The sequence below is a fragment of the Ammospiza nelsoni genome, chromosome 23 (assembly GCF_027579445.1).
Source record: "Ammospiza nelsoni isolate bAmmNel1 chromosome 23, bAmmNel1.pri, whole genome shotgun sequence".
NCBI classification, from domain to species: Eukaryota; Metazoa; Chordata; class Aves; order Passeriformes; family Passerellidae; genus Ammospiza; species Ammospiza nelsoni.
This window is the reverse complement of record NC_080655.1, coordinates 4,440,222-4,570,588: the sequence shown is the minus strand read 5'-3', so window position 1 is coordinate 4,570,588 and position 130,367 is coordinate 4,440,222. Positions and strand designations below refer to the sequence as shown.

Below are 130,367 nucleotides of genomic sequence, written 5' to 3'. Positions count from 1 at the left end.
CAACCTGGCCTTGGACATTCCAGGGATCCAGGGGCAGCCACAGCTGCTCTGGGCACCTGTGCCAGGGCCTGACACCCTCACAGGGAAGAATTCCTTCCTAATATCTGATCTAAACCCACCCTGTTTTTTTTTTACCTTAAAAGACTTAAAACATCCTGAGCCAGAGCAAATCTGTGTCTTTCCAAGTGTTTGCAACAGGGCACAACTGACACACAACCAGCAGGCACAAAAACACTCAAGGGATGTGGGTGGGAAGAAAAAAGATTTGGTGACCCTCCCACACCACCTCAATTCCTGCAGAAGTGCTCAATTCTCAAGGACCTGGGAAAGTCACAGAAGAAAGCCAGATGTAAGCCAGGATCAGAGGTACCAGAAATCCTGATTTCCAACAGCTTTTGAGCAAAAGCAATTTTGCAAGGCAGCCTTAATCACCAGAAGCATCCATGAGAAGTTACCTACCTGGCCTGAGAGGGGAGGGCTGGAAAAAAGACACTGAGCTACTGACTGTAAGAATCAAGGAAATGGGTTCGGACTTCCCCCATTTCTGAGCAGTCAAACAGCACAGCCAAAGACAAAAAGCAGGATTCTAACCACAAGGCTATGAAGGAGAAAGTTTCCAGATTCATCCAGCTTTTGTCACTTGGATATTTTTCCCTACATTCTAAGCTTTTTTCCTACATTCTGATACCATCTCATCTGGGCTGTGCTGTTGTATTATTCTTTGCACTCTCTGCAGAGTTCACAGTGAAGACTTGAGCCATGTGTAGGACATATGCAGGAGATGTCATGGAATGATCTCATGTTTACAGCTCCAGGAGGGATCACAGAGCTGAAAGTTGGTCTGGGTTGTCCCCTGGTGGTCCCCACCTTTCCTGGGGAGCAGAGCCCCACAGGGGCTGTGGGTGCTCATTGTCATGGTCACCCCCAAGCTGGGACCTGTCCACATTAACCAGGGGCTGCCTCCTTCCCTGCAGCATTTTCTGCTCAGCTCACAGCATCTCCCAAATTCCTCCCTGCAGACCTTCCCTGGCCATTTGCCCCCAGTGCTGCCCCTGTGATGATGTTTATTTCTACACTAATCCCGGATCTTCTATGCTGTGATTAAGTTGTGGCTACTCTTATAGAGGTTTTCCCCAATCTGTCATTTGTAATTAGAGTTCTGTCCTCCCCCATTCTGGCAGCATTTTACAGCTTGGTTGTCATTCATAAATTCCTGACAGAGCTCCCATTACATTACCCAGGTTATGTAAAAGAAAATATTGGCCAACACAACATCACTCAACTTCACCTGATAGGCACTAAGAAGCACAGGGAACTGGTGCAGATTACCAAAAACACCCAAGGAAGAGAACTGACTTCCAGAAAATCCTCACAGATCTTGACTCCCATCCATCTTGTTTTCTTCAGCCACACAGCTCAGAGAAACAATTCCATATCTAAAATCTGAAGTGTTGCTTTTTCAGTAACAGGTCAAAATTCTGAGTCCAGATCTGTTGCCAACTCTGCCCATGCGCTATTTTTAAAAATTACCTCTTGTCCAAATCAAGTCATATGGCATCACAATATTTCTTCCTGCGTGTTTCTCCACGTTCAGAGCACTGTTTTGCAATTTAATTGGAAAGCTGACAGTTCCAGACATCCTAAATCTCTACACACTCATCTCCTCCATGTTTGACCTCAACAACTGGAGGTTCTCTCCTGTGCTTTTACCAAGAGCTTTGAGCCCTGGGGAGAAGTTTTGCTCTCATTCCTTCCTTTGTGCCTAAATCATCCCCCAGCTCCATGTGCATCCCAGCAGTTTGGGTCAGACTCACCCTTATTGTCCATTGTTCTCTTATTCTTGCTCTCTTCTCTTTTCCTTTCCTCATTCTGAGTCCTCCCTGATGCAATTTCAGTTGTTTTGCTAAGAAAGCTCCTGTCAGGCCACACATGCATCAGCACAGGAAGCCCAGGAGAAATTGTGGTATTAAGTGGCTTAAGTGCAATTAACTGAAGGATTGTCATGGAAACAATCTAATTTAAGCTAAAGAACAAAGTCACTAACCTCAGAATTTCAATAAACTTTAATTTCTGTCCTCTATTCCACCCAAAAACATTTGGGAAGGAGGGAGTTCACCAAAAACTTCAAGTCATGGTATTTGCATTAACAAAAAACCATAAAATTAATTTTAAAACCTAACAACAAAAAAAATATATTTGCAAACCCCCCACTCAGCAGAAGGAAAGGAATTTCTTCTTATTCCAGGCATAGAAAGCTCCTCCTAGGGAGGTAAAATTTATTCAGTTTTAAAGGATATGCTCCTTTTAGACAGAGAAGTTCCCCTGTACACAGCACTGTTACCATTCAGGAGGTCACTACAGAATAACTCCTTTTATTACCCATGTGCTCTAAATTCTGATTACAGCTAAACTGCAAAAAATCCCCTTCAAGATACTTCAAAGAGGAGCTTTACAAAAGTGATAAAAATTGGAGGATTTGGGTGCTCAGTGTTTCTAGTGGTGTGTTCTAATGCCATAAATACCCAGGATATCCATGGAAAGCATGGAAAGATTAGATCAATATGTCAGTAGTAAAAACCAGATCTGTGTCTCCATCCACTCCATGCCACTCAGCTTTTGCATTCATCTCATTAACAGGTTCCAAGCATAACCCAGGAGTGCTCCAAAAATGCAAAGGCAGCATCTGCCAGGAGACATCCTCCCCCTCTCCTCATGGAAACAGGGATGGAGGTGCCTCCTTGCTCCTGGAGCCACATCAGAGGAGCACACCTGGCATTTGAATGGAATGCAGGGAGGTCTGAGGTGGCTCCTGGATCCTGTGAGGGCTTGTCCAGCTCTCCCAAGGATTTTTCCTCTGCACACAGCTTGTCCTTGCTGCAAGGACGTGCTGCACGTGTCAGCCTGTCAACAAACAAGTCCTACCTCACTGCTGCGAGCAGGAAAACCCCCACTGAGCCTGGATACTCATGAGGAAACATGTACTGAAAGGCAGAAGGGGTAGGATAGCAATTTAACTGTAGGTTTTTGAAGAGTTGCAGCGGGTGGGGTCTCACAAGGGCACAGGAAGGGGAAAGATGAGAGGCTGAGGAACAGCAAACACAGACAGAAAGGTCACAAAACTGGCCAGCAATTCCCTGGGGCTGGGGGAGAGTGATCCTCAAACAAATGGGTGTTCCACAGTACATACAGAGAATCCATGTCCTTCAGAAGAAACCTGACTTACCAGAAAAGTCTGTGAATTGCCCAGAAATTTAATTGCAGCTCGTAGCTTTGTTTCAGCGATGACAGAGCGAAGCTGCTGAGAGCTGGAGTTTGGTTGTACCTGTCAGGGCAAAAGGAGAATTGTTTGAAACTCAGCCACTCCAGTGCCTCCTGCTTCAGAGGCAGACAGTTCTGGAGCTGAGTTTGCTTTACAAACACATCATCATCAACAGGAAAATCTGCAGGAAATGAGTTCTCACTGGGGCTGTGCAGCAGCACCTGAACCCACCGGGCTCTGCACAGGCAGGGAAGGTGCCCAGGAGCTGCTCTGGGCTCCAGGACCTTGAAATGTGGGCTCACACCAAAGGTGGGGAGGCCTTGATCCCTGAGAGATCAGAGAATCATGGAATTTTCAGCTGGAAAAGCCTTTTAGGATTATCAAGTCCAGCACTGCTGTGTTCCCCAATAACCCCTGTCCCCAGGTGCCACGTCCACATGACTTTGGGACAGTTCCAGGGATGGTGATTCCACCACAGCCCTGGGCAGCTGTGCCATTGTCTGATCATTCTTTCAGTGAAAGAAATTTCCCCAATATCCAATTTAAACCTCCTGGCCCAGCCTGAGGCCATTCCCTCTCCTCCTGTCCCTTGGAGCAGAGCCTGACCCCCCAGCTGTCCCCTCCTGTCAGGGACTTGGCCAGAGCCAGAAATTCCCCCTGAGCCTCCTTTTCTCCAGCTAAACACACTCAGATTTCTGTGGGTGTTTTCCACATTGGGAACCAGATCAACATACGATTTTTTTTAACCAAACTTCTGTAGATGGATTACAAGCAGTGGGGTCTTCACTACCTTCCCAGCCCTCAGTATTTATTATGGATACTTGGATACTTTACAGAAAGGCTGTCAAGTGCTGTTGGTTCCATTCCTGCAAAATCAATAATTTTAGGGCATCACACTCCAAATGAGGACAGGACAGGAGCAAGACTTTTACAGTGGGAGCAAAGTGCAGCTCAGCTCTCCAGACATTTGCTCTGTTTGAGACTAGATTTTCTTTCAAACTCCCAAAGTATCCCACATTTCTGTGGCTGGTCCATGTACAAGGACTAAATACTATTGCAATCAACCAGCAATTTTTACATTATTTCCTCCTAATTGCTTATAGTACCTACAAGGAAAATTTAGAACTGGAAATTCACAGCTATTCCCCCCCATTAGGCTGTTGGGGAAAATCTCTGATCGTTCTACCAACCTAATATTGATAAATCCTGATAATTCCCATGTTCAATTCAGCCCACTGCTGCTCCTGGATAAGCATCCTACTCCTCTGACCTTTATCTGCTCAAGAAGAAGCAGCTCAAGTGCCCTCTAGTGTGGCTTCAGAACATCCAGTCCATGCTTTTGGTATTAAATCAGAGGGTTTGTCTTTGGTTTGAAGCATTTCTATGGATCCATAGAATTTCATGACTTAAGACAATGTGAAAAACAGGTTGACTGCAAAATTGATGGTGATTGTGATATTTTTAAATAAAATTCCTGAATTATAGTTATGGCTACTTTCACTTTATCCCCAAAATAGCAAAATTACTCAACATGTCTGATATTTTCATGATCATTATATCTGCTTGTGGAGTGTTGCTGTTATTGGATGGTTTTTCTTGGTATAAAAGGGTTTAGAGCATCACCATTCCACAAAAAAAAATAAAATATGGTACTTCTATTTATTTTTCCAGTTTATTATAAGCCCAAATATTTATCAAAGTTGATTTTATTTTTCTACCTCCTGCATTTTTAGTGGCTCCAACAAACATTTCCTGAACTGCTCAAGCTGATCCTTACTGCTCCATTTGAATTACTTTCTGAGCTGATTCAACCCAAAGAAATTTGGCCCTTTTAAAGCTATTCACAGGCTGAATAATGAACGTGCTGAGATCATCTCAGAGCACATGTTTCTGGAAGCTTTCCTGGCTGGGCTGCACAGGCTTTGAAATAAGCTTCCTGTTTTAGCTAATTCTGATTTAGCTGCAGTCGTGTGCGCGCCATGTGAGCGAACAGACTCAGGCACCAAATGGGTTTGTTTTTTCCAGACTGAAGGTGGAAATGGGAAGAGCACAGGCTGGGGATTGATGTTGTTTCAGACATCTTGCATAGTAGTGAAATTCTCAGAGCTGACTTGGAAGAAATGGCAGGGAAATAAATGGATGTAGCACCAATGGCCTGTCCACTTTATGGGCAGCTAAAGGAAACAGCTTGGGAATGTAAGGGTAGGAATAGGAGCAGCACATCCCCAGTTTGGCCTGCTGGAATTCACTGATGTTTGTTTTAAGAAGATCAGAAGAAGAAGATGTAGAGTGAGAATAATGGAAATAAGGGCAGGCTGAGCTGTGGGATGATTTCAAGGGAAGAGTCCTGTCCCCTGCCTGGTGCTTACACAGATTGGAGCACTGGAAATGGGTTTCTCCAGTTCTCCTCTGCACTTCACAGCCAGGCACGAAAACTCCAATACCTTTCCCCTAATTTTCCCTAAACACTTAATCCTACTCCACTCTTAACAGCCTTTTCTATTACTTCTGAGACCTGGGAAAATGTAGAAGTCTATTTAAAACACTGGCAGGTTTCCAAGCAGCAGCAGCAGCTGTGCTCAGATCGGCTCTCCCTGATGGAAATTTTCTCTTCTTGTACCCAAACAGCATCACACCACAATCCCTTCAATAAATTCCCTTCAAGTGTTCCAGCCAGAAGCAGAAAAGCAGCACTCGTGTGAATGGGATAGAAAATGAGATTCTATCATGATTGGAATAAGGATCCATGTGAAATAGGAGTTGTGTCCTGGTACTGCCATGGTTTTCCTTCACACACCTGCAAATATTTTTCCACACTGCAAATGTTTTAACAGTCCTGATGAGTGTTTCTTACAAGGGTTAATAGGAACTGAGGAAGGAGAGAAGGTTTATAAAACTCAGTGAAGTTTTCTGTATTTAACACGCAATAAATAATGATTTTAGACATGGCTTGATTTGACTTAGCATAAAAATAGACATTTTGGTCTTAGTGGCAATTTCTTGAGATTAACATCAGTCACTCTTAGCATCTGATTTCAGTCTTAAAGTCAAAAGTCCTTGACTTTTCTACCCAGATCCACGAACAGTTAAACACCTTTATGAGTTGCCAAATATGTCTGAATTAGTCTGAGTACATTTGCTCTGGAAGGACATTTTGTACCTCTCTAACATGCAGTTACAGATGCAAAGGCTTTGTATAAATAGCACAAGAATAGCTTTGGATACATAATTTTTTCAAGTTCCTCCCCTCCTCAGTTCCCCTGCTTTCTAGCAAATTTCCATGGAAAATGGAAAACTTAGCAGCATTTCTGTTTATTTGAGAAGAAACCATTCACACAACAAAGCTCATTTTGGATCTTTCCCTTCTGGTTTGTCCTTGCAAAGGAGTAACTTGTGGTAGAATTCAGAAAAGCTCTTTGGTCTCCTCAGTCATTGACTGGGATTCTGTCCTCAGCAGCTCATCCTGCAGGGATAATTTTACATTTAATCACTGATGAGGCCCAAAGTTCCCCCAAAACTGATGTGCATGTGAAGGAGCTGAATTAAAACCATTGAATTCAAGGTGCAGCCCAACAAAGAAATTGACTCCAGGAGTGAGGAGGAGGAGCAGGAGAAAGGCACTGCTGCTGCCAGTTTAAGAGTGGAGCCCTTGCCATCCTGTAGCCTGCAGGACAGATTAAATAGCAGAGAAATCTTCCCAGAAAATTAACAAAATCATTTTTTGTAAACACGTTGGACTGATGATTTCTTTGAACAGAAACCAACACTTCCTCAGATAATTGAATGCTGTGTCCAAATATTCTTCTGATACAACACAGGCAGAGTTTTTCTGTGCCAAGAGAAAATCATATTTCATAGTAAGGGTAGAGCAGGCAGCATGGAGGTGCCCCAGATATAACAATAACCAAATGTTAATAATGATGAAGCTTTTAGACTCCACAGTGTTATTTGTCTGTTTGTTTTAAAAACTGCCTTTCTTGATGGAAAGCCATCAATATTCAGAGAAATAGGAAAATAAATGGGCTTTCTAGGCTTCTTCATTTTCCTTGTTGTCTTCTGTTTAACCAACAGACAAATTTATCTCCTTAAAGGCCATAAACGTGTTCAGATTTCCCTTTGCCTTGGGTTTCAGGGAGTGAAACCGAGCACCTGCTACAGCTCATCCATCATCTGCTGTCCTTATACTGAAACTTGACAAAATGCCTAAACCTCCATCAATTCCCAGCTCAAAGCAGTTTTGTGGAAGCAGGCACTTCTCTTTAAGGATTGCTGCTGTCTGCTGGGTACCACCACAAGGAGATGCAAACCCTGCAAGTGCCACTCAGCCCCTGCTGTCTGTGAAACCTTCATCTCCTGCCAGCTGGAGGCAGCTCTGAAGTGCGGCCAGGCTCTGCTGGAGGGAGCACACCCAGCAATGCCTCCTTCCCTCCCTCCCCGGAGCTGCCCCGGCTCCCGGAGCTCGCTGCTGGAACTGCTGTTGCTCATGGTGCTGCGAATCAGGCCAGTCCCCGGTGGCAGTGAAAGCGGAGAGGACGTGGCACGTTTCACCACTCACTTCTCTGATTTCACATTCCAGCCGTGATGCATTTTTGAAGTACCACAGAAATGTGCAGTTTAAAACCTGTCTAGTAAACTTCCTTGATCCTGAGGCATAAGCTTTGAATTTGAGCAACTTTCTTTTTTTCCATTGCCCTTTGGAGCAGTTTCCTTTTCCTATTTGGCTCAAACAATTTTCAAGTCAAGACAGCAGCCACAGCTTGTTCCCTCCTGTGATGCAGATTGTGAGTCAGGGCCTTTGGGACCTCCTGCTGACTGCATGAAATTCCACGTGCCCCCAGGGGATTGCCCCAGGGGTATTCCTGGAATGGCTGGCAATGTTTGGAGCTCTGTACAGCACCCTGGGTTTCTGCTGTTGCCGCTTTCCAGGCTAAAGGCAGAGCTGCACGCCCTCCTCCAGCTCCTGGGATCATTAAGGTTGGAAAAGATGATGGAATGCAGCTCAGAGATTAGCAGAGCTTTTTAATAGGCTTTCTGTAATAAACAGACCCAGAGCTCTATGAAATAAGTCACTCTTAGACCCTTTTATATGTATTAGATTTTAATTCCCTGAAGAGAACAACAGATTATATGGGAGTAAACCACAGGGCTGAGCTAGGACCAGACTCAAGAACTCACAGTTCTGGGATCACTGCAGTGGCCCAATTTCTGCAGAAATTCTCCACTCCACACTGGTTGTGTTACACGTCCCTTGGACCTGTGGAAACCTCCTGGGTCCAGAGGCAATGAACACACAAAAGCTGTGGAAAAACGGCCTTTTCTCTGTCACTGGGCATTGAGAGCAGGCAGTGTCTCAGGTATTTGGTCTGTAAGAATGAGGATGAAAGTGTCAGTCTTTCTCCCTGGGAAGGCTGTAAATACAGGAGAAATATCCACGTGCAAGCAAGGACCTCCTTCTCCTGGGAACTGCTCCCACTGTAATCCACAGCAGAGACTCTTTGGCCTCAACAAAATGAAATAATCCCTGTCCAGCTGTCCCAGACCCCCTGTGACTCACCATGGAATCAGTTCCATACCTCATTTTCCATGCTGACCCAAACAGCCAGATTAACTCAAAAAAACCTCAGCCATCACACGTAACAGAATTCCTTCTAATTAAACTTGAGCAACACTCCTGATAACCTGTTTTTCCTTAGTGTTTTTCACAGTTTGACAGACCATGTTGTTATCTTCCAGGCCAGGTTTCCTGGGAAACAAAGCATCTTCTTACTTTTCTAATCATTCCAAGGAATGATGCCAAATTAAAACATTTCATGAGCATTCATTACATTTTGTCAGAGATGGTTCATGGATAAATCAACGTCAACTGCCCAGAATGTGCTACTGATTAATGGGGAGCAGAAACAACCAAGCTTGCTTTTTCAAAGTCTACTTCATGTCCAGAAGCAGCATTAACCAGGGACAAAAGCTCCTCTCTGGCAGTTCTGTGTTTTGGTCGAGGAAATGCTGAGAATGGGATATTGCTATGGCAAAATGTGTGAAAGGGCTCTCCCCATGCACACCAACTCCTGCTCTTGCCACGTGAGAGAATCCCAGAATGGTTTGGGCAGGACAGGACCTTAATGCCCCTCTTGTTCAATCCTGTGCCATAGGCAGGAACACCTTCCACTGTCCCAGGTGCTCCAAGCCCTGTCCAACCTGGCCTTGGGCACTTTCAGGGATGGAGCAGCCACAGCTTCTCTCTGGGCACTCTGTGCCAGGGCCTCAGCACCCTCACAGGGAACAATTCCTTCCCAATATCTCATCCATCCCTGCCCTCTGGCAGTGGGAAGCCATTCCCCTTGTCATGTCCCTCCATCTTTCTTGTCTCTCTCCATCTTCTTGTCCAGCCCTTCAGCTCCTGGAAGGCCACAAAATGGTCACCCCAAAGCTTCTCTTCCCCAGGCTGGACAATCCCAAATCTCAGCCTTTCCTCCCAGCAGAGCTGCTCCAGCCCTCTGATCATCCTGGAGCCTCCTCTGGACTGGCTCCAGCAGCTTCAGGTTCCTCCTGTGCTGGCCCCAGGGCTGGAGGCAGCTCTGCAGGTGGGGTCTCACCTGAGCAGGGCAGAGATGCTGAACTGTGATGTGGGAGCTCCTTTCCCTTGGCAAGGGAAGATTTAGGGGGAATGTTTTTTTGGAACAGCCACACCTAGAGGCTGTGCAGGCTGAATCTGTTGCAAGAGCCTGCAAACCAGGTCAGCCTGTGTTCCTGCCCACCAAAATCACACACAGTGATCATCTGGGTAAGTGTCAGGCACCTCTGCACCTTGCAGAGGGACTCAGCAGCAAGAGTTGCTGAATCCAAGTGGGATTGTGCAGCTCACATGTACCTGAGTAGAGAGAAACCAGGCCCAAGAGCAGCAGGAATCTACAGAGAGAGAATATAACTGGTAATTGGATGAACCCCTCTCATTTGTTTAGTGGAGAGCTGGGAGGGGACTCAAAACACCAAGCTGGGACTGGGAAAGGCTTGTTGGAATATAACAGAAAAGAAAACTTTGTGTTCGATCTTCCTTCCCACTTTGGCCTTTAAGGGGTGATGCTAGAAATAATCTCCAGACCATGCTTGCTGTAGAAATGACAGGACTCTGGAATTTTACACCTTTGCAATGCATTTTCTGAGAAGCAGCTTTCAGAGACAGGCCGGGATTTGAAGCACAGCATATTCTGAACACTCCTGAAAAAAGAAAACAAGGCCAGTGCATTTGCCAGGGCATCCAAGCAGTTCCCTGCAGCCCCTTGTGAGCTTTGCAGACTGACCCAGCACGCAAGTTCTTGATGCAAAGCAAGTAAATATATTGAAAAAAAAATTTAAAAGCATGGAAGGAAACAAAGGAGCAGATGATTTGCCCAGACACTTGGAGAAATACTCTCCCTTCTGACCTCCTTTGTATTCCAGGGAGCAATTCCTGAGCTGCATTCAGAGACAGAGACAGAGTTGCCAGGCCCAGAATTCCGGCAATTACTCAGTGGAAATGGAAAGAGCACCACAGATGCCAAAGGTGTGATGCAAGTTTCATTGTCCCTGGAAGAATGGGAGTCCAGTATGGGTTTGGGGCTGCTTGCTTGGAATTTAAAATCAGTTGTAGCTCCACGTAAGTGAAATATTTAAGTCAGGGAATAAGATTATTTTTATTAAGGAAGCTCCTCTCACTCCCTGGCTGATGTTGCTCTGAAGGGCTATTTTGGACCCTGAAAAAGGAATTTGAGTTTATCATGCACAGAGCTGAGAAACACGAAGCACATAGGACAAGGAGGAATGGCTTCCCACTGCCAGAGGGCAGGGTTAGATGGGATATTTGGAATAAATCCTTCCCAGTGAGGGTGGTGGGGCTGTGGCACAGGTGCCCAGAGAAGCTGTGGCTGTGCCTGCACCCCTGGAAGTGTCCAAGGCCAGGCTGGATGGAGCTTGGAGCAACCTGGGATAGTGGAAGGTGTCTCTGCCCATGGCAGAGAGTGACACTGAATGAGCTTTCAGGTCTTTCCAACCCAAACCATTCTATAATTTTATTCTTTAATTCTATGAAATCTGAACAATCCTCTGCAGAGCTAAGAAACACTCACGGGAGTTTTGCTGTTCATAAAGCATAAAACAGGAATTGTAAACCACTTAGGAAACAGTCAAACACTGGAAAGGAAAAAGAATATTGTGCTCTCCTGATATCTGAAAGGTTAATCGTTACCAGAGAACCATTTGGAAGACTGGAAAACAGAGGAAGGGTAGGGCAGATCTGGAAGGGAAATGGTAACATTCACCCCCTCCCTTTACACAAATACATTTTTAAATATTTTAATTCTCAAGTCAGGATGATATTTATGGGAATAATAACTCAAGTTTTCTTTTAGTAATTGAAATTAAACAGCACTTGCTCTAGCAAGAACAGTTTCTTATCCATCTGTCACTACAAGTACAAGTAATTCCATGTGTTCAGCAGTATCTGAACACCTAGTGCTACAGTTGGATAACACTTGGCTGAAAAGTTTCCTAGCATGGTCTGCAATCAGAAAATAACCAAAACCAAATAGTCTTTGCCTCAGGATCTGCATGATTTAAATCTAACTGCAAAGAAATTGCCAGACTTGAGGCCTGTTACAAATATCCACATGCTTGTTTTATCTAAGAACCTCAGGGGGAAAGGGCACTTTGATAACAGAAGGGTCTTTAATATAAAAAACAATAAAATCCATGGATTTTGAAGCTGGACATGTTCCAGATGGAAATGTTAGTCCTGTCCAGGAAACAGGACTAACTACAGCAGCTGATGGAATAACTTTGTGAATTGTCTAACAAGCAAATGCCTCCTTCGCAATCTGTTGATCCTACTGACAAAACTTCAAAAACTGAATTTTTCTCTTACGGTATTGATTTGTTCCAAATAGGCTGCGAAATGAGACCACTGACGGCCTTGGTGCTTCTCCGCAGAGATGCCCTGATGAGGGAGCCCCGCAATTAGCGCCGCTGCTCTAATGAGCGCTGAGCGCGGCCGTGAGGGACGCGCCGGGCCCGGCCGAACCGCCAGGGGGCGCTGCCGCCCGCGGCACGGCCCGGCCGTGAGGGCCCGAGCGGGACCCGCGGAACCGGCACGGAGCTGAGGAACGGCCTGGGACCCGCCGGGATCATCAACCCCTGCCCGGCACGGACAGCCCCAAATCCCACCCTGGGCATGCCTCGGAGCGTTATCCGAACGCTTCTGGAGCTCTGGCAGCCTCGGGGCCGTGCCCATTCCCTGGGGAGCCTGGGCAGTGCCCGGCATCTTCCGGGGAAGAACCTTGCCCTGATGTCCAGCCTGACCCTGCCCTGGCACAGCCACAGACCTTCCTTGGGTCCTGTCCCTGTCACAGAGGTCGGAGCTGTCCCTCGGGAGGAGCTGCAGCCCCCAAATGAGCTCTGACCTCAGGCTCGTTCGCGCTGAATAAACCAATTGCCCTCAGCCGCTCCTTGTGTGGCCCCTCAAGACCCTTCACCACGCTCATGTCCCTTCTTTGGACAGCTCCAACAACTTTACATCCTTCTCATGTTGTGACACCCAAAACTGACCCCAGCACTGGAGACAAGGCTGCCGCATTCCAGAGCAGAGCGGGGCAATCCTTCCCTCAGCCAGCCTGGATGCTGTGCCTGGTGCCCCCAAGACAGGGATGTCCCTCCTGGCTCAGGGCACACTGACTCAGATCCAGCCTGCCATTGCCAGGACCCCAGGTGCCCCCAGGACAGGGTGCCCCATCCCAGAGCAGAGCGGGGCAATCCTTCCCTCACCTGGCCTGGATGCTGTGCCTGGTGCCCCCAGGACAAGGATGTCCCTCCTTGGGCACACTCACTCAGATCCAACTGGCCATCACCAAAACCCCTGGTGCCCCCAGGACAAGGATGTGCCTCCTGGTCAGGGCACACTGACTCAGATCCAGCTTGCCATCACAACAACCCCCAGGTGCCTTTCCATGGCACTGCTTTCCACAGCCTCGCTCCCCACTCTGCCCGTACATCCAGGGTTACCCAATCCTGCAACTCTTCAGGTGCAGAATTCAGCACTTGCCCTTGTTAAACTGCACATGGTTGGTGACTGCCCAGCGCTCACATTTATCAAGTTCTCTCTGCCTCTGAGGGAGTCAACAGCTCTTTTTCTCAAGAACAGTTTTGTGTTGTCAGCAGAATTTCTCAGTATGCCTTTGAGTCCTAATCTGAGTCATTTATGACAACACTGGCCCTAAAACAGAGCCCAGCAGAGCCCCATCAGTGACTTTTTGCCAGCCCTGTGCCCCTGGGCACCCAAACCTGCCTGAACGTCCCCGGGCACCTAAACTGTGTGACCCCTGGGCACCCAAACCTGTGTGACCCCTGGGCAGTGCCAGAGGAAGCTGCGAGCTGCCTCCGGGAGATGCCAAGAACCACGTGCTGAAAAGCAGCACCTTGGGATTAATTCATTGCAAGAATTATGTGGGAAGGAGACCTACTACTTGTGAAGGCCGAATGATTCATTCCTACACTTTTAGAGAAAATCAGCATGAAAATTACTAGAGAAATAGAGAAGCCTAATAAAAGACTTCTAAAATAACTATTTATTTTTGTTGCCATCACAATCCAAGGCAAAACCACTCTCTTGTTTTTCCTCTGGTTCAAATGTATCAGAGGATAATGAAGACTTCTGCTACTGTTTGATGCATCTCATTGTCTTGAAGTTATTTTGATTATTCCAATGCATTCATGTTTTTGTAATTTTAGAAGGAATACATTGGACCTGGTAGGTCAACGTCATCCAGCAGAGCATCACGGAAGCAAGAAAAAGGGAAATTGTGGGGTTTTACTCTGAGTTATAAGGTAGATTCAATGTTTGTTTAAAAAAACCAAACAACTAAACTAATAAACAGTATTGCATTGCAATTCATTGCAAATGGAATAAGATATTCTTAATTAAACTCTGTCATTGCAATTCAAGTAAACTGTTTGGAATTATTTTTCCAAAATATGGCCAGGCTTTAACGCAACTGAAAACGAAGAGGAAAATGAGTGAAAAAGGAAACCGCCTCCAACGTCCTTTGGTATTATTGTGTAATTAGAGGAGTGTAATTTGAAATAACAACACCAAACATCTTTTCCCACACATTTTTGCACAGTTTCCATACACACCTCAGGGAAAATGTATTCAAAACCTGAAAATATTTGAATAGGTAGAAGTCTACAGTTATGACTAGAGCACAAACTAAAAAGAGAAAGAAAAAAAAAAAGAAAAAAAAGAAAAAAAAAAGAAAAAAAGGAAATAAGTGTTTTATTTGTTAAATAAGGAGAGGAAATGCTTAACGTAGAAACCCCTTTTCCAGAGACACAACCTTACCTCCTGCTCCCCTGACTCAAAGCCCCACAGGCAACTTTGGACTCAGAGTTCCTGGAGACCTCAAAGGAGCAGCTGGAAAAAAATAAGATGAGAAAGCTTTAAGATTTTGACAGCAGAGTCAGCATTTCGGGTCAAATTAGAGAACAAATAAATGATTGGAAAATGAACTTGAGGGGCTCTTAGCTATGGCTATGAACCAAGGCAAGTTTAACCACATCACATTCTTGCTCCTGCCTGTAATTTTGCGGACAGCATCTGCAGGATCCGAGCGTCTTCGGGAGACACACAGAGGGATTGCACCGAGCGCGGGGCCCAGGGGGTGCCCGGCCCCGCCCGTGCCCCGCCCGGGCAGCTGCGGCCGCGGGAAGCCCCGGGCACGGCGCCGGGCACAAAGTCCGCCCCGGGGCGGGCCCAGGTCGGCGGATCCGCCCGGCCCCGCACCTGCCCCCGGGGCCGCCCCGCCGGAGTCGGGCCGAGCCGCGGCTGAGCTGCTGCCGGAGCGCCCGCCATGGGCGTGGGCTATGGAGGGATGCGCTGCGTCAAGATCCTGCTCTTCATCTTCAACCTGACCTTCTGGGTGAGCGCGGGGCGGAACGGGGCCGGGCACCTGCTGCAGGTGCCGGGGGTGCCGGGGTGGAACGGGCGCGGCTCCCTCCGGGCAGCCCTGCGGGATCGGCTGCCCGAGCTGCGGCTGCGCTCCCGGCTTCTGCTCGCTCCCAGGGAGATGCGGTTCTGCCGGGGAAATGAAGCACCGGCTCGGGGTAAGATGGCATTGCTGAGCAGAGACAGCATCTGTCTGAACTGATCGTTTAAAGCAGCGATCATTGCCCCGGCAACCACGCGGCTGCAGGAGGAGGCTGGGAGAGGTTCCCCCAGCACAGTGCAGTGAGCAGAACATTTCACACCATCACGGTGCTTTTTACTAATACCATTTTAATAAGGGAGAAAACAGCTGCTACAAGATCATCCTAAAACAGAGTCCTCGCATCGCCCCAAGAGGTTTAGGGAATGCTGTGTCCATTCTCTCCTCATTGCACCTTTTCAATAGTCTCACAGTTCCACCAGCTGAATTCACGCTTTCTCTTCTCTCACTTTCCCTCGTGCACTGTTCTCCCTTCAGCTTTCCAGAAAACAATCAGCAATGTTATCTTCTTAAATGTCTTTTTCTTTCCTTCTGATTCACTGGGGTCTTTTTAAAAGAAGCCACAAAGTCATCCTGTTCAGCCTCTCTGGACCAAGCAGTTTTGGGCTTTTGTCTCCTTTATGCTTGAAGCACAGTTAAACCAAAGGCTGTTCCCTCGTGGTGACAGCGCTGCGTGCTCCGGGGACACAGTGCTGCTGTGCTCGAGCTGGAGGGGCAGTGTGATTGCTGCCCAGCTGCAGCTGCAGGGCAGCAGAAGGACAAAGCTTTGTGTTATTTGTTTCTCAAAAGTGACAAGTACTGTGTTTTGTTATCTGCCTTTTCGCTGAGATGGAAGGAACCATCGCAGCTGGCTGGGACATTCACCCCGAACTGCCAGGGGCACTCCACAGCCTGGAGAGGCCCTGGCAGGCCAAGGCTGGCAGCAGGGAGGTCCCCATGCTGTGACAGGGTGGCAGGGGACCCTCACCCTCTGCTAGGACACATCTGTGAGGAAAGCTGTGATCCTGAGCTCTGCAGCTGTACAACTGCCTGCTCTCTTGGCTTGTGGAGCTGTGCCAATGGATCGAGTGCCAGGGAATGCAGGACAGGTTAGGGGAGCACTGTGCCAGGCTGGCACCCACATGGGAAGCAGCAGGTGCTTGTGAGCCTTGTCCAGGATGTGCAGGTGCCACAGGCTGAGAATCTGGGCCTGGACAGCAGCAGGACACTGTGCCTGGTCCTGGGGGTGCTGGAGGTGCCTGCAGGACACACAGCTCTGCTCCTGAGGGATGTTGGAGCTCCTGCAGGACACACAGCTCTGCTCCTGAGGGTGCTGGAGCTCCTGCAGGACACACAGCTCTGCTCCTGAGGGTGCTGGAGCTCCTGCAGGACACACAGCTCTGCTCCTGAGGGTGCTGGAGGTGCCTCCAGGACACACAGCTCTGCTCCTGAGGGTGCTGGAGCTCCTGCAGGACACACAGCTCTGCTCCTGAGGGTGCTGGAGTTCTCTGCCAGGTCACACAGCTCTGCCTGGCAGGCTGATGATCTGTCTGGCACGTGGTGAGGCTGAAACCTCTGACTGTAGATCTTTTCCCTCAAACAACATGCTGTGACACTCCTTTGTGACCTGGTCTTGTTCACATTAAAGGGAATTTTTCCTTGCATTTGACAGCATCTATCACTTGTTTGTAATTTCTGTGATCCAAGATATCTACCCAGTAACAATCCTTGTACCTCCTAGTTTTGGTGGGGGTCCCCTGCCCCACTCCATTCCTCATGACAATTCAGGCCCAGTTTTGATAATTAAATGACTGACAAGGTTTGAGAGTCTCTAGTAAGTTCAGAAGCACCACTGCACTGAGGAGCTGAAAGAAAGAACTACATCGCACTGTAATAGTAATTTGTTGTTTCAGACCCTGGCAAGTGCTGCATGAATTTTCTGACAGTGCAGTTCTGAGCTGTGGGATTCCAAGAAAGCACAAGGTGCCAGGACACTGCTGTGATGCTCTGCAGCCTTTGTCACTGCAGCCCTGACTGCTGTGTTTGTGTTGCAGCTGGCAGGACTGGCTGTCATTGCCTTCGGGCTGTGGCTGCGCTTTGGTGGGCCCATGGCTGAGTTTGCTACAGACAAGAAGTCCCCAGAACTTTTCTTCATGGGTAAGTGACAGTGCTGGGAGGGCAGCAGCCTCCAGGGTTGGTTGCATGCTGGGGCAGGTGACACACCTTGGTCAGCAATTTCTGGGCTGACCTACACAAAACTGGATGTTCTGGTGCTGTGTGCCATGTGTGTGATGGCTTCTGGCCTTTCTCGGCTTGACAGCCACTTCCTTAGCCCTAACTAATCTCCTCTCCTGGATTTGATCCAGTCCCCTCATACCCTAAGTGAATTGTGCTAAGACTCTCAGAATAGAAGGTGAGACAGGTCAGACACTTGTGGGGCTCACCAATATATCCCTCCAGAGTTTTGTGTGCAGCTGCCAGCCAACAAAACAAGTGTCCTTTCAGAAGGTTCCCAGAACCAGGCCAGCAACAAAATTCTGCTCAGCAATTCTCCCTGTGGAGGCCTCAGTGGGACCAAAGTGCCAAAGCAAATCCTTCCCCAGCTGAACAGTGATATTACCTGGTGTTCAGTCATCTCAGGAGCTGTTTGTCCAACCTGGGCAGGCATCAGCTAGTTCCTGTGCCCACAGAACTGGGATTAGTCACATCTGTTTTTAGCATTTAAGATAACTTTTTCTCCCTGGGATCTCCAGGTGGGTTTTTGGGACCTGTGCTTCATATTTATAGATACCCTTAAATAGCAGCTGTCTGGGACTGCCAGCGACTGCAGCTCTCTGTAATTGGTAACTGTAACATATTTTTACACCAGAAAAGTTGGAGTTTTTCTGTTCAATACATCACCCCTAGAGATGGACCCAATAAAATCCCATTGGTGCAAACATTTTTGCCATCTACAAATGCCAAGTGTGAGTGAATACCCAGTCCTGCCCTGGCCATCAAGCCACTGTGGCAGGGTGGAGGGACTGGGAGGTGACAGAGGTGTCCTCCAGCAGTTACCTGTCACTCCAGGATTGTGCAGTCACCTTAAATACCCCAATGCTCTCAGTGGAGGCTGACCCAGACCCACCACAGCCCCAGGCCCAGGTTTCTTTAACACCTGCAGCCAGGCCAGAGGCACAGAACTGCAGCCATGGGAATGAATGGGGAGAATGTGATGTTCAGCAATGTTTCCCTGGGATTTTGTGAGGCTGAACAAAACCATTCAGATGAAAACATTGTTTGGGACCTGAGGGTTACTGTAAAACACCTCCACTGACACAGAGAGCCGGGAAGTTATGATTTGCTTTTTCTCTTACATCTGAGCTGCTATGACAGCAGCACATTAGATCACCAACTTCATTTCCAGCTCCACTTTATACCTGCTGAATTCCCTGTGCTGTAGATTGCAGTGCTTCCCTCCCTGATCCACTTATGTTTGTCCCAGGAGAGCAAACAAGACAAAAGGATGTTCTGGCCTTCAAAATCAAGTGCTGCTGGAAGGCAGAAATTGCTACATCCTGTACTGTGAATAAGCACCAAAACTCCAGTACAGCCTGGAACACACAGTCTAAACAAGATATTTTTTGTTGCATGTGTATTGAAATCTCCAAAAGATGTAGTCTGCTTCTGCACTGAATAGAAATTACAAAAGTTGTTCAAAGTTGTTAATTTTGGGAAGTCCTGAGGAATGTTCTTGTAAAAGTTTCATCAGACACCATGACATTCAGCTTTTGGGCTGCCACACGTATTTATAGAGCTGCCTGTTGAAATGTGTAACTGTGAGAGGAAGTGCTGAGGAACAGGGCACAGAGATTTCAGAATTCTTTCAAACTTACACTTTGGACTAAATTCTAAAGTGAAGTTTTGCCCTTTTCTGTAACAGGCACTGAACAGAGCATTCCTGTAAAAGAAAACCAAAGAGTTTTCTGCTGTCTCCTTCCCTCCTTACAAACCCTGCTAAATGCTGTGACCCCGGAGCATCTGATGGCTCAGCTCAGGCTGTGCTGGGGCTGTCAACACTCTGGGGCCGGGGCCATGGTGAAAGAACAGGGAAAAGTTCAGTTTCAGTGGGTTTGCAGCAGACAAAGCTGCATTTGAAGGTCATGCTGAAGAGCTTTCCCTCTCGAGGAGATTTCAGCTCGGAGTCCCCCCTGGCAGTTGTGTATTGGGCCTTTCTCAGAGTGTCTGGGACTGTTGTTTATTTGGCTCTGTGTGTTTGCTCTCTAACATGCTTCCTGGGTGGCAGCCAGGGCTTTGCATAGGAATTCTTAATATGGAACACTGTGCAGCACACCAGGAGCAGCTGCCCTGAGGGCTGAAAGAGAAAGCAGATCAGCAGTATGACTTAAAATATCAGCATATAGCTACACATCCAAAAAGAATTTCTTTATCTCAGTTCCACTGATGGCATTTGTGGCTCCTTGTGATAACCCAAGGCCCTGGGATCACATCAACTTTGTGCCAGTGCTTGGAACAACAGTGCAGGTGCATTGAAACACTCCACAATCACCATCTTCTGAAAAACAGTTCATTTTCTTTCTTCTAAAGGGCAGCACATTCTGCTCTTTCTGTACCTGGACTGAGCTGCCAGCCGACTCTAACCAGCTTCTCTTTTCTCCTTCCTTGTGATTGTTTTTTTCCTGGATCTGAAATGTTGGGTTAGTGTAAAATAATTGATAATTCTATCCTTGCATTTTCCATTAGGCCAGAGTGAGTCTCCTTAAATAGCCCTGTTCTTTACCAGCAGCCCAGCTGTCTTTTCTGCCCCTGGAATAGTTCAGGCCATGACTTGGCAACCAGGCCTGTTCATCTTTTCCAGCCACTGAGATGTTTTTGTTGGTTGGAGAACAGCTTACAGGCAGCAGTGCTGTGGGCAAGCACATATGTGTTCCTAGCTTTCTGTTGCTTGTGGTTTTGTGTTTGGGGATCCATATTCCCCACTGCAGTTTGCAGTGAAAAACCTACAACAGAAAAGGTTGGAATTGGAGCACTTTGACCCACGCAGCCTCCAACCATTTTACCAGACACATCTTACACCTGGAGGCTCCTAAAATTGGGCATCCTCTCCCTGCAGTTCCCAGTTCCCTCTACAATGGGATATATTTTTATGTTACTCCATCTCACAGTGCAGTTTTTGTGCCTCTGCTTCAAGTGATGAAGCAAAACTGTGGCTTCCCTGTTCAACTGCAGTTCAGCTCTGGTAGAGTTCACAGATCCCTCTCTTGAGAAAGAAAAAAAATGAAAAAAAAAAGGATAATTTCATCAAAGGACAATAGCTGGCAGATACCTTTTTATCTGAGTTGTCTGTGACATTGCACAGATCAAATGGAGAAAAGATCTGTGGAATTTCAGGAATTCCCTCAGATTGCTCATCCTTATGGAGACTCCTGTACCAAGACTGGGAAATTTTTTACTGGGCAGGAAGGTCTGTAAGAGTCAGAAGGAAGTTAGATGCTTGTGGGAACCCAGGGTGTCAGCATTGCTGTCTCACAATTAATTAATTCCTTGTAGTACTGCTGGTCTTAATTTTAAGAAAAACTGAAGCACAGTAGTACAGACCAAGTGCTGCTGAGTGCAAGTAGAGCACTTGTAAAGCAAAAATTGACATGGGGACCTTTTAAGGACCAGTTTCAGTTCTTCCATCTCTGCTTTTGGTGGACAAAGGGCAACCAGCAGGACAAACTCTGTATTCCTCAGAAAAGAAGTGCAGAGGGTCCCATCCCTGCCAGCACCAATAAAAGTGAAGTGTGTGTACTCAACAAACCCCCTCAGGAATGGTAACAAAACCTGATGAATGCAAACACATCAGTCTGGGTGGCTCTTTCTCAGCCCTGAAATGTTGCTTCTCCTGCACAGCCAGAGCTCACAACCCTCCTATGCTCTGTTCTGTTCTCTTTGTTTCAGTCTCATGATCCAATCTGTGGTCCAGGCATCCATCAGGGCCAAAACAGCTGTGGACAAAAGTTTTAGGGTGATAGTGGCTTTTTCTTGGGGTGAGAGCAGGAGTGATGCTGCTGGCTTTGAAAGGTACGTGGATGGAGCGTGCCTTAGGGTATGAAGTCATGTCTGGAGTTGAAGGATATTAGGAGCTTTTCTCCATTGCAGTGGATGCCCATACAAACAGGAGCTGGCTGGAGTTCCATCCATGTGGACTGCAGTTCTCTGCTCCTGTGCCTCACTTTGTTCAAGTTCTATTCATGTATTTTGGAGTCAAGCACTATACCCTTAGTCAACAGGATTTTCTCTGCTAAATCCAGCACATCTCAAACTCTACCAGCCTTTAAAATGAGAGCTGTTGGCAAAAGAGATGTGCAGCCACAAGAAGAGCATTAAATGATCCTGCCATCATGTATTGGAGAGGCTTTTAGTCTGTACTTAAGACTTTAGCAATGAAATTGTCTTTCTTCCTATCATCTATGTGCAGCTTTCTTTTTTTCTGTTGCTCAGGAAGAGTGGTTTAGAGAGAAAAGGCTGATAGTGGCCCTGAGTGGAAAACGGAAGCTGCTCACTGGAAATTCACTTTAAAAATATGACACCACCACTACCACCCCCTGAGAAAACCTTACTAAAAATGAAAGTTGTTCCAAGGTCTTCGGTCTCTGTTGTGGATTACAAAACCTTGCAGCAGTTCCTAAGAGTTAGCATTTCTCCTGACAGAATAAAGGCAAGAATAAAGGCAATTCTCACCAAACAAGCTACTTTAGCCTAATGTGACAATGTGTCCGTCTGCCTCGGGGTGATTGCTGCATATTTGCAAGATGCTGATGTTCAGGAGGCTTTTTTTTTTTTTAATCACTTAAGCATGATAATGCACTTTATGCTTTTTGCCCATTAAATTGTCCTCCTGGGTGGCTTCTCCCAGCCAGTCCCACCCCAGAGCAGCAGCCAAGGCCACAGTTACCCCATTTCCTTCTCCTCCCTCGAGGCAGCTGGAAGCCACCGTGGTTCCTGCTCACTGCTGTGACTGCTGAGCCCTGAGCCCCTCGGGGAGCTCCAGGAGTCCCTGTTCTGCTCAGGGTGCCCAGGCCCAGCCCAGAGCTCGCCCAGCAGCACTGGGAGCTCTCTGCAAAGAGCCACCTGCAGGTGTCTGGGGACAAACCTGTCACTGGTGCTGTGGGAAGGAAAAGGGCATCAAGGTGCTTCCCATCCCTGCATGCCCCCAGGACGTGGCTGGTTACATTAATGTGTAACCCCAGAGGGTGCTGAGGCCCTGGCACCGGTGCCCAGAGCAGCTGGGGCTGCCCTGCATCCCTGGCAGTGCCCAAGGCCAGGCTGGACAGGGCTGGGAGCAGCCTGGGACAGTGGGAGGTGTCCCATGGCAAGGATATTTTCTGAAAAATCCTTTCCTTAGGATTTTTCCTCCTGAGAAGCTGAGAGGCCTCAGGAACAAAATGCAAACAATGGTTATCTGCTGCTGTGGAATGCAACAGGTGCATCTGGGATTGGTCTCATGGGGTTGTTTCTAATTAATGGCCAATCACAGTCAGCTGGCTCAGACTCTCTGTCCGAGCCACAAGCCTTTGTTATCATTCTTTCTTTTTTTATTCTTAGCCAGCCTTCTGATGAAATCCTTTCTTCTATTCTTTTAGTATAGTTTTAATATAACATATATCATAAAATAATAAATCAAGCCTTCTAAAACATGGAGTCAGATCCTCATCTCTTCCCTCATCCTCGGACCCCTGTGAACACGGTCACAGGGGCTGGAACTCCATCATCTTTAGGGACCCTTCCAACCCAAACCATCCCATGATTGCTCTCTTTGGAGCAGCACCCCACCCTCCAAGGTTGCTCAGGCTCCTTTTTCACACTGAGTCTCTTTAAGAGAGCTCTACATGCTCTGAAGCAGTTCCTACATAACAAGCAAACCAGTATAACCCATTACAGCTCCTGTAAGGGAAATGTCCTGTGCTGTGTTTCGCTCTGACAGAGCTGTAAATACGTTTGGACCGTCCACTTTGAAGTCATTGAGAGGAAAGCGTTCTGTCTGCTGGAAAAAAACAAACAAACCAGCAACCAAAAAGCCCTCAGGCTCCTTTTTGGGGCTTGTCAGTTCAAAAACATCTTCAGGAAGGTTTGGATTGAGCTGGCTCGTGCACACACAGGATTATGCAGTGTCCTAATCTAGAGAGGATTGCAGAGAATCACGAGAGGATTTCAGAATGCCAAATGACTGAGTATTACACAGGCAGAAGAAATACAGTGTCAACAAAGTGATGCAAGTGGTAACAGATAATGTAAGCAGTACAAACACTGACAGACTCTAAATTAGCTACAACCACACAGGAACATGATCTTAGACTCACTATCAGTTGCTCTTGACAACAAAGTGCTTTGCTTACTGCAGCCAAACAGGCAAATAAACGTCAGGAAATTTGAAGAAAGAAATCTTAATGTCATTGTGTACATTTGTAGTGCTCTGTGTGGTTCTAGCCAAAAAGGATGAAGTGAAAGTAGAGAAAGTACCAAGACTTTTGGCCATGTGCTTCTGACCACAGTGTGCACTCTGAACAGCTCCCATGTGAGGAAGTTTTCCCACACTTTTCACATCATTAAATGGTAGAATCCATTGCCTGGGGTCTGTGAAGAGCAGCCAGGGCAGGACGGCTCCAGCTGGCACAGGTGACACCTGAGTTCAGAGGGGTGGACCCTGACAGAGCCTTTGGGAGCAGCTTTGGGAGCAGCTTTGGGAATGCACTGCCTCCAGTGAATCTGGCCATAATTATTTAGGGTTCATGTGAACAAGATATGTAACAGGGACTGGTGTTCTGTGGGAAAGAGAAGAACTGAACTGGGATGTTACATTACAATGAGGCTGCTTTTAAATTGAAATTCAGGATTTGTGCATCAGCAGTAGCCTCCAAACTGGGCTGGTGCCTCTAATGGTTCCAGGAAAATTAACCACAAAATCTCTGCTGAATTCACACCAGACACTTAATCAGATAAATCCATTATGCTCAAATTAAGGGTATGTTCCACTTCTCCAGAAATTCATGCCACTTTAGAGGCCTCAGCAGCTTTTCTCCAGTTCTGTAAATGTATTTTATAAATAAATATACAATGGAAATTTCTCGTAACAATCCTGTTTCAGGAGCTGAGTTTGGTGCCACACATAACCATCCCTGTCTGGACTTTTTTTTTTTCCAACTCCTACGTGTGTTTCTCATATTTTCCAGGACTGTGTCTGTGCTTGACGTTCCTTGGTGCTCTCCTAAGGGCAGGAGAGCCTCAGTCCTTCCTTGGAGGGTTACATCTGCCTCTGGGGCTGCAAGGAACTCACAACCCCAGGAAAATCCCTCCAAGCCCTCTCTGGGTCCCGGGCTCTGCTGTTGCTGCTGCTGGGTCCCTCACCCCCAGAACAGAGCTGCTTGTTCTCTCTGTGGAGTAGGAACAGCTGGGGGTTTGTTCAGTGTTATTTACTCAGCCCAAAAGAGAGGAAAAAAAAAAAAGGAGAATTATTTCAAATGGAAAGTGCCCATAGCAGCCAGGTAAACAAGAAACCCATGTGAAATAAAGCCAGACAGAGACAGGGTGTGTTTGTCTGCTCCTGCTCTTTGGCAGGGATTTGTGCCTCAAACCTTCAGTAAGACTTGGGGAAAAACAAACAAACAAACAAACAAAAGTAGCTCTGGGAGTGGGTTCTGTTCCAGAGTCTGAAATTACATCTCTCCCATCCCAGGCTGATCCTTCCCTCACTCTTGATACACATAAAAATGTATTGCAGCTATAAAACCCCATCCTTCTCTTCTATCTGGTCTAAAGAGATGGAATTCTGTATCACTGCTAATCACAGAGGGTTGGTACACTCAGAAACAACACCCAGAATCCCTTGATCCTTTTGAAGGTGATTTTTCAGACTTGCAGATCTGTCTCCATGTTCAGCCCAGGAATGGATGTGTCCTTATCTCCAGAGGAGACAGGGAGAGCTGAGTGCCACGAGCACTGAGGCTGATCCAGAGACCTGCTGACTTGTGGATTTGCCATTTTTCACCACTGGGAGCCACAGGATGCTCTGAGACTGCCAGATAACATTTTAATTCCCTTTGTAATTGCAAAGCAGAGTCTGCTAGAAAATGGGAATCCCTCCTGTTGGAATTTTCACAGGGAATACCCCCATCTGACAATTTCCTTTCAGGAAAGAATGATTTTCCCCATGGGATGAATCAAAAAAATCAAATATACAGAAAAGCTGCTGCTTTATGGCTTTCCAAATTTGTCTTTGCAAAATAAAACAATGGCAAAAAAAGGGGGTTTCCCTCTTACACTCAGTACATTACAGCCAGAAGGGAAATCAATTTGTTATCAGGTGTTCTCTCACTTGACTCACTGCTAAAAGGAGAAGTCTTCATTTCTCTTCACATCTATAAAAAAACTGGGGGGGTGGGGGGGTCAGCACGGCAAAAAAAACAAACCACACCCCAAAACCTCAATATTTCCTCATTTAAAAAAAAATTAAGAGAATAGGCTGTGTTCAAAAATCCCCAGTCCTGTGACACGTTGTTTTTCATTCTCTTGTGGTTATAAAGAAGCCCCTATTTCCTCCAGAACCCCCTCAGTAATCAGTGCCTGTGGCTGCCTAAATCAACCAATTTTCTGTCAGATTTGCACATGGATTTTCATCTTTGGAATGTGCCTCTTCCTCCATTTGCATTCAGGGGCTGACAGCGACCTGTTTGTGGGTCCTAAATGCAGGTGGAGTAAATATTCCGATATTCTGCCATCCCAGATGGCAGAGCTCTGTCTCTGGGGCCAGCCTGGGGCCATTCCTGCTCTCTGCATTCCCTGCTCTCCGTTAGGTGCCAGCCCTCTCTCCTCTCCATGAGCACACACAGAGCAAAGAGCAGAATTGCAGGAAATCAACAGGGGCAACAAGAGGTGAGAGGAAAGAATTCACAAAGGCCACAAATCTTTGCTTCCTTTCCACCTTGTGCATTTTTCCTTCTGCTTCACAAAAAGCTGCAGCTGGAGAGTCTCCTCATCATTTTCCACTCACCTAAACAAGCTCTCTGTCCTGACCTGACTCACACACTTCTTTTTGCCATGTTGAGCTTCACAGTGAATTTTCTGTGTTGGTTTGTAGCTCTCAAACCTGTTCTGTTCTGTGTCTATAAACTGACTTTTATTTGTTTCCCCGCTGTGCTGTAGATGCCAAGCTGGAGGCCATGCCAAGGCTTTGTGTTTTACAATGGAAGTGCTGATGAATAGAAGCTGATTAAGGCTTTCCATCCTGCTTTTTAGGAAGGGATGGGTTTTAGTGGGGCTGAGCTACTTCTGACTCTGGTTACTATTGCAAGGAAAGGTGTGATATTAACCACCAAAATCTGGATTTGCACTGCTGGCCCCGACAGCTCTCAGTGCTTGGTGGCTTTAGTTAAAGCTGGGATTCCAAGGGCTCTGTGCCAGACATTGCCACCCTTTGCTTGTTTTTCTCTCTCTGGAGAGTCTCACTTTAAATTTAGGTCTGTTCTTATCAAGAATTTGAGGTGAACGTGCCTACATTGCTGTGTACAGCCCCCCATTAGGAAAAGGAATACCAGATCCTTCTTACATACTTACACCATCCAGGATACTTCTGCATCTACAGCTTTGATATTGTTACAAACCAGTTTAAACACAAAGAAAATTAAGTCTGTGAACAAAACTGATCAAACCAAGAAATGTTCAAATCTACCCAAAAATATTGTTAAAACCAAATGAGGTTAGATGCTAGTGCCAAGAAATTGATATATTTTATTTAATAGTAAAAGAGGCAAAGAGAAAGAAAAAGAAATAGAAAAAGAAATAGAAAAAGAAAGAAATAGAAAAAGAAAAGGGGGGAGGCACAGAGGGGTTAAGTGGGGCCTCAGTCAGGATGTGGTGGTCTTCTCTGCAGCTTTTGTATTACAGTTTTGCTACAAGAGGCAAAAGTCCCTTATGAAGATGTTTAAGCCATAAATTATAACATTTCCATCTCTGGCAGACATCCTTCCTGGAAGTCACCTTCCACTGAGCATCCCTGGATGTGGCTGCTGGGAAACCTCTCAGTAACTTGGCCCCTTTAACTTTTTTCAAGCTACTCTTCATGTGTCTCATGGAATATTCAGAATTGGAAGGGATCCACAAGGATCAACCAAGGCCAAGTCCTGGCCTCAGGACAACCCCAAAATCACAAGTTACATTCCTGTATGAAAGATTACATATGTGTGTATATAGAGTAGAAAAGTAAAAATATCATGATTTTTGTGGAAATCTTAAGTGTCAACATTATTTTCCATCTAGAAATAGCTGGGTATCACCAAGTGGCAGTCCCAGGCTGAGAAAGGACAAAGTGGGATGAACTCTCCTGAGCAGAAGATGGAAGGAGGTGGATTTTAACTCCTGGCTGGCTCAGCTTGGGGCTCAGCTTTGTTTAGTGAGTGTTGTGAGTTCTTCCTGTAACACGCCTTAAAAGGGAAGTTCTCACTGAGGTAGTGGTTTAGCTCTGAGTCATTCGAGTGAAATGCTCAGGCTGTTTCTCTGACAAATGCAAATCCAAATTCCTGAGAGTGGTCTCACCCCTAGACTCACCGAGCTTTGTCTTTCCTAGCTGCAAATAACCAAAAGAAACGGGAAGACTCCTTTCCTGTGTCCTTACTCCAATTTATCTTTGCTAAGTGGCTGATAAGTGCAGGGAGGGAGCAGGGAGGGACGCACTGAATACGTGCAGGAAACATCTTTGTAATTACACTGTTTGTTACCATGGAGGAAATGGCAGCGTTGGTGTTTGCCTGGGGAGCACCAGGTTCTGCACCTGAGCGAGGATTTTTTGTCCTTTCCAATTCATCTTCCACCAGGGCTGGCTCACCTTTCTCCCCTGAGCCATAAATATCTTTGTACTCCAGTAAAAACCAGTGCTGTGCATCTGTGTGCAAGTACAGCCTGAAGAATGCTCAGTCCCAGGAAGTCACAGGTGGCTGAGTATTAAAAATCCAGAAAACACGGAATAAGAACTGCCAACACAGGCAGCAAGCAGCATCCCCCCAGCACTGTGTATATTACAATTGGTAGGGCAAAGCCATATTACTTGTTTTATTGCTGTTTATCAGAGTGTCTCTCTCAGCAGGAACTGGGGCAGGAGGAAGGAGGGAGGGGAGGACAAGGATCACACAACTGGGATAGACACAGGGACTGAAGGCTGATGTGGCACTGAATGGGCAGCAGGCAGGAGTTGGCATTCCCCAAGCAGGCTGCAGTGAGGCAGAGCAGCTGGATGGAAGCTCTGCACTCAAACACTGACTGGTTTTACATTTTCCTAGCAATTGCAAACTGTCATCTGTAGGATTTTCTAGTCCAGGTCACACAAGGCCTGCTAACAGCAAATGCCAGCAGCTGTGCTCACCTTGGGTTGGATTTTATAATAACGTTTCCACTGGTAACTGAGCAGACTAAAGGCTCTCCGTGGAAGCTTGGGCAGTCCCGGCTGGAGCAAGGCTCACTGTGCCCTCTAGTGCGCTCTGCCTGCAGCTCCCGTCCCTCACCAGAAGGACACGAGGAGGAGGAAGATGAAGCTCTTTCCCCAGCAGTGGCTTGGCACAGCATCCTGCACAGGACAAGGACTAGAATTACACCAACAGTACCAGAGCCAAGGCACAGCCCCGTGGTTGTGGCCTGGTGGGAGCTGAACCCCACAGGAACCCAAGTGTTACCTAAACACAGATCGAAAACTGTACATTCACAAGTGAGGAAAGAAAAACTCTGTACTCTGATTTCCTTTTGTCCTAGATAAAGCCCTTACAAAAAATAAAACCAAAACCAAAACACCTGTTGAATAAGAGTGTCAGCTTTCATTTGGGGTCCTAGATCTGTATGCTGCCATCTCCCATGTTCCTTTCAGTTCCTCCATTTCCAGCCCCAGGTTTCCCAGGAATAAGCCCTCTGGCAAAGCTGGGTTTTCTGCTTTACATTGTTTATTGCAGAGGTGTAAGGGGTTCTGGATGGTATGGGGTTTGTTCTTCCTGCACTGAGCTGTCCCTGGGACAGCAAACTAGGAAGGTGAAAGTCACAGATTCTTGTCAGAGAATATTCTCAGTTGGAAGGGATGGACCAACAAGGATGATCAGGTCCAACTCCTAAGTGAATGGCCCATCCAGGAATCAAACCTGCAGAGCTGGTGGTTTTAGCACCATGCTCTAACCAACTGAGCTAATCTCAAATTGTCTTATTTAATTCTCCAAGAATTCTGAAGAAAGTATTGCTCGCCCCCTGTGGCCAGAGAACCTTTTCTGTGCAACCAGTTTTGTGAAAGTCAGAGACTTTGTTATACCTGTAAGTGAGTGGGGCTGATGAAGTAGGTAGCAGACTTTGGGGAGAGAAACTTCCTGAAATTGTTGCTGGCTCTGTTTTCCACAGGACTCTATGTGCTGGTGGGAGCAGGGGCCATCATGGCAGCAGTTGGATTTTTCGGGTGCTGTGGAGCAGCACGGGAGTCCCAGTGCTTGATTGGAACTGTGAGTAAATCTTTCCAGGGCCTGGGCTCTGCAGTGAAACCATCCAAAGCATTAATGGGAAGATCTTTACAGTCCAACACCTGAAAGGTCTTATGTCCTTTTATTGGTTAATCCAGTGTCTCTGGACTCAGCAGCCACCACGCTGTGGCAGAGCTGGCATACATGCAGAGGTGTCCTTCCTTGTCCTTTGTGATGTATTTATTCCCTGGAATTACTCTCTGATTTTCCTGAAGCTCCCTCTGAGCCACATCTTTGCCATTTCCCCTTGGCTTGAATGTGACAAGGAATCTGCTTTAGCAGCCCTGTGCAGAGCCCCCTCAGAGCTCTGGTTCAGGGTGGGCTGTTGGGGCCTGGGGAGGATGAGGGGCTGGCTGGCAGCCCCCATGAACAAGCCACACTCATGTGAGATTCTCTCTCCTTCCTCTGCAGTTCTTTGCTTGCCTGTTGGTGATATTTGCAGGTGAGGTCACTGCTGGAGTATTTGCCTTCATAGGCAAGAAAGTGGTAAGTAGCAAACAGCCTCTGATGTAATGATGGGGTAGTTATGGATTCCAGTGCCCACTGAGCTGGCTCTTCCATAGGAAAACTTTCCAGACTTTTCCCTGCAAAACCCTCTGACATTCTTATCTGGAGCCAATGACAGCTTGTGTTATCACAAGTTTGGAACAGGATGAAGTTTTTGTCTCCTCTGTTCAGGAAAAGGTGGAGGTGTGGTTCAGCCTTGAGGGAACATCAAGGGGAGCTGTATGAAAAGAGGGCATTGCCTGGGAGAAGGGCAAACAAATTCAGGCACTGAACTTCCCCAACTCAGAATGTTTAACCAAAACACAAAACAGAGCCTATGAACACTCTGACCCTCTGAATGCCACCAGGCCACAAACCCTCCTGGCTTTTGAGTCACCATACCTGTTTACCAGGCACAGATTTTTGCCCTGGAGGTTGAGAACACAAGGTGACAGTCTTGGATGGGGGGTAAGACTGAGTTGCAACTCACTGAAAGTCTGATTTCTGCAGGCAATACAGGAAGCCCAGAAAATCTATGAAGATGCTTATGAGGACTACATGAAAAACCCAGTGGGGAAGGTCAACAGTACCATCTATCGCTACCACGTGGCTGTGAGTACTCCTCACCCCAACAGCTCCCTCCACTGCTCCACTGCCACACTGCCCCTTAGAATCCAGAATTCCTCCCTCTGAGGGATGCCAAAATAGAACTGAATGTACCTAAAATCCAGCCAGAGGCTCACAACACTGAGAGTTTCCTGAGGGCTCTGTCAGAATTCTGGGTTTTGGATCTGTACATCTGAAAGTGCGATTAGCCAGGCTTTGAAATTTCTGATGCTTCTGGTCTGTGTGTGCAGAAGAAATGACCCTTGTGGATATTGAAATCCACAGATAAATACTTGCAAATGCAGAGAGAGAAATGTTTGCATCCCTCTGCATCAGTCAGAGAAAACATGACCTGTGTCCCAGGACCTACAGTGTGGCTGAACCAAGTCAGTGAGAGACCACACATGTGTGACACAGTTCAGGCCACCCAAAAAGTGAATGTCTGAATCAGAGTTACAACCTGTGACTTCTGTAATCCTGTTTGTGTCCATCCTGGATCTACACTGCCTCCCATGGAGAGCAAGCCCAAGCTTTGCTGCTCCTTACAGCAATTCCCACGTTCTTTAGAACAAACATTTCACAACCTCAGACCCTTTTGTCCTTCTCCCATAGCTCTTATTTCTGACCCAAAGAGGAATTCCAAGCATTTTGTGGGAGATAGGCAAACAGGAAAAACAAACCCTCTGAAACTCTGATTTATTACTGTCTCCAAAACCAGCACGATGTTGTGTCAGAAATAAAATTCCAGCATTCTCTGCTGTACTTTTTATGCATTGCCCATAATTCTGTATGTGATATTTGAACTTTCTGCATTCTCCCTTTAACTCCTGTTTTCTTGTAAGCCAGGGATCTGCTTTTCCCAAATCCACTTGTTTGCTTTGTTATGAAATACTGTAATAAAAATCTCTTCTGGTCATTGTTGTTAATACAAATGTGGCTGTTTGCTGTGGCCTCACACAATTGAAACTAATTTTTGAGAATTTTGTCCCACGCAGTTGGAACTCTACCAGAAGCAGCAGTTTAAATATAGAGAATAAGGTTATTATTTTATCTGTACAGATTTTTTTTTTTTTTTAGTTATTTATTGTCTCACTTTCAGTATGAAAATATGTCCCTAAACCAGGACAAAATAACAACTGATTTTCATTATGTGGTCTGTGGTTTTCCCTCTTTGATCCTCCATCTCTGTTTCATGCAGCTCCAGTGCTGTGGTAAAGGTAATGTGGAACAGCAAACAGGATTGCCCTGTCCAGAGAACATCCAGCTGCCAAAGGCAAGTGTCCTCTGTCCTGCTTGTTCTAATCACTTCTTCATGTCAGTTCTTTACTAACATTGGAGGCATTCTGTAAGTAAAAGAAAGGAAGAAGTTCTTTTTACCTTGCAAATTCCAGCATGAAATTCCTTATGAAATGGAGCAGAGTGGAGGCAGAATTAAGCTGGAGGTCATAATGCCCTCAGTCATGACACATGTTTGTGGCATCCCATGGTAGCCAAGACAATATTGCACCATCTGAAAGGAAAAGGGAGAAGGAGGGAACAGAACAGGATCCCAAATTCCCCATGGAGGCTGGATTTCAGCAAGTGCCCACCTTAGTCATGCATGGAGCCTCCTGACTAAAAACTTCACTGGTGTCAAGAAAGATATTTCTGTCATTTCTGTCTTTTCTGGAATCTGCTTGTGAGTTCAATGTCAAAATGAAGCCCCAAACCTCCTGATTTAGCATGGCCTGTTACATAAAGGAGTTTAAATTTAGGGAGAAAACTGAGTGTAAGAAAATTACTTGCATGTGTCAGCCTCTCCAGGCAAGAGGTACAGATGCCTCACCAGGAAAGGGAAGATGCTGGAAAATTATCCAGCAAAGCCCAAGGTTTAGATGCAGGAATTAGGATGGTGACTGCACAAATATTTTTGTGTTTATTTGTTGCTCAGTGAGAACAGCTGATAGAATTGATTGAAATATAGATTTCCAGGCATTAAAAAATATTTTAATTTTGTTTCCAACAGAACTGCCTGACTGAAATTCAGAATGTAATTGATACTCAGCTGCGCCTAGTTGGAATTGTTGGAATTGCAATTGCTAGCATCACAGTGAGTAAATCCATTTCTCCAGTCTCTCCTTGAGCCCAGTACCCTTCCCTTACTCAAAGCTTTGTGGAAGGTGTTTTGCAGCAACTGGTGAGACTCCTCAATTCTTCTTGCTTCCAGTGTGTCTTCTCCCTGGGAATTGCCCCCATCAGTGCAAGCAGAGCTCTGTGACTGTGCTTTTCAAGTTCATTTTGTGTCCTTAGACAGGTTCCAAAGTGATGGTGATCTTTTGTTGTGAGAGCAGAGTGCACATGAACCAAACTAAAAAGCAAAAAGCTGTAGCAGCATTTACTGTATTCCAAAACAACTGCAGTCTGATGCTTTCAGTCCTTTAGGACACATTCCTTAGTTTCCATGAGGAATAGAGAGTAGCCACTAGAGCTGTGACCAATAGATGTCACCCTGTCCCAAGGACACAGCAGCACCGGCAGGCTGGGGCTCCCCAGGCTTCAGCACAAAGCTTTTCCAGCTCAGTTGTGCCATGACTTCCTTCAGAGTCACACCAGCAGCATGAGGAGCCACAGTATGAGTAAAGAAACACTGCCTTAGCTGCTGGGAAGAGCAGGACATTCACAGTGGACACTGAAAAGCAGCTGAAGGGTTTCTGCAGGTAACAGAAACCATGCTGTGCATATTGAACAATCCTGGGGTTTGCATGAAACAGGAAGGGACTCAAAAATACACTGGGGGTGGGACAGAGATCAGTAACATCAAGGACACACCAGAACTGGGATCATCTCCCCTTGGGTCCCCACCTCAGACACAGTGAAGGTCCTGAAGTGACCACGACCCCTTCAGCAGCAGAAATGCACCTGCACCTTTCTCTGTGCTTGTTTCTGCCACGTGCTGGGCTGTGAGGGCTCAGCTGTGCCCATCCTTAGGGGCATGAACCCAGTGCTTTAATGCCCATCTCACACCCTAAGCAGTGCAGGCTCAGGAGGCAGCAGCTGTGGAGAACTGACCTGTGGCAGAAAGCAGAGCTCTGGCAACACCCACTGTTCTCTGCTTTTATCATTCCCTCTGCTGACCAAGTTCCCTGACACAAATGGGGGTTTAGATTTAATGTATATAGTCTTATACTTAATGTATAGTCTTGCTCTTGAGCACGGGAACTATTCAGAGCTGAGCACCAGCTCTGGGGGCTCTGCAATCACCCTCTGCTCTCACTCTAATGTGTGTCCTATTCCATGTAGAAGCATTCTGAAATTCAGAACACTCCAGTGAAATACCAGGATACAACCAATATTATTATCACCAGTTATTATGTGACTTAAATTGATGTTAGTAACATTAATATTTGGAGCAGTTGTGCCTTGGCTGGACATTCAGAACAAAGAACAGTGAAACCAGTGTGATAAAATCAGTGAAACCTCCTCCATGTTTATTGTCTGATGTTTTGGGGTTTGTAGATGGAAGCAGTCACTTCTCTGCCATAGGGACTTTCAGATTGTCTGATATGAAAATTGTTTTATAACTGTTTTGTAAGTGGATCCCTAAATCACATCCCTTCTCTTCTAGATCTTTGGCATGATTTTCAGCATGGTTCTGTGCTGTACCATCCGTAACATGAGAGAAATGATCTAAAACTGTCACTGCACAACTCTGCCCCAGGAGTTCCAGACTAAGCTTACAAGAAGTGCTCTTCTACCCAATTTAATAATTGTAATGCATTTTAATCAGTGTTTTAACATACTGAGAGGAAAATATCCCGTTAGGTGATCAGGTGAATTGTATTAGTTACAGTAAAACTCAAGTGAACAAAAAAAGGGTTTAAAATGTCCTTTTTAATGAAAAAAGAGCAAAGGTGCATCTAAGACTAATTTGATTTTTAATGTTTGTATATGTGCAATTAAGAGTTTACACATGTAAGCACATGCATGTGTCTCCTTACAAACACCTCTGGATGTGAGCAGGTCCCTGGATGTGCAGCAGCTGCCCAGGTAAACATCTGCAGATGGAACAGATGTGTGTGCACATCCCCCAGGGACACAGTGCTCAGAGCCCCCTCACACTGAGCCCCTGTGTGCCAAGAATTAGCAGAGGCACAAATGCCATTGTAAAAAGACCTATGATCCATGCTGTGACTTTATTTTTCAAAGCCCAAACAGAGCAGAACTAATAAAATTGTACTTTATTTAAAAAAACAATTAATGCCTAAGGGTCTCCAGCAAACTTGAAGAGTAGACCCACTGACTTCACTGTCATGCAGAGACTGGGTGTTTATTTTTTGTAGGACTGGACCCTTCATGCAAATGCAGAAAGCTCTGGGGGAGAAAACACATCCAAGGAGATCCAGGCTAAAGGAAGAGGGGGAAGGAGGTGGGAAGCTGGCAAGACCAGGCAGTCATTTGGGACCAACTGCAGTGCAAAGTGTGCTTAAGCTTCCCAAGCTAGGCTGAGATACACCAAAAAACCCAACTGTGAGTTCAGGGGGCCACTAAAATCCACATTTGTCCCAAAAGCCTCACTGTGGCTACAGACTGGTGCAGGGGTGGAGCCTAGGTCCAGACAAGCAGCCCCTTGTCAGATCTCTGGAGAATCTGACTGGCCTGTGGAAGCCAAACAAAGAGTGAAAGCGGTCAGAAAAAGACACACAGCACTTTAATATCCTCAGTTTCTGCTTCTGTGACTATCACAGCTTCCATGGGGCTCTTACCTCAACCTCTCGCCCCTTCCTGGGGCAGAAGGCAGGAAAGGAAGATGGGACATTTTTACAGAGCCATGCAGTAAGTTCTCTTACTGGCACCTTTAGGTTGCATAGGTATAAATTAGATTGTCAGGAATAAAAATTACACTGTGTGATTGAAATACCTCAGGGCTTGCGTTTACATTGTTTTTTTCTAGATTTTAATTTTTCTATTTGTTATATTTATTCATAAGAGAATGTTCCTTTTGAACCAGCCTAGAAGGGAGAAAGGTTGTCCCCAGAAAAAGAAGTTACATCAAAGGCTCAGGATCTGTTAATTTTTGGCTTACTTAAGATAATTCACAGTTTCAGAGAAAAGCTTTTTGCTAATTAAACCCCCATAGCAGCAGATCTGGTGATCACCAGTTCAGATTCCCGATGCAGCTGTTCCATCCATGCTGGGGAGAAGTTCAGTGAAACTACACATCCCAATTGTCTGAGAGGCCTTGGAATTTACAATTCATGGGCTCCTTGTTCTGCTGAAACACAATGGAACAAAATGGGATTTCAGGAAATATGTTATATATTGTGTGGGATATACCACCCTTTATCTAGTATTTATTTTTTATCTCTTATTCCCCAAAGAAACTCAAACTCCCATCAGTTTTCTGTCACTTCAGGACTTGGGGTAGTGCTGCTGCTCCAAGCCTCTGGTTTAGCTGACACATCTTGCTGTCTCTTACATGGATTTCTCTTTTCCAACCATCCAACCACGAGCTGTGGCACTGCACTAAGAGCTGGGCTTTGGGCTGGCAGGGACACATGAAATCACACACCAGAAAAGAGTGAGGCTTGTGTCACTCTGTCACAGCTGATTAGCAGTGGATGTTAATTAAAAACAGGGCCTGGGAACCTCATTCTGCAAGAACCAGCACAGGAAACAGGGCCCTGATCTGCTGCTTGTTCCCAAGACAGCAGTGGCAGCAAATCCATGAGGGTCTCAAGCTGAACCTTAGAAATCAGTTTTACACAGCAGGCAGCGAAGCAATTTCCTGGCTCCAGGTGTACCTGAGACTGTCCCTGAGACTGTCCCTGCAGTGGTTGTGCTCTGAGGAGATGATGGGGTAGTGCCCAGCTGGGGTGTGTTGTCCCAAGGTAGTACTGGCAGAAAGAAGGAACTCTTGTGGAGTGTCATTGTTGCCACTCAGGACAAGCCAGCTTTCCAGGAAAATCAGTAAAAACAGCACCAGAGCCAGTGGTTCAGGTTCCAAGAACTGTTGTCCCACAGGGATAGAAACTGACTGCAAATAAAGCAATTTCCTTGTGTTACATTCCCCCTCATAATGACAGTGTTCCGTTCATTTTAAACACATCTACACATTCCTCAAACTCATAGCACCAGAATGTAATGACAGAACCAGAGTTTATCTTTTTATTTATTATTTCTTGAATAAGATTTCTTGGAAGATGCCCACTCCTGCTTGGAGATGCACTGAATGCCAAGGCAGCTTGCAGAACCTGCTGTTGCTTCCCCATCCCTCCACTCCCCCAGAAGTACAAAACCACCCCAGTGCCTTAGAAAAACAGGAAAAAGTGGTGGAAAAAACTTTCTATAAATTCAGACTCGAGCCACCAAACTTTCTGCTGAAGTGTTTTGGGTTTGTGATTTGTTTTTTTCTTCCTCTAAAGAAAGCATCAATTTTCTGAGCATTCCTGCATAAGCTCTAGGGTTGCATTTATTTAGGTTTAGGGGATACTTGCACTGCATACCAGGAACAGGACCATACCTGTTACTGGTTTAGTTCTCTAAGTTATTGGTATAAATTAAGCTGGAAATCAACATGTTATTCATATACTAGTGCCTTTAACAGAATCCAGGGATAAAGGTCTTTTGTAGTTTCCTGCTGTTGTGAGGTGCTTAATATAATTGCAGTTTTCTCTGCATCTTAGTAACTGAAGGTATTTTTTCAGTTACTGCAACATAAGGCAGCAAAAATACCCATTTATCCTGTCCCTTCCACCTGTGTCAGAGGAAAGTGACAAAATATCAGAACCCTCCAGGTGATAGAACTTTGAAAGCACATCACACACATTTTCTTGTTCTCCTGTCAGTTTGTTCTACAGCATAAAGATGTAAGTTGTTGATGCCCTTACTGTGTCTCTAAACATCTTTATTCACATTTCCCTTGTCTAATTTTTCTAAGTTACTGATTTCAGTGGGAGCTTCCTTTGTCACAGGGAAACCTCAGCCAGTTTTGGTACCTCTCAGAAATCACACAGCAGCTGATGAAGCTCAGCCCTGTGACTTCCCTACAATGAAGAGTAGTATTTCACTTGTCTTGATACTGATAGTTTTATAACAAAACACATTTCATGTGTCTTGAAAAAGAAATGGAGTTGTCTTAAGCCCTCAAATGCTGTATTGCACAGCCTTTGCAGGCTATGGATTAACAGCAGTGGATGCTGTTCATAGAAAATGTACATAAATAAAGCTTTTCAATCTTTTTCCTCTCTATTGGTGCTCCAGCCACGAGGTTCTCCAAAACACTAACCACCTCCAGGATAATGTGTATGGCACAGCATAAATTCTGATTTTGGACAGAACTGGCATTTCGGTTCATGTTGCCAAATCTGTGTCAGAATTACCTCTTGCTTTGAAAGAAAACAAACCTAACTCTGTGGCTGAAATTCGCTTTCACTTCCCTATGATGTGTTCCGAAGTGGCGTTTTATCGGCTGTGTGTCTTGAATTTGAAACAACTTCCTAATAAAAATAACCTGGAATAAACGAGTCCCGGAGAGAACTCGATCCGCGCGGCCAGAGCCCCCCAGGCCCTGAGGGCACCGCGGGGCTGCCTCCCCTCACCTACGGCATCCAGGACACCGGGTGGGCTCCAGGTGACGGGGCAGCCCTCGGCCAGCGAGGCAGGCAGGGCCCCGGGCTGGGGACCGGGATTAGGATCGGGACTGAGACTGGGATTAGGATCGGGAATGGGATTGGGGTTAGGATCGGGACTGGGATTAGGATCGGGACTGAGACTGGGATTAAGATCGGGATCGGGACCCGCCGGGATCCAAACCCGGCACCGCCGGAATTCCCCTCAGGGACCCGCGTGCCCGTGAGGCCCCGCCCACTGTGGGCAATACTCGCTCCCCATTGGCTGCTCGCACGGCAGTTGGGCGGTGCCACAATCCCAGAATGGTTTGGGCGGGAAGGGACCTTAAAGCTCTTCCCAGGGTGCTCCAAGCTCTGTCCAACCTGGCCTTGGACATTTCCAGGGATCCCGGGGCTGCCTCAGCTGCTCTGGGCACCCTGTGCCAGGGTCTCACAGGGAAGGATTTCTTCCTAATATCCAATCTAAACCTACTGTTTGTGTAAAGCCATTCCCCCTTGTAGTCTCCCTTCTGGTACTAGAAGGCCACAATAAGGTCACCCCGAAGTTTCTCTTCTCCAGGCTGGACAATTCCAATTTCCCAGCTCCATCCCTCTAATCATCCCGTTAGGTCCTCTGGACTGGCTCCTGCTGCTTCCTGTGCTGGGCGCTCAGGGCTCAGGCGGCTCCGCAGGCGGGGTCTCACCTGAGCAGGGCAGAGGGGCAGAATCCGCCCCTGCAATGCCGCCCATGCTGCTTTCCGTGAGGGAACAGCGGCGGCCCCGGCGGGCAGGGGCCGGTACGGGCGGGGCCTCCCCTCGGAGCCCTCGGCACAGCGCCCCCTGGGGGCCGGGGGTGTCGCTGCAGCCCCCGCGGGTGCGGAGCGCGGGCCGCTCCTTTTGCCGCAGAAACCGGGGATAGCGCGGGCTGCTTCTCCTGCTTCTCCTTCTTCTGCTTTTCCTTCTCCTGATTCTCCTTCTCCGTGCTCCACGTGTGAATGCGTCCGGGTTTGTGCCTCTCCGAGCACCTGAGGATCAGCCGCGGCTCCAGCCCCAGCCCGTTCTGTGCTCTCCCCACCCGGGCTGAGGGACGGACCCTGGGTGAGGATGTTTGGATTGCCTGCAAATCCATCGCTGAGTTGTGTGGAAACCGTCTTGGGATAAACGGAAGGTAACAAACACTGTATGAAAGGAATCATCGCCTGAACAGGGATTTATCGCTGGGCTTGGTGATCTTAAACTTGAACATGAAAACTGCTTAACACAGTCCTCGGAGGGCATGGAAGTGTATGGTTAAATAGATATGTTAGAACAACGCAAATGTCTCAGTGTGGGTTTTTCTAAAGTGTAAAAGAAGGCACATTAGTTATTTTCTCTCAATTATTTTCTATAGGCATTAACCATAAAAGTAGACCTGGGTTTTGTTTGTACTGAAGACAAATCTGTCAGGCCATAAAGGACATTACAATAACTTAGCAGTGCTGCTGATCCTGTAAATAGCCAAGCACCTTCTTTTGTTTTGCTAAGTACAAGTGCCGCTTAATAGTAAACAGAATTATATTTTCCTGTGCTAAATAACATTTTTAACAGTCCAGACACCTTGAGAAAGCTCTGGCTTATCTTAAAGCTGAACACTTTGTTTCTTCGGCATTTACCACATCCCATAAAGGCTGCTTTGTTCAGTAAATACCAATTTCCCAAGTTTTTTCTACCACTCCTGTGCTCTTCATCAACAAGAGAGCAGCAGTTCATGTTGCAGCTCTTCCTTGGAGAGCTTGGGAGACCACAGCTCATCTGTGTGATACACAGAAAGGGCTGGGAATACCTCAATCTCACCACCAGAAAGTGTTTGTAATTTAATTGTAACTAACCTCTCCTGCTCCGAAGAGTTTTAGAAATAGTCTTGTACAAAATCAGCTATAAAATTAGCTATAAGTGGGTTGTTTAAACCATAAGTGTAAGGGATTTGTTTTACAGAAGTAGGACTGTTTCTGCAGGTGCTCTGGATTTTCTGTAAATTTCAAACTTGTTTTTGGAGTATTTAAATTTTCAAACCTTGCCTGTGAAGGTATTTCTTTATCACCAAATAAAGCACATGATAATTGGAATTCATACCTTGTATAGAATCTGTGACAGATATTCAAGTTGCCATGAGTTGGTTGAGATTGGAAGGGCCCTCTGGAGCTCATCCTGTCCAAACCCCTGCTCCAGAGGGGCACCAGCAGTTTCCCTTGGGTTTTCTCACAGGTTTTGATGCAGATTAAATAAAATGAAGGTGTCTGGAACAGAGAATCAGATTCTAGGAACAGTCATGAAAACTGCAATCCTGAAAGCGGGATTTTTCTAAGAATGTTAAATTTCATATTTGTATCCTGTGAATTCTGGTTCCTTTATTTACTATTTCAAGCAATGTGTGGATGGAGTATCTGTAATTTCTTGGGAGCTACAGTCTCAGTGGAAAGGAAGCAGTTGTTATTTACATTAATTACAGGCATTACTTTTCTTTATTCCTGGCTCTGCACTCACCTGTGCAGGTGCAGCACACAGGGTGGGCTCAGCTCTCCTTCCACTCCCAGGGGAATTGTTCACCTGTGGGGAAAAATGGGATTTTTTGAGTTTTGCTTTCCATTTGATGGAGAGCAGAGCAAGCACCTTTGAAGCTGCAGTGATTCCTCAGTGCTCACAGAGACAGGTGTAGTTCAAACTCTTTTTTCTGCAGGGAATGTGGGTTATACCATTCATGTAAAGAAGCATTCCCAATAAACACACATCTGGACAACAGCAGGGAGGACACAGACCTACAGTGTTTAAATTAATAATGCATGGATAAAAAAATTCTGCTGCTAATTTGAAGGCTGTAAGTATGTGTCAAAATCTATTTTAAAAGTTCAATGTAAGAGTGTGTATGGCCTCTTTTTTAAACTCTGAAATATATCAAGTGAAATAGGTGAACTCTGAAATAAATATCAAATATATAAATAAATATCAAATTCTGAAATATGTCAATGTAACAAATCTCTGAGCATCTCTTCAGAAAATGTCTGGGATTTGTGAGCAAAGGCTGATACATCCACACAGTTCTGTCTCCTCCTTCTCCAAAGTGAATTCATGTGGGTTCTCAGTACAACCATACAGCCTTTATCATTCTTTTCTCCTTGTCTCAGTACACCCAATTAATTGAAACAACTCACAATACACCTTCAGAATAAATCTTTGTGCACAGCAGTTTGCAAACCGAATATGACCAGTTTTATTTCTTTGAGGTGTGAGCAGAGCAGTACATTTCACCCCATCCCAATGAAAGCTTTACAGGTCACAGAGCTTCTGTGGCTTGGTGCAGTAGTTTGTCCTGACCCTGTCACGGACACAGTCACTGTAGTCAGTGTTGCACTTGCCACACTTGCAGCTCAGAGCCACGGGGTAGGAGTAGTAGGGGATGGTGTGGTGAGGGCAGCCTGGGATCAGCGCTGTCCTGTACAGCATCTCCTTGTACGTGCACACGTTCTGGGACAGAGCACTCTTGAGCAGCAGCTTCTTGCCATTGCTGTCCTACAGAGAGAAGAGAAATGTGTTGTTTCACTGAGGTACGTGTGTGTCACAGACATCTTTTATGAAAAATCCTTTCTTTAAGATTTTTTCTCCTGAGAAGCTGGGAGGCCTCAGGAACAAAATGCAAACAATGATTATCTGCTGCTGTGGAATGCAACAGGTGCATCTGGGATTGGTCTCATGTGGTTGTTTCTAATTAATGGCCAATCACAGTCAGCTGGCTCAAACTTTCTGTCTGAGTCACAAACCTTTCTTATCATTCTTTCTATTGTATTCTTAGCTAGCCTTCTGATGAAATCCTTTCTTCTATTCTTTTAGTATCGTTTTAACATAATATATATCATAAAATAATGAATCAAGTCTTCTGAAACATGGAGTGAGATCCTTGTCTCTTCCCTCTTCCTCAGACCCCTGTGAACACAGTCACACACGTGTGTCAGAAATGTCCTGTGAGGTGCAGAGACCAAAACTCACCCCTGAGCCCAGCTCTGGCACTACTGAGTTCAGAGCTCTGATTGTGACTGGGGCTCCCTCCCCACGCAGGCACATTCCCCTTTTTTATGGTTTAATTAATCCACACGGCTCAGAGTGGTCCCTGTGCTTTGGGATCTCTTCTGGCTCCCTGCTGCCCAAGCTGGAACTCAGAATGCTGTGTTGAACAGTGAAGTTGTGAGGAGTGGTGTGGCTGCTGCAGAGCTGTCCCCACAGCCAGCTGGGATATCAGCAGCGGGAGCAGAAGTTCCCTAAGTTATTTACATTAATTAAGAGTGACACAATACAATCTGCCCCTCACAAAGGCTCTGCAGTGGCAGCAGCAGTCAGATCTCTGTTGTGCCACTGGTGTTATCAACTCCACAGTCCCAAAACTGGGCATTTTTCATCCCCACCTTTGCAAAAAGCCAACTTGAAAACATGGTGACAATGCAGTTTTGTGATAAACTGTGATAAACTCTTTTACAATTAAATCATTTGCACGCTATTTTGGGGGAGAACAGAGCCTTGGTTTGCAGTGGTGGCTGTTCCAGAAACATCCCATACCCGAGTCATGCAGAAGCCAGCACAGATGGTGGTGTTGATGGCCAGGCAATAGGCACATTCCCGCTTCTCCACGTGGATTGTGTACTCAGAAGGAGCACAGAGTGATGCTGCTTGTCCGAAAATCAGGCCAAAGAGGAGAGACATCACAAAGAAGGGACTCATGCTGGATGGGGAAGAACAAACAAACAGAGCAAAGCACAGGTAAAATGGGATGTGCCTTCCAGCCATGTCCTTGCATGTGACAGGAGCAGCCAGGACAGCCACAGAGCTGGAGTAATCTTAACATTTCTAGCTACAGCCTGACAATTTCTCTCCAATCTCAGTCCTTATTGAAATAATACTGACCATTAAACAGAGAACAAGGGCAAAGAGGCCAATAACAACATAGAACAAATTCACTTTCCCCCCACTAAAGCACATTACATGGAATTTCTCACTAGTGAGTGATAAAATCCTGACACAGAACAAATAAGAGGAGCTGAAAGATTTGAAAGTGTGACATGTAAGAGAACATAAGCTCTAGAATTAAGAAGAGATAATAAAATAATCTCACTGCTTTAAAACAATTTTCTAAAGAAAGCATCTTATAAAATGTTAGAGACAAAAAGACAAGGCTTTGCAAATCAGGCATAAAACTGGATTTTTCAATTTCCAGTGGCTTAGAGGCATGATGAGATGGGAACATAGCCAAGAACTAAATAATAGATTCAAGCAAATTACAATAAAGAACATCAGCAAAGAGTTCAACTCAATGAATCCTGCTTTATCTGTCTGTTGTGCTGACCTCATTTCTCAGACCTGCAGGGTGGATCCTGAGAACAAAGCCTTGATTAGCTCTTAAGACAATTTCAGGAACTACTCCAAAGCCTTTAAATGATAAACTTTAAATGACAGTGTCTACCAATCACCCTCCAGTCTCTTCCAGCTGCCAATTTCCCATAGCAAAGCCATCCAGTACACAGGCTGCTTTACCCTGTAGCTGCAACACCAATCTGGACAGACCAACCTCTTGTCAGCAGAATTCTTCCCTATTACAGGAACCTGATTCTGCCTTGAGCTGGGAGAGGCAGTGACGCAGCACAAGCTCTGTGTGTGCTTTATACTCTCCAGGCTAATTCCAGGCTGATCTTACTGTTTATATAATTGCATGTCAACTGCTGCTTTCTTATCACCAAGTCATCTATTGAAAATTCATACTGAACCACAAAGCAAATGTGATAGGAACAAACGTGTCCATAATATCCTAACCTGGAAACTGGAGCTGGAAATGTAATTATATTAACAGTCATTCTCTCCTCAGGCTTTTAAACTAACCAGTGCTTTTAAAAAGTTGTTATTATTGATTAATTTAATTGCTCCATAGAACAGCAACACCATGGCAGGAAGGCTGGAATGGATATGGAGCCCTCCAGAATGACAGCTGATGAGTTTTACACCTGTGTTTTGCTGAGGTTTAACAAAGTCTGGTTCACTCTGCTTGCTCCTTGCCAGGCACAGCTGGGACAGGCTGGCACAGGGTGCCCAGGGGACCTGGGGCTGTGCCAGCCCTGGAAGTGCCAGTCTGGGATAGTGAAGGTGTCCCTGCCCATGGTATGAGCTTTAAGGTTCCTTCCAACCCAATCCATTCTGGGGTTCTCTACGTCTGTGCAGTGCCCAGGAAGCAACAAATCTGAAATCAAAGTCACTGCTCTGCAGCCTGCTCAGGCACAGCCTGACTCACCTGCTCAAGCAAAGACAGAAATTGGCTGGCCTGGAACCTGCTCAGCAAATATTGAAGCAACAAGCAATTCACTGAATATTGATTAATAGGGAAAAAACTTATAAAACCACTCCTCACAGCAGAGTAAGAAACAAAATATTGCATCAATGAAACAATGTCCCCAGATGGGGGAGAATACTCACATTTGGGGGAGCAAGAGGGAGAAGAGGCTGACAAAGGCACAATTCTGTGTCAGCCCCTCCCTGAGCTCCCTGCCTGCAGCTCTGGGAACACGGGCCCTTCCAGACCATCACCTAACTCCCATCTGGAACCTGATCCGATGGATGTCTTATGCAGGTCAGCCACACTCCTGATTTACATAGCCATAAAAACATGGAAAACGTGAGTTTGAGGTGGTAAATGTGCTTACTGTGAGCTGTTGGAGGAGGGATCCAGTTGGTCCCAATTGGTGTTCAGCTAATTCCTGCACAATAGTGTCTCCTTTTCCTGATTTCAGACTGCTGCACACAGGTCTGTGTCCTGGGCTAATTTTTGGATAACATAATAGAGGTTTTGTTCAATTAAGACTAGCAAATGTGTTCTGTTTTCATGGAGTCTTTAGTTCTGGGTTAATTTCTACCATATAATTTTTCTGGAATTAAATATAATTTAATTCTGTTTAAACCTCTTTCTGGCTTAGGGACAGCAGCAGAGTATTAATTGTACTCTTTGTAACATCTGTCCACCTCACTTAGCAACAGGAGAGTAACACTCACTTTGCTACTACTCCAGTTTGCAGAGGGAGATTAGGGTATATAAAAAAAAAAAATTAGAATTTGCCTTAACAAAATTTAGGGACATCAGCAGCAAATTGTAACAAGGCTTGAAAGTCATAATAAAGATGAAAAAGAGAGTGAAACAATAAAAACTATAGCAACAAAATTAGAGTAAAACCAACAATATCTGTTAGAAGTGAGAAAATGCAGAAAACTTGCCCAGGAAGCTGAAGAGCAGGAAATAAACTTTGGGAGGCCAGAGGCCAATAATAGAATCAGGGAACATTATAAGATGAAGACAAGCTGTTGATGCAGAGTAAGTGCAAAGTACTTGTGCTTTTGAAAACATCGTGACTGACAAACCACACACAGATCTGCAACAAAAATTATTAAATAAATCTTATAAGGAATAAATACTTTAAGCTCGACATGGTTGGCTAGTTAATGCTCATTACAAGAAGTCTGGAATACTGAGGAAATTTCAAAACATTCAAAACATGGCAATATTTAATGGAAAAGTGTTGACCTAGGTAACTCTCCACCAGCCAGGTAAAATGACAGAAAATTGATACAGGATTTGAGCAAAAAAGAATGAATGGATGAAAACATAATTACTGATGTTACATAAAATAGGTCATGCCACACAAACCCAATTTCATTGTTTGCAGTGATTACAAATATGGTTGTTAAGGCAATTGCACAGCTGCAGGGTCTCTGGTTCCATGTGTGCAGAGCCCCCCTGTCAGGGAGGTTCAGAGCTGCCATCCCAGTGTGGGGACACTGACTGCTGGCAGTTATCAGCCACTGGAGGAGTGGGTTTGGTCTCAGTTGGTTTGGTCTCAGTTGGTTTGGTCTCTGTTGGTTTGGTCTCTGTTGGTTTGATCTCTGTTGGTTTGGTCTCAGTTGGTTTGGTCTCTGTTGGTTTGATCTCTGTTGGTTTGGTCTCTGTTGGTTTGGTCTCAGTTGGTTTGGTCTCTGTTGGTTTGATCTCTGTTGGTTTGGTCTCTGTTGGTTTGATCTCTGTTGGTTTGGTCTCGGTTTGGTCTCTGTTCGTTTGATCTCAGTTGGTTTGGTCTCAGTTGGTTTGATCTCTGTTGGTTTGGTCTCAGTTGGTTTGGTCTCAGTTGGTTTGGTCTCGGTTTGGTCTCTGTTGGTTTGATCTCTGTTGGTTTGGTCTCAGTTGGTTTGGTCTCACTGGTGCCTTTATTCACTGCCATGTTTTTACCCAGCCTCTGAACACTCTGCAGTGCCCTGGGGAAATACCTGACCAGGTATTAAGAATGAAAATTCATTTATCTGCAAGGGCAATAAATGACTCTGAGTGTAGCTTGGGACCAGTGTGAGTGCTGCTTATCAGCTCAGCCCCATGCTGATATGGGCACTCCTGGGTGCTGCCTTTCCCTTGCTGGCCCCATTATCCTGCCTATCAAATGGGTGATATTCACATATCTTCAGTCATTTACACAAACTGTCAAGCTGGTAAAAACCTCCTGGATTGTCCTTTTGGCTGTGACCATGGAAGATTCACTACTGACCTCTCTGATGGGAGTGAGATCCCACGAGCTATGGGAGCAGCAAGACAAAAAACTGGCAGGACAACAAAGTCCAGTGTCACAATTTGTGAGTGCCTGAGGCTTCTTCCATGCAGTTTCCTAAAATCCATCACCCCCAGTCTGGTGCTCATGGATCTGTTTCTTTGGTTGCCCTCCTGCTGACCTGCAGAGACTCAGTGATAGAAATTTTTAAAGTGCTTTTATAGCCCAGCTTTGCAGCCCTGTTCTGGAACAGCCAGTTACACTGTTAATTATTTATCTTTAACCTTTCTGTTAACCAAACCAATCCATTCCCTGACATCAGTGATTTTACTCTTTCATTAAGTGAATGATGGTGTGCTGATTTTCTACAGGAAGTGCTTCAAGTGATATCTGTAAATAGAATTTAGTAATTATAAAATCCTTGGGTTCATTCCCCAGGAGTCTCTGTAATGGGCTACAGAAATTCAGCGCATACCAGAAGCTCATATGTAACAGTAATTTAATAGGATTCTCTGTCACTGACCAGTGCCAAAAACAAAAGGAGGAACAAGGAGAAGTTATCAGATATTATTTCTACTCACTCTGCCCCTGGTAGTGGTACAACACAAAGAAAACAAAACTTTGTGATCTCATGAGCAGGTTACTTACAGAGCAGGGCCACTCTTATTTCCATGAAATATGCAGCTGTAGATAGTAAAGTAAAAACATGTCCACACTTGCAAACAACCAATAATTAGAAGCTCTGCTGCTGAAAAACAGACAAAACCAACCAGATTCTGAAAGATGAGTATTCTGGTAGAGGAATTATTTCCAACTCCATCCAGTTGCAGCCCTCCACTGATAAAAGGAAATAAGATCCTGATATGCTGCCATAGAAACAAGTGGTTTTGCCAGGTTTTGAATTTAAACAGCCTGTGGCTGCTGAATTTTCAAAGCTAATCTGCCTGTTGCCAGTCTCTGTAACAGCCCAAAACACAGCTCTCATCTCTCAAATTTATAGATTCACAGTCTGCTCTTCTCTTTCTTTCCTAGGATTAGCTGCAGCATTTCCTATCAACCCCAGAGTAAAACAGCAAATCTCTTTGTTGCATATCATATGCCAGCAATCTCCATTTATGGTCTGAAAATACTTCATAATCCTATTTGCTGTTTGGCTCAGACCACAGAGCCCTTTGGATTTGGTTTCATTTCTTTGGAAAGTGCTAGATATTTCTGTTGGTCTGAGATACACAATCACTGTGCTGAGGGCAAAGCTAAACAAAAAAACAAACAACAAATTAGCACCAAAGACAATCCAGAGCCTCTTGGAGTATTGTCAAGGATGAACAGTAGCAACCCAGCATCAAAATAATGCTAAAGGTAAAAGTCTGCCCCAGGTAGGACAGAATAGAAGAGGTAAATGCTCAGTATTTGTCTTTTCTGAACTGGATTTTCAATTCAACTTTATATTTAAGAAATATAGGATGTTTACTAAAAAATGCTACTAAAATGTAATATTACATATATTTATAGACTTTAAAAAGATCCTATGTACTTGCATTATATTCCATAAATATTTTTAGTATAAATTGCTTAAAATATTGAAAATCAGGTTCTGAAAAGTAAATTTCCTCAGTGGAACCTGACTGTAAGTGTGCAAAACTCAAGTAATGTTTTTTTCCTCTTGTAATCTTCAAAAGTTCTCCTCGAAGTGATTCAGCTGCAAACAGGAAACAGAGAATTATTATTCCCCTTTGCCTTCTTATTTAGCCTTGAAATATCCACTGAATAATACTGGAGGAACTGTTTGTGAACAAATTAAGAGGCCCTAATAATTTAGATAAGCAGAGCTGATGCATAGCTGGTTTCTTTATCTGCTTCAGAGCAAAGTTTTACTTCCTGTGAAATCATATCTGAACTATGAAGTGATTTTGATCAACATATTTTAAAAAAACCTAACAGTGAAACTCTACTTAACATTTACAGCTACTAAACCGTTTGATTGCTCATGAATATTAAAACTCGACAATATTCAAAAATGTTAAAGAAGTGCAAGGTAAAATTTATTTTAGTTTCACCTGAATCAGTGATTTTGCCACAGTACAGGGACTGAATGGCAAATTAAAATAATCATCTGGGCATTTGTTAAAACTCTGCACAAACTTAAGAGTTAGTTCCCTATGGGTAGATTTGTAAACAACTATAAAATTAGAGGAAAAAAACAATTACAGCTGATGTGAAAATATATTTTTAATTAATAAATCAACTGCCTGCAATTTTTAAAATTGCCAATATTGGTAATGGCTTTGGAACTCACATGCTTCATACTTCACAGTGGCTTTTCAAAGCACTGGTGTTTTGTAGTTTGCTTTATAGGCTGAGGCCAGAGTGGAATGTTTTGATGAGGAGAACTCATCAGCTGCTGCCTATCTGAGCACAGGTGCATGATAAAGGAGTCACGAAGCAAAATAATTTCTTTAAAGTCCAGTAGTTGATATTTATTTTTTTCTTTACTCCCATGGGTAGTTTTAAACACCACATCTGATTATGTTTTAGTATGAAAATGCCATTTTACAAGGTTTTCAAGTTACAAAAAAATAGGATAAATAGTGTAACTCATCTCCTGTCAGAATATCACGTTTGAATCTAAACATATTCTGTAAGGAACCTCAACATGAAAAAATAATTTGTTTAATTCTCAGTGTGGTGACAGAACATTTCCACTGCACATTTGGTCTGGTGTAAGCAGGACTTCAAAGCCAGTGCAAGCATCCAAGTGGGGCACTGCTCACTGCTGAATCACCCACATCAAACGTGGATTTATCATCGGTGATGTGCAGCTACAACACAGAGCAGATGATCGAGAAGATGATTTCCTTCAGTCTTGATACAGAATAACAGCAGAAGTCTTTGAAATGAAAGTCAAAGATGTTCCTTCCAGCACCAGTCTTGGCAGTCTGCAGAGAAATGACTTCAGCGAATTTCACACACAGACAGAACCATGGGTTGGGTTGGGTTGGGTTGGAAGGGACCTTGAAGCTTATCCAGGGCCACCTCTGCCATGGGCAGGGACACTTTGCATTATCCCAGGTTGCTCCAAGTCTGGTCCAAGCTGGCCTTGAACACTTCCAAGGACAGGCGGGGATGTGTGTGCTCAGGTCAGGACTCTGCCTGGGGCTCCCAGCAGTGTCCCCATGTCCCTGTCAGTGTCCCCTGCTTGCTGTAGCCAGGCCAGGGCCGGCCGGTGGCACCAGTGACCCAACACAGCCCCACAGCCCGAGGGCTCACTGGGCTTTAGGTGTGGGTCCCGCCTGGTGTTTAGGGACTGCCACACGAGTGGTTTGAATGGGCATTTCTCGGTGGGCCTGGAGAAAAGTGGTGACACCAACACTTGATACCGGCACTGACATCACCACTGGTACCAATACCAACACTGGTACCAATACTGACACAAGCAGCGACAACCAGCACTGGCACTGACACCAGCACTGAGCATGGCACCCAAACCGATACCGGCACCAGCACCGGGACTGGTACCGACATCAATGCTTGTACCGACAGTGACATCGCCACCACCACCTACACCGGCACTGACATTAACATCAGCACTGACATCGGCACTGAGCGTGGCACCCAAACCGATGCCAGCACCGGCACTGGTACCAACATTTCTACCAACAGCGACATCGCCACCGGCACCAGCAGCGAGCCCGGCACCGGCGCCTCACGGCGGCCGCTGAGGGAGGGCGAAAAGGGCGGGAAGCGCCGGCGCGCAGCCCGGGCGGGAAAGGGAGCGCGGGCCGGCAGCGTTGGCGCCCCCTAGTGGAGGTCCCAGAGGTCGCGCAGCGGCGCGGTCAGGCGCGGGTCCCGCGCGCGCAGCGCCCCCGCGTGGGCATGGCGGAGCGAGCGCAGCTCCGTGAGGCGCCCCAGCAGCCGCGCGAAGCGCTGCGGGTCCCGCGGGTGCTGCAGCTTCGAGTGCTTGTACAGGATCCCCAGCAGCGGCTCCTGCAGCTCCTCCACGTGGCGCTTGTCCCTCAGCAGCGGGCGGTCTGCGGGAGAGAGCGGTGAGCGGGATGCTCCGGGCGCCGCCGCCCCTGAGGGGACAAATGGGAGCTCCCCCGGGGCAAGTGACAGCTCGTTGTTGTCACCGTCCCAGCTTACCTGAAAAGAACACTGTTGTTGCTACGAGCAGAGCGTACTCGGTCTCGGTCACTTTGAGTTCCCCCATGGTTCTGTAGAAGTAGAATAGGGCGGTGATGAACTCCTCAGTTATGCCTTGAAAATGGGAAAAAACCCAACAATTTTTGGTTTTAAAAAAAACAAAACCAACAAACAAAAAATCACCCCCACCAAAAACAAACAAACAAGCACAAACAAAAAACCAAACAAAAACAAAACAAAAAAAAAACCAAACCAAAACCCCCCAACAAAGGTGCAGAATAACGAGGATGTTATTTCAGTGCAGGAATAGTTACAAATCTTTGCCTGAAGGGTGCAAGGTGACCCTGGATCCATCTGGATCACTGTGTCCGGTTCTGGGCTCCCCAGGACAAGGGACATGGAGCTCCTGGAGCAGGTCCAGCCAAGGCTGTGGAGCTCGTGAGGGGACTGGGACATCTCTCTTACAAGGAAATGGTGAATGGTTGGACTCTGTGATCTTAGAGGTCTTTTCCAAGCTAAGTGATTCCATGATTCTGTGAAAGGCTGAGGGAGCTGGGGCTGCTCAGCCTCGAGAGGAACCCCAGCTGAGAGAGGCCCTCAGCCCTGGGTGTCCCTGTCTGCAAGGAGAGCAGGGACCAGCAATGGAAATGATGCTCAGGAAGTTCCACCTGAACATGAGGAAAAACTACTTTCCTTTGAGGGAACAGATTGCCCAGAGAGAGTGTGGAGTTTCCCTAACTGGAGATATTCCAGACCCATGTGGAGATGAGCAGGTGCCATGTGTTCTGGGATGACCCTGCTGGACCAGGCAGGTGGCACCAGGTGACTGTGATCCCTTCCAACCTCACCCATTCCATGATTCTGTGATTCTGTGAATCTTTCAAGGCTTGGGGCTGTTCTATTGCATGAAATAGTTAACTAACTTTGTGAAAACAATGTTAATTGCTAAAATAATAACAAAAGTTTTATGGTAGTGTATATTTATTTGAATGTGTATATTACCCAAGGAGTATAAGCAAGTATGAAGACACCCCTTCCTGCCATGAGGATGTAATGCCAGTGTGTAATATCTGAGGAGGTAATGCCAGAGCAGCTCAAGGGAGAGGAGAAGGAAAGAGAGAAGAGAGGAAGAGAAGCAAAGAGATGGAACAGTGGCCATAGGGACAGTGTAGCTCAGTGTAAGAGAAGTGGGGCCAGTAAAGCAAAAAATTCACAATGTTTAGATTCTTGAGACCTCCATTACCTGTGGTAGTAGTAGAAGTTGGCCTCTCTTTATTATGACACATTTCCATGGGATAAATATTGTTTTTATCAAGGTTTTGAACATGACAACATGGCCCGTGATCAGAAAGTCTTACATGACCTGGAACAAGGCAGATGACAGTTCCCAGTCAAGCTTAAAGCAATCTTAAATATTTGTCTGTATCACTGCTGAAAATGTGTGAATTTCCCAGACCCATGAAGGTATAAAATCCTTTTTGGCATCTGGATCCAAGTTCTTTTCTTGCTTTTTTATTGGTCGAGGTCTCTTGTGTTAAATTTGACACAATGTATAACAGGTAATTAATACAGCTGATATCATCCACTCACCCCACAATGATGCAAGTCAAGTATTTCAGACCTACTTTCACTGGTTGATGGCTGGCACTCGCTCATTCTTTGGTTGTAAATTTGGGCTGATCTCAAGAACATTGCCTCCACTGTGGACCCTTTCAGCAGAGCAATCTGGTCCTCACTGGCTAAACTCTCAAACCCTGCAGAGAAAGGTGCATGTTCAGAATCAGAGAAGGCTGGGGCTGCCTTTAAGCCCTCAACATGAGGTGAAAAATATTATTTTTTAAAAATAAATATCTTTACTGGGAAGGAAGAGCCATGATTAAAGGATGCATGTGCCAAAGACTTATGATTTTTCTTGCTAGTTTGCAGGTTAGATAATTAGGAAAAAAAAAAACAAAACAAGAAGGGGGAGTTTTCAGTGTTAAAAGATTCACAGGAAGATACAAGTAAAAAATTTGGGATTGATCAAGGGGTTATCAAAACATTCTTCCTAATACCTGATAAATACAGGCCTAACACCTTATAAATTTGCTGCATTGTTTAGTGACTGTGGATACTCCACTAATTGTTACATTATTTTCTTTTTAGAAATTGTGTTCATCTTCTAACAAGCTCATTGTCTGGACTTGTAATTCAAGAGCAAAGGAACTTTGGTGATTTTTTTTTTCTTAAACCTGATCAAAGCAGGAGATGTAACACAAGCAAACAGACAGCTCACCCCTTCCTTCAGCTCTGCCCCACAGAGATGCTGAATTACATCAAAAATCTGCTTTAGATATGGTGATTGACCTTTGTCAGTGAGTTTTACTAAGAAAAGTTATCACCCTCCCTGTCAAATGTTACTTTGTCAACTTTACACTGAAATGGAGTGAATTTAATTGCATGTTCCCTTGTTCTTTATGAAAGGAAAATATGAATAAGAACACCTGGTTAGTCCCTTCAGTGCTGCCTTTTCCTTTGAAGGAACATCTGGTTTTTCCTGTGGTGATTATGATAAATTGTAGACTTAACTGGATTCCAGAGAATGTGGTGAGATAGTAATTCCCTCAAGGTGGTATTTTGAGGTCCATGTGCTTCCAGAAAATGTCTCTACTCCATGTCAGAAATGGAAAGAAATCTAATCATAGCAAAGTTTTGAACTGAAAGTTTCTAGGTCGTCCTCATGACACATTAGAAGTACAAATAATCAGTTTAAAGCCTGTATTTTTCTCTGGTTCATGCCACCAGTTTGATTTGGTTCCTCTAATGTTCCCCAAAGGAAGGAACTCACCAGGGAGTCTTTTTGTGAAATCCACCAACACCTGGACATGGACAACAGCTGTCTCAGACAGGTGGAGGAAACTTTCCTCAGGGCTTGCAGTTTCCTGTAGCTGCAAAAAGAGCATTTGCACATCGGATATAGCCAAAATACACACCAGCAGTGACTCAGCAATGCAGGCTGGGGGTGCTGGATACCTACAAACTTCTTGGCTTCCTCAAGGGGAATTGTGTATTTTTGGTGAGCTGCTACAATGTGGTCAAGAAGCTGATGTTCTCCTGGAGTCAGTTCCATCTTTTCTGATATCTGCTAAAAAAATAAACCAATCAAATCACAACGACTTGGAGTAAGAATAAGTGATAAAAAGAGATACTTTAAATAGAAAAATATCCCACTTTTCCAGATCTTGTTGTAGATGATACTTGCTTACTATTCAGTCCCTCATCTTCCAGCTTTATGTTGCAAAGGAAACTGCTCTTCTGCTTGAAATTCTTCCTGAGTCGCTTTGACTTGCACTGGACTTCAGTCAGCAAACCTGTGAGGTGTGAAGTGGCCATCAGCGCTTGCATTTTCAACTAATTAAAGTCTGAGGTCATCACTTTCATTAGAGATAACTCAGTCTTGCATCACAGAAGCTGTCACCTATAATGAACAAGGTTTCCTAGAGAATGTGGCCCTGTGATTTATCAGGTGAGCTGATGTTCAGTGGCCACCAAAGGCCTCAGGGTCTGCAGGCATCCTTGTCCTTGTGGCTCTGTGACACACAGGCATCGAATTTTTTACCAAAGCCCATCATGCCATTTTTATTTAAATTTTTTCCCTCAAACCCTAAAGCTCCTCTGATCTGCTCACTGCTGTCCTGTTAAGACTGAGGATATTTAGCTTATCTTTCTAGTACTTCCTTTTTTTTCTTGTACTGTCTTTGAACAACAGTTCTCTTAAGGTGAGGGGATACTTCCCAAGCATTGCTGGCTTCTGCACACCAAGATGTTAAAGGTGCCACCATTCCCAAAGTTAATTTTCACAGAATCACAAAGCTGGAAGAGACCTTCAAGCTCATTGAGTCCAACCTGTTCCCTAACATCTCAACTCACCCTGGCACCCAGTGCCACATCCAGGCTTTGTTAAACACCCCCAGGGATGGTGACTCCACCACCTCCCCGGGCAGAACATTCCAGAACTTTATCACTCTTTGTGTGAAAAACTTTTTCCTAATATCCAACCTGTCACAGATATATTTTATGAAAAATACTTTTGCTAGGATTTTTTCTCCTGAGAAGCTGAGAGGCCTCAGAAACAAAATGTAAACAATGATTATCTGCTGCTGTGGAATGCAACAGGTGCATCTGTTTGAGCAACCATATGATTGCTCTCATATGGTTGTTTTTAATTAATGACCAATCACAATCAGCTGGCTCAGACTCTCTGGTCAGTCACAAGATTTTATTATCATTCCATTCCTTTCCTTTCTAGCTTTCTGATGAAATCCTTTCTTCTGTTCTTTTAGTATGGTTTTAATATATCGTTTTCGTATAGTATAGTATAGTAAAATAGAATATAATATATAATGTATAGTATAACATAATATGGTATAATAAATATAGTATAACTAATACAATATAATATTTAATGTATAATATATAATGTATAATATAATATTTAATGTATAATATAATATATAATGTAATATAATGTAATATATATCATAAAATAATAAATCAGCCTTCTGAAACATGGAGTCAAGATTCTCATCTCTTCCCTCGTCTTGGGACCCCTGCAAACACCATCACACCAACCTATATTTCCCTTGGTGCAGCTTGAGGCTGTGTCCTCTGGTTCTGTCAGCTCCTGAAAAAAGAGCCCAACCCCACCTGAGCACAGCCACCTTTCAGGGAGTTGTAGAGAGTGACAAGGTCACCCGTGAGTCTCCTTTTCTCCATTCTAAACAACTCCAGCTTTTTCTACATTTTCCTACAGCCGAACAAAGCTTAGACCAGCATCACAGGGAAGAGATTGACTTTGGAGAAGGTTTTATCTGCAGTGATTAGCCAAGAATCCATCAGGAAGGAGCACTCACACTCTGCCAGCATTCCCACAGCTCTGCACTTCTTGAGGCGGCACTCCTGGCACTTCCTCCTCATGTACATGTCCATCTCGCAGTGCCCCCCGCTCTTGCAGCGGTACACCGCCTTCTTGGTGATGCTGCGCCGGAAGAAGCCTGAAACGAGCACCAGCTTGTGAAAAACATGTTTACTTTCTTGGGAAAATGTAAAAAGTTTCATAAAGGACAATAGGAGACAAGGATCATAGGCCAGGTGCATCTTGGCACTCACTTAAGACAACGCTGTTACTTTTGGGGATACCTCTTAAATACCTTTTCTCTTACATCAGCCTGTTGCGTATTTATAGACTCTTATGTATATCTATAAACTAGTTTCCATTTTTCAGGGACTATTTTACATGGCTTCTCTTTGGGTCTGCTTTTTTAGAGCATGTGTGTTTCTTGGCTGTGGTTTTGGCTCCTTCTCTTTATTATTTCCAGTTTGGGCCTTGGTCCACACTGTCCTCAGATGGTGAGTGCTGACAGTTGGCAGATCTGTACAGGTGTCTTTATCTTATGTTCACTGGATGTTATCTTATTCAAGTAGGCATTTTAACACAAGTATATAGCTATTATAATACATATAGTATGAGCTATGTAATATATATAGCATAAGCTATTATAATATAGCTTATATTAGCTATATAATATATATAGTATAAGGTATTATAGTTTATATTAGCTATATAATATATATAGTATAAGTTATTATAATATAGCTTATATTAGCTATTTCACTACTATGTCTAAGCTTAATTAACAACAGAAATAAAAATTTTGTAGCAAAGTTACTTTAACATCATACATATAAATTGTAATATTTGTGAAAAGCCAATTTTGTAATATGTATCTGTAATACGGGGATGGCTGGAGAAATTGCAGGATCTTTATCTCACAAGTGTCCTCCAGGTCTGAATGGTTGGGTTTTTTAAATGGAAATGTTACCTTGATTTTCAATCTGCTTTTTAAAAATATAGTTATGTCTTTCTGACTGATATTAATTGACATTTTCCACACATGGAATCATAGAATATGCTGATTTGGAAGGGACCCATGAAGATCACCAAGTCCATCCCCTGGCCCTGTACAGACACCCCAAATCCCAGCCTGTGCATCACTGAGAGCAGTGTTCAAATGCTCCTGGAGCTCTGGCAGCCTCAGGGCAGTGCTGGGCACCTTTGGGGGCAGCCTGGGCAGTCCTCAACACCCTCGGGGGAAGAAACTTCCCTGAGATCCAACTTAAACTCCCCTGACACAGCTCCAGCCCTTCCCTCAGGTCCTGTGCCTGCTCACAGAGAGCAGAGATCCGAGCAGCACTTCAGCTCCCATACCAACAAGTTAAAATGTGATTACTACTTGCTTTTATTCAATTATAGTAATAAGTGAAATTAATAACACTGAAACAAATCTCTAAGAAATGTTCACGAGAAAAGCAGCACGTGCTTACACTAACGCTATACTAACGATTCATCAATGCAAACAGGAGATGCTTAAAGTGCTTGTATTAAATAGAGACTGAAAATATTTCTTCAAAGAATGTTATAAAAACGTGAATTTGGAGTGATGTTGTTAGGTAGGGGGTTCATTAGATAAATGAAAAGCCCCTGTGGCAACACCAGCTCAAATCTGAGGCCCCGCGTCCCCGCTCACCTTTGCAGCCCTCGCAGGTGAGCGCGTTGTAGTGATAGCCCGAGGCCTTGTCCCCGCACACCACGCACAGCTCCTCCTGCCCCTTCAGCCTCACCGCCGGGTTCAACCGCGGCCTCTTGAGCGCCTGGAACGCCCCGTCCTCCCCGTGGGGAGCCGGGAAGGGGCCCTTGCTGAGCTCGCAGCTGCTGCCCACGCAGGGCCCGTCGCCGTAGGGCGGCTCCAGGCTGTAGGGCCCGTACGGGGCCGGGCCGGGCTGCGGCTGCAGCGCTGGCACCGGCACCGCCGAGTACTGGCAGTACGGGCCAGCCTGCAAATCCGCGTCCTGCAGCGGGTAGTTGATGTGCTCCGGTAAAACATCTGTGCCGGGGAAATGGAAAGTGCAGTGAGAACCTGGAGAATATCTCAACAGCAGCTGCTCCAAAGTTTGAAAATGTGTAGCTATGATATTTTCTGAAAAATCCTTTCCTTAGGATTTTTCCTCCTGAGAAGCTGGGAGGCCTCAGGAACAAAATGTAAACAATGGTTATCTGCTGCTGTGGGATGCAACAGGTACATCTGGGATTGGTCTCATGTGGTTGTTTCTGATTAATGGCCAATCACAGTCAGCTGGCTCAGACACAGAGCCCTAGCCACAAACCTTTGTTATCATTCTTTCTTATTCTATTCTCAGCCAGCCTTCTCATGAAATCCTTTCTTCTATTCTTTTAGTATAGTTTTCATAAAATATATATCATAAAATAATAAATCAAGCCTTCTGAAACATGGAGTCAGATCCTCGTCTCTTCCCTCATCCTTGGACCCCTGTGAACATCGTCACAAAAATGTTTTATAGATTTTAGTAGCATAAATATTAGAGGAACATGTTTTCAGAGGGGCAACCTGACACATTCTATTTAAATTTAAACCTGTAATGTTCTTAAGTGAAATCTGAAATGCAGCAAATATAGCTCAGTAACAGTTTGGGCAATATCATGTGGATTAGTGTTATTAGATAATTGAATATCACCAACTGTGATGGCACAGTTGCCTTCAGATCTTACACTTGTTTTTATTAGTTGTCCATACTACAGTCAAATATGTTCCACAAGTGAATTTCTTAATGAATAAAGTGTTTGTTACTGATACATATCTCAGGCATCATTTTGAAAATGTTGCACAAGGGTCTGAGAAAAATTGTGTAGAAATCAGAGAGTACTAAAAATTACTGTGACAGGGGTCTTAAAGTTGAACTTCAGAGGAGTAAAAGGCAGAGACTTGTTTTATTTAGTATTTTCTCACACGTCTTTACAGTTATGAAATTTTAGTTTAGTGAAATGAAGGTACAGAATTACAAAGAGAGTTTCTTCCTGCCTTTCTGTCTGTTGAGTTTCAATTTTATCCACCCTCCCTTAAATATACACAGCTATACCAAAGAAATCCTGTGCAACATGCATCGTGTTTCATGCTTCCTTTGGGATTATTAAAATCTCTATAAAAACAAATTGGGAAGATTTTTTTAAACAGATTTTTTTTTCCTTTTAGTGGACTTTGAGTCCTGCCTTTAGTCTTGCTGAATCCAATTAGTTATTGCAATTATAGTTCCATAAGATATAGATCAGGCATTTTCTATTAATAATGTATCTGGAATATGAAATAAAAGCTGTGTCTTCTCCATGCAGGTCAAAGGGAGACAGCACTGGGGATGTTTCACAATAATCCCATTATGCTCAAAAATCTGTATGAGCACACAGTAATAGATTTCCATACACTTTCAGAAGGAGCTTGGTAAGAGCTTTCAAGTGCATTAAAGATAAATTAAAATGAATTAAACAAAAAATAATTCCCCCAGGAGTTCATTTTGCAGCATTTCCAGAGTACAAAACTTGCTTTGCTCACCATAGTACTGGAGGGGCTCGGGCAGGCCGTACCCATCAGGGACGGTGACAAAGGTGTTGGCCATGCTCTGCTCCCAGCTGCACTGCTTCATCCACTCTGCTTTGGGACCAGCCTTCAAACAGCAACCTGGGGAAAGGGGAAAGGAAGAGAAACACCCCATGGGAAAGAACTGCTGGGTAGGTTAGACACAGAGCCAGAAAAGTCCAGAATATGGCAGAGTTTTCAGGCCATAAGAAAATCAGATGTCTGTGTGAAGTCACATAACGCCCTCAACGAGACTACAAAATGTTTGAGTGTCCTGATATTACAAACTCAGGGTAAAATTCTTTCCTAAGTTTCCAAGTTTTAGTTAGAAATGTTTTGCTCTGAGTTTTACACAAAACCATGTGGGGGAATTGGACTGGTAAATTCTCTAATTCAGAGAAGGTTAAAAGGAACTTAACAGATGGAATAAACTTGCTTTGGAGCATTTGCTCTGGTGTATATGTGGGGCTGTCCTGTTTGTGCGCAAAGATGGGCTTTTAATGAGTTTATTTAATTCATGTCTTATCAGAGGTGAAGTAAGGGAAATAGCATGGAAAGGCCAGCATGGAATATCTGCTCTTCATCATCTAAGTACTTATTTATGCAGTAAAACTCAACTTTGCCTTGCTTAAGCACTGCCTTAACTACATTTCCTGTGTTCCTTTAACAGTGCAAAGTTTTCAGTGAAGACCAAAATATTGATTTCCTATAGGATGTGCTCTAAAGAGCTTTCCACTGTCCCTTGGTCGTTGAAGGAGCCTGGGCTCCTGACTGGATTCACTGACATTCCCAAAAACAAAGTGCACTGAGAGCTCTCAGTGACATGGTGAGAAGAGCTGCTGTGCTTGGAGTCCAACACTTACCTCACTTTTCAGTAATTTGACTTATAAATTCAAATTTAGAGGAGTTCTGAAAATGTGTGCTCTAAAAACTCTCAAAAGAGTTTTAGGGGGAAAAAGAAAAGTCTGTATGGACAGTGGGTGAGTTTATGAGCTGGGTTTGAGTTTATACACCTACAGCAAACCTCTGGTGTTGCTTAGAATTGAGAGCTAACAGAGCAGCCAATAGAGGAGGAAACAGGAATATTTTCCTTGTCCCCTTGTCTCTCTGCATGAGTGAGATGTGGGCACAGTTAAACCTTTGCTGAGCCTCATGCCCACTGAGCAAGGGCTGTAAGAGACAATTTGCCCACGAACCACTCACAGGCTTTCCCTGAGCAGACAGGAAAGTTAAAAAAGACAAAAAACGCATGGAAGGATTTGGAAAATACAGCAAATCCAACTCCTTCAATGAGACTCTCTGCAGAATTTACAGCAAGTTTAAAGGGGGTCTTTAAACCCCTCCCTGAAGGAAGGAATTTATGCTATACCTGGACCTTGCTGGGGCTGAGACAATGAATGAAACACCCCAGGGAATCTGAAGTAAAACACACACATCCCTTCCCCCAGGCTGCACAGAGATTCAGGGCTGACCACTTTCACTTCGTGTTGTCAGCAGAAGGTGAAAGGATGCAGTGAGGCTGGAATGCTGGGGGTTTGTTATCTCTGCTAGTAAATATTTGTTTGAGAGCAAAATAAGTCACTGAATCATGAAGTCTTATCAGTTAGATCAATTTGGCCTGGGCAAAGTCTACATTTTTTCCCAAAAATGTGTGTTTGCTGAAGAAATGTGTTTCTGAATTCCAGTGGTTTCTTTAAATAAAAGTCATAATTGAATAGTAGATAAAAAAATTACACTCATCCAGTCTAATAAAAGCAGTATATTGGGAGGATGAAGTACCAAATGGAAGTAGATTTTCCTTAGGCAAAGTTTCCTCAGCTTAGGTATTTTATGAGAAAGGATTCAGCCCTTCTTACTGATTTTTATGGCTAATACCAGTAACCAGTTGCACCTACAAAATGTCCAGCTTAGACTGAGACTTTGTAAACTGAAATCTTAAATTAAGAGAATTAAGAGGATGTTAGAACAGTGAGAATAGTAAATCCAGTGGTTGTCTGAGGAATGCTGTACTGTCTTAGAATGAGACGTGCATAAACATAAAGAGTTTCATTTTCTGACATTTGAGAATTTAGCGCTGGCAAGCTTGTTCTGATCAAACAAAGCATTGGGATTTTAAAGCAAAAAAGGAGAAAAAAGGAGAAGAGAATAAGATATATAAGGAAGGAACTTCATTTACTAGACCAGACAAATTTTGATTATTTATGAGTGACTGTGAGAGTCATTTTTTGCTTCCCCCTGGTGAGTGAGGCAGCAGCAGGGAGGCCTCCTCCAAACTGCAGCAGTCCCTGGGATTCCATGATCCACGTGCTGCTCTCCCCAAGCTCTGTGGCCATCCCAAACCCCTCACACCTCATGGGACACTTCCCCAAACCACACTCATTAACCTTATCCAGACAAGGGAATTCTGCACGTGCCCAGCATGGTGAAGCTCCTGACAAAGGTCCCAGACATGCCCAGGTGTAATGACCAAAACAGTAACTGGGACAAAGCTGAAGTAACAATGGAGCAATGGGTTTGGATGCTTGGGGCAGGTGAAGCCATGCCATTCCCAAAACAAAATGGTTTGTGCTCCTTTTTTCTGTGTATTCCCAATATAACCACATGTTTGTGCATGAGCGCTTTAAAAGGAAGCAAAAATCTAAATACATTCCCAGAGAGGATGCATAAAAGTCTTTAGACTAAAAAGTGGGAAGAAAAGATGGATTTTTAAATAATTTATTTTGTAGCATCCCAAGCAGTAACACACTTAGAGTGGGAGCTGTGAGCCCTGAGTGACACAGACTGAGCTGGCAGAAAATGTCACCTGTGTAAAGCACACATTGCTCCTGCTTCTCCTTCTGCTCCTGGGCCAAATCCTTTCTCACTTTCACATGTGAAGTCCTGAGCAGGTGAGGGAAATGGTGTTTTTTGGAACAGGTGATCTACACTCAAGGTGGCTCAATAAGCACATTTGAAAAGTTGTGCTTTTACAGGCTCAGTTCTGTCAGTGCTCATCCTCTGAGCTACAAACATTCAGTATAAACCAAAATGTGCTGATTCAAGGGCTTGGCTACCCATCCCATGCAAAAATTTAGTTCTTAGTTCTAACTGAAAGACTTGACAATTTATCAAAAATGGGATCCACTAAAGAAAAAAAAAAAAAAAAAAAGCCACTGATTGATATAAGTCAAGTAGAACCATAAATAGAACGTACATGTCCAGACTAGAATCTGAACTGTACATCTATTTATTTCTATTTATGGTGAAAGATGTGGGGTTTATCATTTTTATTGCTATAAAACCCCATATCATAAAGCAACATATCATCAACTTATCAAATTTATTGGGACACAAAACATCCTTCATGGAGCAGGGCTGCAGGGAGCCCTTTCAGGGTCGGTACTGACAGTGCTTGAGCTGCTCTCGTAAATATTTTGACAGTTGAGTCATGGGGAAATTTCTTGTTTACAGGGAATTTTAGGAACTTGAGCTGAAGGTCTTCACCATCTATTTAGCACACCTTGGGGCACCTTAGTGGTCACGTAGTGGAACTCAGAGCACGTTTCAGGCTCAGCTTTAATCACTGCACTTTACTTGCAGCTGGAAGGCAAAGCTTCTATGTTTTTAATTTGTGAAATTTTAAACAGAAAACTGAAAAAAAAAAGTAACTGAGCATAATCAGTGCCAAGTAGGTGTGATGCCAGCTAATCTATTCAATTTCACTCAAGCAATTCAGTAATCACTGCTTAATTGCAGAATGATTTTCCAGGGGAAATTTTAGGATCACTTGATTGATCCTGTATGCAGCTTACACACTTATTAAAGATTTTTCTGTCTCTCCTGGTTTTAATGTGCTAAGAAGCTCCCCAAAGCTGCTCTTTGAAGAAATTCCACTTTTCTTCCTATTAAATGTGTTCCTTCCTGGTTATTATATTCTATATAATAACCATAATAGGAACTTACTATATTATTTATTTATATATATATACGTATTATATTCCATATAATAACAATAATAGGAACTTATTATATTATTTTATATATATACTTATTATATTCCATATAATAACAATAATAGGGACTTCTTCTATTCTTTTCTATGTATATTTATTATATTCCGTATCATAACTATAATAGGGACTTCTTCTATTCTTTTCTATATATATTTATTATATTCCATATCATAACTATAATAGGAACTTATTATATTCTTTTCTATATACACTTATTATATTCCATATAATAACAATAATAGGAACTTATTATATTATTTTATATATATACTTATTATATTCCATATAATAACAATAATAGGGACTTCTTCTATTCTTTTCTATATATATTTATTATATTCCATATCATAACTATAATAGGAACTTATTATATTCTTTTCTATATACACTTATTATAGTCCATATAATAACCATAATAGGAACTTGGCTTATTTCACCAATGGACTGCATTGCATTTATCTTGAAATTTTCCTTTGGAATTGTTATTCCATGAATAACTATTTCAAAAGCATAATTTTTATACATTCTAAAATAAGAGGTTAGAGGCTGTTTGAAACTCACATTTTTCTGGGTACTTTTGGGAATGGAAACAGATAAATGACTTTAAAAGTTGTTTTTCTTCACTCTGTGTGTCAAATGAAGTATTGTTGGAACAAACCCTTGGCAGCAGAATACCAGATTTAAAAGTGCATGCTTGCTGTTTTCTATTAGTCAGATGCTTAAAAAGAAGGGAAAAAGGAGGTAAAGAAGAAAGGAATATTTTCACATGGCAAACTGATGTATGGCTTGAGCAGCAATTTCTAACCCCAGAGCATGCAGAGAAGGGAGTGAAATACTCACGGTGGCTGCAGGGAGCTCCTCTCCAGGCACAGCTCCTCTCCCAGCTCTGCTGCAGCTGGAGCCCACAGGCCTTTGCCTTTCCCTATTTATCAGTTTGTGTGCTCAGCCCGGGCTCCAGACACTCGGCAGAGCCACGCCGCGGCTCCGAGACACCAACTTCCCACACAGCTCCGCTGGGGTCGGAGCAAGGGCAGCTGCAAAGCCACATAAATCACGGCACAACTGGGTCATCAGGGACAGAGGCCATGGGGACCCTCACGTCACTGCTTCCCAGAGTCCCGCCTGCCCAGCGCTCACGTTCTGCTTGCTAGAATTCAGAATTCTCCCATTTTGGTTGCTTTTGAGTTCCTGCTCAGCACTCATATCCTGCTTTCCTGCAAGAATTCAAAATTCTCCCATTTTGGTTGCTTTTGAGTTCCTGCTCAGCACTCATATTCTGCTTTCCTGCTAGAATTCAAAATTCTCCCATTTTGGTTGCTTCTGAGTTCCTGCCCCGCATTCAGATTCTGCTTTCTTGCTAGAATTCAAAATTCTCCCATTTTGGTTGCTTCTGAGTGCCTGCTCAGCACTCATATTCTGCTTTCCTGCTAGAATTCAAAATTCTCCCATTTTGGTTGCTTTTGAGTTCCTGCTCAGCACTCATATCCTGCTTTCCTGCAAGAATTCAAAATTCTCCCATTTTGGTTGCTTTTGAGTTCCTGCCCCGCGTTCAGATTCTGCTTTCTTGCTAGAATTTGAAATTCTCCCATTTTGGTTGCTTCTGAGTGCCTGCCCAGCACTCAGATTCTGCTTTCCTGCTAGAATTCAAAATTCTTCTATTTTGGTTGCTTCTGAGAGCCTGCCCAGCACTCAGATTCTCAGAATTCTAAATTCTCCCATTTTGGTTGCTTCTGAGTTCCTGCCCCACATTCAGATTCTGCTTTCTTGCTAGAATTCAAAATTCTCCCATTTTGGTTGCTTTGCGTTGACATCTCCGTGTGCTGATGGAAAACGTTCAATTCCCAAGCAGGGAAAATATTGCAGTAGTATTCTTTGGAGATTTTTACATGATATAATAATTTAATTTGGAAAGTCTGGATGGGGCCAGGACCTCCAAACACCAAACACTTACCTTGTTCTCTGTGTTCTGATCCAGAAACTCCTCTGGCTCACTCTCAGTTCATTGGCAACCTCAGTGAACTTCAGTTCACGTTGCCATTAACTCAGCAAAATTTCATTCTTAAACCCCAAATATTTCCTTTATTAGTAACTTCTAATAAATTAATATTGCAGTTTGGTGTTTCCATTGTTTCCCAGGTAGATGTGACCTTTTTGGATAGGGAATTTTCTGGTTGGGTATCATGTTATTCCAGTGCTCCCTGCAGGTTGCAGGAGGAGCTCACCTGCCTTCTGTGTAAGGTCAGTTCTCCATTCACCTCAGGAAAAACTGCTTCTGTTGGATACTGCATGGAATTAGATGGGAAAAGGAAAATATAATTTCCTGTGAGCAAAGTCACTCAAAATACTCTTTTGGGACAGCAGGTTTTCATGGATAAATGGTCACCACCCTTCAAAGGAGGGACACATTTCTGTTCCATGGGCTCCAGAGAAGAGCTGCTTATTTCCATGTGCCATTTATGACTGTCTGTGGAGTGGAATGGTTGAGTCTTTCAAGAACAAACAGCATTGACTAATAAATGTTATCTGAGCATATTATGGGGTTTTCTAAGTTTTCAGATGTCCTGCATTGATCACGTGTGGTGATGGGAAGCTGCAGCACAGTGATTATGCAGCAGAAATGAACATAATTATCTTCTCAGCTTAATTATGCTCAGCACTTGTCTTTCTGGTAAAAGCAGCCTCATACAGAAACTTGTCAAGTTGTCAAAAAAATTTCAATAGTAAAACTGAAATTTTACAATTGATATAACAAATATTTTTTTCACAGAAGTATCTCTTTCACAATATCCCATTGACTTTTTCATCCAGCCTTTCTCATGAAAGTTGGAAAACCAAGCAGAGATTTGTGAAATACTGGGGTTAGCTTTTAAATGCTACTGACTTTTATTTTTAGCATTTTTTTCTGATAGAAGGCACATTACTGATAAGCTGTTCAAATTAGCTATAGGATGTGGATATTTAGAGCCTGTTGACTTCAGGGGATTTAACCCTGAAGCCCAGGTTTTTAAAAGCATCAAATCTCTGTTCTATTCAGTTTATAAAGCCTGCTGGATTCAGGGTAAATTCAGTTTCTAAAATCAGTATATAAATAAGTTTATAAAATAATTATATAAAAGTTGTAATAGAAATTAATTGCTGTAATTAAGCACTAGCCCAAGGTTAATTAACTCCCACACTGTAGTAATGAAGCTCTTTTGCATAATCATGAAGTGATTCAGACCAGGTGACTGGCTAAATACATGCATTTATGTAAATACAGATATTTACATTATTTTAATAAATCACTGCTCCTATTCAAAGCTTAGCATGACAAAAATGGGAGACTTGAGGGCACACTTGAGTCACCTAAAATACTGCTTGCAAAGAAGAGGAAAATAAGCTCTTTTCCATGCTTGTAAATAATCAAAACCCAGAAAGGTTATTTAGGAGTAAGGGAGATTTAAATTACAAACTAGAGAAAGCAATTACTGTGGTAAAAATAGCCCTGGAGCAAGTTCCTTGTACAATCTTCTCCACTGGCTGTTTTGAAGATCAGTTTGGGCAACCAGATTGAACCCAAGAGTTGTTTTCTCTGAGTTGCTTTGGTTTGTAAAGAGGACTTTTTGGAAAGGGATTTGGAAAGCTCTTCCAGCTCTGTTTTCTGTTATTTTTCTATACCTACATCAATTCTGTAAAACACTGCTCAAGTCTCTGGTCAGTAACATGCCCAGAGCCACTTCAGTGGCGAAGGAAATAATACCAAACTCCAAGCTTGCTTTCCTAGCAGTGAGTAAACAAAGTGTCACTCATGGATAGGGCCTGAAAATAGGAGCTGAAGGAGTTCCTGCCGTGAGCCAACATCCAGAAGTGGCACTGAAGTGGGGAACAAGGGACACACATGTTTGCCATAGAAAATGAGCAGATCTGGAGCAGCAGCCTGACCTGGGCACTGCTGCAGCCCTTGTGCAGCCTCACTGCAAACTGGGAGCTCTGGGCAGCCAAACCCCCATGGGCTGGGCAGCTGATGGGTGAGGAAGATGGAGATGAAGGAAGAGCTTCCCTGGGTCCACACCTACTGAGAAAATCCATTTTCAAGGTCAGCACAATTCTTTGTTCATCTGGACTGGAGGTTCTGCATGTCTGGGACTCATTTGGTAACTGAATAGTTAAAGGAAATCACATCCACTCCAGCTGGGTCTTCTCTACATAAATGACCCGTTTGGCTTGATCTGCTATTGGATTGTTTACGTAACTTCAGTAATTAACCACTATCAGCCTCATTAATGAAACATAAACCACCTCTCCTGCTCATTTATAAAGCATTTGTCAAACAAAACTCAAACAAAGGGCAGAATCTCAGCAAAGTAACAGCCCTCCAAGAGCTACTGAGCCTGACTGCAAGGCACAGCAGTGACTTTGTTGTTGTTTTTCAGTAGAACTGAAGCAGAAGTGATGGCATTGTCTATTGCTCTTGGCTAACTTCTCCCCAAGCCATCTGAGATCTGTCACACGAGGGCAAGGATGCCTGGACAACTATTTTGGCCATTTCAGTACAAAATACTGATGTTCCAGCTCATTACTGTAAATCATTAAATGATGAAAGCAAGAGTCAAATACTAAATGATTAAAGCCCTCAAAAAACTAATTGCTAATTACAGTAATTGTTGTTCTATGTGAGTTAAAGGTTATATTAAAATAATGATTATTTCATTACAGGATTAGATCTTTCCTGTTGGTAAACTGTTCTGAGCAATATTACAGAAAGCTGAGTATTAACAATACAGATCATGTATCAAAATGATCCAACCTATTTTTATTTTTTTATTTTAATCTTTACCTATTTTCATGTCAGAGAAATAAAATGGTTCAGAGGCATAAAATATATTGGCAGACACATCCATGCCAGAGGTTTTGTGATCCAAAACCTTGGATTTCCTTTCCAATTTGTTGAGGAACTCATGAAAAAACCCACAAGTTTTCTGTTTCTCCTCTCTTGTATTATTTATAGATCTCCCAAAGGTTCAGGAATGCTGACACTCTTGGGATTGCTGTTCATGGGTGTGGATGAAGCTCTCAGTCCTGGGTGAGAAGCAGCACAAAGCTGATTTTGCAAAGTACTGATTGTGCCTGTTGGTGTTACCTTGCACAGTGAACAGCTCCCATTTAGCCCTGCAGAGAACTGGTTTTTGGTGTCAGATAATAGAAATATTCTTTGTTTTGCATCAAATGTGTCAGACAAATCCTCACAAACAAATTGGATGAGAAGATGGAAGTTCTTGTTAAATTCTGAAATGCTTTCATGGGATTAAATGATGAAATGGCAGACCAGAGAGGAAGAACAATTGTTGGTCTTTTTAAGAGTAGTTTTTTCTTACTCATGCAGTCATTGGACAGTTTCACCTGTCATTTTCTTACAGGCTTGTAAGGCCAATCCTGAAGAACTAAACATGATGTCAAATTTAGTCCAAGAGCCAGACTGCCTTAAACTCACCTGAAAATCTCAGGACAGCCCACAAAATGTTACAGTTTCTCCTGTTTATTCTTTTAAGATTAATCTGCAGTGCCTGAGTGCAGAGTAGATACAATAAACCCATCCATTCAACCTTCACAAAGTTCCTGGGTACCCTGACACCTTCCCCTTTTAGTACCCTCTGCCAAATCTGCTTCCCCTTGGCTGGAAGACCAAGATTTGTTAATAAAATGCTCCAGCAAGGTGGAAGAAAGCAAAGCTGTCAATTGAATTGATTACAATCCCAGGAGTTGGTAGTTCATAGAGAATACTCCACAGGCACTGCAGGACTTTGTAGGTACAGCAAAGGGAAGCCAAAACTTCATTTCCATAAAACAGATCTTGACACTGTGTTAAGCATTACAAAATAATTATTGTGGAATGCCTTGCTCAGCATTTTATCAGCAATGGTCTTGCTGCTGAGACTGAATTAACTGGATGTGTCCATTTATCAATGATAATGTTTTTCCTTTTTTCCAGCCTGGATTCCATCTTGAGGACATTTGTTTTAACAGTAGAAAGAATATTAGAGTCATAAGTGTGAGTGCTGTGGTGCAGTGGGTGACTCCTCAAGATTTATCAAAGCAAGATAATTAGGATGAACACTAAGACTGAGTTCCTTGGTGATAACTTTTGTCACAGGACAACTCTGCACGATGCCATGTTAATCCACCTTGAAGTATGGGATGGGAAATGCAAGAGGAGGATTCCTTTGGGCTCCTGGCCTGTGATTCTCTGTGCTACACTTTTGTTGAAGGCAGTACCAGTGAAATTGTGACAGTAGCTGAGAGCTGTCTTAACACTACCACTTCATTTGAAAAGCAAGCAGTCAGAAAGTGTTGGGGTGTGTGGTGTGAGAGGGGCTGGTTTGCTTTTTAAACAGCTGTAGCTGCTGAAATAGTTGGGGTTAGAAGGAAGGACTTGTAATGGAAATGAGAATTGTCACATTCATTTTTAAAAAGCTTGTGCCCACCTGCATCACCATGGGAGACTTGTGCTTTCAGATACTGAGCACAATGTTTCTGTCTGTGCTGATTGCACTTACAATTAATATAATTTTACTGAAGATCCAGGAAGTATCCTAGAAATTTGCCCTTTATTCTTTTCTCTATTTCCAAAATCTAGATGTCACTCCATCTGTCACAGACTTTGCCATTTGATACCGGTCTGTTTACAGAATCCCAGAATGGTTTGGGTGTGAAGGGACCTTAAATCCCATCTTGTTCCACCCCTGCCATGGCAGGGACACCTTCACTGTCCCAGGCTGCTCCCAGCCCTGTCCAGCCTGGCCTTGGGCACTGCCAGGGATCCAGGGGCAGCCACAGCTGCTCTGGGCACCCTGTGCCAGGGCCTGCCCACCCTCACAGGGAGGAATTCCTTCCATGTATATCACTTGAATTTCTGCTCTTTCAGCCTGAACCCATTTCCCCTTGTCCTGTCCCTGCAGTTCCTGATGAGGGGTCCCTCTCCAGCTTCCCTGTAGCCCCTTCAGACCCTGGAAAGGGCTGTGGGGTTTCCACACAACTTTCCCTTCTCCAGGCTGAACAGCCCCAGCCCTCTCAGCCTGTATCCAAAGGGGAGGTGCTCCTGTGCCCTGAGCAATTTTGTTCACTTTATGTCCCTCTAGATTCTTTTCTTTGTGATTTTCTTACTGTTAGCAAGAGCCTCCTCAGCTGTACTCAGAACTGCTATGTTTTTATCCCAGCACAGAAATACTATTTCTGATTTTCCAAAGATGGCCTGGAAGCAGTTTGGGCTCTACAGCAGCATTGTTGTTCTGAGTGTCCCATACTCTGCTATCCAGCCTTCACTTCTGCTACAGCAACCCCATGTTCTGTTTGACAAAATACAGCCATGTGGTTAAGAGTTATTAAAAGCATTAAAACATTAACCTCCTGTAACCCCATTTTTCACTTTGTACACACACATAAGTGTTTAATCGAATTGAAGTTAAACACTAAAAAGTTTGAGAGGCCAAATTTATACATTCTATTTAGTTTACACAGAATTGCTGTGATAAGCCAAAGGAATTACAAGGCACCCCTACTCAGAAATGCTCATCTGTTGATTTGTTTAAGCTCTGTTGCTACACACTCCAAGTTTTGGTGGGGAGCATTCCCAGCATTTAAACCAAGGAGTTTTGTCCTGCTGGGATCCTCTCTGTGTCCTGGCGCCACAGGAACTCTCTCTGCTGTCCCTTGGAGCTGGAGAAATGATTCTGTGTCCAGATCTGCTGGAGAGGGGCTGAGATGGGCTCAGGGCAGTGTGGCAGTGGTGCTGTAGAGTCTCATCTCCCTCCTCCTGGAATTTTATTCCTAGAAGCCAGAATGCCCCAGAGGAAATGAGCTGATCCTGAAATGACAGCAGTGCTGCTCTCACCTACCCCTACGGGCAGGGAAGGCCAGGATGGCACCTCTGACACCAGGGGAAGTGAGTTAAATCAGAATTATAAACACAAGAGCACAACAGGCACCTCAGACACTGGTGCAGCTCCTGCAGGGGTGAAATGATTCACACTGCCCATTCCATGGGTTCATTCAGCTGATTTCCTGTGGATGTGAACTGGAATTGCCAGTGCCCCATCTCTAAATGGCTCACTGAGTGCCTGAATCCAGTGGAACCTCAGGGACTGCAAGTTTGGTTTCACAGAAATCCCTGTGTTGGATAAAGTGAAAAGGGGAAAGATGGCTGTGGCACACAGAGCTCGTTCCATGGAGCTGTGTCAGTCCTGCTGTGGGAAATGGGTGCTCTGGGAGAGGCTCTGGAGGCAGGCACAGAGCTGGGAATGGAGCAGAGGGAGGCAGCAGCAGGTGCTGAGCTGCACACGAGGGGTCAAGTGAGAATGTGGGAGTGGGACAGGGGAAACCAGCCCTGGCCACAGCTTAGGGATGGTGTGTCCATTTTGGGACAGGACCCAACTGTCCCAACCTTTACCCAACTTGTTCCACAGCCAGGATGGTCCACACAGTAACATTTGTCAGTTTTCCAAGTGCTCATGACTTGCCTATTAGGAAAAAGGAATTCTGATAAACTGTGCTAACTTTCTAGTATTCTCTAAAAAGATGAAAAATAGGGAAGGACCAGAAGGTGAAATATGCTATAACCATGGTCTGGGCTTTAATTCCAAACTAGCGGAAGGATTACATTTCTCAAATTTGCAGAATAGCTCTCATACTTCACTAATTAATCTGATTCTGATGAAATATTCCAACTGCAGCTGCTTGCCCTGTCCTCTTTTGCATTGTGTGCATGTTTTGAGATTGTTGCTTTTATAAAATTATCTCATTCAGCACTTCTGCACCAGGCTTCATTATCTCTGGGATCATAAAGAACCTTCATCTGATAAAGCATCCTGGAGTTTTCTTATGTGTCTGTGTGAATAGGGAATTAAATTCAAAAGATTCAAATCAAAGGCTAAAATATTATTGTTGAAAACATTGTTAATGAAGTCGGTGCTATTGAACAAAACTTTGTGGCACAAAGCCTCAAGGACAGCCCGGATCACCAACAGTAGCTTCAGTTAGCAAATAAGAATCAAAGCAGCGAGTCAGCATTGCACAGCTTGTTATTTCGAGTGGCGGATGTTTACAGTGGAAGGGACAAACAGCGGGATCAGATAAGACGGGAGCCCCGCAGATCCAGCCGGGATTGATCGCGCTGGGAGGGAGCAGCCGCAGAGATAAGCGGGACCGGGGTCAGGGCCGCCGGCCCTCCGCAAACAGCCCGTGCCGAGCAGCGGCCGCTCGGAGCCGGCCTTGGCCCGGGCTCCCCCGGCCGCGCCGGGGCTCTCGGGCACGGGGATCGGACACGCGGGACGCGGCGTGGGCGGCTCGGGGGAGGGGGCGCATCCACCGGGGCAGGTGTGCCGGGGGAGCACGGTGCCCCTCGCCGCAAAACGCCCCCAAACACCCCAAATTCAGCCAAAGACCCCGGGCTGCGAGCATCCCCCGGGCTGCGAGCATCCCCCGGGCTGAGAGCATCCCCCGGGCTGAGAGCATCCCCCGGGATGCGAGCGTCCCCCGGGCTGAGAGCATCCCCCGGGCTGAGAGCATCCCCGGGATCGGCGGAGGCACTCCCGGGCTGGCCCCGCCCCCAGACCGCCCAACCGGCGCTTGGCCCCGCCCCTCCCTAGCTGACTCCGCCCCTCCGCGCTCTGGCCCCGCCCCCCCGCCGGGCCGTGGCGCTCTGGCGCCGCCAGGCGAGCCCGTGGCGGATCGGCGGGCTCGCGCCGGTTCGCGCCTGCGCACTGGCGGCGCCGTGGCCGCGGGCGGAAGCGGCGTCCCGGCCCCGCGGGTTCGCGTCCGCCCGCGCCCGGCGGCGGGGCCGGAGCGGGGCCAGAACGGCTGAGGGGCGAGAGCTGCGGCGGGGCCGCGAGGGACATGGGCCGGCCGCGGGGCTGAGCAGCGCCGCCCGCCATGAGCTGCACCATCGATAAGATCCTGACGGACGCGCGGACGCTGCTGGAGCGGCTGAAGGAGCACGACACGGCGGCCGAGTCGCTCATCGACCAGTCGGCCGTGCTGCACCGGCGCGTGGCCGCCATGCGGGAGGCGGGCGCGGGCTGCGCCGACCAGGTGAGTGCGGCCGGGGCGGCCGGAACGACCCCCGCGGCTCGGTAGGCCCGAGGCGGCCGGACCGACCCCCGTGTCTCCCCGGCAGGGTCCGGGACCCGCGGCGGAGCGGCCCGACCCGTCCCGGCTGCGGCCGCACGTGGTGCTGGCACAGGAGAACACGCAGATCCGCGACCTGCAGCAGGAGAACCGCGGTGAGCGGGGCCGGGGCGGATCCTGGCGGGTGATGCGCAGAGGGGCCCCGGGGGATGTGGGGCGGTAAGCGGGGCTGTCCTGGCGGGAGGGTCTTGTGGAGGACAGTGGAGTGTCTGGATGCCCCGGTGGGTCAGGGAGTCTCCTCGGCCGAGGGGATCCGGGCAGCGGCGGAGCAGCGCCGGTCCCGCAGCCGGTACCCAGCGAGCGCCTCGGGGCTCCTGCTGTGGCCCTGCCTGATGCGCTGTGCTCTGCAGAGCTGTGGGTCTCACTGGAGGAACACCAGGATGCGCTGGAGCTCATCATGAGCAAGTACAGGAAGCAGATGTTACAGCTGCTGGAAGGGAGAAAACGGGAAGATGCAGAACCAGTCCTGAAAGTCCATCAGGCTAATTCTGGGGTAAGGTGAGATGGGGACAGGAGAGTGCTCAAGACCCCTGTCCCCTGCTCGCTGTCACACAATCTTTGTTTCCATTCCTGCAATGCCTGGTCTCCAAAATACATTTTCTCCCAGTCTTGACTCTCTTTGCTGGTACTTTCCCCTTTGTTCCTTTCAGAGCACACAGGTTGTAACTGAGGACACTGAAAGGCACAACCCCTTCACAGCCCAGGTGGAAGCTTTTCCTTTCAACCAGGTGCTGCATTCCCTGGCTTAAGCTTAATGTGCCTGATCCTCCGTAGTAAAATCAAGGATGTCCAAGTTGTTATAATTCCTGTTCAGTAGCTGTAACAAAGGGGAAAAACCCTCCTGAACTCTGTGAGCTGTATATGTTTAGTTCTCAAGAGATTTCACTCCCTAGTGTTTTTAAATCCAGATACTGTGTGGAGTGGCCTGAAGTGTCCCTTTGTACACACTGGGCTCAGTGACTACAGAACTCTGAGATGTGGCTGCTGATTACTGCTGCCTGTTTCATATTTAGCTTTTGAGTAACAATAGAATAACATTAAATTTCCATTTAAAACTTAGGAATTGTGTTAGGCATTTTTTGAAATGCATTTTTGTCCGATTAGAGAACAGCAGGTTGGTTCAACCCAGTGACATCTCATATCTTGTATCTTTTTTATTGAAACTGGAGCCAGGCCAACTCTTGTCATGTGTTCCTGTGCACTGATATGTGGCAATTCCCTGGTTCTCTTTTCTGAGTTGCTTAACTCCTCTGAAGGTGTAGCTATGTTTGCTTTCCAGTGCCTCCCTGAGTGCATTAATTGCTGTTTATCAGGGTTTTACATTTGAACAAAACTTGACAATGCAAAGCTGAAAGGGCTCTGCAGGAACCCTTGAAGGGATATCCCTTGATTATCTCAATTTCTAGGCAAAGTCTTCAGTACTTCAGGTGAAGTCCTTGAGTTTGGAGAACAGTAACAAACTGCTAATGTCTTTAAAATAACTATTCTTAGTATAAGAATATATATCTTCCTGTTTAGAGAAATAATAATCATTCTTCCCAGAAATCTCTCATGTTCTCCAGCTGTCTTCTGGATGCTCTAATTTGTTTACATACTTTCTGAATAATGGAGTTCAAAAGTGAATTCTCTGCTCTGTGATAAATTTATCTTCCAGAGGGCACTTAAAGAAACTCCACCCAGTCACCTGTCATGTTAAGTGATATATTGCTCTTCAAGCAGGAGCTGTTGCTTCATACTGGAAATTGTCAGTGTTTGTTCCATGTGCATTTCTGAGCTTCAGCAAAATGCATTTTCCAGAGGATTATTGCTGCATCTAGGCAGATTCTGTAAAATCTGCCTCTGGAGGCTCTGGTCTTACTTGCTTTAGTTTTGTTGCTGGATGTCCTTCTGAGGTAAAGTTGTTTACTCCACACTTGAAATCACCTTTACATTTATTTTTGGTGTCTTAATAAATTCAGTCAGGTTTTTCTAATAGAGCAAAATAAAATCATGCTCACATTAACCTGAATCTGCTGTCTCAGACTTTGGCACACTTGAAATTATTTCCCTTTAGATCAGAGTGCCTTATCTTGCTGGCTGCTGTCTCTCTCTTCACTGTTTTCACTGATAAAGGACTGCTGATAAAGGAAAATGAGGTACAAGTTCTTATCTTTAAGTATACAAGGCAAAAAGACTTTCAAGTGCTTGGGAGAAAATGATTAAAATTCAAAACAGAAAGAGAATCCAAAATCAGGAAAATGGAAGTAAGTGATTTAGAAGGAATACATTATGACTGTTGCTTTTGTCTGAACTTACTGAATGTATTAATTTTATGTCTTTCAGGAAATTGAAAGTCAAATAGACAGAATATGTGAGATGGGAGAGGTGATGAGAAAAGCTGTTCAAGTGGATGATGAGCAGTTCTTTAAAGTTCAGGAGAAGCTAGCTCAGTTGGAGGTAAGAACAGAGCCAGTTGCTGAAGATAAATTGAGCTTTGAGGGTCTCCAGACTTTCTCTGTGTTTTCTATGTTTGTGTCAAGAACTTAAAACATTAAAAATTTTGGAATATGGTCAGGAAGTGCAGAACATAATTGTTTATTTTCAAGTTTTTAATGTTCATATTATTTTTATATATCTATATATAAATAAATAAGGGCAGAAGAAGATAAAGTATAAATTATATGGTTCCAGTACTAAAATGATGTAGTTCCACTGTACTAATGTTGGCATCACAAACTTTATGTATCTGTGAAGGAGTGGGACTTTTTAAAAATCAGCATCTTTTAACTACAAATTAGCACCTTTCTGTGATAATTGTGAATTAGTTCATTTCAGTTTCAGCAAAAATGTTGATTTTGCAGCTTGAAAACAAAGAGCTGCGTGAGCTGCTGTTGATCAGCAAGGAATCCTTCGAGGTGGGGAGAGAAGATCTGCCAGACTGAAGCCCAGGCCACTCCAACCTCATCTCCAAAGCCTTCAGGGACTGTTATGGAACTACCTGACAAGGATTTGTTGTTCCAGGTGTTTCCTTGTATATTTGTTTTATCTATAAAATGTGTGGGCTGTGTTGTCTGCATTTTTCTGAAGTGTTGATGGCAAAAGCTTGCACCCTGCTCTTAGTACCTGCAGCACTCGGATGCTTAACACTGAAGTATTTGATGTGTCCTCCCTTGTGATGGCTCATTTCTTCTCCCTTTGTTATTTTTTATGAGCTTTAGTTAATAATTCCAGCTGTGCAGATGGCTCTTAAATCCACCTTGTGTGTAGCTAGAGAACATAATGCAGGTTGTGATTGTTGTGCTTGATAGAAGGAACAGGAGATGATTGAGGAACCACAGTGTGAGAGGCAGGGATGTGGTTTGCTCTGGCTGGGCTCTGCAGGGTGAGGGACCCTCAGTGTCTGGCTGGCCTGGCTTTGTCACCTGGCCTGGCTTTGTCACCTGGCCACTGCTGAGAGCACAGCAGATGCCAGCAGAGCACTTGAAGGAGTCACTCCTATTCAGAGCAAACTTTACCTTGTTTAAGGGGTGAAGATTGGAGTCAACATCCCTTCCTGACACACACATTTTTTGAAGGATTAATCATTTTTGGTAGCTAGACCTGTCCCAGCCTTCCCAGTGCTCCCAGTTAGCAGCCACCCTTGCTCAGAGCCTGCCAGAGCACAGCACCTGCAGATCAAAGCTCTTTGGCCTCCTACAAATGTGGGTTCAGGCAGAGGGAGCTCAGGTCTGCCTCAAAACCAAACCAAACCCAAAGCAAACCACCCTCATGCACAGAATTTTAATGTCACATCACAGGTGAGTCTGGTGTTCCATGGTTACTGCAGGTCCTGTGTTGAGTGGAATTAGAGGTGCAGTGTTGTGGGAGTTTCTCAGTACTGTGGTATTTTTAATGACATTTTTATATAAAAGATTTCTGTCCTACCTGTGATTGAAGAATAATCTTCCAAGAATGGTAAACATCTCATGTCCATTATTAGCTGAAATTTTTGATGGCATTTTTTCCCAAGTGAGACTTTAGATAGATGCAGAAGGTGACTTGTTCCTGTGCTTACTGAGAGACAGTGAGCACTGGAGACATTGTGAACATTTGGAATACCCAGCAAGACTGGTAGATATAAGGGGTTTCTGTACAGGAGTGCTCTTGTATACAGTCCTTTTCTATTAGAAATTGTTCAGGAGGGAATAAAAAACCCAATAGGAAATACTTTCTCAAGTGTTTTGTGAGTCCTGGGGGAATTCCATGTATTCTGCATATTCCCAAGCCTTTTGCACCTGAATGAAATACTACAATGACCAAAATGTTGAATTTTCTGGTTTTTAAATTAACATCATCCAGAATGCCTGTGATGCATTTTTATCTTCCCTCTCTGTGTCGAGTAACGTCCCTCCAACTGGGTCCTAGAAAAAAATCAGAAACTAAATAGCAGTTGCTCTGATTGAGTTTATTGTTAATTAGTAGCAAGCAAAAATAGGTGAGGGAAGTTCAAATATGTTCACAGAACATCCCGAGTTGGAAGGGACCCACAGAGATGGAGTCCAACCCCTGCCCTGCACAGACACCCCAAAATTCCACCCTGTGCATCTCTGGGACGACGTTCAAACTCTCCTGGAGCTCTGGCAGCATTGGGGCTGTGCCCATTTTCTGGACAGCCTGGGCAGTGCCAGCACCCTGTGAGGGAAGAACCTTTCCCTGACATCCAACCTAAACACCCCTGCTATAGCTCCATGTCCCATTCGGGATCTGTAACTGGAATCTGTGACTGTAAATGGCCGGTTGTACACAGTTCCCGAGGGTTGCTGCGCATTTTCAGAACTTGCTCCATTTGTGTTGGAAACCGGACTGGAGCTTCAGGACTGGAAATGCTCTGCCTTGTCCTCAAAGCATCAGCCCCTGATCCTCTGGTTCTTCAGCGAGCACAAGGCTAATGTCCCTCTCCCGGGCTCTGCCTGCCCAACATGGAGGTGTCCCACCAGAGGGGGTTCCTGAGGGTCTGGGATGTGCCTGCTGCCCTGGCCCGGGCCGAGCTCTCCCTCCCTCACAAGGGGTTCTCTGTGTACTCCTCAGCCGGGGCTCTGTCCCCTCTCAGCCAGGGTATTCTCTGTTCCCTCAGCCGGGCTCTGCCTCACGGTCTCTCCCCTCAGCCGGGATTTTCTCTCTGTGTCTCTCTCTGTGCCTCTCCCCTCAGCGGGGACTCAGTGCCACCAACCGCGGTTCTCTTGCCCCTCATGGGGTTCCCCTCCCCTCCCTGAGGTTCTCCCGCTCCCCTCAGACGGGGCTCTGTGCCGTAGCCGGGGCTCTCTTTCTCCTCCCTGAGGTTCTCCCTCTCCGGGGTTTCGTGTCTCCCCTCAGCCGGGGCTCTCTTTCCCCTCACAGGGTTCCTCTCCCCTCCCGGGGTTTTCTGTCCCCCCTCAGCCGTTTCTCTCTCCCCGGGCCGCACGGGGGCGCTGCCGCCCTCACTGCCCCCTCCCCTCTGGCGCGTGCCCGCGAGCGCCACCCGCCGGGCTCCTGGCGCGCACGCGCGGCCCCGCCCCTTCCCCCCTTCCCCCCCCGTCCGCGGGCGGCTCTCGCGAGAGCGCCGTGATTTCTCTCCTACGTGCCGTGCCGTGCTGCTCATGGCGGCGCTGGAGCGGGGGCGCTGAGCTGTTGGGGTGAGTGCGGGCCGGGCGCCGCCGCCACCCCCGCCCGCCCCGGCGGGCTCCGGGCGCCGCGGGACCTGCGCCCGCGGATCTCCGCCCGTACCGGGGCAGCGCGTCCAGAGCCCCGCCGGGGTTGCGCGCGGGATGGGGGGGGGGGGGGTGGTGGTTGGGGGGTGCGGCCTACTAGGCCGGCGGTGCGGGGATGGAGCGGCGGGCGCGGGGCGCGGGGTGCGCGCTGCGCTCCGCGGGGCTCCGGGAGCGGCGGCGCCGAGGCCGCGCTGGGACCGGCCGTGCCGGGAGCCGCCGGGGCTCGCGGGCCGCGCCGGGAGGGGGCGGCGCCGCGGGGGCTCCGGGCCCCGGCGGGCGGCGGGGCCGTGCGGGCGGAGGGGCGGCGGCGGCTCCCGGCGTGCCGCGCGCGGCCCCGCCCGGCGCAGCGCGGCCGCGGCCCTTTGTGTGCGGGGAGCGGCCGCCATCGCCCCCCTTTGTGTGCGGGGCGAGCGCTCCCCCCGGCCCGGCCTGCCCGAACGGCCCTGGCGCTGTCACCGGCCGGAGCCGCCCGCCCCCGCGCACGGCGGCCCCGCTGGCGGCGGCCCCGGCGCCGCCCCTCGGCGCGGCCGCCCCTCGCTCCGCCGCCTCCATCTTGGTGCAGCGCAGCGAGCGCGGCCGCGGCGGGGACCGGGCCTGGGCGGCTCCGTCGGTCCGGGGCCGGTTCTCTGCTGTCCGCACCGATACCCAGCGCGGGGCTCGTGTCCGCACCGCAGAACCCTTAAAAAATCACGATATTTCTTTTAACGACTTTTTTGGGTTTTTTCTCCATACATTCTTCACAGATGTCCTTGGTAGTTTTTAATTCTTTTCCCCCCCATATATGTATTTTTTCATGACATAGAAAGGACTTCACTGCTGTGGTGGTGGCTCGTCTCAAAGCTGTCACGTACTGGGGTGCCCAGAGCTCAGTGCTGCTTTCCAACATCCATCTGAAAAGAGATGGAGGAGTCTGATCTCCACAGATCTGTGTACACACTGAGAAGATGAAGTGTTATCTTTATCACATTTTATCTCAGGCTGTTTCTGGAAGCACGTGCTCTGGTGCACAGAATGCATGTCCTTGCAGTTGCCTCTTTTTGTGAAGAAAATGGGAAGCAGAACAATGCTGTCATGGGGCAGGTTCCATGTGGGGCTCTCTAGGTGATTTCTGGCGTGTGACTCGCTGTCATTTAGCAGGATCTGCGCAGGAGAGGCCTCAGGAGCAGGGCCCAGCTCTTCCCTGTCTTTACATTAAATCTTTGAGCTGTAAATACACAAATGCAGAAGGCACTGAGACTTGGGGGCTGGGCAGCTGCTCAGGGTGTTTACCATTTGGAGGAGTATTTATAGTAGCTGAATTAAAAAGTAAGGAATTTGAGGCAGATGAGCACAGTGAGATTTCTTTTTGCTTGAGTTATGATTGCTTGATGAGCTTTTTTTTTGAAAGAACTTAAGCGTAGTAAACCCATCTTGTTATCAAATCAGATATGGGTTTTAATGCAAAGGCTTCTTCCTTTACTCCATGACTGATAAAATTAGCTTTAGTCTTATCAAATCACATGAGGTGTTTTGATTATTAAATGAAAAAGTGATATATTTTATGGCCAAAGAAAATGATAAATGCAATATGATAAGAGCTACATCTCTAGGAGAGCTCTAATAATATTGGTCTAATTAAGTGAGATAAAATAAAATATGTGAGAAGATTCCAAGTGCATCTGAGCAGTTCCTGGGATGCACAGTGCTCCTTTGAGAGCTGAAATGCTGCCCCAAAATAACATGTCCTGGAAGATTGTGGTAACAGTTGCCTCAGTGTAATGCTGAGGTGAGGGAAACGCAGTGATACTGTTATCTTAGCAATAGCTTTGTGTCCTCTAATTTATAATTTTTTATAATCTAATCTTTCCGTGCAAACCTTTCACACCAGAATTGAACAGCCCTCACCCAATTTATTTAATCTATTTTATGTGTGTGACAGGAAAACTCATTTCAGCTGGAAATTCTCAGTGAAGGAGGTGCTTCAGCTGGGGAAAATCACTGAAATACAAACTTCTGTAAAACTGGAGATGAGTTTGCACATTTGGGGTCCTTTCAATAGCTGCCTTCACTCAGCATTTTCACTGGGGTGAGGGTGAGACTTTGAAGTGTCTTTGCATTCAGGTTTCAGTCACTTAAAATGACTCTGGAATCACCAGAGGGAGTTCAAAGCTCAGTGTGAGTTGTGAAATTCACTTTCCTGCCACACTGGAGAAATGGGCTCTGTCCATATTTTTCTCTTTTGGTGTGGGACTTGTGGAATGATTTGGGGAAGAGTTGTGCTCTGGTTTTCATGGCTTTAGGTGACTGCAGGACTGCCAGTGTATCTCTGAGGTTGGAGCTATTTTGCTTCTCACTTGCTTTTGTCCACAAAAATATCCTCCCTTTTTTTCCCTTATCCTCTGAGTAAACAACAAACTCCAAACTTGATTTCTTCTCAAGGAAGGTTTCTATTTTTGCAAAGTTATGTTTTGTGTAGTTTGGTGAAACTGCTTTTCTCATGCAAAGACAAAGTGGCACTGGAAAACTTTAGGATGGAATTAATTGCTGATTAGTAACTGGTGCAGAAAGGCTTCTCCTGGTGTTAGCTACACAAATATCATCACATGGAATCAACATTTTACAAAAACTGTTTCAGAAGTCCAGAGAATGGCTCTGTGTTACTGTACATGCAGTGCCTGTACACATAATTGAGAAGTTTGTTAATTTTTATACAATTCTAAATGTGCTTCAGGTATCACTAGTCCTTAACTTTGGATCAGAAGTAATCAGGAAATTTTAATTCCAATGTATATATGCATCCTATTGCTCCTCTGAGGATCTGTGTGAGCACTTATATAAATGATGCTGTAATTTAACAAGCACTTTATATTAAAGTTATTGATAGGAGCACTAAGATTTGCTGATGGAGCAAATCCTAATGATCAGAATGAAGTTGACATTTAATGGTACACACTGGGACCTTCCCTGAGATGCCTAAGTGTGTTTGAAAAGTTCAAAGTGGGAAATGCCATCTCACTGGCTTGGAGTCAACCAATCTTTTGGAAAACAGAACTGGAAGTGAGAATGCCAAATAAATCTGTAAAACAACTTTTATTAATATGGATTAAACCTCCTGTAGGGGAAATGTCCCTATTATTAAGACCTAGAACTGATGTGCAAAGGGATTTGGAAGTAGATGATCTTTAAGGTCCCAAACCAATCCATTCTGTGATTTGATGAGAATTTCCTTCACAGTCATACTCAGTGTGTGTGTCTTTCTCCTTTCTCCAGTATGAAGTGGAACAGAACAGAATTTACCACCTGAAACTGCTGCTTCAAGTTCAGATCAGGAAAAAGAATCTAAGTATACCACATTGTAACAACTCAAGACCAAAGAAGAGGCAACTTACACTGAAGAAGATACAAGGCTTGATCTGAAACAAGAAGTTTGTGCCTACTCAACAGCTTCAAAAGAGCACGTCCCGACGCTGCTATAGTAGTCTTTGTTTTCTCCAGTGCTGTAGTGAAACTGCCCAGGGCAGCAGCACTTGTATTCTCTAGAGCTTGATAGATCACCTTCTTTTGCTATCTTTTTCTTTCTCTTTTTGTCTCTCTTCCTTTTGTTCTGTTTTATAAAAGAATAGCAGTCTTCATCCTTAGAAACTTGTGCTGAAACAGAAGAATCGGCAAATACTACTGAAAGTGCAATATTTGAATATCACTGCGAGGTTGGTGCCCATGGTGGGGAAAGAGTTGTGTCTGTGGTTTTGAGCTTGGTTCTTACCAGTTTTTAACAGAAGGGGGTGGCATTGGTGAGGGTTTTTTTAATAGTTCTTGATAATAAATTAATTGAATAGTGAGGCCCTGGCACAGGGTGCCCAGAGCAGCTGTGGCTGCCCCATCCTGGGAAGAAGTGCCCAAGGCCAGGCTGGACAGGGCTTTGGGTAGCCTGGAAGGGTGGAAGGTCCCTGCCCATGCCAGGGGGTGGAACAGGATGATATTTAAGGCCCCTTCCACCCAAACCATTCATTGGTTCCATGACTCTTTGCTGTTATGTTCATTTATTGTGGTGAATTCATAGTAGCTGCATGTGGTTCTATTTAACAGTACTTATAACCCTTGAGAGAAACTGGTGTTTCTCTCTTCTAGTAACAGTAGGTTTGTGGTTCCATCCCATTTCTCAAATAACTTCTCTGTAGTATCTTAATCTTACAGCACAGGTGGTTTTTTTTCTTTCTCTAAGTATTTCTTTTGATGGGGTTAATAGTTCATATTCCTGTTATAAGATGTAGGAATTTGACAGTTATTTGGAAAAGCTGCTAATACTTCATAGTGTTTTTGTACAAGAAGTTTCAGTGCCACCTGAGGAACCTTTGTTTGAACTGAAGTTGTCAGGCTTTAGAGGATTGAGGAGTTCTTTGTGCTGTGCTCCTTTAAACTCAGTTCAAATGATGTCATGCAGGGGTAGCCTGAGCAGGAGGTGAAGCACTGTGGCTTTCTAACCCTAGCAGAGGCTATTCTGAGCTAAGTTTTAATCCAGATTTTTGCCATTTTCTCTCTCTGATGTAACTTCAGCTCATGTTTGAGGCAGGGTGTCTGCTTGCTGCTTCCCCTGTATCAGAGGTGAGGTGGCCATTTGGTGACTCACAGGAGCCTTTGGCTCATTCCAGCTTCCAGAATGGGTTAATGCTCTGGCCTGTAATTCTCCTGGCAGAAGGTATAATAACATATCATTTTCTCTTCTTCCAGCCACCCTACTTGCAGGACCAGTTTATTTTTGAAAAGAATTTCAAACTCTAGGGTAGCCTGAAACACTTGAGCTGTTTTGTTCCCACAAGGACATTTTCTGCTGTGGAGTGTCCTGGGGTTGCCTTCCTCAAAAGATGAGGATTGGCATGATGCTGACAGGAACTAGTCAGTAAATCTTAACAGCTTTATCCAGTGTTTTTTGTTAAATACTCAGAGAAAATGTCCTTTAAACATAATCTAGTGCATAAAAAAGATATGATGCTGTGGCTTTTATCATTTGAGCAGCTTAGGCTGGACAGGAGGGGAGGGAAATCTTTGCTGAGGTAACAGTGACCCCAGAAAGGTGGAACCTCTGTCCTTGGAGGTCCCCAGGACTTAGCTGGACAAAGCCATGGCTGCCTTTGTTGGCAAGAGGCCTTTGAGGAGGGATGGGCTGGAGCTCTCTGTGTCTCCTAATTTTCTGATTAATTATTTTCTGGCATGGCACTATTTCATAACCTAAACATGTTCAGGGTATTGATTTATGCCACTTATTGCAGGTTGGACAGGTAAGAATAAGAGTTCAGCATTGATTGGAATGATGAGATTGTTACTGGTTTTTAAGGGAAAGAAAAGTGAGATGCAGAGCAAGGAAATAAGCAGTGTGTGTTACAGAAGTGATATCACAGCAGATTTAACATTTCAGTGAATTCTTAGAGAGCCTTGGGTGGTAACAGTGTGGTGTGGAAGTTCTGTGGGATGGGGACCATTACACACTGTCCTGGGATCCTTTTGCCCCCTCCGATCACTCCCCCACCTTCTCTTATTTGTGTTTTTCTTCATTTACATCTGCCCCATGTGGGTCTGAAGCAGAAGAGGGGAGAAGACCTCTTCCTCTTGGAGGTCAAAATACTGACAGTCTTTACTTTGTGTGCTTGTTTCCAGTTTATTTTTTTAATGTCAGTCTCCAAGCCCAAAGATTTCTGCCCAAGAACTTCAGAGCAGGTGTTTTTTGGTGCTCTTTAATCACCTTTAAACTGATTTCCAAACAGCAGAATAAGAATGCTGTGCCTTCTAATACATTGAATAACTCACTGGCTGTGTTAGAGTGAGAAACATGACCCTTTTACAAGTTGCTGAAGTGTCTTTTATCTCCACTAAACACATTGCTGAGTAATTTTTAAGCTCTCTGCTTGTTGCAGCAAGAAAGCAGAGAACTGATATGATCTCATTCTGTTTCCAAATTAAAACCTCTGGAAACTAACAAATAATCCTGTATATTTTAAGATGTTTGGAGGGAAGAGGGTTGCTTCAGTTGTCTGTTTTGAATTGCAGTGTTCAGTGAGGTACAATACATTTCATCTGATTTAATTGCTAGCCTGTAAGTCCAAGTGCTCTGCTTTAAAAAGGAGATTTGTACATCAAACCAATGAAATGGTACCTTTACCATTGGGAATGTTTCAAGGGTGAATCTGTGACTTGAAAAGAAAAAATGCCCCATAAAATAAAATGTTGTAATAGATGGCAGTTAATTTAGGAGTTACACCTTTAGTGCTATTTTCAAATTTTCTGTGTCTCTCTAGCACTTGAGCTTCTATGCCACAGGAATGTTAAATTCTGCTTATTAATTCCATAACTGCAAAACTGTTTAATTACTTAATAGCATTTTTTAGTATGAAAGGCTGAACACATGAACTAGGGAGAAACTATGCAGGGATTTGAACCTAATTGTGTTGATTCAGAACTGTTGCATTTTCCTAATCACCTGTTTAATTTGGAAGAGCATATACTTCAGATGTTTTCAGGCTCTGGTGTGAAACAGTGAATGTGGGAGTACTTTGAAGTACAATACTTGAAAAATGCCACAAGTCTGTTTTGTTCTAAGCAAGCTTTGTTTTGGTGTTACAGTTCTGGCTTGCGTTATAAATATGTTGCCTGTGTAGATTTTAAGGATTACTGTGTTAAAAAAGCTCAACTCTTTTGGTGGTTTTAAAACACATTTTGGGAACGTTCTTAAAACACGTTTTAGGAAGGTGTCAGTAACTACACAAGCTCTTACTGTGTTGTGGGGATGTTTTTGAAAGGCAGGTGTTTGCGAAGGAAGGCAGGAAAATGTAAACCTCCTCCTTCTGAATTGCTATAAATTTGAAATTAAGGGGCTCTCAGGCCAAAAATATGGGAGCAGGAAATAACAGTTCTTTAATAGGGAAGAAAATAAAAAGATAAAATAAACAATGCAGTACACTAAAACAACACTGCCAGAGTCAGAACCCAGCCTGACAGCCTGTGGGTCAGGGTGCTGGCAGCAGTCCCATTGGAATTGTGGCTCAGCCCTCCTGCAGTGTCAGGGCTGGTTCTGCTGGAGCAGGGATCCTGGAGAAAGGTGCAGTCTCTTCCTCTGAAGATCCAGGGGAAGAAGAGGCAGCTGCTGTTCCTCTGGGCAATCCAGTGCAGAAGCTGTGCTGGTGTTCCAGAATCTCCAGATTCTATCTGGGTAGGAATGCTTGGCTCCTCCCTCTGGGCTCACATCTCCCAATGGGATGCTGTAGTTGTTAGCAGTCATACAGTGACATTCAATAGCCTATTATCAGCAGATAATAATATTAAAATAATAATTATCTGCTGATATTATAATAATAATTATCCCTCCTGGAGGGAGGAGTGGTTGTGTGAGAGATAAGGAAAACTGCCCACTGAACAGAAGACAACTGCCATACAGATGGCAAATAAAATGGGACAGGATGGAAGGAGGGAATCTGATGCTCAGTATTGTTTGCTTTGTGTGGCCCAGATGAGCTTTGATCCAAACCTGCTCCACAACAATGGACACAACGGGTACCCCAATGGTACTTCGGCAGCGCTGCGCGAGACCGGGGTCATCGAGAAGCTGCTGACCTCGTACGGCTTCATCCAGTGCTCGGAGCGGCAGGCCCGGCTCTTCTTCCACTGCTCCCAGTACAACGGCAACCTGCAGGAGCTCAAAGTAGGAGGTACCTGAGCTTGGGCACAAAAAACCCCTCTGCTGCTTCTGGGCTCTCGTGGTTTTGGTTTAATTGCAGTTTTTGCTAATTTTGAGATTTCCTCGTTAATGCGCTGGTGAGTGTGGTGAATGTCAGTGTTCGTTAATTGTTAAGGTATTTATTTCTTGCTGAGAGATAGGTAAAGTAGGTTTAAAAATTTAAAAGGGTATAAAGAAAATTGTATTAAAAGAAAAAAAGTAGTAAGAATCAAAACAAACTCTTCATAGCACTTCTCCCCCCACAATCTTTTCTTTTTCTCTGATAAAGTAAAGAAACCACCTGTGAGTAATTCACTGCTCCTAGTGGGAGCCCTGTGCCGCTTGTGGAGAAGGAAAGGTGCAGTGTTAGGTCAAACTGGTCCAGCTGAGATGGAGGCAAGTACTCAGACTGTGGCAGAATTCACCTCTTGTGCTCCCTGTTTCTTTGGTTAGAGTTAGTTTGAGGATGGCCAGGTGGTTTTTGGTTTGTTAATTTCAGTTTTGGCTAATTTTGAGATTTCCTCATTAATGTGCTGGTGAATGTGGTGAGCTTGTGTTGGTTAATTAGTAAGGTATTTATTTCTTGCTGTTAGATAAGATTAGGAGAAAGGTAAAGTAGATTTTAAATTTTAAAAGGGTATAAAGAAAATATAATTAAAAGAAAAAAAGTAGTAAGATTTGAAACAAAATCTTCAGAGCACTTCTCCCCCCAGACAACCTTTCTTTTTCACTGATAATGTGAAGAAACCACCTGTGAATAATTCACTGCTCCTAGTGGGAGTCTTTTCCAGCACTGTGTGCAGCTTTGTGGTACAAACTTGTGGAGAAGGAAAAGATACAGTGTTAGGTCAAACTGGTCCAGCTGAGATGGAGGCAAGTACTCAGACTGTGGCAGAATTCACCTCTTGTACTCCCTGTTTCTTTGGTTAGAGTTAGTTTGAGGATAGCCAGGTGGTTTTTGGTTTGTTAATTTCAGTTTTGCTAATTTTGAGATTTCCTCATTAATGCGCTGGTGAATGTGGTGAGCTTGTGTTGGTTAATTAGTAAGTTATTTATTTCTTGTTGTTAGATAAGATTAGGAGAAAGGTAAAGTAGATTTAAAATTTTAAAAGAATATAAAGATTTTACTAAAAGTAACTAAAAGAAAAAAAAAGTCATAAGAATCAAATTCCTCAGAGCAGTTTTCCTCCCCCACAACCTGTTCTTTTTCACTGATAATGTAAAGAAAACACCTGTGAATAATTTGTGCTCCTAGTGGGAGCCCTTCCCAGCATTTTGTGCAGCTTTGTGGTACAAACGTGTGCAGGGTTAGGTCAAACTTGTCTAGCTGAGATGGAGGCAGGCACTCAGACTGTGGGAGAATTTACCTCTTGTGCTCCCTATTTGTTTGGTTAGTTTGAGGATGGTGTTTTTCAGCATGAGCAGGCTGCAACTTCTTGCTGATAATCACCATGAGAGTGAAGTTTCTAAGCTGTTTTGTGGCCTTTGTTATGTTGTCTGAACTTCAGTGTGTAGTCTGCTGTACAGGGAGCAAGGCAGGGGGAGGGAATTGCTGTGGAATTACACTGGAATTCTTCATTGGCAACAGGAGATAATAAGCAGAATAACCAGAAAATTTTTTGCAAATCATATGTAGCAAAAGGACCTGAGTTCTACTTGATTGTGTTTGGCTACAGCAGTGAATTAAACTCAGCCATTTAGTGATTTTTGTAAAAACCCCAATCCCAGCCAGAACTCTCAGCATTGCCATGTTTGCTTGTGTTGCAGACGATGTTGAGTTTGAAGTGTCTTCTGACCGCCGAACTGGAAAACCCATTGCTATTAAATTGGTGAAGATAAAGCCAGAAATATTACCTGAAGAACGAATAAATGGACAAGTTAGTGCCTGTTTTCTATACCTACATCATTTCCATTCTTTTCTCCAGTACAGAAAACTGGGTTAATTGAGACTGGGTATTAACTACTATAATTACACTGAAATATATTTCAGTGTGCTCTGTTAAAAATTCAGAGGTTCAGTTGAGCTCTTACTTGGCTCCAAACATTCTTAGAGCCAAGAGGGGTTCTGTGAGATTTAAAAGTTGCAATGTGGCATTCCCTGCTGAGTGTGTAGTAGAGATTCATTTTATGTACAACAATGCCACTCCTGAAATGACTAGCAATGGATTTTTTTTTTTTTTTTTTTTTTTGACTGGTAGGTTGTGTGTGCTGTTCCTCACAATTTAGAGAGTAAATCTCCAGCTGCCCCGGGTCAAAGTCCAACAGGGAGTGTTTGCTACGAACGTAATGGGGTAAAGCTTGCGTGTTTTACTTGAACTCTTCACTGGTCCATCACTGTGGTCTATGACAAAAAAAAAAAAAAAGCCAAAAAAAAGCAATTTAATGTAGATAATTGACACTGCACTGAACTGTGCAGTTTTTGGCCAAAAAAAAAGCATGCTTTGGTAATTACTACAAAAAATAATGTTTTTTAGACAGTTTGCCTGCTTGTATCTGTGGAGAACTTCCTAGAGCCAAATAATTGTTCTCTTTTAAACTTGGTGAAGTTCATGTATCCTTGTCGTGAACTTCTAACCTGTAGAAATTGGCCTTTAAAATGGTCATGTACAAAACCTTTCAACTTAAGCTGCTTGTTACATACTCACCAAAACAGCACGACAGAAAAAGAATGCTTTGCATGCCGTGTTTATTATTGTTGATTTTCTCACTAAATTAAGCAGATATTGTTATTACAGTTGTGTTCATCTTTCTTTGAAACAACTATCCTGCAAATAGAGTAACTTTAGTTAATGTTAATTTACAGGAAGTATTTTACCTGACTTACACCCCAGAGGATGTTGAAGGAAATGTACAGCTGGAAACAGGAGATAAAATAAACTTTATAATTGATACAAATAAACAGTAAGTTGGTATTGCTTTTCTGGCTTCATATTTTGTTTTAATAGTCAGACATAATTTATACCTATTCCAAGAACTATGATATGAAATACAATCTTAGTTATTGTTTCAGTTTTGAGTTTACAGATTATTCTTTTTTTATTTTTCTCTAGTACTGGTGCTGTAAGTGCTCGTAACATTATGCTATTAAAAAAGAAACAAGCCCGCTGTCAAGGAGTAGTCTGTGCCATGAAAGTAAGTGATTTTAAGTTTCATTTGACAATTAAATGCTATTTTGAAGAGTGCTGTTCAAAGTAATATTTAAGTTGTTTAGAGCTGTTAACAGCTTGGGCTGCAGGTGTAAATAGTGTGAAACGGTTTAAAAAGCTCATCTTTGATACTGATACTCCTCTTAACAAAGCAAGTTCCATTTATTTCTGTTTATATATTTCATGTGGCAGTCAGCTGTGTACACCTGGAAGTGCTGTGCTGGGATTCAGAGATTGTTTTGTGTTTACCAGAACCTGTCAAATGATTTATTGGTATGTTCAATAATGGAGAATTAAACACTTTTTTTTTTTTTTTCCTGTTGACAGGAAGCCTTTGGATTTATTGAGAGAGGTGATGTCGTGAAGGAGATATTCTTTCATTATAGTGAATTTAAAGGTGACCTAGAAACCTTACAGCCTGGTGATGATGTGGAGTTTACAATCAAAGACAGAAATGTAAGACGAAATCCAGTAAAACGGAAGCAAAGGTCCTGGGGGATAACTGCACAGCTCTCTGCTTTCCCAGCTCTAAAAAAGGGGGGAGGAGGTTCTTTGGGAAATGTCTGTTGTTTTCTCTCTTTTCTTTGGGTGTTTGACTGATTTTGTGCTCTTAGGGTAAAGAAGTTGCAACAGATGTTAGACTGCTGCCTCAAGGAACTGTCATTTTTGAAGATATCAGCATTGAACATTTTGAAGGAACTGTAACCAAAGTAATTCCAAAAGTACCCAGCAAAAACCAGGTGAATTTCAACACTTAAATAAATCTGTGTAATGCTGGTTTGATTGTATTGAATTCCAGTCAATAACTGGAAACATTTGTTCCCATTTCCCAGTACCTCTTTGCTGCATCATGTCAGAATTAAGATTTACTCTTTTTCTTAATTCCAAATTCAAAGAGGAAGAGTTAGGGTAGTAGTACATGATGGAGTATGTGTTTAATGTTTCAAATTTATTGTTCCAAATACTTGCTATAATTTTTTGTGGAGTTAGACATATCCTTAAAGCAAGACTAGGGAAAAGGGGAAAAATATTTGCTGGGATAAGCCAGATCTATGGATTCTTGTGAGCATTAACAGTTAATGAGGCTTTTGGGCTGTAATGTTTGACTTGGAGGAGTGTTCATGAGCACTAAAACTGAGGTTTTAGGTGAGTCTCTGGTAGTATGGGAAGCTTTGGGGTGTTTTGAAGACTTAATAAGAAAGTGCCTGCATTTTAGAAGTGTTATGGTTCTAAACTTCATCCTTGAAATAGAAAAAATTCCTTCAGCAGGACATGGCTGGGGATTAAAAAATTTCCAGCCAACCAAGAGCTCCAAAAGCCACCTTGCATTGGACAAGTTCCAGATGAGGAGTGGTGGAGATGGAGCAGAGCTGAGTCCAGCAGGTCAACTCAGGTTTCTGTTGGGTTTTCTGTCTCCAGAGCAAATAGAGAAATAGAGAAAATTCCTTCAAGTAGGACATGGCTGGGGCTTAAAAAATCTTTAATCCAACCTTCAGCTCCAAAAGCCACTTTGCACTGGGCAAGTTCCAGATGAGGAGTGGTGGAGATGGAGCAGAGCTGAGTCCAGCAGGTGAACTCAGGTTTCCGTTGGGTTTTCTGTCCCCAGAGCAAGTAGAGAAACAGAGAAAATTCCTTCAGCAGGACATGGCTGGGGCTTGAAAAACCTTCAGCTCCAAAAGCCACTTGGAATTGGGCAAGTTCCAGATGAGAAGTGGTGGAAATGGAGCAGAGCTGAGTCCAGCAGGACTTGGCAGGACCGTCTGTGCTGAGCCCTGCAGGTGAACTCAGCTTTCCCTTGGGTTTCCTGTCCCCAGAGCAAACAGAGAAAATTCCTTCAGCAGGACGTGGTGGGGGCTTAAAAAACTTTCAAGCCAACCAACAGCTCCAAAAGCCACCTTGCATTGGGCAAGTTCCAGAAGAGGAGTGGTGGAGATGGAGCAGAGCAGGACTTGGCAGGACCCCTGTGCTGAGCCCTGCAGGTGAACTCAGCTTTCCCTTGGCTTTCTGTCCCCAGAGTGATCCATTACCTGGCCGCATCAAAGTGGACTTTGTGATTCCTAAGGAGCTTCCCTTTGGGGACAAGGACACAAAATCCAAGGTGACCTTGCTGGAGAGCGACCACGTGCGGTTCAACATTTCCACGGACAGGCGCGACAAACTGGAGCGAGCCACCAACATTGAGGTTCTCCCCAACACTTTCCAGTTTACTAATGAAACCAGAGAAATGGCAAGTATCTAAATATTTCTAATTCTTGAAGGGAAGTGAAAGTAAAATGAGTTTGGAGCTGTCTTCTACCATAAATATAAAAGTCACTTGTGTCTTCCATTGCCTGCTCTGAAATCCAGGTCTGCGACCTGCAGTACAAGCAAAGCAGAAAATTCAGAATGAATGCTCTGCATCTTTGCCTTAAAAGAATAAAGTCTTAACTACTTTTTAACATTTAAATGAAATTATATTAGGAAATTAGAGCTTAGCTGGCCCTCTTGGATAGGATAGCTGGCTGGTTGTAGCAGACAGAAGTGATGTAGTCTTGAACTGACAGTTTAAAATTCACATACCTGAGTCTAAAGAGGGAAATAGTCATCTTCCTTTGGAAAACTGGAGACCCTGGGATTACCCTGGTTCAGATGGGGGAAAGTGTAAAGAATTGGAGGAGGGCCTCTGAGCTTTTGTTTTCAAGTTTTTTGGCCAATCTCTGTCTGAGGGTCAAGCAGAAGGATGGTAAAGAGCAGAATTCTCTCAGTACAAGAAACTCTTTCTGGATTACAGGGTCTAAGATGGATGTGCTAATGAGCATTACAGAATATCTTTCATTCCTGTAACTTGGAATGTTGGTTCTGTTCCAGCTAGACTGTAACTTTGCTTCCCTTTGCAATTTGGAGTTCGGTTAGTGTTGTCACATCAGTGTGTTGTGAATTATTGTCCCTTGACTTTAAAAAAACCCTGAGTTTTGACTTCATTCTTCGAGATTTTGGGTTTTTATCCTACAGACTTCTTGTATTTCTGCTCTGGCTACATACACTTGCCTGCCTGAGCTGAGCTGTCATGGGGGTCATAGTGTTGGCAGCTTCTAGGAAGGTTGGGTGGTTTGCTGGAGTTTGTGAAAGCTGCTTAAGAGAAGAATTTTCCTAAAGGTGAAAGGTACACTGTGATTCAGATCCTCTGAGTTTGTCCTAAGCCTTGCTAAACTCTGTATTAACTGGGTTTTAGGCAATGTGTTAATGAATTCTGCTTTCATTCTGGCAGTATCTGGAATTCAAACCCAGACTAGGGTTTGGGTTTTTGTCAGTATATTCTGTTTATCACTCAGCATTCCATTCCTAGTGGTTATCAGGAAGGTCACTAAACTCCTGTGTCACATGGGAGTGTGTTCCCAAAACACACCCACGGGAATGGGAGTCTTGTTTAACAGCTTCTTTATCATTCCTTCATTTGTGACTGGAAATCTGATGGTTTTTCTCTTAAACTTTCTTCTGAACACTGATTTTCTCTCCTGTTTTTATAGATGGTTGTACTTTTAGTGTGTGTTTGTGTGTTTAATATTCTCCTAGAGAATATTAAATGTTACAGTGTTTGCAGAGCTGCCCCATTGTGTGCCCTGGTACTGGCAGGTTCTTAAACCTCAGTCCTTGAGTTAATATTCTCCACCTCACTCTTTATCTGGAGTTGACTTCAGGAATGAGGTGGGAAGAACTTCCAGCTTGACTAGGGCTGTGAGCAGCAGGGTTTGCAAGGAAGGACATGGCTTAAACCAGGTGTTTTTCTAGGATTCAGGCCTTTCTGCCCACTCCTGACCCATGGAGCAGCTGGACAGGTGTCACATAGCAAGGATTAAACTGTAATTGTTGGTTTGGCTGTTGCAGGGTGTGATTGCAGCAATGAGGGATGGCTTTGGCTTCATTAAATGTGTGGACAGGGATGCTCGGATGTTCTTCCACTTCAGTGAGATCATGGATGGAAATCAGCTCCATATTTCTGATGAAGTAGAGTTCACCGTCGTTCCTGTAAGTGGGATTTCAACTCCTATAAAATCTCAACATTTAAGGAAATTCTGCACAGTGTGTCTGTAATCTGATGGATTTCTTTTCCAGGATATGCTGTCTGCCCAAAGGAACCATGCCATAAGGATCAAAAAGCTCCCCAAGGGCACGGTTTCCTTCCACACCCAGTCAGAGCATCGCTTTGTGGGCACTATAGACAAAGAAGCCACTCCAGCCAAAGCCACTAGCCCAAATAAAGGCAAAGAGAAGGTAATGCTGCTTTTCTGCTTTCCTGCCATTGCAGACTGAGGCTGCTTCCTTAAAATCTCTAGTTCAGCTGGGTTTGGAGCACTGTTCATTCTGTATAGAGTGAACTACAGCTGATGAGAGCAGTCAGTGAAAACTAACTGCTCTGAACAAGATAATAAAAATATTGTTAATAATCATTAATGATCATATTGTTGTTGAGGATCGTTTCCAGGAAATTGATGGGGAGTTTCTTTCTACCTCTCAGTACACAAGATTCTAGATAGAATTATTTAAGTTTCATGGGAAGCGTCCCTTACTGTTTTGTTCTGCTTTTTTAAACAATGCCAGAATACTTAAAAGTGCCAACAAATGCTTGCTGGAACTGGTGGCAATACTTCATTGCCTTTTAAAATACTGTCTGCCATCATTAAAATCTTCTTACCCAGAGTTTGGTTGTGGTTTTGAGCAGTTATTGTAAAACCACTGAAACTCCAGTGAGCAGTGTTTGAATTGTGTTTAGGAAACTGAATTGATTGCTGAATTCTGACCTCTTGTTTTCAGGAAGCTGAAGATGGAATAATTGTGTATGATGACTGTGGAGTAAAACTGACCATTCCTTACCAGGCCAAGGATGTGGAAGGATCTACTAATCCCCAGATAGGAGATAAGGTAAGAGAATTAAGTGTACTATTGGGAAATGCTCTTCTGGGCATTGTGGAGTGTGAGCTTCTCTTTGCCTTTACTTGGAACAAATGGAGGATAAGATATCTGTGTGGTATCACCTGGAATGTTGTGTTTAAATGAGTAAAAAATACCCTCCAACCTAGTGATACACAGGTGGAAATAGTGTCTTACTGTGTAAATGATGCTTTTTAAACAAAGATTTTTTATCACTAAGTGGACACTGCTTATCAAGAGGAAATTAATTAGCATAGAGACTAAGATGGATATTGAAGAGGGAGAATATTCCCTCATGAGCATATTAGCCTGAGGGACAATGGAAAGGGAAAAAGGTTGGAGATTAAGAAGAGCAACAAAACCCTCAGGAGCCATTCTAGTTACTGGTTATTGTCTGTAAAAACTGAAACAAGGAGTGAAGTGAGGCACATCCCACTGTGGGCCACTGGTGAGCAGTGTAGGGAGAGGAGCTGATCCCTGTGGACAGAAAACTTCTCATGGTTAAGGGGTGAAAGCTGACTAAATAAATAACTTTCCTGCAGAGACCAGGTGCTGCTGTAGAGCTGCACAGCTTCAAAATTAATTTTGGGTTTTTTTTGGTGGTCATGATTTTCTTTGCATTTTTCTGCCTGGTATTGAATGTGTTTGGTTTTCATTGCATTTTTCTGCCTGGTATTGAATGTGTTTGGTTTTCATTGCATTTTTCTGCCTGGTATTGAATGTGTTTGATTTTCTTTGCCTCTTTCTGTGTGGTATTGATGGCCCTGTCCCCCCCAGGTTGAGTTCTGTGTGTGTGAGGTGAAGAGGACCGGGCTGCAGACGGCTGTTTCTGTCAGGATGCTGGGACGCAACTACAGCTCCAAGAGGCTCCTGGGCTATGTGGCAGCCCTGAAAGATAACTTTGGGTTTATTGAAACAGCCAATCATGATAAGGAGATCTTCTTCCACTACAGGTGAATGACAGTTTTATTATTTGGTTATGTGTCTGTTTGGGGGAAGTGGGATGGTGTGGAATTTTGAACCCATTTGCACTTTACACACACATAATATATTTATATATGCTTAAATATCTACAGTTTTATTTATCATCTCTGCTGGACTGGTTCAAGCTTTCCTGTTAGTCAGCAGTCCTGGTGTTCTGTGCCTCTAATTCCCAGCCAAGAAATCCAGTTGTGTTATGTATTTAAATGCTTCATTTTCCTGAATGGAGGTTCTTTGTGAACTAATGAGGGATTTAAATAATTTCTGATAACTGATGTGGATGTTGGGTGAGCATCACTATTGTCATGTAAATAAAGGAAAACTGTTTCTCGTTCTGTTCCTGTAGTGAATATTGTGGTGATATCGATAGCCTGGAACTTGGAGACACTGTGGAATACAGCTTGTCAAAAGGCAAAGGAAACAAAGTTAGTGCAGAGAAAGTAAACAAAACACATGCAGGTAAGGCTGTACCTGGAGTTTTCTATCTGCAGGGCTCTTGGCACATGCAGGGGGGTTAAAGTTTGTTAATGATCCATTTACACTTGGAGCTGAGAGCAAGAAGATGCTCAGTGTGGGGTGGTCTTTGGTTCCCTGAAAGCTGCTGCCTGTGTTTGCAGAGAACACACAAGCACAGACCAACAGTTCTGTGCACTGTAGCAATTCTGTGGACCTTTAGTGTCCTCAGTCACCCTCACTTGTGGGTTATAAGGGGAGGCTGAATGGCAGAACAGGCCAGATCAGTACCTGTGCTCATCGTGCTGTTCCTCACAGGGGAAAAGATTGCAGGAGCAGGGCAAATGGGAGAGGGTATTGAGGACTTGGGAGTGGGGGGAAATTCAGTCTTGAAGATTATTGGATGACTAAAGTGAGTAGGGAATGTGGAAGAGAAAGGAAGGAAGTACTTTGATTTTACTTTTCAAGCTTCCTGATCTTAAGTTTCTTGAGAAAAATTTTTCTACTTCCATGTATGGTATATCATTGTGATTTTGATTCATTATCATGTAGTGCAAAGTGTTGACTCCTGGTCAATCTGAATCACTTATTTAAATCAGTTTTAAAATAAACTATGATTAAAACATCCCATTCCTCTATTCTCTGTCTTTTTTCAGTGAATGGTATCACTGAAGAAGCTGATCCAACTGTTTACTCTGGTAAAGTAATTCGTCCCTTGAGGAGTGTAGATCCCACACAGACAGAGTACCAGGGCATGATTGAAGTCATGGAGGATGGTAAGATTGGTTCCTTTTAATTAAGGGTTCTTTCTACAAGTGCAAGGTCTTTTTACAGTGCATTCACAAGTTGAATGCACTGTAAAAAGAGCTGTTGAGGATTTTATTCACACTACAAACTCTCTCCACACAGCTGAGCTGATTTGTAGTATTTGAAATCTGACATCAGTGGCAAAGGCCTCTCAATTCTGTCTCATACTTTTCCCCCCCAGGTGAAATGAAAGGAGAGGTCTATCCCTTTGGAATTGTTGGCATGGCAAACAAAGGTGACTGTCTGCAGAAGGGGGAGACAGTAAAGTTCCAGCTGTGTGTGCTGGGTCAGAACGCGCAGACCATGGCTGTGAACATCACCCCCTTCCGCAGGGCCACCGTGGAGTGCGTCAAGGACCAGGTGAGTGACCCTGGCACCAGGGCCTGGGCATGGAAATCACTGCTCCAGCTGGCACAGAGCAACTCAGAACCACTTCAGTGCTGGAACTGAGGCAGCTGTGCCCAAACATTGCTCAGGACTCCAGGGAACTGGTGGTGTAACCCACCCTGGTGTGACTTGAGTAAAGGTGGGCTCAGAGCCTGGTTGGGTGCTGAAACATCAGAACTGCTGGGCAGCAGATAATTCTGAAGATTTGGCTTTGAGATGTCTTAGAAATTGCTCTAACTGGTTTCTGCTGCACAGAGTGTGTGAAAAGTGTTCAGAAAAACAAACAAAAGATGCACGTACTTTGCTTCTGGAAGAAGCTTCTTCACAGCACTGAGCAGTCAGTGATTAGAGCACATCTGAAATGCAAAGGCTGATCTTTGCCCTCGTTGCATCTTGGAATGATTAAAAAGTTAAATGCTGCAAATGCTGTCTGTTTTTACAGATACCATGCAGCACTAATCTCCAGTCATTTATGGAGAGGCTGGATGAGTATTCCTGGCTTGTACATGAGTAGAATGGAAAACAGAAGTAAATGGCTTCTTATCCCAGTGACAGGCCTAAAACTGAGTGTTTGCTGCTGTGTAACTTCAGGGTGGAGTCTCAGAGCTTGGGGCACTGCTCCTCTCTGTTTAATACAGAGGACTGCCAGGTTAAATACTGCCAGCCCTTGGGGGCAGTTTTCAGAACTTGTTCTATAGACTTAATAGGATTTAAATGTGGCTTTACAGTGCCAGGAAGGATTTCCAGAAGTGTTGTTTCTAGACAGAATATTCTTATCACTGCAGAAATTGCATTTCCAGTTCTAGTAGGCACCACAGTTTTGAAGTTTTATTTAGAAGTAGTTAAACTACAGTGATGAGTAAGTTACTGCCTTTGTCTGGAGCAGAGCAAATTAGTAATGTTGTGATGTGTTGCTTTTCAGTTTGGTTTCATTAACTATGAAGTTGGTGACAGCAAAAAGCTCTTCTTCCATGTCAAAGAAGTCCAGGATGGTGTGGAGCTCCAGGCTGGGGATGAAGTGGAGTTCTCCGTAATCCTGAACCAGCGCACAGGAAAATGCAGTGCCTGTAACGTGTGGCGTGTCTGGTGAGGCTCTGGGATGGAAGGGAGTGACCCTGGACAGTGTCTGCATCCCAGCAGGGCCCTGCAGCCTGGGTCTGCCTGAGGGAGTGACCCTGGACAGTGTCTGCATCCCAGCAGAGCCCTCTGCAGCCTGGCTCTGCCTGAGCTGGATGTTCCTGCAGCAGGAGCTCTGGGTTCCAGCTGCCTCCAGGACACCTGAGAGCTCCCAGCTCTTCCAGTGCTGGCAGCAGCAGCACTCCCAGCTCTTCCTAATTACAGATGGCTTGTTCCCTTTTTAACCTATTCTTAAACTCCCCCTGTAGCAGGAATTTGGATACAGGCTTGCAAGTGGAAGTTAATGATAAGGAAAGTGATGGCTCTCCTGTGTGGATACTGGCCACTGGCCAGCACACTCCACAGTGCTGCCATCTCTTTCTTGAAGAGCAGCTTTAATTTTTAAATAGAAAATTCATGTTTTAGAGACTCTTCTTTTTGGCATGGCATTTTTTACAAGTGATGGGGTTTTTTTATATATACACTTGAAGAAGACTGCATAATTTGTATTTTGTTTAAGCTTGAGATAGCAGTTCAGTAATAACAGAAAGCTAATGCTTTTGTCTCAAAATTCTGTGTTCCCATTATCTTCAGAGATGTTAATGCTCTGCCATGATATGCTGGCAACTTGCAAGCCTTTATTATTGCAGTTGAATCACAGAATGGGTTGAGTTGGAAGGGAACCTAAAAAACAATCTCAATTCCACCCCTGCTGTGGATGCCTACCACTATCCCAGGTTGCTCTTAAGGCACATCCAGCCTGGCCTTGGAGATTTCCTGGGATGGGGCAGCCACAGCTTCTCTGGGCAATGGAAACTTAGGAAACATTGGTTAGATGTGCACGAGAATAAATACAAGACCTGTGCTCCCTAAAGAACACCCTCTGGAGATCACTGAGCTCCTCTAGTGCAGAGTGCAGTGTGGACTGTAGGGTTTGGGGCACGACCAGCCCATCAGCCAGGTCTGCTGTCACACAGCATCAGTCCTGCACAATAAATAACTGTGCCCAAGCCTGGGGTGCCCTGGCCAGCCCGGGGTGACCTGCCCTGTGTGTGCTCTCTTGCAGCGAAGGCGCCAAGGCCGTGGCTGCTCCGCGTCCCGATAGACTCGTGAACCGCCTAAAGAGCATCAACCTGGACGATGCCAACGCCCCGCGGCTCACGGTGCTGCGCCAGCCCCGGGGCCCCGACAACTCAAAGGTACCCACACAGCCAGGGCAGAGGCTGCAGGGCCTGCCTGCCCAGGGAAACACACAGTGCTGCCCCTGTCAGGGGTCTGAGCTGTGGCTGCTGCTGTTCTGTAGAGAGCGGTGCTGTGTGAGGGTGGATTGTGTCTGTGCTGAGTGCTGTGCCCTGTATCAGTGCTGTGAGCCATGTCCTGTGTCACTGCTGTGTGCTGTGTGTGCTCTGTGTCTGTCACAGACACATTTTATGGAAAATCCTTTTCTTAGGATTTTTTTCTCCTGAGAAGCTGAGAGGCCTCAGGAGCAAAATGTAAACAATGGTTATCTGCTGCTGTGGAATGCAACAGGTGCATCTGGGATTGGTCTCATGTGGTTGTTTCTGATTAATGGCCAATCACAGTCAGCTGGCTTGGACTCTGAGACACAAGCTTTTGTTATTCCTTCTTTCTTTTTCTAGTCTTAGGATTTCATCAGAAGGCTAGCTTTCTTCTATTCTTTTAGTATAGTTTTAATATAATATATATAATAAAATAATAAATCAAGCTTTCTGAAACATGGAGTCAGATCCTCGTCTCTTCCCTCATCCTAAGACCCTGCGAACACCATCACACTGTGCCCTTTGTCAGTGCTGTGCTCTGTGCTTTAGAGGAGTACACAGGAGAGAGGCAACCCACTGCTGCCTGTTTTGGAACCTTTTTGTCATGGTTTGTCTTGGCTCTTGTAGTTTGTTCTTTGTTTATAAACCTCAGAGTAGCAACTGAAGTCTATTTACCTATGAAGCCCATTTACCTAGACGTGGCTTTCACACAACGTACTGGCGCTTCTTGATAAGCAGGAGAGAAGTGTTTGGAATCTCTGTTGTGTTTGGACTACAAAGAACACCCCAGAGAACCTGTTTTGCTGCTGTCTCTGTTTCTGAAGACAAACATGACTAATTAGAAGGGAGCTGCTTGGGTGGAACAGACCAGGCTCTGCCTCAAAGCCCAGTGGCAGTGCCAGGTTCACAGTTGGAGTTGATGATTTTTAAAGCCCTTTTCCTATAGGAATGTGTTTCCTGTTGATGGAGTGACATAACTATCCTTTGTCTTCTTAAAAAGGAAAAAAGCCCAGAAGTTTCTTTCTTGAATTAGCAAAAAAGACACCTCATAGGACCTGGGGGACTTCACCTCAAACTTAAGGATAGCCAATTGGATAGAAACCAAAAAGTCTTTCCTAAGCAATTTGCTAGAAAAAGAGGAGAACAAAGAAACTTTTCGCTTTTGTGACGTGTTTTACCAGGAGCAAGAACTTCTTGCACCTGGCTCGGTTTTTCTTGGTAAAGAGTTTTGTTATTTTGCCTTTTAATAAAACTTTTTTGTTTCCAGCACTACCACAGAAGCCATCCTGCTGATTTTATGCCTTCTAAGGTAGCTGAGTTATCTTGGGTGTGATACAGATCTCCAAGAGCTTATCAGACCTGGCATGAGGAGACCTTTTATCATTTTCTGTGGTGGTGTTCACAGGGGTCCCAGGATGAAGGAAAAGATGAGAATCTTGACTCCATGTTTCAGAAGGCTGATTTATTATTTTATTATATAATATTAGAAGAAAATTATGTACTAAAACTATACTAAAAGAATAGAAGAAAGGATTAGGAGGCTTGAAAGGAATGATAATAAAATCTTGTGACTGCTCATAGCCTGTCATTGGTGGCTCATAGCTTATAGGTGGCTGTCATTGGTCATCAAGTAAAACCAATTTCACCTACTGGGTAAACAATTCTCCAAATCACATTCCAAAGCAGCAAAACCTGGAGAAGCTGAATCTCCTCAGGAGAAAAGATCCTAATGAAAGGATTTTTTATAAAATATATCTGTGACAATTTTCCAGCCTAAATGACTTCATGATTGTGATGCTAAAAGTGTGTTTTGTTTTGCTTGCAGGGATTTGGTGCAGAGAGAAAGATCCGCCAGGCTGGTGTTATAGACTGATCCCAAGCCCACGGCGGCGTTGGGCCGTGCGGTGGGGCTGCCGAAGGGTACTGAATATCTCCCTGTTCACCCCTTCCTCCAAATTCTCAGAAGCTATTCCACCAGTTTTAACACCTTCTCATGTTATGTTTAAAATTAAATTTACGAAACCATTTTAAATTTCTGCACAGTTGCATTCTGGAGAACTTTAAGGTGGCGCCTTATAGTATCACATTTTAGAAGCTTGTTTTGAATGGTGCATTTAACGCAACTGGTAACTGCAATCTCCATTGCCTCTGTGAGTAAACATAGACAGCTCTGCTCGGGCAGACCTTGTGGAATTCTGCACTACAGTTATTATGCTTTATCCTTGTTTTTGGCCAAGGTTTATTATGCCTTAGTGCTCAGTTGCATTATCTTCCTTCCCAAGTGGAAGGGAAGACTCACTTCAGCTCACTCTGCTCAAATTTTGAGGAACGTGTGAGGGTGGAATAAGTTCTGTTTCTATCAGATCTCCACAAACATTCAGATACCTTGAGTTGATGGCCAAATGTTACAGTGTTTTCCTAGTTCATTTAACTTGACTCCTTTAGCCAGTCCTTAGAGCTCAGTGCAAGTCTCTCCCAGGGTCGGTGGATTTTGTAGTGTTCTGGAACAGACAGTGCAGAATTTCATAAGGCTGAGGTGTGCCATCAGTGTGGTAATTTAAATATATTTAAAACAATGCACAAATCTGCTGCTGCTTAGAACACTGCAGCTTCTAAACCCAGTTTCTTTTACTGATTTAAATTTAAAAAGAAAGAAGTTGTGCCTGAAGTGGATACATTTTTTTTGTTCTTTTTGCAGCCGGCACCCAGTGTACTGTAAGAGAATAAATACTTAGGCTTTCCATAGCTGTATTGAGACTTTCATCAAGGTGACTAGTTGATGTCTGTGTGCTTTTTTTTTTTTTTGTTTTGTTTTTTTTTTTGTTTTGTTTTGTTTTGTTTTTTTGTTTTGGCTTATTTTATTTTGGTTTTGTTTTGGTTTTTTTTTTTTCCTTCCCTGCCCCCCTCCCTCCATTTCCCCAGTCACACTTTATCAAGCAAGAAAACTGAATGATTGGTCTAAGTATTACTTTAACCAAAAAGATCAGGAGTTACTTTTTGGAATAGAGGGCAGTACTGTGGTTTGGTTTGGGTTTGTTTTGGTTTTTTTGGTTTTTTTTTTTTTTGTTTTTTTTTTTTTTTTTTTTTTTTTTGTTAATTTTTTTGTTTGGTTTTTTTTTTTCTTCTTTTTTTTTTCATGTTACCTCTATTCTCAATTTAGGGTTTTCTTCTCTGGGAGATGCATTATCTTTGTAAAACAAAACATTGCTTTCTCCAATTTTTTTTTCTGTTAATGGCAAAGAATGGAAATAGAATAAAGTTTTACTGATTTTGAAAAAAGCCTTGTTGTGCTCAGCCTCTTCTTTCCTCAGCGGGGGCTGTGTTAGACCTGTGTTGTCCCCATCACAGGCTCCATCCTGGTGCCTCCAATTCTCACACCACCCTGATGGAATTCTGTGGTTTATTTCCAGTCTGAAAGGCCCCATCATCTACCCTACACTATTTATGCATTATAACAACAGCGACATTCATTGGTTACAAATTACATCACTTCTAATTAGTGCCCACCCCATTTACGAGCTGTGCCCTCCCTGTGCTCATCCGTGCCCAGCTCAGTTCTGTTCCCTGGTGGGGTCTGCGGGCAGCAGGGTCAGAGCTGTGATCCCCCAGCTGCAATTCCCTTCCCAGGCTCTGAGCCAGACCCTTCCTTTGGATTGGGGTCACTTTAAACAAAAAACAATCCAAGTGCAGGATGCTCCCTCTGCAGCCCCTGACCCAGAACCGCTCAGCTCCAGCTGTTCATCAACAGCTTCTTAAAAGCACAAATCTGGACTTTATTCCCTTTTCAAATTCCGAGAGTTTGCTGCCATTCCCGGTTTAAAAACCACAGGGGCTGGGTTCGCTGCTGTTCCCCCTCGACAGCCCCGGGATACGGGCCCGGTGCCGTTCCCCTTTCAAAGCCCCGGGATTCGGGCCCGGTGCCGTTCCCCGTTCGGGGCCGTGGGCCCGGTGCTGTTCCCTCTTGAAAGCTCCGCGCTGCGAGGCCGGTGCCATTTAAAGCCCCGTGCTTCGGGCTCGGTGCCGGTTCGGAGCCGCGGTGCCGGTGCCGTCGTGTCCCGTGTTTCTCCCGTGTCCCGCCATGTCCCTCCTGTGTCCCGCCATATCTCTCCTGTGTCCCTCCCATGTCCCGCCGTGGCCCGTGTTTCTCCCGTGTCCGTCCCGTGCCCTGCCTGCGTCCCGCCGTGTCCCTCCCGTATCTCTCCCGTGCCCCGCCGTGTCTCTCCGTATCCCTCCCGTGTCTCTCCGTATCCCGCCGTGTCCCTCCCGTGCCCCGCCGTGTCTCTCCGTGTCCCTCCCGTATCCCGCCGTGTCCCGCCCGTGTCGCGCCCGTGTCGCGTGTGCGGAAGCGGCGCGGGCGGTGACGCGCGGGCGGGGGGCGGAAGCGGCGCGGGGCGATCGCGGGGCGGCGGCGGCGGCGGGGCCGGGCCGGGCCCGGCGAGGCCGCGGGGCCATGACCGAGTACAAGCTGGTGGTGGTGGGCGCGGGCGGCGTGGGCAAGAGCGCGCTGACCATCCAGCTCATCCAGAACCACTTCGTGGACGAGTACGACCCCACCATCGAGGTGCGCGGGGCCGCGGGACGGGAGCGCCGGGCCGGGGGGATCGGGAGCGGATCCGCCGCCGGTGCCCGCAGCCCGGCCCCGCCCGGGGCTCTGGCAGCGGTTCCTCCCCTGTTCGTTCCCCTCGGGCTTCCTAAAGCAGCCACAGGCAGCCCAAGAGGCCGGGGCTGGGCAGGGCGGGGGTTCTGCTCGTGTTTGTGATTGTTCTTTATTTTCTGCTCCTCTGGAGGAATTTCTTTCAAGCAACAGGAGTTGAGTGTTTTGTAACAAAGGATGAGAGAGGGCTTAGCGTCTCATTTAAAATGGGGTAGTTTGGGCATGGTTTAAAATGTGATAGTGTGGGTAATATTTGAAATAGTGTAGTTTTAGGTGTGGTGGGTTTTTGTCAGAGATGGATGAGAATGACAAAGCCCAGACTGCTTTGGGTTGGAAGGGTCCTTAAAGCTCATCCAGTTTCAACCCTGACACCTTCCAGGCTGCTCAGAGCCCTGTCCAATCTCACCTTGGACACTTCCAGGGATCCAGGGGCAGCCACGTCTTCTGCAGAACAGCTGCCAAAGCTCCTCCTGCGTTTTGATGATTATTTTTCCATTTCCCCCGTGCCCCTGGGGCGGCAGGGGCAGTGCAGGGCTCACGGGGGCCGTGTGTTGTTGCAGGACTCGTACCGCAAGCAGGTGGTGATCGATGGGGAGACGTGCCTGCTGGACATCCTGGACACGGCGGGGCAGGAGGAGTACAGCGCCATGAGGGACCAGTACATGAGGACAGGAGAGGGCTTCCTCTGCGTCTTCGCCATCAACAACAGCAAATCCTTCGCTGACATCAACCTCTACAGGTACAGCTGGGCTGCCCCAGGGACAGGGAACAGGGTGGGGACACTGGCCTGACTGAAGCGCTGGAGTGCCTCAGGGAAAGCTCAGGAATGGACAATTATTGAATCTCCCACTTCTTTCAGGAAGTTTTGTCACTGTTCTGTGCCAGTGCATGGAATCACAGACAGGGGTGGGTTGGAAGAGACTTAAAAGCCCTTCCAGTGCCACCCCTGCCATGGCAGGGACACCTTCCTCCATCCCAGGTTGCTCCAAGCCCCATCCAGCCTGGTCTTGGGCACTGCCAGGGATCCAGGGGCAGCCACAGCTGCTCTGGGCACCTGTGCCAGGGCCTTGCCACCACCTTTAGTCGGTTAAGACTGGGATGATTTTTATCCAGTTTTATTATTTTTTTTAATCAATGCATATAAATTCTGCAAGGGGTGCCACAAGAACAGTGTCAGACTCTCTTCAATGATGCCCAGGGACAGGACAAGGAGTTGTGGCCATAAACTAAACCACAAGTTCCACCTCAACGTGAGGAAAAACTTCTTTCTGTGAGGGTGGCAGAGCCCTGGAGCAGCTGCCAGGGAGTTGTGGAGTCTCCATGTCTGGACACATTCCAAACCCTCCAGGATGTGGTCACCTGCTCCAGGTGATCTTGCCTTGGGCTGGGTGATCTCCCTGCCAAGCCCAGCTGTTCTGGGATTCTGTGAATCAGATGCCATTTGCAGCTACAGAATGTCATCCCTAAGGAAATGGGTGAGAAATCCAGAGTGGAGTTATCCATGGACAGAAAATGAAGTGTACAAAGTGCTTGGCCATGCTGCTGACCCCTGAGGCCCTGCTCACCTTTAATGTGTTTTTGTGGCACAAGGTTGTTGGAATACTGAACTAAACCAGTTTTTCTATTTAGAAAATACTTCCTAAATTTATTTTTTTTTTATAATTTGTCTTCCTAAAGAGAACAGATCAAGAGAGTGAAGGACTCAGATGACGTGCCCATGGTGCTGGTGGGGAACAAGTGTGATCTGCCCACGAGGACAGTGGACACAAAACAGGCCCAAGAATTGGCAAAAAGCTACGGAATCCCCTTCATAGAGACCTCTGCAAAAACGAGACAGGTGAGGGGCTCCCCCAGGGCCTGACTCCTTCCTGGGAAATGCAGCAAGGACATTTTCCCATGTGCTTTTGCCTTATTTACAGGAGAAGCCTTTTTTCAATCCCTTTACATTTTTTTGCTTTTATTTCCCCACTCACTATTTCAAGAGTTCTGGGCTGGGCCAGCACAGGAATCACTTCAGACTCACCCTGACTTCCTTTCAAGTGGGTCAGGTTGATAAATAACAGAGAATAAAAAAATTTCAACTCCCCTGAAGTTACTAAATAAAACTTAAAAACTAACTAGGAAAAAAAAAAAACTCAAAATAATAAACATAACTGATACCAGTAAATGTAGAGATAAAGATACCTCTTTATCTCTAAATTTTTGTGGTTTTGTGGAAAATTACATAACAAGAAAAAATAACACATGCCCAAAAAAATGTTAAAATTCACCTTTACTATCAAAGCATTCAAATGCAACCACCAAAAACCCCTCTTAAAAAACCTCCCAATAAGAAACAAATGCCTGTAAAACAACTCCTAAAAAATAATACTTACGTCTTAAATAAAAAAACATATTTTAACTATAATAAATTAATACCTCATTATAAAATCTCACAAAACACACAGAAGAAAAAGAAACCCAGCTACTTTCTACTGCTTCAAATGATGTTAAAATTTTGATTGCAGCCAGTTTCAGCATCTTGCAGTGTTGGCAGAAGGAACAGAAGTTTCAGCTGCTCTCCCTGGGGAGTGTCAGAGGCTGAGCTCCCTCACCCCAGACCTGCTGGGTGCTCTTGGCTCGTTAATGAAAGCCAATTAGCAGATTATGATTGCAGACAGAATTCCCCAGACTGGTCTAATGGGCTTCTCCAAAGCCTCCTTGGCCACGTGGGCCTGTCCAGGCAGCCTGGAGCAGGGGAGCAGAACAGGGAAGGTGCAATTATTGAGCAGCAGCCAGAAAATCCTGAAGAGCTGAATTCTAAGAATTCTAAAATTAGGCAAGGAGCAGCTGGTTTCCTGCATGGAGCCTCCCTGAGATACAGTTTTCCATTTTTATTTTAGTGGTTGTTATCCCAGGAGGAGTCAGGCTGGGACATCCATATGGGAGGAGCCACGGGATCAGTTGGGTGCTGCTCTTCTGCAGAATTGTGACTTTCAAACCCATTAAGGGGTTCTGGGATGGACAGATGAGTGATTTCAAAAGCTTGAGGGAGGAAAATCCCTGACCTTGTGTTTGCATGCAGGGTGTGGAAGATGCTTTTTACACGCTGGTGAGGGAGATCCGGCAGTACCGGATGAAGAAGCTGAACAGCAGCGAGGATGGGAACCAGGGCTGCATGGGACTCTCCTGCCTTGTCATGTGAGAAGGTGAGCTGGAACCTCACTGTGCACTCCTCTTCTGCCTTCCAGCAGCTCCTGAGTGTGATTAGAAATGCTGCCTGCTCTAGGAGGGGTTTTCCCCTTTTATAGAACATATTTGTGGGAATGTTCCTCACTCGGGGTCACCAAATGTGGTGGTGTTTGCAGGGGTGCCAGGAGGAGGGAAGAGATGAGAACCTTGACTCCATGGTTCAGAAGGCTGATTTATTATTTTATGATATATATTATATTAAAAGAAAATTATATATTAAAACTATACTAAAAGAATAGAAGAAAATATTTCATCAGAAGGCTTGAAAGCAATAGAAAGGAATGATAATAAAATCTTGTGGCTGACCAGAGTCTGAGCCAGCTGACTGTGATTGGCCATTAATTAGAAACAACCACATGAGGCCAATCAAAGATGCACCTGTTGCATTCCACAGCAGCAGATAACCATTGTTTACATTTTGTTCCTGAGGCCTCTCAGCTTCTCAGGAGAAAAAATCCTAGCAAAAGGATTTTTCATAAAATATGTCGTGGCACATATCGATTCCCAGAGAATTGGATTCTACAGTGGACCCTGCAGTTGGATCCTACAATGTTTTAATGCTCAAAAAAGAAAAAATTCCCCTCTAAGTTGGTGGCAGAGCTTAAGAAAAGGAATTTTCATTCATGTCACCCTTTTGGCTGATGGGTGGATGGAACAAGATGATCTTCAAGGTTGCTTCCAACCCAAAGCATTCCATGATTTCCACCAATTCCAATGGTGTGATTTGCTGTGTCATTCCTTTCTCTCTCCTTCTTTTGGGAAACCATTTGGGCTGTTTGGAGAAGGTGTAATTTCTGAGGAAACACCTTGAAAGAGGGGTGTGCCCAGCTGAGTGTTTGACTCCTGCACAGCTCCCCTCAAGCTCTGGAACATGCTGATTCCAGGACTAACCAAACAAAATGGTGAAATAACCAATTACCAATTTACTCCCACAGGATTTTTCCCATTTTTCCCATTTTTTCTCATTTATTTCCATTTTCCCCATTTTTTCCCATTTATTCCCATTTTTCCCCATTTTTTCCCATTTATTCCCATTTTTTCCCATTCCCGGATTTATTCCCATTTTTTTCCCATTTATTCCCATTTTTTTCCCATTTATTCCCATTTTTTTCCATTTTATTCCTGGATTTATTCCCATATATTCCCCGATTTTTTCCATTTTTTTCCAGTTTTTCCCCTCATTTTTCTCATTTATTCGCAGATTTTTTCCCATTTTTTCCAGTTTTTTCCCACATTTTCCCATTTATTCCCAGATTTTTTCCCATTTATTCCCAGATTTTTTCTCATTTATTTCCATGTTTTTCCCCATTAACCACATAAAATAATGAAATCTGAGTTCCCAACTGAGGGAAATCCCTTTCAACCATTCCCTGAAGATGTTGCTCATGGCTATGAAAACAGCCAGACCAGCTCAGCACTTGCACTGCTGCACTGCCCATCCAGCCCAGAGTTAATTAGTGCTAATTGGAGCTGCCTTTCTGTTCCAGATGCCAAGAAAACGTGGTTCAGGTGCAGCTGCTGGACGAGCCTCGATCTGTGCTGCCTCTCCTGCTGCTCCCTGCAGTGTTTGGGTGCCAGTGACAGACTCTGGGCACCAGAGTTCATTAATTAGCACAAGATGAAGAGAATTAATTAGCTCCATCTGAAGAGAACATCCATGGCATCTACCTCCCTGCTCAGCTCACGGAGCAGCAGCACCTCGGGATGTGCTGGGATTCTTCTCTCACTGTCACCTGGCTTTGTTCCAGAAGAAAACCAGCCCCAAAAGTGAACTGTAGAGACTAAATGCTGTGAAAAAAGATGACACTTTACCTCTAGAGTAAAAGCTAGAAGTGCTGTGTGTCCCCTGTCTGTTGGAATCCGTGCAGTGCTGTCACAGGAGTGGCACCGTTGGTGTCACACGGGGTGGTGCCACCCTGTCCCCTCCCAGCTGGGTGTCTGCTCTCTGTGCACCTGTACAGCAAAAAAAATGCAACATCTCCAGTGCCAGGAGTGCCACCTACCTGATCCTCCATTGCTGTAATAAAAAGGAAAACCTTTCCTAACTAAGTGCCTGTTTGCTAAGAAGATTTGGAGTTGTCCCTTGGGTTGAGGAAAACCCCCAAGGACTGGAATTTCTGGGGAGCTCATTGTGTCAAGCAGGCAAGTGTGCTGTGGGTGATCTGGGCCTGGCAGGATCCCCCAGCAGGAATTTGGAAGGTCCAGCAGGCACTTGAGAGACTTTTGGACAAGGGAGGGGACACACTGCATCTGTGTTTTACTTTCTTTGTGGGTGGAACAGTTTATATTCTGTATTGTTTTCCTGCAGCATTCAGATCTCTTCTAAGTTGGACCAAACCTGTCAACTGTTCATTTTTTAACATGAACTGCCAACATTTCTGGGCAGCTTCTCACTAATTAATCTGGTAACTGGAGGTTGCTTTGGACAGCTGCTATTCAGCTCTCTCTGTAACTTGCAAATTGTTTTATTCTGAATTATTTTCTTACCACAGACTGTAAAGAGTCTCTTCAAAATGTCTCTAGGCTGTAAAATTGGAGTTTCTTTGTCAGGGGTGCAGGAAGGGGCTGCTCCATCCCTGGCAGTGCCCAAGGCCAGGCTGGAGCAGCCTGGGGCAGTGAATGGGATGGATTTAAGGTGGATGGGAGGGGTGTTTGGGATGAGATTTGAGGTCCTTCCCAACCCAAATCATCCTGGGGTTCTGTGCTGGAGGGGAGAAAGCCGAGAGCTGCCACAGGCACCTGAGCCAGCTTCTGATTGCAGCATCCTTGCAAAATGAGGAAGGAAATGAGCTCAGGGATGGCTCCACAGGAGGTGGGGACAGATTGGTGAGTTCGGGGCTCACCCTGAGTGAGGGAATTGTAATTGTGAGCCCTTCCCTGCAGCTGAGGGAGCTTCTCAGCAGAACAGAACAGACCAGAGCACCCTGCCCTGCTCACCTGTGCCCAGCTGTGCTCACCCTGTCCCCGTGCTGCTGGGCTGGTTCTGCCCCGAATTCAGCTCTGAGGAGGAGGAGGAGGAGGAAGGAGCCCTCAGCCAACAGAGGGAGCATTTGGAGCGTTTGGTCAGTGCCCGGCCAGCAGAGCAGATGCAGGAGGCTCAGGTTCAGGTTGTTGGTGTCAGTCACACATCTTAATTTGGAGTGCTCAGTTTCAAATGGACATTGGAGAGCAGTAAACAGAGAGAGAAGAATTTTTTCCTTTTAATGTTGCTTCCTTCACTACTTACAGTCTTAATTCTCTTCTTGGAATGAAGAGGATCAATCTGCATCACATTTGCTTTATCTGTGATAATCCTTATAAATACTTTTTTCAATTTATTTTAACTTTGACTGATGTGACTGATAAGAATTAAATCCACAAAAAATTGAACATAAAATATTATTTTCCAGCAACACACACACAATGGTGGGCAGAATTGTGGGGACCATTGGCTCAAATTCAGTTTATTTGATGTTGCCCAGAGCAGCTGTGGCTGCCCCATCCCTAGAAGTGTCCAAGGCCAGGATGGAGCAGCCTGGGACAGAGGAAAGTGTCCCTGCCCATGGAATGAGCTTTAGGGCCCCTTCCAGCCCAAACCATTCCATGAGTGCAGAGGTTAAACGTGGCAGAGCTGCACAGCCAGGGCTGGGAAAGCCTTGTTAGGAAGATTTTCTGTGAAAACCTCTGTGGGGCTGCTCCTGAAAAGCTGTGGGGCACAAGGACAGCCAGTCAATAAAAACACCCCTGGGAAATGAGGAAAAGCTTTTGGGATACTCATAGAACCAGCAGGAAGGGCAATGTGGGGTTTGTGAGGACACTGAATGGTGACATTCTGTCAAACTCTTGCTCAAACATCATGGATGGGGTTGGATTTCTTGGGAAATGCAGGAATTTGCTCAGCTGCTCGTGGCCATGGGAAGCCTCTGGCATTTGATGTTTGAAGGGTGTGTGCTCAACCTGGAGAATTATTTGCATCATAGCAATGCCCCACACTGCTCAGCATGCTCTGGCATTAAAATGTACCAGCTGTAGCTGGGAATTCTCAGCAATGTGTGGGAACTGACTGGAAAATGCATCTGCTGCTCTTTGCTGTTCCCTTTCTCTTGGGCTCCATAAAAGGGAAAAAGCCCTGCTGGGGGTAGGTCTGTATTTGTGTCCCCCTTGGAACCTTTAGAATGGTTTTTAGGAATTTTTTTCAGTTTTTAGGGTGCTGCAGAGCTGACCTGCACAGGTGATACTCCCAAGTCCATCAGTCCATTTGTATTTTTTGCTGGATTAGTTCCAAATCCAGCAGAAAATACAAAATCAGGGTGTTGTACTATCAGGAGTGAACTGAATGGTTGTGATTTGTTTCCAGCTGCCTCACCAGAACCCTGGGTTTGGTGGCAGCCAAGAACTGGAAGGACAATCCCTGTGAATTTGGGGGAAGTGATTCAGAAGATAAGCACAGAAGGTTTTGCACAAGACTGGTCCCTGGGAAAGGTAGTTTAGTAGATTTGGTCCAAATATTGTTATTTACAACAGCACAACTCTGCACTAGTGCCAAGCTGATTTCACTGCCTTGGGCAGAACAGACATGAACAACTTTTGAGGTAAAATGTTAAAATATTAAAAAAGGATAAAGCTCTTGTTCAGAACTTCCAAGTGCCAATGACTGGAACAAATGTTTGTGTTGTGTGGCTGAGCTCAGTCAGTGGAGCCAGTGGGATCCTGGGGTTGTTTCTCTGTGTCCTCACTCCATGTTCTTGCTCAGACTGCTCAGACTCTGTCCCTGTCCCTTTAACCAGGATTTTAACCAGGATCTTGAAGCTGCCATCACTTTTATTGCAGCTCAGCCTTAGAATTGGATTTCAAGCAGCCTCAGGCCTGTGGGGGATCACATTCTGTCAAAAACCCCAAACCTCGAGTGTGTGCCTGTGGTAACCCTCAGGATGGTTGGGAATGTTGGGATCTGGACTTTTAACCCAAGGGCTAATTTGTTGTTACTTTGTTTAATTATTTGCTTTCAATAATGCATCTCTCTTTGGTTTGGATTGAAGTAAATTATTTTGCTTCTTAAAGAACTTTTTTAAAAGAATAAACTTTGAATTCTTTGGTTGTTTTCTTTGGGTTCTGGGTACAGGATCCAGGAGTTACAGGAGGTCTCATGATCTCAGTGCCCTCTGCTTTGTCTGTGGGGTGGGATTTGCTCCATTCTGTGCTGGGGCAGGTCCAGCTCTATCACAGATGTGCCCTAAGGATCAATGAGCAGTGAGAGGGACATTGATTCTGCCACAGGCTGGGTCCAGTCCAGTTTTAATCTTGCTGCTGAATCTCTGTTTGCAGTGGGATCTCTCATGCTGATTTACACTAACAAATGTAAATCAATTATTTGCTTGATACTGCAATGGCAAACCAGCTATTAAATTTCTGGTGTGCCCAAATCATGCTCTGTTAACCTTTTAAATTGCTTGATTCAGTCTTCTAAAATACTTCCCTGTTGCCTTTCCTCTACAAAAAGGCAAATTTTGTCAGAGCACACGGTCAGTAAATGTGCTCCAAGGGTTGTTTCTCCTCAGACGTCGTGTCAGGCATCTGAAACCTGGAGTCCAACGTGGGTTTTATGCCAGGAATTTAAAACCAGACCCCCAGGAGCAGGGACACAGAGTTCCTGCCACTGCAGGTCCAGCCTGTGCCCAGAGCATTCCCACCCTGGGCTGGGGTGGTGCTGAGAACCCCAGGGTGCTGAGAACCCCAGGATGCTGAAAACCCCAGAGTTTTTGGGCTTGTGGAAAGGTTGGAAAGGTTTCCCTCAATGGGTTTGTTCCTACAAAGGAGCTCCCTGTATAGGAGCTGGTTTTGGTTGTGCCCTGGGGGTCTGTGCAGGGGATGACTGAGAGCAAGGTGGTGTCACCTGGGGCAAGGTGGTGTCACCTGTGGCGTTCACATCCTCTGGAAAAATCCCTTTGTGCCCAGGATTCTTCTCCTGGGAAGCTGAGAAGCCTCAGAGAAAAAGGAAAACAATATTGTCTCATTTGCTTCTCCTGTGTTTTGCTCCTTTGGAATGTGGTTGGAGACTGTTTACCCACAGGTGATTGTTTCATTGGATTCTGGTGTGAATTATTTTAACTCTTTGGCCAATTGGGACCAAGCTCTGTCAAGACTCTGAGAGAGTCACAAGTTTTCATTATTATCTTTTTAGCCTTCTGTAAATATCCTTTCTGTATTCTTTAGTATAGTTTAGTATAGTATTCTTTAATATAAATAGTATCATAAAATAATAAATTAGCCTTCTGAGAACATGGAGTCAGATTCATCATTCCTCCTTGCCACAAGGCACCCCACAAATACAGCTGTCACCAAAGGGGACAAAGGTGATACAGAGACTCAGAAGGCATGAAAAGCACTTTTATTATTAGAAATCCACAGTTCTTACAGAAACAATGGTGGCTCTCAGACCTGATTGGCCTTCAGGAATCTTCTCTCACCTATTGGTTAAGAAGGGACAACTCCTCCTTGTAAACTTCTTTGACAAACAGAGATTGCCTGCCAGGTGCAGGGATTGAGACAAGAATTGTTTTAATTCTTTCTCCGAATTGTTTTAATTCTTTCTCTGAGCTTTCTCACAGCTCCCCAGGAAGATCCTGGGCCAGCTCTGTCTCTCTGTTCAGAGGATTTGTGATCCCCACAAGGCAGGGACAGGAGAATCTGCTGAGGGTTGATCAAAGCCCCAGCACAGCCAGGATGCCCTGGTGACATCCCCCTTATCCTCCTGCTCAGACTCCTCCTCTTCAGGAATTTGAACCATTTTCTAGCAAAGCTTCCCCCATGGCCTCTGTGGGTGCAAGCTGGAGGAAGATCCTGCTCAGGAGCCCAAATTTCTGCTCCAACCATTCTCCCTGGGTGGAACCAGGGCAGCTCAGAGGTTAAAGTGGGGGTGTTTAGAGGCACTCCAAAGCCTCTGGGTGTGAATCCAGCTGAAAAAGAGTGGGAAGAGAGGCTGTTTGTGTCAGTCCTTGAGCTTGCACAGGCCCTGGATCTAACTTTAGCACAGCATGCCCAGGCTTTACTCAGATTTCCACCATGAGCCCACCCAAGCTCAGCCTGTGATTAAAAAAGCTGAGGGATCAAAAGACCAAGATTCTCTTGACCTCTGGATCCTAAAGGTCATTTTTGGTTTCAGATGTGAATCCCAAGATCCCAAGGAGGGTTAAGGGCTGGTTTAGTCCTTGTGGGAGAGCAAACAAGAGGATTTCATGGGCCTTGAATGAAATAGTTAAACAATAATGGGGTGTGGAGACTCTCAAACTTGGGGATGGGTGAGAGCAAGAATAATTCAGAACCTGAAAATTTTATCAGCATGAGAGGGAGACAAAAGCTGTACCATCATCCCAGCTTTGCCCTGGTGCTGATTGCAGGGAGGGAAATTTATAATTTTGGGGAATAACAGGGAAAGGGGGGTAAAATTCCCTGAATTCTGGAGAATTTCTCAAGTGCCACCCAGCTTGTTCTGAAGCTGTGCCCATCAAATAATCTCTTCCACAGAGCTTCTGGATGCCGTGGAAATTATCTCAGCTGGAGAAGCTGCTCCAGGTCTCACCTCACTGGATTCCTGTGCTCCTAAGGACAAAATCCATGGCTGGTTATTTCCAGCTCTGTATTGTATTTTATTTTACTTTATTTTATTTTATTTTATTTTATTTTATTTTATTTTATTTTATTTTATTTTATTTTATTTTATTTTATTTGTGCAGGTGATCTCTCACCTGTCCCAGCTTTCTTCTTGGACAAGAGCTTTCCATAGCTGCTCCTGCAAAACGTGGCACAGGAATCCCTTGGTTGCACATAGAATTCCAAATAATGATTCTGTTCCAGGTGGTTTTTCTGTTCCCGTCAATGCTCTGACCAAATCCACCCTTTAAACCAGAGCCCAAATGCTTTGTCCTATTCCAGAGCAGCTTTTCAACTCCATCAAGAATAGAAGCACAAACAGGGAGAATCTTCTTCACCTCAAAACTCTTTTATCCTCCTGACCTGCTCAGTTTCACCACTTCCCACCAGGAATCTGAACCAGGAGCTCAGAGTTATCCTGGCTACAGGCAGGACACACCAAATCCTGGCCTTTCCCTTCACACAGGAGGTGATTTCCAGCTGCAGGTGGGATCTGAAGAAGGTTTGAGGGCACCCCAAAGGAGGGTACAGCCCTCAAAGCCAATTTGCTGGAAACAAACTGCTTCAGATGAAGGCAGGAGGTGCCACCCAAGCTGCTGAGCCAGACCCAAGCCAAGGCAGGAGCTCCCTGACCCACCTTGGGTTGATTGAGAGCTGCTCTCTGTCAGATAAACCTCAGTTGTGGCTCACCACATCCAGAACTGATTATCAGATCAATATTACACACAAAGCTTGGAAAAGGCAGCTCCTGATAAACCCAGGAACAAACTGTGGCTCCTTGCACCTTCCTTTTCTTTGTTGGGTTCAGCTGTGAAGAAGTGAGAATTTGGGCAGCCCTGTGGGTAAAATCCAGGTTTTCAAACAGATCCTTCCCTCAGGAAACACCTCTGAATAGCTCAGGTGGGAGCACATGGTTTGTACCTGCTCTGATTGGGAATTTTTGTTTAAATTAAATCTTTGTTTCAGCTTAGAAGACATCAGTTTTTAGTCTCTCTTAGTCTCTCTTTTAGTCTCTCTTAAAAGACTGAATTCCACATTAGAAAGGAGCAGCTGCCCTGGAAATCAGAAATCTGGCCAGACACCAGTTGGCACTTCACAAAATGAAAAATGCAAACCTGACTTAAAGAAAAAGATTAGTTAAATTTGATTAATTAAATCAAATTTAATTAAATTTGAGCCCTGCTTTCACCTGTTTCAGTGCAAGTGCTTGTGGCTGCACTTTAAATAGTCCCACAGTTGATCTCCACTCTCCTTTTAGAGTGGGAGAGTCTGGTTACAGGGAAGGGAAAGCAGTAAAATTAGTGTTGAGCTGCCAGGCAGTCACTTGGCCCCTGGTGCCCGGGGACTCTGGGGTGTCACTGAGGCTCTGCAAACGCTGCTGAGATGTCTCGGGTGAGAATTCCAGGTAGGTCTGAAAGCCACGTGTGAGCCAAGGGGCCACAGGGCAGGTTCCAGCCCCGCAGCCTCAGAGCTTTGGATGTGTGGCGTCCAGGGGACCTCTGGGCATTTTTCTTCCTGCTTGGAGATGGTTTTGGATGGCGCAGTGAAGAAACTGTGTTATTGTTTAAAGCTTCCTCTGCTTTGTACTGAAGGAAAATCCTGTCTCTCCTGGGTGTGATGTGTCCTGAAATGACATCATTAAATCCCTGTGGAAGGGCTCAGAGGGATTTCAGGAATCTCTGGTGCCCCTGGTGAAGCTCAGCTGTGGGGAGCCCCAAGGGGATGGGAGCAGCAGCAGGGCCAGCCAGGCTCTGCAGGCAGTGCAGGGGGACATGTGGCAGGTGACTGCAGAGCCCTGAGTGATAACAGCCCCAAACAGCCCTGATAAGAGCATGTTTGGAATTGCAGGACTGTGCTGTCAGAGACAGTGCCTAGCGCATGGAGCTGGTGTTAAAACCTTGCCCTGCACCATCAGGGGGAGGCTCTGAACCTTCCTGAGCGTAATTTCCATCCACTAAAGAGATGAAAGGTCAAACTAAACATTTCTGGGATGCTTTGCAGGCAGATGAATATGTGGAGTCAGGATTTTGGAGCGTGTTCCTCAGGCTGGGCTTTGGGAATCAGCAGCTGTGAGGGCAGAGCTGCAGCCTGAGCTGCTGGGTCAGAGAAAAAGGGCAGGGCTGAGGCTCAGAGTGCTGCTGCCACCCTGTCAGGGTGGGACTGCAGTGTCCCAGCTGCCTGGTCTGCTGGCAATAAGGGGAGCTGTGAGCACAGGGTGATGGAACTCGGCATCTCTGCAATGGCCACCCATGCTGGGCGCCACAGAGGAGGGAGTCAAGGGCAAAAAATAGCAAAGCCTGGTGCTCTGGGTATGGAATATCTGCTTGCCTGGTCAGCAGGAGGCTGTGCTGCCCTCCCTGTGTCCCTGCAGGGGCAGGAGAGCCCTTCCAGGCCAGCTCAGCCTCAGCACTGCTGCCTGCCAGGTGTGGGGTGAGAGGATCTGGGTTCTGCAGGATGCTCCACCTTGGGCACTGCAGGGAAATTTAATCAGCATGAAGGGATACCAAAGCTGTACCATCATCCCAGCTTTGCCCTGGTGCTGCACCTCTGCAGTTGAAGGGAGGAAAATTCATGTTTTTGGGGAATAACAGGGAAGGGGGGGGTAAAATTCCCTAAATTCTGGAGAATTTCTCAATTGGCACCCAGCTTGTTTTGAAGCTGTGCCCATCAAATAAAGGGAACATCTCTTCCAGAGAAGCAAAGTACAAGTTTAGCCAAATTCTTCCACTTCCAGAGAAGAGATGTTCCCAGAGCCAGGCTGGGCTGGCTGGGAGGGAGGGACCTGCACTGGGGTTTGGTTCCACCCTGAGGCATCACTGAGGCTCTTCCATGGGACAGGCAGTGCATAAGGTCCCTCTGTGCTCCTCAAAGGGACAAATTCTGCTCTGTCTCTTCCTTCCAGTACCTGAAGGGGCTGCAAGAAGGCTGGAGGGACTTCTCACAAATCACAGGACAAGGGAAAATGGTTTTAAGCCAAAGAGGGGTGGATTTAGATGGGATATTGGGAAGGAATTCCTCCCTGGGAGGGTGGGCAGGCCCTGGCACAGGTGCCCAGAGCAGCTGTGGAATCCCTGGCAGTGTCCAAGGCCAGGCTGGACAGGGCTTGGAGCAACAACAGTGGAAGGTGTCCCTGCCCATCAGATGAGCTTTAAGGTCTCTTCCAACCCAAACCACTCTATGATTCTATGATTCTTTTCTAAGTGGGAGGATTTGGTTAAACTTGTACTTTGCTAATCCCTTTTTAAAGACTGATGAGGTGACAAAGCTAAAAGGCTCAGATTTTGAAGAGCTGATTACAACAGCTTTTATTTTGTCTCTGTTTTATCTCAAACAGCAGAACAGAAACGTGAGTATTGCTGGGTTTCTCTCTGCTCTGCTGTGTTACTGCCTAGACATGATCTCTGGAACCATGCAGCAGTTACATGATCATGGAGATCATGGAGATCATGGAGATCATGGAGATCATGAAGATCATGCAGATCATGCAGATCATGATCATGGTGATCCTTCAGCAGCTGGGAAATGCTGTTTCCAGGCAGTGCCAGCTCTGCCCATCAGTGTTACACAGAATGGTCCCATCTTTTGGTCCTTTGATACAGCACCAAAAGATGCAATTTGTTCAATATCATTCTGCACCCTGAGTGCTGTTGAGACCCCTGTGTCTGCTCTGCTTTGGTGCTCATCTGTGTGACACTCGATGGTGAGGTCCATCCTTGGGCACTGATCTTCACCTTGCTTTGTGTCCAGCTGCCAAAACCCGCTGTCAGAGCCCCTGTGCTGCCATGCCAACATCTGCTTCTGGGAGCTGCTGCCAGCCGAACCCTTGGGTTCTTGTTTTATGGTGTTCTGTGGGCAGAGGAAGGCCTTTTACTCTTCCTTTCCTCCTCCATAAAGCTCCAGCCAGCCCTGTGGCAGTGGTGGCCCTGGCACCTCTGCAGCACGATGCACGTGGTGGGCTGGCAGTGCCCAGCTGGGAATGCCCTGGCATGGTGGAGCCGAGTGCTTGGGCTGCCAGCTCTGCCCCATCCATGCCTCTGTGTCCCCCTGAATGCTGCAGCAAGTGGATTTTGGGCTCCCTGGAGCTCTAAGGGCTCTGCCAACTTCCCTCAGTGCATGCTCCCATAACTGCCCTTCCCAAGGACCTGCTTCTCTCTGGGCCTTTTGGCAGCACTCTTGGACTGTGTTTCCTTTTCCTGCTGTACTGGGGGTATCAGGGGATGTCTCCAGCCCACCAGGAGTGGCCCAACCTTGCTGCAAATTTGGGAGGTGGCTCAGACTCTTCTCTAGAGTGTGGAGACCACAAGGAAAGGGCAGCTGAGCACGGAGCTGCCTGCAAGGGGCACCTGCTGGGAATCCCCTCCCTGTGGGACACTGAACTCCTCTTTGCAGAGATGGACGAGACCCTGCGCTCCTTCGCCGAGAAGGTTTTTGCCTCCGAGGTGAAGGATGAGGAAGTCAGGGGGGAAATCTCTCATTTTGACGTGGAAGAGAGCTGCCCCATCTCCCGGCAGGAGATGACGGTGCACATGATGCTGCAGGAGGCCAGCTCCACGGTGGAGAAGCGGTGAGTGAGCTCCCAGGGGAGGAGCAGGGAGAGGAGCACAGCCTGCAGCTCCTGGCCACAGCAAACAGGGGGGATGGAAATCAGCCCTTGGGCACGGCTCACCACACCTGTGGGATAAATCCTTGATAATCCCAGGGCATCTGTCAGGTACTCCAGGGTTTCCTCTCCAACTGCTTGGGCAGAAAGATGCCCTTGGCCCATTCAGTGGGTGCCAGCACAGGCATGGGCACAGAGCTGCTGGGGAGGGAGGCTCGGGGACAAACCTGTGGCTTCTTTGTGTGCTGTGGCCTGTGCTTCTGGTGCTCATTTATCACCAGTGAGCTGCACCACGGTGTGCACAGCTGGAACACAGCTGGGGGAAGTGCCCTGGCCCTGCAGCTGTGGGTACCATGGAGTGGGGCTGTTTGCCTGAGCCTTTCCTCGCAGCAGGAAGAAGCTGATCCGCATGCAGACCACAGTGCTGGCCCCGCCCGTGGCCCCGGGGGCTGTCCCCAGCCTGGCTGTCACCGAGGAGGCCAGCTCCACCTGCCCCCAGTACCAGAGCGTGCCCCCCTTCCAGCGGGTGCAGATCACTGGGGACTATGCCTCTGGGGTAGGTACTGCCAGGGCTGCTCCCTCTGCACACTGGGCACCCCTCTGCTCCCTGCCTGCCCCCCAGCAGTGCCCATGCCCGGTTTCAGGGTCTATTACAGGAGTCTGTACCTGGGAAAGTGTCCCCACTGTGCCTCACAAGCATCTGGGGGTGCCCTGCTGCACCCCTGGGGATCCAGAGATGAATTCCTTAGCAGGAGCTCTGGGGTGCTGAATATTGCCACAGAACTCTCCAGGGCAGAACAGGCTGTGCTCACTCTGTCACATCCTCTCTGCTTGCACACAGCTCTGTCTGAGCTCTATGCACATCCAGGGATCCCAGAACTGCTGAGGGAAAGTCACCAAGCCGTGGTACAGGCAGGGTCACCTGGAGCCATTTGACCAGGACTGTTATCACATCCCGTGCTAATCCTGCCTCCCGCTCCTCCTCAGCCTCCTATTACATTTGTGCTGCTTCTAAGAGCCTGCTGGAAGGCTGCTCAGCCTGGAGCTGCCCAGCAGAGGGGATCTGGAAATCCCTCCCTGCACTGAGCACATTCCCCCTGCCATGACTATCCTAGCTGGGAGTGACTGACTCCACTCCAGTCTCTCCTGACTGCCCAAAACATTTGTTAGTGCAGTAAATCAAAAATCACTGACACCCTGGGTTAGTGCATCTTGTTGTTCCTGCTTCAGTTTCAGCCTGGGCTCCAAAAATAGCTTTAATGTTTTGCCCAGGCCTGGCTTCCATTTCAGAGTCCATTACTGATTGCAGTGAGGAATGTAAGAGGGGCTGACATCAGAATTCCCTGATTCTGCAAGCAGGAGCTTCCCTTTGTCGTGCCTGGGTCTCTGCCTGTCATTCCTTCCTCACCCTGCTCAGGCAGAGCAGTGGGACATTGATATGATATGATTTGATACATGATATGATGAGATAGATGAGATATAGGATTATATGATATGATTATATGATATGACAAGAAAGTTGGAAAGAGACTTTTTACAATACCATATAGTGACAGGACACAGGGAATGGCTTCCATTGCCAGAGGGCAGGGTTAGATGGGATATTGGGAAGGAATTGTTCCATGTGGGGATGGGGAGGCCCTGGCAGAGGACGTCCAGAGAAGCTGTGGCTGCTCCATTCCTGGAAGTGTCCAGTGCCAGGATGGGGCTGGGAGCACCCCGGGACAGTGGAATGTGTCTTTGCCCACACCAGGGGCTAGAGCAAGATGAGTTTTAGGATCCCTTCCAGCCCAAACCATTTTTTCACATTCATCTTGCCATGACTGAAATCTCCTTCCTGGGTGCACCAGGGTGTGTTTCTTGGACCCACCCTGGTGTGTCCTGTTCCAGCTGTGTGGTTGCCTTCAGCATCACCTCCCCTGCAGGTGACAGTGGAAGACTTTGAGGTGGTGTGCAGGGGCCTGTACCGGGCGCTGTGCATCCGGGAGAAGAACATGCAGCAGTCACTGCAGAGGTTCCCCAAGACACCCTCGCAGTACCTGCGTGCCATCGAGGGCGAGCCCTGGAGACCCAGTGACGCTGGCCCAGGTACATCCGGGCACCCCAGGAGGTGCCTTCAGCACGGGGCAGGGCTCAGGAACTCGCCCAGGTCCCCTCCTTGGTGTCACTGGGGTGGGGTGGGGGAGCAAGGCAGGCCTGGCAGCCTGATGGAATTCTCCTTTTGCTGCAGTGTTCACCCCACCAGTGAAGGATGGGCAGGATCCCCTGGACAGTGGGAACCTCCCTGAGGACCTGGGATACCACGTGCAGATGAAGGATGGGATAGTTTATGTCTATGCAGACAAGGCAGCGGCTGAGAGAAACGAGCCAAAGGACCTGCCCTACCCCAGCCTGGAGAACTTCATTGATGACATGAACTTCCTCCTGGTCCTCATTGCACAGGGGCCTGTGTAAGTGCACAACACACCAGATCCTACCTCAGAGGGCAGGGGAGGTCAGGGCAGCCCCCTCAGGAACCTGCTGGTGACACATCTGGCTGCACAAGTGTCCTCAGCACTTGTCAGCCCTCTTGGCTTGGGTCTCAAGCAAAGCAGCACTCAGGGGCTGGAGACAGGAGCTGCAGGTTGTCTCCCAGCTGGCCAGCCTTCCTTCAGAGCTCTGGGATAGAGCCAGGGGAGGCACCTCAGGGGAGCAGGGCTGGCCAGCACGAGCTCCTCCAGCCCAGGTGGAATGTGTGTCCCTGTGCCGAGGGGTGAGGAGCCCAGTTCCTGTTCTGCCCTTTGCTCTCACCAGGAAGACCTACGCCCACCGGCGCCTCAAGTTCCTCTCGTCCAAGTTCCAAGTGCATGAAATGCTCAATGAGATGGAGGAGATGAAGGAGCTGAAGAACAACCCCCACCGTGACTTCTACAACTGCAGGAAGGTAAAAGCCAAGGCTTAGACCTCCAGGGACCCTAGAGAGGATCTGTCATGGTGCCTGCCCCTCCCTAATGGATGTTAGAGTCCATGTCTGAGCAGCAGTATTGCTCCTGTGAGTGGGATGTGCTGCCTTGGCAAAGCTGTGCCCTCTGACTGTGTTCACCTGCTGGGCTGAGCCCTGCTCACACACAATGTGCTCACCTGAGGGGTTTGTTCACCCCCCTGGGATGGTACCCAAGCACCCCAGCCTGAAGCTGTCCTTGTTTTCCCAGGTGGACACACACATCCATGCTGCAGCCTGCATGAACCAGAAGCACCTTCTGCGTTTCATCAAGAAATCCTACCGTGTGGATGCCGACCGCGTGGTCTACAACGCCAAGGGCAAACAGCTCACCCTGAAACAGCTCTTCCAGCAGCTCAAACTGCACCCCTACGACCTGACAGTGGATTCCCTGGATGTCCATGCTGTAAGTGGTAGGATATTTAATGTAAGATCACTCTTGGGCCACTCTTCCCCCCATGGCTTTTGCCTTGTGCAGCCACACTTGTTGCGTGCATTAATGTTTGTGCCAGGGTGCAGCAGCTCCTGGTGATGCCATTTTGGGTGGTTTGGCTCAGTCCCTGCTCCCTGCCAAGCTGTGAGGGCAGTGTTTGAGCCTGAGCTCCCTGCTGCAGGGCCGGCAAACATTCCAGCGCTTTGACAAGTTCAATGACAAGTACAACCCCGTGGGCGCCAGCGAGCTCAGGGACCTCTACCTGAAGACAGAGAACGCCATCCACGGCGAGTACTTTGCTACCATCATCAAGGTATGGAGAGAGGGCAGGAGAACGGGGTGAAGCTGTGCTGCTGCTCTGCCTTCCCTTGCCATGGTGTGCTGTGCTTTGCAGGAGGTTGGCTCTGACCTGGAGGATGCCAAGTACCAGCACACGGAGCCCCGGCTCTCCATCTACGGGCGGTCGCCTGAGGAGTGGGCCAGGCTGGCCAGCTGGTTCAACACCCACAGGGTCTATTCCCCCAACATGAAGTGGATGATCCAAGTGCCCAGGATTTAGTATGTGCTGTGGGACTGAGAAGCGCTGAGCCCTATAGATCCCTCATCCCTGAAAGGGCTGTGGGGACAGTGGGGCTGTGTTGTCCCTCTAGTAGCAATTAATCTCTTTGTCCACAGTGATGTGTTCAGGTCTAAGAATTTCCTCCCCCACTTTGGGAAAATGCTGGAATGTATCTTTGTTCCTGTGTTCGAGGCAACAGTCAATCCCCAAGCCCACAAAGAGCTGAGTGTCTTTCTACGCCACGTGAGTGTCACCTGGTGATGCTGTCAGGTGTGGGGAGAACTCACGTCCCTGTTTGTGCACCAGAAATGGGGTACTGGCCCTGACAGGGAAAGTGGCATCAGTGGGGCAGGGGGCTCTGTCTCATTCCAGGGAAAGGGGATGTGGCCAGAAGGGCAGGAGGGGACAGACTGCTTGGGCTGGCTACTGTGGGGCTGGGAATCGCTGGGCACCCATCTCCTGGGGAGGTGTGAGCTTTATTCCTGGTCTGGACTGTGCTAGTGGGGTGTGATAATCCTTATAAATACAGAGTGAGCTCTGCAGCCTTGTCCAACTCTGCCCTTGAGGGGCACAGGGGCAAAGCCAAGTTTTGGGGCAGATTGAGCCCACCTGGGAGTGATGAGGTGGGGAGTGTGAGATGCACCTTTTTTGTTCATTTTGCCAACCAGATCACAGGATTTGACAGCGTGGATGATGAATCCAAGCACAGTGGACACATGTTTAGCACTAAAAGCCCAAAGCCAGAGGAGTGGACTTCCCAGAAGAACCCATCCTACACGTACTACATCTACTACATGTACGCCAACATCCTGGTGCTCAACAACCTGCGCAGGTGAGGCCTGGGACGTGCCTCGTGCCTTGCCTCAGTTCTTTGATTGTTGGTGTGGAAGATGGGGGCTCTCCTTGCTCTGTATTTGGAGCATCACATCCCAAAGCAACCCAGACACCCCTGGGTAGGAGGGGTGATGGACTGGGGAGAAAGTTCAGGGATTGCAGAGATGCATCTAGTGCACACACAGAGGAGAGAAGAGAAGGAGTAATGTGCTCCTAGGTCAAGCTGGATTCCTGGGGACTCATAGCAGGGGCAGAGCTGGGCCTGAAGTTGGTTCCAGGCACCCAACCCTCTGTTTGCTGGGCCTGAAGTTGGGTCCAGGCGCCCAACCCTGCTGTTTGCTGGGCCTGAAGTTGTGTTCAGGCACCCAACCCTCTGTTTGGCTGTTCTGAGTGCTCCTCAGAGTCAAGCTGGATTCCTGGGTCTCATGGCAGGGGCAGAGCTGGGCCTGAATTTGGGTCCAGCCACCCAACCCTCTGTCTGCTGGGCCTGAAGTTGGGTCCAGCCACCCAACCCTCTGTTCGCTGGGCCTGAATTTGGATCCAGGCACCCAGCTCTCTGTTTGCTGGGCCTGAAGTTGGGTTCAGGCACCCAACCCTGCTGTTTGCTGGGCCTGAAGTTGGGTTCAGGCACCCAACCCTCTGTTTGCTGAGCCTGAAGTTGGGTCCAGCCACCCAACCCTCTGTTTGGCTGCTCTGAGTGCTCCTCAGAGTCAAGCTGGAATCTTGGGGACTCATAGCAGGGGCAGAGCTGGGCCTGAATTTGGGTCCAGCCACACAACCCTCTGTTTGCTGGGCCTGAAGTTGGGTCCAGCCACCCAACCCTCTGTTTGGCTGCTCTGAGTGCTCCTTCCCTGTGCCAGGCAGCGTGGTATGAACACGTTCCTGTTCCGCCCGCACTGCGGCGAGGCCGGGGCCCTCACGCACCTACTGGCCGCCTTCATGACAGCTGATAACATCTCCCACGGGCTCAACCTCAAGAAGGTAACGTGGGGCAGGCTGCCAGGAGCAGCCCAGGCATGGCAGAGCGGGAGTAGGGCTCACAGCTGCCTCAGGTTACCTGTGCCACTGCTTTACACTGACACAGCCTGGTTTGGGCAGATGTTAAATGGTTCTCCGGGCTTCTCCAGGCATGTTTGGGGATGTGGCTGAGCAGTGTATTAGATTTTGGGGTTTAGACCCATCACAGAATATGATTGTTATCAGTAGAGCCAGCTGAGTTTGATATCAGACAGCTCCTTGGCTGTGGTGGTGTTTGCAGGGGTCACAGGAGGAGGGAAGAAATGAGGATCTGACTCCATGTTTCAGAAGGCTTGATTTATTATTTTATTATATATATTATATTAAAACTATACTAAAAGAATAGAAGAAAAGATTTCATCAGAAGGCTTGCAAGGAATAGAAAAGAAATGGAATGATAATAAAATCTTGGGATAAAATCTCTCTGACATGAGAGTCCGAGCCAGCTGACTGTGATTGGCCACTAATTAGAAACAATCCCATGAGACCAATCACAGATGCACCTGTTGCATTCCACAGCAGCAGATAATCATTGTTTACATTTTGTCCCTGAGGCCTCTCAGCTTCTCAGGAGGAAAAATCCTAAGGAAAGGATTTTTCATAAAACATGTCTGTGATACTTGGCCTCTTGTGCTCCTTACCCTGAAGCACTGATTGCTGCCTGGCCCATCTCTCTCCTTGCACACAATTCCCTGGCTGGGACCAGCCTGATCTGACCCTGGAGAGGTGGAAGGTGCAGAACTTTGTCCCTAACGTGGTACCTCTGCTCCTCTCTGCAGAGCCCAGTGCTGCAGTACCTGTACTTCCTTGCCAGAATTCCCATTGCCATGTCCCCGCTCAGCAACAACAGCCTCTTCCTGGAGTATGCCAAGAACCCCTTGCTTGACTTCCACCAGAAAGGGCTCATGGTGTCCCTTTCTACAGATGACCCCATGCAGTTCCACTACACCAAGGTACAGTGTGAGCTGGGCACTGGGGCTGGCACTGTGGGGCTGGCACTGTGTGGGCCTCGGTTTGTTTGGAAGCCAGTGGCACTTGCAGGGGGTCCAGCACATGCTGGACCATCTCCCTCTCCACCAGCAGATGTCCAGGTGGGATATTAGGAAAAATTTCTTCACTGGAACAGGGATCAAGCATCTGAACAGGCTGCCCAGGGCAGTGGTGCCTGGAAGTTTTCAAAAACTGAGAACATGTGGCTCTTTGTGGTATGGTTTAGTGGGCATGGGGTGTTGGTTGAAGGTTGGACTTGAACCTGGAGAACTTTTCCAGCCCAAATGATTCAGCGAGCTGTGGGACAGCCCCTGCAGAGCTCAGGCTGTGCTGGCAGAGGCTGCTGACCCCTAACCCTGCGCTGCAGGAGCCCCTCATGGAGGAGTACGCCATCGCTGCCCAGGTGTTCAAGCTCAGCACCTGTGACATGTGTGAGATCGCCAGGAACAGCGTCCTGCAGTGTGGCCTGTCCCATGAGGTGGGTGTCCTGTCCCCTGGGTGGTGTGTCCTGCAGAGTGTCCTGTCCCACGAGGTGGGTGTCCTGTCCCATGAGAAGTGTGTCCTGCAGTGTGTCCTGTCCCGCAAGCTGAGTGTTCTGCAGTGTCTCATATCCCACGAGGTGTGTCCAGTTCCATGCACTGGTGTCCTACAATGTGTCCTGTCCCATGAGGGATGTGTCCTGTCCCACAAGATGCCATGTTCTGCAGTGTCTCATATCCCACGAGTGTCTCCTGCCCCATGCAGTGGTGTCCTGCAGTGTGTCCTGTCCCCTGGGCAGTGTGTCCTGCAGAGTGTCCTGTCCCATGAGGGGTGTCCTGCCCCATGAAGGATGTGTCCTGCCCCATGAGGGGTGTCCTGTCCCATGAGGTGTGTCCTCTCCCACATCGTGGGTGTCCTGTCTCACGCAGGGGTGTCCTGCAGTGTCTCCTGTCCCACAAGGTGTGTGTCCTTCTGGGCTGGTCCTGCCCACAGCCTGAGAATGGCACCAGCTCCATTCGTGGGCTCAGGGCTTCCCTCGGGCGCTGCCAGCGGGGCTTCTCACGTCGGTACCGCTGTGTTTGCCTCTGGCAGGAGAAAATGAAGTTCCTGGGTGAAAAGTACCAGGAAGACGGGCCCGATGGCAATGACATTCGGAAGACGAACGTGGCTCAGATCCGCGTTGCCTATCGCTACGAGACCTGGTGCTACGAGCTCAACCTCATCGCCGAGGGGCTGAAGAACGAATAGGCGGGGGCCGGACCGCGGGGCCGGGGCCGTGCTGGACTGTGAGGGGGGTCGGGACCGGGGCAATGCCGGACTGTGAGGGGAGCCAGGGTCGGGACAGGGCCGTGCCCGACTGCGCGGCCTCGGCGCAGCAGCGCAGTAAAACCCCGTCTGTGAAGCGGGTCCGAGAGCCTGAGGGAAAGAGGGCGGGACCGTCTCCTGAGTAACAGCCACGCCAGCCAATGGGCGGTGGAGCTGTGCAGCCTGAGGCGGGGCGAGGGTGGGATCGTGGTCTGAGTGACGGCCACAGTAGCCAATGCGCGGCGGCTCCGTGAGCGCCGGGAGTGTCCTGCGGGAGCGGGTCGAGGCGGCGGAGAGACGGGACGGGGCGCGGCGGGGGCGGGACCTCCTTCTGAGTGACGGCCGTGCCAACCAACGGCAAACGGCTCCGGGCGCTCCGGGGCGGGGGGAAGGCGGGATCACCACTTGAGTGATGGCTACATCAGCCAATGGGAGGTGGTTCCGTGCGCGCCGGGAGCGTCCTGCAGGAGCGGGGCCGGGAGCGGGCCGAGGCCGCGGTGAGACGGGGCGGGGGGCGGTGGTACCGGGCGGGGGCTACGCCGGGAGGGCGAGCGGGTCCCCAGGGGATTTGTGGCTTCCTGCAGTCGCGGCCCGGCTCGGGGCTGCGGGCCGGCTTGGAGTCCCCGCGTCCCGGCTGCGGACAGGCGGGCAGCGGGCGGTGCAGCATCTTGCCCGTGTCTGCCGGGCCGGAGGAAGCAGGTGCTGCTCCGGCTGCCCGCAGGAGACGCAGCTCACAGGGGAGCCGGGCTTGGGGTGGGTTCGTCTCCCCCGCTCGTGCAGATGCCTGAGGGGAGGGTGCCGGAGTGGGGGTGTCCGGTGGTGGGCACAGGCGGGCGGGCCCCGCTGGCCGTCGGGGATCGCTTCTCCCGTGAGGGCGATGGAGCGCGGGCTGCCCGGGGCTATCTGCCCGCGGGGATGGCCAAAACCATCGAGCAGGGCACCCACAGCAGAACGGGCAGCTTTCTCTCCTTGGGAACGTGTTTTCAGGAAATGGAATTGTCTTGAGGCTTTGCATGGAAAATGTGTAGTGTGCTCACTGGGTTTCAGGGCTGGAAAAAGAGTCAGGGCTACCTGGCACGCCTGCCGAGGGTCTCTCCCATTGCCCCATTCTGTTATTCTGTACAGAGCTGTACGCGCTGCTGGGCTGTGCTGGGTTAGGGCTCGCTGGATGTTTGTGCTTTGTTGCACTGAGGTGCGTGGGGCTCCTCAGTGCAACAAAGCACAATCATCCAGCGATGGATGGGTACAGAGCTCCTGCGCACGCTGGATCAGTCTCCCCTTGCCTTCCCCAGCTCCCTGCGTACACACAGCCCTCTGTTCCAGTGACGCAGCCTGGCTGGGAGGGTTTCTGGCTGTGACAGAGCCCAGCACTGCTTGAGCAATTCCTTCTCCCAGCTGGGACTGGCATCAGTGATGGAAGGAAGTAGAAGAGAAGCTGTAGGAAAACCAGCCCCTGGAAATGGAAATGTGTATTTGAGCACTGGTGGCTGGAGGATCTGACTTGGATGTGACCTTGCTGTCCATTGCTGCTGGGCAAAATTTTAATCTCAGTCTTCCAGTTGTAATAATCGAATATGATATGACTCAGTGGGCAGCTCTGGAACACATTATCTGTATGGTGTCTGAGAGGTTTTCTGGTGCTGCCTTAGTCTGCACCCTTTGAACCTCCTGGGTGCTGCTGAGACATTCCCAAAGGAATGAGTGGTTGCTTGTGGCCCCACACAGCCTGTCTGGGGTGGCCCATGTGAAGCCACACAGGATTTGTGACTTTCCTTTGGAACCTCACCTCTGATGGTGGCACCGAGGAAGTGCTCCAGGATAAGTTGTGATTGATTTTTAACTCCATGCCCAGCTTGTGCCTCATTTCTGGGGCTGGCAGCCAGCCCAGGGTGTA

The 130,367-nt window shown here is 46.1% G+C and overlaps 7 protein-coding genes across 10 annotated transcripts; 5 read left to right on the top strand and 2 right to left on the bottom strand.

Annotated features, from left to right (window-relative positions):
• The first annotated feature begins 15,131 nt into the window (after positions 1 to 15,131).
• On the top strand, positions 15,132 to 38,103 carry TSPAN2 (tetraspanin 2). 2 transcript variants are annotated; one of them, XM_059488088.1, is made up of 8 exons: positions 15,132 to 15,201; positions 17,301 to 17,403; positions 29,653 to 29,750; positions 30,180 to 30,254; positions 30,765 to 30,866; positions 32,059 to 32,133; positions 32,866 to 32,949; positions 34,465 to 38,103. In XM_059488088.1, the coding sequence occupies exons 1-8, from the start codon at positions 15,133 to 15,135 to the stop codon at positions 34,528 to 34,530; spliced, it is 672 nt and encodes a 223-aa protein (XP_059344071.1). In that variant the 5' UTR covers position 15,132; the 3' UTR covers positions 34,531 to 38,103. The 2 variants fall into 2 exon arrangements, with proteins under 2 accessions (XP_059344071.1, XP_059344072.1); XM_059488089.1 differs by lacking the exon at positions 34,465 to 38,103 and adding an exon at positions 33,067 to 33,809.
• A 3,566-nt stretch (positions 38,104 to 41,669) lies between these two features.
• Positions 41,670 to 43,192, bottom strand: TSHB (thyroid stimulating hormone subunit beta). Its single transcript, XM_059488059.1, has 2 exons — positions 43,031 to 43,192; positions 41,670 to 41,992 (listed from the first exon to the last, which is right to left on the bottom strand). Exons 1-2 carry the CDS (start codon positions 43,190 to 43,192, stop codon positions 41,750 to 41,752), a joined length of 405 nt encoding a protein of 134 aa, XP_059344042.1. The 3' UTR covers positions 41,670 to 41,749.
• A 6,275-nt stretch (positions 43,193 to 49,467) lies between these two features.
• Positions 49,468 to 64,642, bottom strand: LOC132083253 (bile acid receptor-like). Its single transcript, XM_059487873.1, has 11 exons — positions 64,478 to 64,642; positions 59,622 to 59,747; positions 57,747 to 58,103; positions 56,073 to 56,213; positions 54,391 to 54,530; positions 54,197 to 54,301; positions 54,008 to 54,107; positions 52,806 to 52,934; positions 52,424 to 52,543; positions 51,181 to 51,294; positions 49,468 to 51,068 (listed from the first exon to the last, which is right to left on the bottom strand). The coding sequence occupies exons 2-11, from the start codon at positions 59,710 to 59,712 to the stop codon at positions 50,839 to 50,841; spliced, it is 1,527 nt and encodes a 508-aa protein (XP_059343856.1). The 5' UTR covers positions 59,713 to 59,747; positions 64,478 to 64,642; the 3' UTR covers positions 49,468 to 50,838.
• Positions 64,643 to 73,398: 8,756 nt separating this feature from the next.
• Positions 73,399 to 77,978, top strand: SIKE1 (suppressor of IKBKE 1). Its single transcript, XM_059487895.1, has 5 exons — positions 73,399 to 73,699; positions 73,785 to 73,890; positions 74,146 to 74,288; positions 76,118 to 76,231; positions 76,636 to 77,978. Exons 1-5 carry the CDS (start codon positions 73,541 to 73,543, stop codon positions 76,714 to 76,716), a joined length of 603 nt encoding a protein of 200 aa, XP_059343878.1. The 5' UTR covers positions 73,399 to 73,540; the 3' UTR covers positions 76,717 to 77,978.
• A 1,357-nt stretch (positions 77,979 to 79,335) lies between these two features.
• On the top strand, positions 79,336 to 103,541 carry CSDE1 (cold shock domain containing E1). 3 transcript variants are annotated; one of them, XR_009419906.1, is made up of 22 exons: positions 79,336 to 79,425; positions 82,750 to 83,186; positions 86,978 to 87,176; positions 88,952 to 89,061; positions 89,383 to 89,475; positions 89,988 to 90,085; positions 90,235 to 90,316; positions 90,658 to 90,786; positions 90,945 to 91,070; positions 92,345 to 92,557; positions 94,195 to 94,335; positions 94,423 to 94,581; positions 95,122 to 95,229; positions 96,016 to 96,191; positions 96,566 to 96,678; positions 97,329 to 97,448; positions 97,661 to 97,839; positions 98,789 to 98,952; positions 100,049 to 100,181; positions 102,088 to 102,182; positions 102,961 to 103,030; positions 103,423 to 103,541. XR_009419906.1 is itself a non-coding variant. In XM_059487839.1 (20 exons), exons 3-20 carry the CDS (start codon positions 86,978 to 86,980, stop codon positions 102,133 to 102,135), a joined length of 2,391 nt encoding a protein of 796 aa, XP_059343822.1. In that variant the 5' UTR covers positions 79,336 to 79,425; positions 82,750 to 83,186; the 3' UTR covers positions 102,136 to 102,298. The 3 variants fall into 3 exon arrangements, 2 of the variants coding, with proteins under 2 accessions (XP_059343822.1, XP_059343823.1); XM_059487839.1 differs by lacking the exons at positions 102,961 to 103,030; positions 103,423 to 103,541 and having other exon boundaries at positions 102,088 to 102,298; XM_059487840.1 differs by lacking the exons at positions 89,383 to 89,475; positions 102,961 to 103,030; positions 103,423 to 103,541 and having other exon boundaries at positions 102,088 to 102,298.
• Positions 103,542 to 104,639: 1,098 nt separating this feature from the next.
• NRAS (NRAS proto-oncogene, GTPase) lies at positions 104,640 to 113,207 on the top strand. Its single transcript, XM_059487783.1, has 5 exons — positions 104,640 to 104,823; positions 105,477 to 105,655; positions 106,594 to 106,753; positions 107,981 to 108,104; positions 109,635 to 113,207. The coding sequence occupies exons 1-4, from the start codon at positions 104,713 to 104,715 to the stop codon at positions 108,098 to 108,100; spliced, it is 570 nt and encodes a 189-aa protein (XP_059343766.1). The 5' UTR covers positions 104,640 to 104,712; the 3' UTR covers positions 108,101 to 108,104; positions 109,635 to 113,207.
• Positions 113,208 to 117,099: 3,892 nt separating this feature from the next.
• On the top strand, positions 117,100 to 128,463 carry AMPD1 (adenosine monophosphate deaminase 1). The gene is made up of 15 exons (XM_059487782.1): positions 117,100 to 117,181; positions 120,166 to 120,340; positions 120,767 to 120,932; positions 122,302 to 122,464; positions 122,607 to 122,826; positions 123,170 to 123,299; positions 123,568 to 123,762; positions 123,971 to 124,102; positions 124,184 to 124,347; positions 124,465 to 124,591; positions 125,017 to 125,180; positions 126,043 to 126,163; positions 126,979 to 127,152; positions 127,557 to 127,667; positions 128,261 to 128,463. The coding sequence occupies exons 1-15, from the start codon at positions 117,160 to 117,162 to the stop codon at positions 128,414 to 128,416; spliced, it is 2,220 nt and encodes a 739-aa protein (XP_059343765.1). The 5' UTR covers positions 117,100 to 117,159; the 3' UTR covers positions 128,417 to 128,463.
• The last annotated feature ends 1,904 nt before the right edge of the window (positions 128,464 to 130,367 follow it).

Coding starts and splice junctions, on each gene's coding strand:
- TSPAN2 (XM_059488088.1), top strand. CDS start 15,133: ATGGGCGTGGGCTATGGAGGGATGCGCTGCGTCAAGATCCTGCTCTTC. Junction 17,404..29,652: donor CCCAGAACTTTTCTTCATGG/GTAAGTGACAGT, acceptor TGTTTTCCACAG/GACTCTATGTGCTGGTGGGA. Junction 30,255..30,764: donor CCTTCATAGGCAAGAAAGTG/GTAAGTAGCAAA, acceptor TGATTTCTGCAG/GCAATACAGGAAGCCCAGAA.
- TSHB (XM_059488059.1), bottom strand. CDS start 43,192: ATGAGTCCCTTCTTTGTGATGTCTCTCCTCTTTGGCCTGATTTTCGGA. Junction 41,993..43,030: donor CTGGCTTCTGCATGACTCGG/GTATGGGATGTT, acceptor TTCTCTCTGTAG/GACAGCAATGGCAAGAAGCT.
- LOC132083253 (XM_059487873.1), bottom strand. CDS start 59,712: ATGAAGCAGTGCAGCTGGGAGCAGAGCATGGCCAACACCTTTGTCACC. Junction 54,302..54,390: donor CTACAACAAGATCTGGAAAA/GTGGGATATTTT, acceptor TTTTTTTAGCAG/ATATCAGAAAAGATGGAACT. Junction 52,935..54,007: donor TTTCACAAAAAGACTCCCTG/GTGAGTTCCTTC, acceptor CTTTCTCTGCAG/GGTTTGAGAGTTTAGCCAGT.
- SIKE1 (XM_059487895.1), top strand. CDS start 73,541: ATGAGCTGCACCATCGATAAGATCCTGACGGACGCGCGGACGCTGCTG. Junction 73,700..73,784: donor GCGCGGGCTGCGCCGACCAG/GTGAGTGCGGCC, acceptor TCTCCCCGGCAG/GGTCCGGGACCCGCGGCGGA. Junction 76,232..76,635: donor AGAAGCTAGCTCAGTTGGAG/GTAAGAACAGAG, acceptor TTGATTTTGCAG/CTTGAAAACAAAGAGCTGCG.
- CSDE1 (XM_059487839.1), top strand. CDS start 86,978: ATGAGCTTTGATCCAAACCTGCTCCACAACAATGGACACAACGGGTAC. Junction 89,476..89,987: donor TTTGCTACGAACGTAATGGG/GTAAAGCTTGCG, acceptor GTTAATTTACAG/GAAGTATTTTACCTGACTTA. Junction 97,449..97,660: donor GATTGAAGTCATGGAGGATG/GTAAGATTGGTT, acceptor TTTCCCCCCCAG/GTGAAATGAAAGGAGAGGTC.
- NRAS (XM_059487783.1), top strand. CDS start 104,713: ATGACCGAGTACAAGCTGGTGGTGGTGGGCGCGGGCGGCGTGGGCAAG. Junction 104,824..105,476: donor AGTACGACCCCACCATCGAG/GTGCGCGGGGCC, acceptor GTGTTGTTGCAG/GACTCGTACCGCAAGCAGGT. Junction 106,754..107,980: donor CCTCTGCAAAAACGAGACAG/GTGAGGGGCTCC, acceptor GTTTGCATGCAG/GGTGTGGAAGATGCTTTTTA.
- AMPD1 (XM_059487782.1), top strand. CDS start 117,160: ATGTCTCGGGTGAGAATTCCAG. Junction 122,827..123,169: donor CTCATTGCACAGGGGCCTGT/GTAAGTGCACAA, acceptor TGCTCTCACCAG/GAAGACCTACGCCCACCGGC. Junction 126,164..126,978: donor ACGGGCTCAACCTCAAGAAG/GTAACGTGGGGC, acceptor TCCTCTCTGCAG/AGCCCAGTGCTGCAGTACCT.